This window comes from Leuciscus leuciscus (genome assembly GCF_965113295.1).
Source record: "Leuciscus leuciscus genome assembly, chromosome: 5".
Lineage (NCBI taxonomy): Eukaryota > Metazoa > Chordata > Actinopteri > Cypriniformes > Leuciscidae > Leuciscus > Leuciscus leuciscus.
In genome coordinates, this window is record NC_138729.1 from 19,533,367 (window position 1) to 19,677,545 (window position 144,179).

Below are 144,179 nucleotides of genomic sequence, written 5' to 3' on the forward strand. Positions count from 1 at the left end.
TAAAACGAGTTGATACATACCTCTCTCGTCTCAGTGCGTGCACTAAATCGCTGTCTTGCGGCGAAACTTTGTTAGCACTTAGCTTAGTCCAGTTCATTCAATATGGGCCAAGCAGAGAAGCTACCAAACATCTCCACGTTTTCCCTATTTAAATACAGTTACTCGCGTAGTGTAACTCGACCTAGGACGGTGACACAAAACAAAACGTTGCGCTTTTCTAAGCGTGTAAAATGGATAACTATATTGTATGGCGGAATACCATAGCAAGTGCTTGGAAGCACTTCGACTTCGGCGCAGTAATATCTTCACTCGTGAAAAATCCTCTCACCGGCCCCCGCTCCCTCTAGTGAAGATATTACTGCGCCAAGTCGAAGTGCTTACAAGCACTTGCTATGGTATTCCGCCATACAATATAGTTATCCATTTTACACGCTTAGAAAAGCGCAACGTTTTGTTTTGTGTCACCGTCCTAGGTCGAGTTACACTACGCGAGTAACTGTATTTAAATAGGGAAAACGTGGAGATGTTTGGTAGCTTCTCTGCTTGGCCCATATTGAATGAACTGGACTAAGCTAAGTGCTAACAAAGTTTCGCCGCAAGACAGAGCGATTTAGTGCACGCACTGAGACGATAGAGGTATGTATCAACTCGTCTTAGTTAAGGGAATAACATAGTTTAATATGAAAAAACGGTGAAGTAACCCTTTAAGAATACACATATGACCTGGAGGGAGATGCATATGGGGAATTACTGGGGTGTCCAGCAGCAGGTGGAATATTTCAACCCCAGGGGTGGCAAGGCGGCTTGCCGAGGGAAAGACACATGCTCAGAGAGGCTTACAGTGGAAATACACACGTGGGGGTCGCCCAGAGGGGGAACCATGCACATGGAGGCACCTAGCCAAGCGCGAAAGCTGCCGGAGGCATAACTCTGGCGTTGGCGTCAACAGCGCTGGAGGAACTCAGGGCCTGCGGGGAGGCTCACCTGAGGAGAATAATCGCACGTATCCCGTCCGTGGAGAGGAATGGCGAGCAAGCGAAGACACCTGAGCAGAATCTAGTACCGGCTGGTTGAACCGGCTCCTCCTGCCTGGGGCCAGTGAAGGCTCGAGGGGAGGAGCTGCAGGGAGGCGGCCTTGGCGGGAAGCACACTAAGCGAAACCCCATTCGTCGTCACTGACGTAACTCGTAGTGACCACGAAAGGGAAACTCGGTTCCCTGAGAGGTGGGAACAAGACATTGCGTTAGCCGCCGTGTTTGCTGTTTGCTCAGCTGTGCAAGTGTTCAGTCCTGATTCTGACGCAATGCGTTATACTGCCCGCGAGCCTGTCAGTTTTTGCACACTTCGCGACAAGTGCTACTTTATCTGAAGCCTATCTGATTTAAAACTAGCAGATATCTGTAAGAAATGTAACGACCCATAGACAAAATAACTGATGAAAATAAACTGTTGTGTCGTTCAGAACAATAGCCTTGTGTGCGGTGGTATGACAGAAGCTGTGCACAAGGCAACCTGAGTTTGAATCCTGGCAAGAGGTTCAGGCTTCTCAAGCCAACATCAAAGTTTGTTCACAAACTTTAGCCTCTAGTTGTGTTATTAACATATATAATGGATAGAGTAGATGTTTTAATAGATACTCGTGAAGTATCTCATCTATACTTTTAATAAATTACATAATTTTGTATTACTAATTAGGCTGGCTCATTTAGTTTTCAATGTCAATATTGTTTGTGATCTTAAGATGTAATATGTATTTGTATTCTTTCTGTTTACACTGTTGCATTCTCCTCTGTTATAGGCTATGAGGAAAAACTTTACCCTGCACACAGAGAATAAAGCTCTATGCTGCTAACAGGGAGAGCAGATGGAAAATTTTAAGAGAAGAACAGTAGAACACCAGTAAAACAGACAACTGTATTATTTTTCTGCCAGGACCAAGACAAGCAACCACAATGATGAGCACTCTGAGCAAACACTGCATTAAGACGCAGGATTAAATGCTGGACTTTACTGTGTTCTTGTGTGATGTTGGGCATTTATTGTATGTAAAATTATGAATAATTTATGTGGATGCCATTTATAAACCTGTTAGATTTTTATGTTTTATTTTTAGAGATTATGTTCAGATTATGTTTTAACAATGTAATAGATAAGATTTTTATGTTTAGGAGAACATTCTGAGAACAAAGATAAAACTTTTTGAGAATGTTAAGTTAGACAACCTACTTAAACTGGACTATGATGCTATTTTCTTCTAGATCTTCTGTACAGCCGAAACAAACTTTGTTGCATTATTTTCCTGTTATCACTGTAAAACTGCTTTGAAACAATCTGTATTGTAAAAAGCGCTTTATAAATTAAGGTGACAACTTGACTTGATAATGTTCTAACAATGTTATCACTAAACATATAGAATGTTTTAGAGAATGCTATCCTATCTTTTAAGAGAACATTCTGTGTACAAATATAAAACTTCCTGCTAAAAACTTTATAAGAATGCATGGGGGGGATAATGTTCAAACAATGTTATCACTAAACATTTTTAGAATGTTTTTAGAGAATGTTCTCGTACCTTTTAGAAGAACATTCTAGGAACAAAGGTACAACTTCACACTAAAACGTTTATGAGAACGTTAGCGAATAATGTTCTAACAAAATGTTATCACTAAACATATAGAAAGTTTTAGAGAATGTTATCCTACCTTTTAGGAGAACATTCTGGGAACAACAATAAAACTTCCCGCTGAAAACATTACTAGAATACTGCAGGGAAATGTTCTTAAGACATTTTTAGAACAAAAAAAATTCTAGCTGGGTTGCAGACTCTGCTTTTTCTGTGTGAGTTTGTGTGTTTTGGAGGAGGCGTGGCTTTGGAGATGCTCTGAAGGGAGGGTGGGATCTTATGCTTTCAAAGCTAGCTTGCTATTGCTAGCCTCTGTGAAATTGCCTACCCTATCCCTTTAAATACTACAAGTGTCTCAGGAACTCGCAATCAATAGTGGACTGTTCTCTATCCTCTGATATCTGTGGAATGTGAAAACATTAAGTCAAACAATAGACAGGTATTTTTTTTTTTTTTTTTTATGGCCCAATAGGTTTAATACCAATCCTAGCTGTTAGCCTATGTTTAAAATGAGAGATAGCTTAGCTTCATGTAGTGTTTAATCTCATGACAAACATCTTCTTTTCTACTAGCAATTTTATTATATTATTTTCCATTAAACTGGATTCAACAGTTAATTTCAAAGAATTGATCAACAAGCCAATATATTTTTTAACCATATTATATAAGACATTTTAGCACAGATTAAGTGTGTTTATATTATATTGTATGCCAAGTCTATTTATACTGAAAAAAAAAATTTGTATTTATGATATTGGATACACTTGAGTTAAACATACTGTATTTGTTTTCTGAATGATTTAATTTTAATGTTTCTTTGGCTGCATGAAAAATAGCAAAAGGTATATTATATGTTGCATGCTGGGACCAGCATGGGATGCTGGATGCTGGTTTGCTGGTCCCGCATGAGAAGCAGGAGTGCTGCTGGTGGTTGACCAGCTCATCTTTGCTTGTGAATGGCATGACTTTTCTGCTCCACCACTAGATCAGCACTACTGGAATGCATGCTGGTCAAGAGATGTTCTCACTGTCACAGTAAAGGTGATTGACAGAAACACCTGCAAAATTGTGATTTGGGGATGTATTACATTTTCAATTTAGTGTAGTAGATCTTTAGCTTTTGAAAAATGTACCTATTTATTCTGTGCTCTCTGATAACCATTTACATTAAAAGAGATTTTTGACCATTATTTAAAACAACATAAAGAATCGTACACAGGACACTTCCATTTTGGTGGCTTCATAAGTACTATACCAATGCAGTAAAGATATGAAACTGTTATGTCATTGTCTGTGAATGGTGTTTATGTAAGAACTGAAAATGTCAATCATAAATGCCTTTGATGGACAACTATCACACGCTAAACAATTCTAATCATGCACTCAAGTGTCTCATGAATGCTGTCATTTAATTTGGTGATTAAACTGACTAAATTTCGCTTGACTGAACTGACATGTTTTTTATGAAAAAAAATTTGTTTATATATATATACACTGATCCGCCACAACATTAAAAGCAACATTAAAAGCGGCCAGGGCTGAGCACCTCCGCAAACTAATAGAAAACAACCAAAACAATCCAAGGTTTTTATTTAACACCGTGGCTAGACTAACAAATAAACAGACGTCACCCGAACAAAATATCCCGTTACAGTTCAGTAGTAATGATTTCATGAACTTCTTCACTGAGAAAATAGAAAGCATCAGAACCACAATTGTAAACGTTCAATCTTCAATCGTGCCTTATAATTCAGCTTCAATTATCACCCCGCAAGAACAATTACAGTGCTTTACAACTATAAAACAAAAAGAGTTAAATAAACTTATCACTTCATCTAAAACAACAACATGTTTATTAGATCCTATACCAACTAAACTACTGAAAGAAGTGTTACCTGTAGTGGAAGAGCCTCTCCTCAATATTATTAACTCGTCTTTATCTCTAGGTCATGTTCCAAGAACATTTAAACTGGCAGTTATAAAACCTCTCATTAAGAAACCACAATTAGATCATAATAATCTAGCAAATTATAGACCCATTTCAAATCTTCCATTTATGTCTAAAATATTAGAAAAAGTGGTGTCCGCTCAACTGGGCTCTTTCTTGCAACAAAACGATATCTATGAAAAGTTTCAGTCTGGATTCAGACCGCATCATAGCACTGAAACTGCGCTCGTTAAAATCACAAATGATTTACTTTTAGCTTCTGACCAAGGCTGTATCTCAATACTAGTTTTACTTGATCTTAGTGCTGCGTTCGATACTATAGATCACACATTACTCTTAGATCGACTACAAAATGATACTGGTGTTCAAGGACAAGCACTAAGCTGGTTCAAATCATACCTATCTGACCGCTACCATTTTGTCTATTTAAATGGAGAAAAATCTATCATAACTCCAGTAAACTATGGAGTGCCGCAGGGATCTGTGTTAGGCCCTCTGTTATTCTCAATATATATGATGCCACTTGGAAATATTATAAGGAAACATGGAATTAGTTTCCATTGTTCTGCTGATGACACTCAAATATATATTTCATCACGGCCGGATGAAAACGCTAAATTTTCCAAATTGACAGAGTGTGTTAAAGATATAAAACTTTGGATGACGCGTAATTTTCTTTTATTAAATCCAGACAAGACAGAGGTAATACTTATCGGTTCAAAAAACCGCCCACAAAACCTCGCACAATACAACTTTAACATCATAGGATGTCCTGTTACTTTATCCTCTACAGTAAAAGACCTGGGTGTTATACTCGACTGCAACCTGTCTTTTGAAAATCATATTTCATATGTTACAAAAACAACCTTTTTCCACCTTAGAAATATTGCTAAGCTACGTAATATGCTATCAGTTTCTGATGCAGAAAAGTTAGTTCATGCATTCATGACCTCGAGACTGGATTACTGTAATGCTTTATTAGCTGGTTGTCCTGCATCCTCAATAAACAAACTACAGTAAGTCCAAAATGCCGCCGCTAGAGTTCTTACGAGATCAAGAAAATATGATCATATAACACCGATTTTATCATCACTGCATTGGTTACCTATAAAGCTCCGTATTAATTACAAGGTATTGCTACTGACTTATAAAGCCCTAAACGGCTTAGCTCCAGTCTATTTAACGGATCTTCTATCACCTTATAATCCATCGCGCTCTTTAAGATCACTAAATTCAAGGCTTTTGGTCATACCTAGGATATCCAGAACCACCAAAGGAGGGAGAGCATTTTCACATTTGGCTCCAAAACTCTGGAATAGTCTTCCTGATACTGTTCGTTGCTCAGACTCGCTCTCCCAGTTTAAAACTAGATTAAAGTCGCATCTCTTCAGCCAGGCATTCATATAATCCTACAGTTCAAACTACAATCCGGCCTCTAGCTCATAAATGCCAGAGGAGAACTGGCCCCCGACTGAGCCTGGGTTCTCCCAAGGTTTTTTTTCTCCATTAGGTCACTTGATGGAGTTTTTCGGTTCCTTGCCACTGTTGCCTTTGGCTTGCTCAGTTGGGGATATTTTGGGGATATTTAATTTAATTTTATCAATCAATAAATTCCTCTTGAAACAAACTTTGTTGTATTATTTTAATTTAATACTGTGAAGCTGCTTTGATACAATCTGTATTGTGAAAAGCGCTATACAAATAAACTTGACTTGACTTGACTTGACTTGACTGAGAGATTAAGTGAATAACATATAGGCTATTGTTATATTGTAACAATTAGTCTACCTGTCAGTAAGGGGTGTGATATATTTGGTAGCAAGACAGTTACAGTCAGTTCTAGATTTCCATGTGTTGGAAGCAGGAAAAATTGAAAAGCGAAAATTCTAAATGACTTTGAGAAAATTCTGAATGAATTTGACAAGGGCCAAATAGTGATGGCTAGATGACTGGGTCAGAGCATCTCCAAAACAGTAAGTCTTGTGGGGTGTACCTATGCAGTGGTACCAAGGGGTGCAAGGAAGGACATCCAGTGCTCTGGGCAATGTCTGCTGGGAAACCTTATTAATGTGGATGTTACTTAGATTTATACACCTAACGATTGGTGCTGACCATGTTACCCATGCATGGTAATGGTGTTCTATGATGGCAGTGGCCTCTTTCAGCAGGATATATGGCATTCTGCCACACTGCAAAACATTTTCAGGAATGGTTTGAGGAACATTGTCAAGGAACACTGAGAAACATGTTCAAGGTGTTGCTTTGCTTCCAAATCCCCCACATATCAATCCAATTGAGTATCTATGGGATGTGCTGGACCAACAAATCAGATCCATGGAAACCCAACTAGCAAATTGCAGGACTTTGTGCCAGACACCACAGGTCACTTTCAATACCTAGTGCATCACAGCTGTTTTGGCAGCACAAGGGGGACCACAATATTAGGCAGGTGGTTTTAATGTTGTGGATGACAGAAAAAAATAGAAGAGGCCTATGCACCTTATGAAAGCAGGCCTAGAATGTTTTTTTTTTGTTTTTTTTACAGTAATAATAAAATAAAAAATAGTTTCCTGTTATTAGGACTGAACAGTGGTGATGGTATACAAATAAATGGCCACAAACAAATTACTCACATCATGAGACATCCTCAAGTGCCCTTGGCAATGTTCTTTCTCTCTGGTATGAATCACAACTGTAATAAAAAATAATTCACTGCAATTACTGTTGATTCTTGTACCTCTGGGAATGAGCACTGCCAATATCCTATTTAAAAGGCAGTCTGTCCACTGACTAGGTTTGCTCAGTTTTAAGTGCCAAATATTTGGTTGAATTAATGGTAAAGTTGCGTTCATTTCCTCTTTAAAACAAGATGCACAGCTCCACCTCCAGGCGGGACAGATGATGACCAATGCTCCCATTGAACACAAGAGGGCAGAAGAGTTCCACTTTTTTAAATGCTGTGATCATGCTTGTGGAGTAAGTTGTGTTTTCATGTCTAAAGCTGAAGAACAAAAAAATTTGTTTAAGAAAAGAACACTCATTTTTTTACAATACTATTTGGAAGGAAATTAAGAAAGATTGCACTTTGCTTTAACTTTCTTCACTGACGGTTAATGCATTTCTTACATTTAAGCCAAAGAGTATTAAAATTAATTATAGATTGTCCTGATTACAACTATTTATTCAGTGAGTTATAAATTAACTGACCTGTAGTGCCAAATCAGTGATGCCTCAGGAGAACAGCAGTATAAGACCATTCATCTCTCCATCTGTGTATTATTTTAATCCAACTAACGTCAATTGAACTTGAAACATCATGACACTCAATAACAGGAATGCAAGTTTTCTTTTTGTAAGAGAGGGTTTGGCAGGCAATGTGATGAGATTTCCATATGGAAGACCAGCTTTAAGAGCAAATGCAATATTGTCCAAACAATTATGCAAACAATGGAAGATTGTGGTTCATTCATATAAACTTAACTTACTCGTCATTTACATTTATCATGCGCTGGATTTCAACCAATCAAATCTTTCTCATGTCTGACTTATGCTGAAAATCAATTAATTGAAGAAAATGCCTGAATCCAGATTTTTGTGTGTGTGTGTGTGTGTGTGTGTGTGTGTGTGTGTGTGTGTGTGTGTGTGTGTGTGTGTGTGTGTGTGTGTGTGTGTGTGTGTGTGTGTGTGTGTGTGTGTGTGTGTGTGTGTGTGTGTGTGTGTGTGTGTGTGTGTGTGTGTGTGTGTGTGTGTGTGTGTGTGTGTGTGTGTGTGTGTGTGTGTGTGTGTGTGTGCTCAAAACCATTACAGTTAACTGAATTGAAAACACATGTGGGGTAAACTGCTCTGTCTAATTTCGAGGCAATTTAAGTATCCCGAAATGAGGAAAACATGCGCTTCTTCCTAATAATATAGTCTCTAATACTAAAGAGAATTTTGCCAACTGTCTTAAAATAACCAATAATTATTTTTGAGTAGGAAATGAGGTTATAAATTCTGCAGCTTTTTTGTCATGTCTGCAAAATGGAGCTGCACATCAAAATGTGAATTCCTCTAGTCTAGTGTGAGTGCCAGCGCTACATTGCAGACAGTCAGACCACGTGCCCAAACAATTACGTATTGCCCGAAAGTAGTAGCCTAGTTGAGCTGCAAGCCTATCAGAGAATGAATAATCCTGACTGGCTTTATTTGCACGTGCGTCACACTGAAATTACAAGTGACAACGGTTCCATCTTTATAGTTTCTTGAAGGCACTACACAACCGGTGCAGTGCAGGCGAGTATGAACTCACGAGAAGATAAAAATGAAACAGACCTGAGGGAGAAATTCTGACGGAGCATGATGTTCTCATTTTGTTTTATTATAAAAGAACCTGGTCGAATATTCCTTGTAAAAAAAACAAGTGAGAGTCATGTAAAGTGATTCCTGAACTATAAAACACCTTTATCAAAAGTCTAGAGCTAAATCGTTTAGATAGTGATAGGAAATACCTAATAGTGAGACTAAAGTTCTTTCAGGTCAGGTCCCGAAGACTACATAAACCACAGGTGACAGTTCACAAATGCCTGTAATTCATGCAATGGTCCTTCATACTATCATTGAAGGATCTGTCAAGTCATCGGTCAATGTCAAGCGCGAGTGCAGCGACATCTACGCTCTCCCGCCTACAGCACTGTCCCTACATTCCATATACAATAGGTTGGCTATATATGGCCAACTACCTTACTCACACTAGGATACAGACAGCCAAAGGAGCAGAAGTGGTTTCCAGATGTTGACACAGACAGACAGTAATTGGAGTTTGTGATGGCTTCCAGCTGCCATGGAACACAGCCAGTGAATTCTCCAAAGGGAGTGAATGTTCTGTGCCATAACTCACACAGCAAGGTTTACAATAATAATAATAATAACATACTTTGCCATCTTGTGCGGAAAAAATTACATAGTGATTGCAATATTTTCTTTTTTTTTTTAAAAAAACAAAAGCTCAGGTGAGATGCTCAGACAAGAGCTGATACTGACCAGAACAACACTTTTATCAATAATATTTTTCCATTCAAATTTAGAACAGCGCTAAAAATGTTGCTCCTTCGGCATGTGATCTTGCAAATTGCATTTTATTTTACACTTGTGAATTTGGCATTACATTGCATTTTTTCAGTTCCATTGAAGTCGAAGCCATGACCTTGGCACTGCTAGTGTCATCCTCTAGAGAAATGCTTATACAGGAATTCAAACATATTACCGGTTGATCTTTTACAATATTTCACATTTAACATAATATAACATGCAATCACACATTTATACAAGTAAATGCTGAAATGCTTCTCCAGATGCTAGGCTATATTCAAATATTTAATGTCATATATTTTGCCTATTAGTCCAGTATTTGAAGAATTTTCTCTCCAGTGGTTTCTAAAAAGCATCTAGCATGACGCCTCTAAAAACACATCTGCTGTTTACTTGTCAAAGTCACTATAAGAGACAGTAACTATTTGTTTAAGATCCCCCAATGGTTGCAGTGCCGAAAATTCTCTTCTCAACATCTACTGATAAACAAAAGACAACAACTAGGCATGACAGTTGTATAGAGTTTATGGCAATGGGCATGTTTCATGCTGTTCATCTGCAATATTTTGCCATGACTCTAAGACTGATGGGCTACACAATACTTTGTTCTTAAAGACTTTAACATCCAAGGGTCACCGTAATTTTGCCAATTAAGACATGTTCCTGGATCAACAAATTTTGTTGATCCTGGAATAACATTCCTGTCCCAAAATTTTGTCCCTACCCCTAAACCTACCCCTACCCATAACGTTTCCCTAAAATCAGAGGGAAGTGATAGGTGAATAACACTGATGTTGAAGCACCTCTCCCTGGTTCTATAAGCCTGGTTTTAAACTTGACATAAACTGTAAACTTGTCCCTCAAATCTGATTGGTTGATTGGAAAGATGCTGATCCAGGAACATGTGGTACTTGGTGAAATCACGTTCACCAACATCCAAGTTACTGACCTGTCTAAGATCTGACGGGTTTCAAACATCACCTGGCCTGCTGCAATGAATGATGCTGTCATCAGATCCTGATTTTGCAGAGTTAGACATGTTCCTGTGTCAACATATTTTGTTGATCCTGGAACAACATCTGAAATATCTCAATCCCTAAACCTAACGCTACTCATAACATTATCTCTAAATTCAGAGGGAGATAGGTGAATAACACTGATGTAGAACTGTAAAAAAATACTGTTGGTTTAACTTAAAAAAGTAAGTTACCTGGTTGCCTTAAAATGTTGAGTTGATTGAAAATAAAACTTTTAGTTAATGCAATGAAGGAGATTGGTTTAACCAATAGAAACTCAAAATATTATCTGAACCACATTAATTATCTAAATTGATTTGACAAAAGATAAAAAGTTGTGATAACAAATAATGAAAATCTTTTTTTTTTTTTTTACAGTGAGCTTATCCTGGTTGTAAGCCTAAACTTGACCAAAACTGTAAACTTGTCCCTCAAATCTGATTGGTTGATTGGAATGTTGTTTCAGGATCAACAATGTTAATGTTGCACTGAAATCAGGTTCTGCGTGCCGGGCACACAAAAATAATAATGCAACATTTAATCATCCTCATGTCATTGCAAACATTTCTTTGTGAAGAACACAAAGAAATGTGTTCTTTTTTTTTCTTTTTTTTTGATTAGGGTAAGTAAAATATTTCATTCCATACTTTTTTTTTTTTTTTTGGTTATATGTTTATGCAGTGCATTACATAAAAATAAATGCTTCACATTCTTAAAATGTAACAAAAGAAGCATAACTAAATTTGAAATAAATGCCAAATAAAATGGCTCACAGCATAAAGTCTATAACCAGATGTGTTATATTTTGTCATATTTAGTCATTTGACTCAATGTAACATGTAAACCTGAAATGAATAAACACTTAGTGCCTCTACACCTTCTAATCTGGCCTACTTTACTTTGCACTGAACATAGTGCCTTCACGATTACCGCGGTGCCTCTGATTAATCACAAAACCCTGCGTTGTATCCTCACACATGGCAGTTTGAGGGGCAAATGGTTGAAAACCCTTAACATTGACACAGACCAGATGTTGGCAACATCCCCAGTTTTACTCTAAATGAAATGGCGGCAAAAAGCCAACAACCTGAGCTGCTTTCACTATGAAATTATATGTTTACAATAATGTGCTATTGCTGGGGCACAGGAGTGCAGTTTCTCAAGGAGCGGGAAAATGAAACCAGCTGTGAATAGTCAGGAACAGTTTGGGTATGGATAAAAAAATAAAAATCTGACGGGTAGACAGAAGACTCTTTTCATTAATGTGTCAAGTTTTAGATCTTTAGGGTTTTCAGGTTTCATATTTTATTCGTTTGTTTGATTCAGCCCTTATTATTTTCCTTATGCACTTTTATGCCCAGCAGTACTAATTTTTTTTTTTTTTTTTAGAAACTGGGGTGAATTGGGCCAGTTATTGGAGTATTAAAAAACGGTTGTAAAATTTGGATGTAAAGTTGCAAAATTGGCTATAACTTTACACATTAAAGGTTAGTAAGGATTTTTTCACACTAAAATTATTGGTTATACTTTATTTCGATAGTCCAATTTAGACATTCTAATAAGTAACTTTGTAACTACTTGTCAATTAAAGCAACACTAAAGATTATTTTGTACCTTAAAATAATGTTTCCAAAATCGTTTCAGTGGTTCATCAACTCGTAACAGGGTGAACGTCACTTCTGCATTCGCTTTGCAACCCTCTATCGGCTATAACCACACTATGCAAGTTTGCCAGATCGGGTAGCGGATCTGTAGTTCGAATGAGACATAAGAAACTACAAATTTGACTTGCTTTACGGCAAGCATTACTATAGACGATAGGTGGAGCCTATATAAAAAATTGCCGTTTCTGATGTCGCAATACATCATATGTTCAGAAAATCATGCAACATACTCTGCCTTGTCCAACACTATCTCACGACCAATTCGTACGAATGATAAAAAGTTGGCTAATTCGTACTAATTCGTACGACCTCACTCGTTCGAATTTGTACGATTTGTCTAAACCCACGTGATGGGTAGGTTTAGGGGCGGGGTCAGGGTTAGGTTTCATACGAATTCATACGAATTGGCCAATTCGTAAAATATGTACGATTTTGCAAAAATCGTACTAATTCGTACGAGTCAGGTCGTATGAATTCGTACGAATAAGCCACCTCGTAGAATTTTTACGTTTTCCCGTGAGATCGGGCTGCCTTGTCTGTGGACATCGTTATTTCCAAATCCGGTGCTGGATAAACAAATAGCCGACAACGGTAATGGACAATTCCGCTTCCAACCTGTAGGGGGACCGAAGAGGAAAAGTGCTTTGGTGTTGCTCTCATTCATTTGCAACTACATGTCAACTAACTATCAGTAGAGTATTAGTAGACTGTTAGGTTAGGTTTAGGGTAAGCAGAATAAGTTTATGTATTTGTAGTTGCTAATGTAGAATGTCTGGACCATCAAAATAAAGTGTAAGCAGATATTAAGCAGTTAGCCTACTAATACTCTAATGACTGGTAGCTGACATGTAGTAGCAAAGTTACTTATAGTTAGTAGAATGTCTAAAGTGGACTATCGAAAAAAAGTGATACCTAATCATCTTACCGTGTATTGTTTGTGGCTATACTAAAACGGCAAGCATTACAGTTCACTTAGGTATTGGACTCATTCATTTCCATTACAGGTGCCTCGCTGTAACCCATATTTTTGTTTTTCTTAAATAAAACTATGGAAAGGTTCAAGTATATTTTTGTGGTAATCAACATTATTCCACAAATTCTGTCGATTGAGCTTAACTTGTAATGATCCCAGGATATTCCTTTAATAGTTTTTCTGGTACCAAGAAAAAAAAAAGAAAAGAAAAAAAAAGTACATGGAAAAAACCTAGAGGGTTATATAATGTATTTGCTCAAAGAGCACTTGAATCCAAAACAATAAAGAGAAGAAGAAAACACTGCCCTGAAGTGAAGAGAACAAAATAAAATCAACACTCATCACTGTGATGGAACCTAAGCAACATAAACAGTAACATATTACCTTCTTCCATTTCTGACTTCAGTGGCGTTACATAATGTCACAGTCATCCACCGTTTCAGATTCAATTAATTCTCCAGAGCGACTAAGGGTCAGTTTGCCTCTAGCAATCGGGTGTTAAGTGCCTTGCTCAGTGCTAGTGAACTCTCACCAGCTCTGCCGTGGCATCAGCCACTTCTTCCTAGCATCGATCCAACATCTTTAGTGCTTGAATCCTGTATAGTGACACATGGTTATTATCATTTGATATGTGAGATCATATGGAGTGGCAACTGCATAGTCATCCTAAAAACAAGTGAGTCCCATGCAAACGTATGAAAAGCTTGGAGAGTGAAGTGTTTCCAAAACAAAACAGACACGGACACTAACATAACAGTGTAGTTCTAATGTTTTAAGAGCTGTGCCGTTGGAAAAATGTCTCACCTCGGCGTCTGAGGACCTAACCTTTCAGATCCTCTCTGTATGTTTGGAAAGAGAGCGCCGGAGAAGGAGACTTGCGTGCTTTGCTCCGAGCCTTGAGTTAGCCTCACTAATTACTGCGAATAAAAGCGCCTTTTTACTAAACAGTAACCTGAGTGCTCTGCTGGGAGAGTTTTCCTGTAAGTAGCTCTCAGGAAGAGCAATCAAAGACTTGGAGAAACAAGGTGGGGGGGAAAGTTACAAGAAAGTAAATCTCAAGTTCAAGTCACTGCGTCTTGCAGGAAAAATAGCACAAGGAAAAGAGTGAAAGTATGATTGATGGTTCCTTACATAAGCAGAGTGCAAAAGGGATGAGGGATGAGGGAACAGTTATAAAGGAGGAATATTTGAAAATCCTCACGTTTTTATATTTATAACTCAAATCACCTGGGGGCCACTTAGGTTTTCCATTAGGGAACCAGAGGAACACTTGTTACACATACAAATGGTTTTACAAATTAGATTTAACAATATCCAGTTATCAGCACAGTTACATGTAGTGCATTCAAAAATATTTTTAAAATAATAATATAAAATGATACTATTATGATATCCTGAATTGTAAGCTAATAAATATATATATATATATATATATATATATTAATGTAATAATAATAATAATTAGAATAGGCTAATTAATTAATATTCCATTATTTGGGGAATTTATTTATTTTAATGCACAAAAAATAATACTTATAAAATAATAAGCTTGAAATTTCTGCTTTCATATATAATACATATATATACATATACACTCAATTAGCCCCATTCACCTTGATTGTTTTATTTTTATTATTATTTAAGATAGACAATGATGGGGTACCAAAATGATAGGATATTACTTTAAAAATAGCTGGCCATTAAATTGCATAAAGAAAATAATAAGGAATGAACAAACAAATGTAACCTCAAACCCTAATAATAAATTATTTAATATCCCAAATGGTATATTTTTACATACTAATATTTTATAATTGTATGTTATTAATTAACAAACTAAAAATACTAATAAACTGATAAATGTGGGTCAGACAGTGTAAACTTTTTACCATTACATTATTTTTGTGTCCTTGTGTTACATGTACTCACCATAGTAATAACAGTAAATTATGCATAATTACTGTACATGCAACTAACCCTCAGCCAAATCCCAATCCTAATCCTATAGTAAGTACATGTTGTTAATTAATATTACTCAGTACTTAAATGTATAATCACAATGTAACAATGACACCTTAAAATAAAGTGTAATCTTTTTTTTATTAAAACAATGACTAGATTTAAGTATAAAATATTAATGCTTGGCGGGCCTTATGAAACTATGTTTTGGGTCTAATTTGGTAGTTTGAGACTCAATCTGATAAGCTTTACGCTATCAAACACACCTAATCTCATGTCTTTCATGAACATGAGCCTTTTGATTTCATCCATCTTCGCACATTACCTGTGGTATGAAACGGTCTTCATTGAAATGTTAAGCATTCATCCCAATAAATCAAGATTTCTCATTCAGGGGATAGAAAGACAGTATCATATTCTGACTCTGCTCTGACATGTAAATCAAAAATCCTGAGTGAGGGGGCTGCTGACGGGTTCTGGGGCGAATGTGTTTTAAAACCCTCGTCACGTAGTCCTCAAAACACTAACAGCTTCATTCGCTATCCAAATTGCTGCAAGTCAGGCTGTCACCGTAGCAACTGCAGCTGCTACCCTGCCAGTTGCCAATCATAAAAAATAGCATCCTTTGCGTCCTGCGACATATATGCACATTGTGAAGCGTAACCCAAATAGTAAGTGGTGCTTTGAGGAATAATAGTAGATGGGAGGGAGTCAAGAGGGAGGGGTGGCTACATTCAAGCTGAGGTAATTACAGGCAGATGGAGAGGAAGTGATTTGCTATAGAATATTTCTTCTTTCTTCAGGGATTTTCAATCGGTTTGATGCAATATGTGAATGCAGGAAGACCTTTTCTGTCCAAAGTCTCGAATCTAAAGAAATGCATGCATTTCAAACTAAAAAAATAAATAAATGAGAGGCAATGGGTCACATTTAACAGTTTTGACCATCTGCAGCCAAGAAGGATTATATACAGAGCCACAATTTACTTTAATTATCCCATTATTTACGGATACTTACTGACTGTTTATTGCATACATTATATGTTGTAAACATGCGTATCTTATACGGTATATTTTGCAAATTGAAATCGTTTAAACCTTGAAATGCCAAAGTATTATACTATTACAAAATGCAAGAGGCGCTTCAAAATACTGTACATTTTCAAACCTAAATTAATTTAATGTAAATGCAAAATGTAAATATATATTGCCCAATATAATTCAATTAATAATTAGGGAATCCAAATAACAAAAATTGATATACAGTATATCTAATAGCAATATACTTTTGAACATTAGAATATATTTACATGTGAAAATATTCCAATATGGCATTAATCATCTTTGAAATCAAGGAGAAAATGAATTATTTTCAAAAAATACTTGCTATGTTTTATTATGCAAGAAGATCAGTTGGAACAAATCCTGAAGTCTAATTCCTAATAGCATATTAGGCTAGCTGACATTTTGCAGCATGTCAATGTCAAGATGTTGACAGCAAGCACATCCAGTGAAGTACAGTTAGGGGACAGACGATGACATTGGCTTGTTTATTTTCTCTTTTTATAGGTATGTCAAGCCCTAACTCACATAATTAGGGGTAACATGGCTGTGCTGTGAGCGACGCATAGCAGTAGTGCCACAGATGAGTCACGCCAACATGATTCACACAAACAACTCGTTATCATCTGCACCCCATTACCTCTAATAGCCAGACCCCTGTCATCTGTTTTCGATTTCAAAGCACAATTATGACTTTTCAACAGAATTTACAGTCTCAAAATTTCCGCACTGCACAAAATATTGACGAAATGTTGCGGCGTTGTAGACGTACGCATTCACCAGCCTGACTTGAGACATTTTATTCTAGCCAAGTGGAGCCCTGGAATATTTGGGCAGTTCACCCAGCTGCCATGGCAACAGGAATTTTTTACAGAGGCACAGGCCTATGGTTAGATGCTTTTCACTTTGCCTTCACCAACCAACGGCTGGGATTTGGGCCAATCCGTTTATCTCTACTATGCAGAGTTGTAATAATGCAGTGAGAGGGAATGAGGTGTAGAGCTTGATGAGCAGGGATTCCCTCTCCTAAACTGCACACTGACACCAATTACATGTATAGAAGACAACCTTGCTAGATATGAAAGGTAAAAAGAACAAACATTAAGGGAAAATAGATTTTGTGAAGTGAAAACAACAACAACCATTTAGAAATCAATGCATTTACACTACAGTTCAAAAGTTTGGGGTTATTACGATTTTTTTAATGTTTTTAAAACAAGAGCTATTCACACTTGAAATCTTACTTCACGTTTCATATTGCTCATCATTTACCCGGGGTTAACAATTAATCCTGGGTAATTATAAGCTGACATTTAAGCAAGTCAAGTCGAGTCCTGCAAAGGATCAAGTCAAGTCAAGTCACAGTAACAAGTATAGTTTGGCCTCAACTTTATTTTTCCCTCAGAAATGATGAACTTTCTTAATTATACATTTATACCATAATATTAATAATAATATAATTATTATAGTTCATATTAATAATTATTAAAATTCTGAATTATTGTTATAATAATTCTAAGAAAAATGTTGACGATAAAACAGTTGAAGATAAATTCACAATTGTAATGCATTAATTAAACTGGTTTTATAGTAAACTTTGCTTATATATATTTAGATTTTTTTTAATGAAATATCACCTACAGGGAAGTGACAGATATTAACTTTCCAATTACGGGCCAACATCTGACCCCTTAAATGTATACCTAATATCTAACCTTGTTAATGTATATGTAATCTTAAGGGTGAATGCATTTAAACTGCAATTATAACTTGTAAAACTTTAAAACTAAAATTGTTTTTAACAATTAAAACTATAAGTTTTAAATATAGAATTCTGAATCTAGATAAATTAGATGGGCCACTAGGTGGCGGCAAATCGCTGTCTTGATGAATGAGTCATAGAAGCATTCATTCAACTGATTCATACAAAATGTATTTTGTATGAATCAAGAAGGAGGGAAAAGAGGTACAACATGGGATATCGCACTCTTGCACGATTTGCTGAAGACACGTTTGCCATTTGCAAGCATGATAACGTGGGCGGTGTTACTTGCCCACAGCATTTAAATGCAGTCACATGCATCATCCCCTTTGTTCAGTCCAGCTCTTAACCAAACCTCCGACTGCACAGGGCTCAGAGGTGTTGTACCTCGTTTCCCTCCTTCTGGGAACAATAGTTATATGCATAACTCATAAGCCCAACTGGCAGCCTCACGTAAGTCTTTAACCATGCCCATGACGTTTCCATGCCCCTCGTAGAGTGCGCACACCCCTGCAGGCAGAACCAACTCTGTATATGCTATAGACATAGATTTCGACAATCCAATGCTAAAGATGTCGCTTAGATAGCAGCTTCCCATTGGAGTTCCCACTTCTCGAGTAGGAGAACATGATTAAAAGCTGGTCAGACGAGTGCAAAGCCTGCATCTTGCTCAAAGTGCCTGCGTACAACTCGCACAAGGCACAAATCAAGTCTCCTGTCTTTTCAAAGATTTTACAGGGTGCACTTCCGACATGACTCCCGACATGACGTATAGACATGACGTATAGACATGACTTGTATACGATGTGACGGTAGCCACATTACAACGGTGCCAGTTCACTCACCACACACCAGCTATAGGTGGAGATGAGAGAGAGCACTTGAAAACAAAACCCACTAGAAAAAGCACACGCGCCAAATGCGTCTTTCCACAAACGTGGCCAAAGGTGTATACTTTGAAAGGCTCGCACTCTCGACTGTGGGAGAGACGGAGCGGAACGTGGAAAATGAAGTATACCCGGGCCTTTAAGGAACCGAAAGGCAAGCATGTGCGCACTTTGGCGCAGCACCATTAATGCCCTCACGGCAAGCCGAAAAGGCCATCCAATAAAATTCCAGAGTGGAATGGGAGTGACTTTCCTTTAAAAAATCAGTATCCCCTCAATCAGGCACTGATACAGCGATAAAGACCTTTGTCCTGTATTGTAGTTATAATCAGATTCTCCCTCTCTACGGGTAGGCCCCTAGAGACCAAAGTTGCAGAGGTGCAGAATCTGCCTCCTGCCTGGGACATTAGGTCCCTGCATAGGGAAAGACACCATGGAGTCCTTAACAACAACATCATGTTGCTTCGCTGGCCAGCAAGAAGCCACCAAAATCAGAGACAGAGCCTTCTACGTACAGCGAGTACAAAGTTCTGAGCGATACATGCGACAGGGCATCCACCCCCAGCGGGGCGCTCCTGTCCATAATCAAGAAAAGAGCGGGCGCGTGTGCTTTCTGCAGACGCAAAAAGATCCACATCGGCCCTGCCGAAACCGATCCCAAATCTGCGCCACTATTCAAGGGTGCACACTCTTACAGAGTTCCTCGTCCGTGTTGTGATGCATTTGTCGTCACTTACTACATGTCGTAACCCTGCCCAGGGGGATTCCTTCGGTCAACGGATTCAGGTTTCACAGGAGATCAGGGCCTGAATGCACAATGCCACTATCGATGCATGCTTAAATGTCGTGTGGCTTACAGCATGCTACCGAACGCAGAGCGCCAAGCGCCGGAACCCACGCACAAAGGTGACCCAGCCATACCACCGCTATCGAGGCAATGGGCCCCAGCAGTCTCAATACTGTAAGAATAAAACGTGTGCGCCTCCCCAGTCGAAACTGAGCCAGATAGCTGTGAAAATCCTCTGCCCTCTGTTCGGCTCTGAATCCATCGCCAGACCGGGATATAACATCCGCTGACGCTGGGCCAGCGAGCCCCTTTTGAGATTAATCAGGAATCCCAGAGCTCGTAAATTTAAAACAAGTACATGTGTTTGTAACTGCTTGTTCCCTGCTGTCTGCACCCAGGAGCAGTTCGCCTGAGCAGACCCCTGCATCCTTTTGCAAACATTGCTGTATATTGCATATCACTGCTTTTCCTCCTCTGTCGGCACACAGCCTGACTGTCAGGTTAGCAGATCTAATGCATTTTGATTGTTTTGACAAATCAACAACTTTATGCCTTGTATGCTGAACACTCATTTATTTGATTGACAACATACTTAAACTTACTTGCACCCGCTATCTTGCAGGGTCACTTCTACCAAATCTGGATAGATCGACAGGCGAGTTCTCACCACTGTTTTTACAGGAGTCAAATAGTATTCAGGAGTCGTAAGTATTCCTCGCCCCGAATCCAGCGAGACAGAATCATCACCCCTGACAGTCAAAGTTCGGCTCAGACTCAGAGCAGCCAGGGGAACCTTGTCTTGAACACTACACCAACATTCCTCGGCCACCAAACGATCGTCCCAACTCTCCGTAGCCTCCAAAAATGGTGATTGCCGCTTCTGGATTTGCACCCGAAGACAGGAGCGGACCACTGCCCCGCCGAACACACACTACATGACGCTTGAGTGCGGAACGATAGAGATGCCAGCAGTGCACACATGCATCGAGATCCAGCCAAAGGTGGACAATTCCAAACACACTGGATAGTGCTTGTGAGCATACTATCCAGGTATCAAAGCTAAATATGTGCTAAAAACTTTCCCTTAGTTTTCGAAAAGAATCACTAAAGTGCGCTAACGTGAGTCGCTTAGATTCTTCCTGCGAAAATGTGACATGATAGCAGCACGGTGAAGAGCTGAAGAACTAGGGGAATGACGCATACGACGGTAGCGAAGTTGTACAACACGTTAATTACAAAACATGCCATTAATCATTAATAATCATTTTATTCTATTGACAGCATTAAGCTACAATTGAAAACAATTTTGTATAAAGAGGCATGCTGTTTTGACCATGATTCTCTCTAGATTGTCAATTTAACAGGTATTGAACAGGTTAGCTTACATGGCTTTCCTTTTTTAAGTGGTGAATGAAGTTCAAGGTTTTGATGGTCAATTGTTATGCATAGAGCAAATCTCCTTTTATAAATATGGTCAATTTCAAAGTGCTTATATCCAAAAGGAATGATCTTGGGAGATTTACTTTTAGGGATGCACGATATATCGGCCACCATATCAGTATCAGCCGATATATGTTTATAATGTTTTCGTTATCGGCCTGATAAGAAAATTTGGCGGATATATTAAAGTGGATTATTAAATAGTGGATTATATTCAATAAATAATAAAAAAATTAAATAATGGATTATTTCATCTGAGACACTTCAGATCGCCATGATGGTTTTGAATTGCTTGAAATATTATTGGAATCACTTTAAAAAAAATATATATAAAGCTGAGTGCAACGTACAATGCAATAGCCTGCATAAAATTATGCGCGATCACCACCTTATATTTTTTCTGTGCTTGCGCAGCGTCATGCAATCGCCCTGACTCTAACTCAGTCCTTTAAGTTGGAACTCGAGTTAGGCATCTAGAAAAGCAAACTGGTTACTTGGAAAAGGCATAAGCAATTTAATACATTTGATGTCATACCTGCAATTAGGGAGGGAAATAAGGAGCTTACCCCTGACAAAGAAATTAAAAGGGAAATGAAATCAGGAAATCAGTTTTATTCCAAATTATATACATCAGAATCTAGTTATAGTTGGAGTTGAAATGCTTTTTGTTTAGTATTATATTACCCATTTTATCCTCTAGTGAAATAAATGTATTGGATGCACTAATAACTCAAGAATCAGAGCTGATATTGTGTATTTGAAATTTGGGAAATCACCTGGCTCTTATGGTTTTTCAGAAATATTTAGTTTAGAATTTTTTTGGAGGTATCAGTTCACATTGGACAAAGAAACAATGTTTTTGTAGAGTTGTACAAATTACTAAGGCCTCCTCAGAAGGAATCTCATTTTTAATCAAAGGTGTATAAGGATTTAGAACAGGAACTGTGAGAATCTGAGACTGATTTGGCAAAGAGATCTTAATAGTGACACATGTAATAGAGTTCGATCACACAATTTGAAGTATTTGAAGGAAGCAAGAGGTAAACTGATCCAGTATAAGGTTTTACATCAGCATTACTATACACCAGTAAAGCTTCATAAAACAAAAAAATTTATTATTTTTTTACAATAAGAAATGCTGGAAGTGTAAACAAGAATCTGACACATTCTTGTCCATGCTCTGGGAATTAACAAAGGATTGTTCCTTCTGGGAAATGATGTTGAAATATCTTTGTGAGAAGATATTTCTCACAAAGATATTTCATATTTCATTCTATTTTCACCTCCTACATTCACCAAGGGTGTGTGTCTTAAGAAATAAAAGATTCTTCAGGTTAATAACAGGACTTCTTCCTGGTTTACTGTAGGTTACTGTAAGCCTCATCAGCATGACAGACACTTAGATTCTGGAAAGATATACAATATCCTACAATTAGAATGTAGTTTGAATCAAGGATTGAGAGTCCCTCATATTAGGAAAAATATTAGCAGGACTGAATGTATAAATCACACAAATTTCACTCAAAAAATATACAGTAAAATATATTAAAATGTAATTTATTCATGTAAAACTGAATTTTCAGCATCATTACTCCAGAAATCATTCTAATATGATGATTTGCTGCTCAAGAAACATTTATTATTATTATCAATGTTGAAAACAGTTGTGCTGGTTAATATTTTTGTGAAAACAGTGATTTTTCCCCGCTTTTTTTTCAGGATTCTTTGATGGATAAAAAGTTAAAAATAACAGCATTTAAATGAAATCTATATATTTTTGTAACAATGTAAAAGTCTTTACTGTCACTTTTGATCAATGTATTGCATCCTCGTTGAATATAAGTATTATTTCTTTAAAAAAAAATAACTGCACCAAACTTTTGAATGGTTTTGAACTTTTTACATTAGTGTACATTCTGTTTGAAGGTGCAAAATATTCCTTAATAAATACAAACGGTCATGGCTGGAATGTCAAGAACTATGCAAAAAAAAAAGAAATAAAAAAAAAAGGCAAAGAAACGGAAGTGAGCTCTCGATAAATTCATTTATTTTATTTTTTTGCACAATGAATGACATGAACAAGATCAACTGTATTTTAAGTGCTCAATACTGCTCACCGGAGATGGCTGCACAAAATGAGCTTTACAGTAAGAAAAAGAAATAAAAAAATAAAACTACAAGATCATGAACGGCAAACATGACCAAACACATGCAAGCTTATATGTATGTACATATGTACAGGGTAGTACTTGTATTTATAAACATGTCTGTATACACAGTTACACAAAACATGAATGTGTATACATACATTCTATGTACAATGCATATGTTCGTGTATATCAGTATTTATTCTTCTCTATATACGTCCATTATTTGCTGTTTTTAATATCCATACAATGTACAAAATGCTTTATGAATTTAAAATCCATTACAAAAAAACATATCAAACAATGTATAAGATCATCTTCTTGACTTTTTCAAAATTGATATGCATACAATGAAATAGAGCATGCAGAGAGAGAAATCAAATGATCAAAATGGTCATAACACCATATGTATGAATTCAAATTTAGACAGCGATAAGAGCTTCTGTTGTGTCCTCGTTAGGAATATTACTTTCGATTAACACTTCATTTGTATTATAACTTCATTAATAGCAATACAAACTAAAAATACAATAGTACATTTGAGTGGATGACATTCTCTCGGTGACCTCAGAAACATTTACTCGACACAAAGTCGCTATTGACGTTTAGGAGCAGGAACATAAAAAAATACACTTCACTTCACAAGGCACCAATTATCAGCTGGTGGAGAAAATATATCTGGCATTTTAAAACCGAAGCCGAGCATATTTGAGCTGCCAGGCCTTGTTACCAAAGCCACGTTTGATTAACCTATTATAATCATCTATAATGTTTCAGAAAACTGCTACGGTGTACATTTTGTTTTAAAACATAGCTTTCGGTGCTTCAAGCACTAATAAATGGTCAACATTTTTTGGCAATGTTCGCAGGTGTTTAGCGGAACCAGCGCAAATGGACACATCCTACAAAAGGTCCAGTACAACTGGCTGAGGCAAATAGCTGCCGGCATATATTATTTCTTTGAGCTGCAAGTTATCACGAGGACAGAATGGTTCATAACGCCACATGGCATGTTAAGCCACTACATGTGTCCTGCTTTGGACAACTGTGAGTGCAACATATTGACATGATTCTTAGGCATGATTCACGCAGCTATACAGCAACCTACAGAAGGTAGACTATTTACAGGGGACAATTTGTTGAATTTAATTTTTGATTAAGGCTGCACTGCTTAGAGGCTGATTTTCCTCCTCTAGACAATGACTAGAATTGCAAAAGAAATGATAGTCAGTTTTAGCACTACTCGTTTGAGCGGTTCAGATTTCAAATTGTTCAGTAAGACCACTTCATTAAACAGAAAGCTTACAAAAGATAAAATGCTAAAAGTTATGTCAGTGGATTCACAGCAATAACCTGATGCATAGTAAATAAGCATGTATTCATTTAAAAAACCCTGCGTGGGTTTGGTTATAGAGATATTTTGAGTTTCTTTAGGTGTGCTAGATGTGCTGCCTGGTCACTGAACTGTATATATGTATATAAATGTATGTATATAGACAGAATGAAGCCTATTATACTGTAGCAAGACCTGTGAAAATGATCACGTCGAAATGAACACATTACAACCAGGGCAGCAAACTCTATTATGTACATTCTAGACTGATATCTTGCCATTAATTGTTCCCAGTACCTGAACATGTTATGGATTTATAGACAAACATAAGGCACATATGTAAAAACTAAGAAATCAATAACAAATGGAAAGCTATTCAAATTAGGACCACATTCAAATTTATTCTGTCGCTTACGTATATCAGTGTGATTTGTTTCTAAAACCACGTAGGACATATATTTGATTAATTTGTGATGTCCTATGTTCAAGACGATCACCTATATAGTCTTCAGTGTACATTCTGTATTGTATTTTTCCAATCCAAATGACAGACTAATCAAAAAATAAGCACACCACCACACCATTCAGAGGAATATACACCAGCAGCTAAACTGAAACCAATCTACAGTATCCTATGATGCACGACTACACTGAAACTTTGGTCATGGAGATATCTAATACTGACAGGTATATAGACATACTATTGTTTAGTTAACAAGAGCAGGCACATTCTCAAAGAGTCTCTGGAGAAGGCCATTCGAATAAGAACTTGTTTTCCAGTCAGATCATGAAAATATCACCCAGGTGCTCACTATTATTTAAAGCGAAAAACCAACACTGACACTAAAACTTCAGCCCACTCAAACTTGTTCTACAAAACAGAAAGAAAAGAAATAAGTGCTTTGTTGGTTTTAAATGCAACCGTAGCATTTTTCCAATCGAGCCTGTTGTGAACTACCGGGATGCGTTTTGATGTCCTGTGTCGTCAACAAGCCTTCGATCTGCAGTGATTCCACTTCGTTAAGATTACACGACTAAATATGTTTCTCCATTTGAACAAGCTTTCTACTTCTATTTGGTTAAAAACGGAACAAAAACATTTCAAACTTTATATGGTTTTTGATTTGATATGCTGACAGTATAGGTAGATCTAAAATACTTTGAATTTGAAATGTTAGTAGAATATGATGCTATGTACAGTGAAACGATAGCCATCAAAACATCACTGAAAAGGGTTTCATCCGAAAGTATTGCCATTAGTTCATGCCTGAAACACACCTGAGCGCAGGCAAGCGTATGTAAGCGTGTGTTAGCGGTGAGTTACCAGTGAAATCAACCTCTGCCAGAAGATCTGTGCTTTGTGCTTGAGCGAAATAAAAAACAAGAAAGGAAAAAGTGCACAGTACTGTCATTTAAGTTCATTTACATGTGCTGGTAGATTATGGCTAAAGCCATATTTTCAACATCCTCATGGTTATGGGCTTTGGGAGAATAAAAGTTCAGTTTGTCTCCTTGAGACCAATAATAAAGTATGAGATAGAATTGTACATACTGAAAGCGGAGCTCTTTAGACCACAACCATGATCCAAATTCTCAGCGAATGCCCATTAAAATGTGTCAGTAGAATTCAGATCAAAACAAACCGAAGAAACGATACAAAGACCCAAGCACAAGGCTAACTCACAGTGCACTGTCATAACCTCGCTAATGAGAGGTGAGAGTAGCTGCTTCTTTCCTGTACCCTCTTCCTCTGCGGTTCGGACGCTCCATTTGGAGCTCCGGCTGAACTTTGTGCCAGTGCTTGCCTCCCTGCATGGATTGCGGGTTGGTTTGGGATCTGGCCATGTGTACCACTGACTCGATGGCGTCTGTGATGGAGTCATGATTGGAGAACTCAAGCTGAGCAGGCACCAGACCGGTGTGAAGGTTCCTCTTCCCAGGAAGGTCCACACACTTTTCAAGAACTGGCATCTGACCCAGCAATCCCTCCTCGAGAGAAAGCGGCTGCTTCCTTGGCCTCCCTCTGCGTCTCTTCACCATGTTGTTCCCTGTCTTGGCCTGCCTCTGAAGTCTCTTGACTTTTAGAATCTTGTTGACGTGATCCAGGTTTTTCTTGGTGGTGAGGATCTTGGAGAAGGCACACATTTTTCGCATGTCGCACTGGATATCTTCCACTTCGTTGCCCTTGTACCTCCTCTTGTATGAACTGTGGTCTGGAGATGAAAGGACAAGAAACAAAACAAATCAATGAAAATGACAAGCAACAGCTTATTCACAACCAGTTCCAAAAATATCAGAATTAAATGATGTTTGTTAACGGTTCTCGCTTCTATGACCGAGTTTCCTGCACTACCTTACTCAGTTGCACAGCAACACCGCTTCTGAATCAACTAAAAAATATACAGCACAACCAGTTTGATTTAAATTAGAGTAGGACTGATTGGTTTTTCATTTGACAATGTGTAGTTAAACATACACCATGTTTTGCCAGTATTTTTTTATATAAGATACCACTTTTTTTGTGTGTGTGTAGTATTTGATTTAATATATAGTTAAGGCCAATTATGGGTTTGCATTTACACCACCTGTCTTTTAAAAAAAGACATTATAAAGATCATTGAAAGACATTTTTTTAAGAATGGTTTTAAAATAATTTATTATTGAAATGATCTCATCATTTGGCAATAGAATTGCATTTATTTAATCTAAATATTTAGTCCCTAAAAGTACTAAAATAATCCTTAATGGAACTATCAAGGAACTGGAATCAATAAGAGGAATCAGAACTGGAATCATTACATTCTTCACGGTTCCCATCCCTAGCTATGAGACACTGATTGTGAAAAATGTGCTAGGCCAGTCTGGTAAACATTTGGCCAGTCGTTTGTTATAATATAATTGAATTGCACATCATCTTGCTAGCTGAAGCAGTGATATTTATAAAGTAAACTTAAGACCCCTGAGTGAGTCATGACGTATGCAGCCAGACTGAGAGAGATAAACTTTCTTCTGTGCTTAATGATGTGACAATCCAATGTGTCAACATTCTAATTTGTATTAGCTGGTGTATAAATATTCCTGCATATACAGATCTGATAGCAATTGATACAGCCAAGCTTGTTGAGTCATGCAGTTTATCATTATCAGCTGTCAGTCTAACAGAGTGAAGCGTTAATAAGCGAACACGTGAAAAATGCCCCATGAGAGGAGAGGACTGTGAAGCAACAGCTCACTTAACACTTGACATGTGGATAACTGCATCCATGCACATAATAAGGAAACATCAGGAACCTCCTACTTATCAGTCAATCAGTGAATATAGCCAGTGTTCACATTCACAATGAATAGATGCGTCTGTAAATGTGAGTAATAAACTACGAGGCCTCAGATACATTTGTGATTAATTTACTGCCTCTACACTTCACGTTGGAGCTTTGGAAGGAAGCCCAGACCAGAGGAAATGCTGGGTTTCTGGCAGCCTTGTTTGAAATGAGTTCAGACAGCCTAAAGCTGCCTAAAATGTGTGTTCCACATCTAAGATCTCTCCTGCACTCTTTTCATATCTCTGGAGAGGTCTCTTTTTCTCTTTTCTTGTTGATTGCCACTCCATCTGGTAGGTTTCCATGAAAACAAACAAGAGCTGTAATTGTGGAAGATGTTTGAGATCAGGGCGCTCTATGCCTATGCATTTGCAGGTTTCTCTTAAGACTCACTTAAGAGTGCACCTGTGCAAACCCAAAAACAGGATACACTCCTCCTTAATTCTCCTTCTCCTTCTTGGAATCTTCTCATTATAGCATTAAAATGCAATGTTAAATCAAATGGCAACCACACTTTCTAAACAATCAACAGGGCTATTTTGGATGCGAGTTAGAACAAAACAAAACTGGAAAAAAAAGTGCATGGGTCACTAACCAGCTGTGCATGGGCTCCTTCAGCCCATTTGGTTTCAATAAAGTGAAATGTGTGCCTGACTAAACATGAGCCCTTCCTTCTCTGGCCTCAGTTTATCACTGGGAAACTTGCAGAGTCTTCCCAAGTGCCAACAAATCATTGGACAGAGACATTCATTTTCAAAGGGAGTGTCACAACTCATTTATTCCCTGAAATCTCTACCTGCATCCTGTGCACAATGTTTTCATTAGTGGCAGCAATTTATGGACTTGCCTCGCCGCTGTCCCCACAGCTCCGCTCTACACGGTAGTGGAGGCCTACTTCCTGTTGCCATGGCAACCGAATTCCACAGTTCAAAGGTAAATGATTTAAAAAAATACAGTGGTGTAAGATCACATTTTTGCCCCTGCAAATTCTCAAGTCGATTGTCAAGGCAAGCTACTCATTTAATACACAAAATCCGTGTTAAGCAAATGTGGGTGTAGACCTGCTTGAAAACTCATCATGCACTGGCATTAGTAAGGGTTTTAATAGGGGTTTTCTTGCTTGCAGTGTAAAGAAAGATGAAACTATACTAGTACGATCAAATGGAAATCCTTGGTGTAATTCCTGTGCTAGCAAATTAGTGGCATTAGGTTTTACGTTAAAGAGGGTTTAGAGAGCTGAAAGATCTGTACATTGAGAGCTCCATCAGAATTTCAATCCATACCATATGTGCTCACTGATGTATTATAAATTACTTTCAAGAGCCTGTGAAAGGGTGATATTTCTAATGGATACATTTATTTAGCCCTGTATATAATCTTATTCTTTGTGAGATAGATAGATAGATAGATAGATAGATAGATAGATAGATAGATAGATAGATAGATAGATAGATAGATAGATAGATAGATAGATAGATAGATAGATAGATAGATAGATAGATAGATAGATAGATAGATAGATAGATTTAATTGGGACATAGTAAAGTTAGGCAACACGATATAATCCTTATACGTTTAAAATATGGAAAAACATCTTCTCCAAACTAGACACTCCCATCACAATGATTAATAGCCTTATTATCAAAAAGGTGCTGTCGTCATGCCATGATTCCATAGCAAATATAACTAATTAATCGTAAATGAGATGTGACCTTAAATGCAAATTTGAGCATATTTAAAGCCTCATTTTGCTGCTTTTATTGCATGATAGCCATAATGCCACTGGCAAAAAAATGTGACTGCCATAAAAAGGCAATTCTGTCAAAACATGCTTATCTAAATCTGCGCTTTGAAATCAACACAGATGTACACTTAGGTGGGATGTATGTCATATTTCTCTGTTTAAGTACAACAAACTAGCTCTTTGAAGCATCGAGTAAATTCATGGAGGTGGGTGGTAGCAGGCAGAATGTGAGTCATCCTCATAGTTCCCCTAGGGGAGTGAAAATGTAATCTAACTGTGCCTTGGGCTTGCAATTCCCCTTCAGTGGAGTAGACTGGATTCATTAAACCTCTGGCTTCTCTCCAGCTCTTTTAACAAGAGGCAAGGTTTTTTATTGCATGTCTGTAGAATATAAATCAAAACGTGTGAATAATATATCTCTAAGAAAAAAACATTGGCAGGCAGGGGCGAAAAGGGAGGAAAGAGAAATTTGTGAATTATAGTTGTCTCCATCCATGCATTACACTTTGCTTGCCAGATGTACTGAGAACAGAATACAAAGTGTTCAGAAAGCACATTTGTTTCTCTAGATTTTGTACTTAATAGCAGAACATGATTTCACTTGTATTCCAACTAATCACTGCTTGGTAAAGAAAAATAATGTTCATTTATAAAAATAAATAAGTGAATCAATATTTTGTATGGATCTTGCATTTGTTTGAAAGCATTTCATAGAGACAGATATATTTTTACCTGCTACAGCTGTGTTGGACTGGTACATCTGCTCGACACTCTCTTCTCTACCTCCTTGGAAAGACGCCATGCTTCCTCCTCTGTATGCAGCAAAGTTCTCCAAGCTATGCCTCCTGATGTGAACGCTAGAATCATCATCCTCTAAGTGCTGCCCCTTGAAGGAGTCCAGCGTCTGGTCCTGGCTGGCTCGCAGGCGCTCATGTGGTTGTCTAGTGCAGATGTTAAGGAAGTTGTTTAGTGTCTCTCCTCGAGTGCGTTTACAATGCTGAGAGTCAGATAAGGATAATGATGAGAGCGTGTCTACTTCAAAGTAGTTCCTGGAAGCTTTTGGCGAAGCATCTGTGCTTTGCTTGCCTCTTTGCTTGTCCTTCAGTTTGGACAGAGAGTTATTCTCGAGTCTCTCATTCAAGAGGCTGAGAAAGGCTGGACTCTGGGTTCCACTGAAGAGCCCCCCGAGATCCTCCCTCTGTGGGATGTACTGATCCTCTTTATGTTTGTACTTGTGCTTGTGCTTGCGTTTGTGGAGACAGACACTTCCCAAACAGCTGCTCGAAGGGTGATGGGAGTCGCTCATTCTAGATGAAGGCATCTCATGTGGCATATTCTTTGCTCGATGTCTGCTAGGAGCAGTGAGACTGGAGGACGCACCAGGGTGGAACTTTGGTGGAGGGACTGGTGGCCTCATGAGAGGAGAGGCTGAAGGTCCAAGTGCATGAGATAAGTAAAAGGGAGAAGGGTACTGACCATAATAGCCCATGTTTATCATACTTGTGGCAAGAGGCATGGATGTGTAAGGCATCGCGTAGGGTGCATAGTAATTGCCACCAGGCACTGGGCAGCCAAACCCTTGAATAAAAGGCATCTTTGATATTGGCTCGTTTGACTTGGCTGGCCGACCACGCCTCCTCTTTGACTTATCAGAGCTCCTGCGAAGATAGTGCACAGGGTCATAGGGATAGTATGGCATAGGATAATAGTGGTCAAAGTTGAGACGGAAGATGCTGGGATAGGAATTCTCATGGTAGAATTTGTAGCTGCGGTGAGAGATTCGGAAGACCTGGAATTTGCTAACCAGCTCCTCGAGGTCAGCCATAAACTGCAGGTCATCCTGGCTCTGGAGGGCCTTGCGTTTCCTCCTATGCTTCTGCTTCTTCAGGCTCTCTTGAGCGAAGAAATTTTCCACAGCGACCGCAGTGACACGCTTCTGGTAGTGCCCCCTCACTGCTTTGCTCTTTGCCTCTATAACAGCTGCCTCAGTGGCATCAAAACTGCAAAGATCAAACGAGTATCTCCGACGGGATGCCGGGCCTTTCTCGGTCTGGTCAGATGTACTGTTGTTGTCGGTGCCAATTCCACTATCACTAGGGATTGTCTCTTCACTGTGGGATTCACTAACTGGAGACAGGGTGACTTCTTTGATGGAAGCCACTTCAGACAGGTGGGATGGTGAGTTGGCCATTAGTCTTGGGGGAGACAGCTTCCAGTTACTACTGAGCAAGCCCTTATGTGTTTTCGTGGGCAATGCACTGATAGGCTGTAGATTTGGCATTGTCTTCAGGTCATGCTGGCTGGTATCTGTGGTGGCAGGGTGAGCTGTCCCACCTGCTGCAGAGTGAGAAGAGAGGGGATGCATGACCCTGGGAGAAGGCATTCCGGTTGTGGATGATGTATTAGAAGGCACTAGAGGGTTCTCGAAGGGACTTGAAATAGGCAACAAGTGCTTATCACTGGCTTTGTGCTCATTTTGCTGGGCTTGAAGATCAATTCTGGGCTTCCTTCCCCGTTTTTTGCCTATGTAAATAGTCCCACGCTTGCTGACATTGATTTGCTTGCCAAAACGGGCCTCGATTGTCGATGCCACGGTCGTCATGGCGTTTGAAACCGGAACATTGGACTTCAAGGCAAGATTGCCAGGATTAGAAGTGGACAAAAGTTCATTCAAAATGCTCTGCATCTTGACCAGTTTCATTTTCTTAGTTGCCCTCTTTTTAAGGACACCTTCTTGACCTGATTTCTTGAGTTTTAACTGTTGTGCAGGAGGGGATTTGTTGAAGGCCAACTGCACTAATTTTGACATATTATGCTTCCTCCTCCTTTTTGAAGTGCTGGATGAATTTTGAGTGATAGGGCTAACTGGGCTTGTTGCGGTTCCTTCGTGAATTGTCTCCACAGTAAGTAACGGCTGTTTCTTGGGCCGTCCACGTTTCTTTTTCACTGGAGTAATGACTGTCAAACTGTTTGTGTTTGTGTAGAGTGGGCTGGATGGGGTAATAGGGAAGGCAGAGGGTGGATCTTCAATGGACAGAGATTGATTCACGTCTTTATGAGGAGAGGAGTTCTGGGACTTTAAATAAGACCACCTGTCCTTGACCTTTGATAGCCTACCCTCTGTTTGCTTGTCGGCATCAATCATTGATCTTGGTCTCCCAGCTGGTGTTTTCCTCTGTCTATTCTGAAACATCTCAACATCATCAGTCATTGTCCCAGCACCGTCTTCCTCACTCTCTCGTAAATTCACACCGAATTGTTTTGGTGTAATGAAATCTATTTTCTTTGTCATTTTAGGTTTTGTGCTCCCTTGGTCTGTTTTATCAGTCTTCTCAACTTGCTGTGTGGTTTGTGAATCAGATAAGTTATCTTCAACTACTTTTCTATTTCTTCGCTTTTTACTCATAGATTCATCTGCGTGAAGGATACCACAGCTTGATGTTGTCTTACTCTCATCTGTCCTACTGCTTGACTTCTCAGGCTCCTCAGTCTCAAATTCATTTTTATCAGTTTTGTATGGTTGTCTTTCCTTAGTACTTCCTTGGTTTTCAGTATCTCTGTCCATCTTTTTGACCCACTGAAGGCCTAAATTATGCGTGGTTGGGGCCTTCATTGGGTCTTTCCTACCATATTTACGTTTGATGTTCCCAAAAACCTGCTCAGTGACTACCTGCAAGCCTCTGTCTTTGCTAAAAGAGAAAAGACTTGAGTCAGCTAGAGTACTCAATGTATCAACTGGAGATGATGCTAGTGTGTCAGTGCTTTGGGAAGACATGGCAGATGCAAAGAGACCTCCAGATGAACTGCCTGTGCCCTTTTTAACTTGCGTTTTCGAGAATGATGTGTTGGGTTCTGACAAAGGGTTCTTGTTAGTGCATGCTGATTCTCTTTTTGATTCTGGTTCTGTCCTGTGTTGCTCTTGGTACACTACATCTCCAACAGTATCCAACGGCTTTATCCAGTCAAGGTGGTGAATGTCGTTGCTTTTAGACTCATGCTTTGGTTTTGTGCTCTCCATCATCACGTTGTCAGTTTTATTCACAAGTTTATGAGGCCTCTCATAGGTCTGAAATTGAAAAACAAAAGGAAGAATTTAGAAAATAGACAAACATTATGTCAAGATAATATTATTAAACACATGCTTTTCATTCTCTTACACAAGGTAGATTAACAGAGAAACATTCACACCTCATATAAAAAAAAATAAAAAAAATAACTAGGAACCTACATGTTGTTACTGATAACAACTACTGTTTTGCTGCCAAGTTCTCAGCTTGTGGGCCACACCTACTGAAAGCATATAATACTGTGTACAATTGTGCAAGCCTTTGAGACTTGTGGTTTGGTCTGTTAGAAATAACGTATTGCAAGATCAGCACTTGATACTAGGATATGTTCTGTAAAGCCATCCTGTTTTCAAAGCCAACAGCTACAGGCGGTAATGAAGTTTAACCACAGTTTTGTTTTTCAGCAGGTCAACTTCCATTTCAGAGCTCTGCAGCTGAGGCTAAGACAGTCTATGCTGCGGTTTCAGATTAGTTTACATCTGGGGTCCCAGTGTTTTCAACAGGCTCACAACAGGAAAGACACCAAAAAGACAAAATGCAAAATGTAACTTTAGAAAATACAAATTGTACCTGCTTAAGGTACTGCATAAAATAAATGAAGAAAGAATAACAACAAAAGAACCAATTGAGAATCATTGTACAAAGAGTCTTTAATTGTTTAAAGCTTAAAGAGCTTTAAAGAAAGTGGTAGGAATAAGTTATGTTACTTTGGCACTGACAAGTCGATTACATCAGTAAAAGATGATTTAGTCTCCTGGAGTCTGGTTTGTTTGGGTCACAGAATTTCTGACATAAACCAAAGAAATGCATGGAAAGACAAATGTGGTAAAAGAGTTTAGAAAAGTATAAGTAAGTTCCCTTGGAAGATGACATCCTGGAGTTATGAAAGGCCTGTCTTAAAACAACAGTGAAAGTGCGCTGAACTGAGCTGAACTATGAAGAAACCAAAGAAAAAGCACATTGTAAAAGCTCACAAACTGCATCTCTTAGTTGACGCTAAATCTTAGTCACTTTAGGTATAACTGACTAATGACTACTAATTTTTTTACTAATTAGCTAGATTTTTTCATTTTCTGAAAAAATGTGAGGGTACTTGCCTCTGAAAAACTCGCCACCACGGTGCAAGGTTTTGTGGGTCGTTTTCTAAGCCGTTTCTAAAGGTGTTCTGATGTACTTCTAATTGTTTAGGTTAGTTAGTGCCAACCCTTTGAGTCTGGCGATGGGAGCTACAACCTGGCTTGCACCATTTCCCAATCCAGTTTCTCTCTCTTTACCCCCTCATTTTACCGTTCTCCACTCTTTTATGAATAGTTGTTCCAAAAATGACCAAAATAAAACCCAAATCTTTAAAGTACAGATTGATAAGGAGGAAGGAGAACAGCAGTTTGGTTGTCTTTTAAATTTATTTCCCTTAAAACCAATCCGAGAACAACAGGAGCTACCTTTGACAGGTTAAATGACCACAGACAATTATGGATTCCACTGGCAAACTTTATAATGGTGACCAGCCAACCTTTCACACTATTTGGAAGAGCTTTTTTTGTTCCTCCTCTAATCAGCCAAGAGTAATGCATCACTTAACTCCTAACCAGCTCCTGAAAGAGCCCAGGCAGGAAATACTTTTATCTACCGTGCACAGCCCTCACCTAAAATATCCAAGCATGCTTTTGACTTGCATGTGTGCGTGTGTGTGTTTCAGGAGTCATCCCTCAGCCTAATCCTCTCCAATATCATTCAATCAGTAGTTTTTAATTAGAGGGAAGCAGACATTAATGAGGGATCACTCCTCTGCCAGCCTTGTCCTTTTTATTTCCCCCATCTGTGAGAAACTGCATCACCTTTCAGATTCCTAATCCTGTAATCCTATGAGGAATTTGCGGTCTCCCCCGGCCCACAGGATACAGTCTCCGCTGCTGAATGCCAAGTCTTCTGGCCGCCCTTTAATTTGCCTAAATGGCATTATAAAAAAAATTATAAAATAAACAATATCTGAGGGATATGGTGTAACCTCGCCATTGAGGATGCCACTGCTATTCTAAATACTCACTGGGAACCTCAATATCCGTCATCTTTATCGTTAGCCTGTCATATTCCATTTCTTTCACCAGAATAAAACACTTCCAGTTTGTATTCTGACATGAATATGACACGTAAATAGAGTTCCCTTTCAAATAACAAGTGTCAAACCCACAATTCAAGTGAATTAAAATCAGAAAAAGGAAATAATGAAACTGGCGATGGTGTTCAGCAGTCGTACGTTACAAATATGCCATTGCTCAGTGTAAACACACCATACCATATTGTGTCAATGTGTTGACAAGTGAGTCCCTCACCAGATAATAAAAATCTCTGCAGTCATAAATGACTTATGAGCCCTCTAATGAGCACTTCCTATCTGTTGTAAACAGAGCAGCAGTTCTGGCAGGGCCACTGGGCAGTCTGGCGCAGTAGGCACCAAATCCTGGCGGACACCATTGCACTCAAAGCCCAGAACTGCAGGAGACGAGTCAGTCTCAGACCAGATAAACAGACAGGGAGAAGGCAGCCGAGATTACAGAGTCTCTTGCATAATAATAAGCTAGGTTTGGCATCCTCGTGGAGCCCTCGATACCCCCTTTTTCCCTCTTCCATTTCTTGCTTGCTCTTGTTGTTCTCTTCATTTTTTCCCTCTCCATCACCGCCATGGTAATTGGCCAGCCAAAACCTCATTGGCCTCTTATGTGTTTGGTAACCATGGGATACTGTGAGTCAGAGCCACTGAAAATAGACAGAAATGCAGCGAGCCAAACATGCAACTTTGCCCGACTGATACCCGGCCAAACTTGCTCTACCCTCCACTAAATCCTGCCTGTCCTGATGCAAGAGCTCACTGTTTGCCTTTCAGACTGACAGATGAGCAGTCCACAAGTCTGATGCTGGATCAACACAGCTTGGCGTGACTCTGGAAGTTTGGACACATCCAAACTTTGACAAACGATGCAATAACAGCTTGTAGAAGCAGCGCTGCTACACAAATTGCAACCGGCACACCACAAATGCAATATTGTGAAGGGGTCATTTCTTTCGTTCATGTCATCCCTGCAATCCCACAAGCTTTTATAGTTAGATTAACATGACAGCAGGTCAGCTTTGTTTTCTGACCAAACGGCAGTGTGCTAGCCACGGGGCTAATTGGTCAAATTACAGCCTTTGTAACACGGTCTCAGTAACACTTTCTGAATTGGTTAGTGAAAGCCAGCGCTGAGTTGTTAGACATCCCTCATGCCATGGTGGCCATGGGTAATGTGACACCCGATTGATGACAACACAAACCTGGATAGAGTGTCAATCACCTGATCTGGAAAATCTAGCTCTAGTTACAGGACTTGAGGCATCTTTAAATCCATCCTCGGACAGTCAAAATGCCCACTAGTTTGACACAGTGGATTACAACGTAGAAAGGTCTAATTAATATAGAGTAAATGCTGTGTGGAAACTTCTGATGATGCTACATTTTGAAATGATGCCATGTATTTGACTGAAGTACATGTATGTCACAAATCTAAAAGCTTTAATGATGTGATCAAGAGGGTTTTAAGTGCCTCATAAAAGCTTTGTAATTGTAATAGCAATTTTAATTAAGTCTCATGATATATCAATAGACAGGGCTCTAGAGTGCGACCAATTTGGTCGCACATGCGACCAAATTTTGTAAGGGTGCGACAAAAATTTTTCCTAGGTCGCACCGGTGCACCTAACGTCCTCGCATCCGCTGCCTCTCCACGAACTAATCGTTTGTTCTCCTTTGACGGAACTCACACACTCATGGGAACTCACACTCTTCTCTCACGCTTAATGAGTGATGACGGAGGACAGAATTAAACATTCAAACGTAGCCTGGTTACACTTAAGGTCTGTGATATTAGTCTGATTTTATTTTAGATTTCGGCTTCCAAAGATTATAAAAAATAATATATTGAGGTAAAACCATTAAAAACTACAGTATAGCCGCATTCTATCGAGCGCAACTTCTTCACTTCGCAGCATTACACTGTCATTTCTCCCTAAAACTCAAACCTAACGACAGAATCAGCACGATCGGTGATTGTTGTAAAATGCAGTCTAGCTACTGTTGCTAACTTGCGAGACGCGTTAAATAATTAAAAGAGCTATTAAAAGCACAAAATCTGCGCAAGAGATGTTGTTCGCAAGGCGGCACGCGCTCCGAAACCGAAACCGAGACAAGCAAATTATAGCCTACTTTGGGTTTAATGTGCGTGTCTAAACGATCAAATGTACACAAAAGTATGTCAAAATGACCGGCTTGGAGATTCACTAAAAACAGTTTATGTCTTAAATGGACGTAGTTATGGAAATAGTTGGGAGAATATGGTGCATCAGATCAGTAGCAGATCTGCACTCGGTCTTAAAGGGGCCGCAGTCTAATAAACATTCGGACGATTGCGCCATTACTGCGAATCAAACAACAAGAGAAAAATCACTACAAAGCTCTTGAAAGAATAACTTCAGCTTTATTAAGCATTAATCTATTTATGAAAAATTATGCAGTGTTATTTTACATTTGATTACTTTATTAGATTTCTTTTTAGACTAATATATATATATATATATATATATGTGTGTGTATATGTGTAATATATATATATATATATATAAACAAAAAGAACCGATAAGAATACAGTTAAAGTACCGGATCGATAAGCAGTATCGGTAAGAGTAGGAATACCGTTAAAACCCTTTACTCCCCGGTCAATGCTCCGACAACAGCCCAGACATTAAGCTACTTCAGCCACCATTCTCCCCAGTCCCTGGTAAGATGCCAAGCCCTGGTCTTTCGTCGGAGATGGCATCCGACTCAGAGAAGGAGGTAGAGCCTATACCGCGCCTGAGCTAGAGACTCAAAATAGTTAGTTTGGCAGCTCAGTGAAGCACTTTAATTTTTATTTTTTTTTATTTTTTTATTTACCTACACCTTATTCTTGTTTAAAATAATTTACATAATATGAATGTATATAGAGCGTGATAAAAAGGTGACCTTGAAATTGTGGCGTTAAAGGTGACGCGAGCCGAGAAAAATTTTCGGTGCACCCAAATTTTGTGCTGGTGCACCTAAATAAAAAAGTTAGGCGCACCAGTGCAACCAAGGCAAAAAGTTAGTCTGGAGCCCTGATAGATATAATTCAATATATAATCAATTATATATCAATATCAATACAATACAATTTTGACATAATGCACTTTATACAAGCAGCCTGTATAGGTTTACAGTGGTTTTTCCCTCATTGTCTCCATATGGGCACATAATGTAGTATTGAATTTGCTGTTTCTTAGGCTTGAATGTGTTAAAGATCACTAAGTAACATGTGAAATTTTAGTGCTTAGGCTAAGCATAAAATTAATATCAATGCAAAATGAACTTTAATATGCAACCCATTCTACTTTCATAATGATACATTTCTGAATTAAATAGGAGAAAATATATTGCAGTGGTGTCCAAACCTGCTCCTGGAGGGCCACTGTCCTGCAGAATTTAGCTCCAACCCTTATTAAACACATGAAACCAGCTAATCAAGGTCTTCAGACTTACTAGAAACAAAGCCACTTGAAGGCAAGCCTGCAACCTTAGCCGGAAAAAGTGTAATGCTGCTAGCTAACGCTGCGGTAAGCAGGGAGGGAGACAAGAGGCCTTTAAAAAAAAAAATGAATGGATGTCAATGGAGGAGAGGCCTCACTACGCTGAATAAGCCGCTTTTGTGAGGAAATCGCTTATTTAATTAATCATCATCCTGTCCGCTGATCTTCAACATATTTGCTCTTCAACATTCATTTTGAATTTATCTAGAGTTTAAACTGAAAAAAATTCAGTTTTATAAGAGAAGTCACAGACAATTGTGCAACAGGTATGATTCAGTTTATGGCACTTCTCATTCGTTTATATAGTATCCGCAAACAGTGATTGACTGTCCCACAACTCTGAACGAAAAGCAATGATGTCAAGGCTGTAATGTGATTGGTTATCAAGGCACACGTGATCCAAGTTAGCGGTGAGGCTTTTTCCAATGGTAAGGATCCTCGTATCTCCCAATAATAAGACCATCTCTGCTAGAAACTTCCAAGCAAGTGTGTTGGTGTGTGTGCTGGGTTATTAAATGAGAAAAAAAAAGGTGATTTCCATCATTACATACTAGAGTTGGCTAAAAATAAAAGGCCAAACAGCTATTTGGCATAATCCATGAGACCACACTATCTGTGACATCATGAGAAAAGAGTACTTTGATAAGTGATAATGTTTTTGAAAACAAATTGCGAAGACACACATTTTTCATGAATCATTCACAAAACAACCAGGAACATGGATTAAGAAATAAAGTAGGGTAAATTATGATTTCATGTTGACTTTAAGGTCATACGGTATAGTACTGTCAAATCTATAATACCGGCATTTCACTGTACATAACATTTAAAAAAACAAGAAAACTTAAGGATCTCCTTATTTTCAAAAAAAAAAAAAAATCTTAATATTGCTACCCTCAATGAATGTCTAGTTAGGGAATGGTTTACGTTTAACTTTTGGTTTACGCCACCATCACTCTTTGCTAATACTCAGCATTAAATGAGCTGTTTGACATTAGCATGAAAATGAGCTGTTTGACAAGAGAAACAATTAGCAGCCATTTCAATTTCGCACTCTCTCAGTCTAAAACTTTTAATGATGAATTAGATTGATTGGTGGAGAGGGGCAAACACAAACGAGCCCTTCTCTCTCTCATTGGCTACACTGCTGTACTCTCTCATCTCTTAATTTGGCTTTTAATACTATTAGCCTCCGTAATCATGGCAATTGGCTTTAAAGTTCCAGTCACGCTGTGTGTTTGTTGATGTGGGGAATAATTAATTATGAGCAGTCCCACCAGGCCCTCTGAACTCATCCGCCCTGACTGATTAACAGACCGTAGGCAGCAACGGTAGAACGCTCAATCTGCCGCTAACATATAAGAGATAAAACTGCCAGCATCTTCGGAGATATGATAAAAGAAGGTATCCCGACCACCCTCTTCCCCGAGCATGTCTATTGGTTGCCACAATATCAACGATTGGTATTTTTTTGATTCGTCACAATATGAGCAAGTTCCTCGATCTTCAGAGAAGACCCATCTGGATGATGAAGAATGAAGAGGAAAAGATGGGCTCATTCTGAGACATTATAAAACGTCAACGGATACGTTAAGCCGCGGCTTTAACAATGCATCTGGCACAAACTAAATAGAGTGCCCAGTTTGTAGCAGAGATGCAGCATGAATACGTGAATGGATAATGAAACATTTGTGGCGGTTCAGAGGCAGAATAGAGGATAATAGGACGAAGCAGCATTTTGATGCCATCCTGCCATGTGCCAGACGCCAACAACCGAAGAAGCTCAGATTCAAGGAACATCTGTGCCGTTTAATGGTTGCTTTCGAAGCCAATCCGCTATGAACTTCAGCTCAAGTGATAATAAGAAATCCATTGAGTGCTACTTTACTGGTTTATGGACATTGTGTGGAGAGGAGCAGAGTCACAATGACAGATATACTGACAATAAACAGACATTTACCAATGGATTTATTAAGTAGCGGAGTGTGCCAGCTCTTATGGTCTAGTTGCTTTATTGCTAGACACCTTCCATCACCTGCAAGAAATGTGCAGATTCACTAATCCTGCATGAATGCTATAAAGAAACTGCTAATTTAAATCTAAATATTTACAGAGAGAAAGGGGGTTTTAGTCCCTTCTTAAAAAAAATGAAGCAACATGGCGAGCAGAACATCAGTAAAATGAAGTATCCTCCACCTGCACTAATGAGAACAGTCAGCAGGGGTCATTAGCAGGAATCATATAGCTCCGTGACTAATGTCTTTCCACAGCTGCGTTCAGTCTGCAACTCGACTCTATGGTTTATGACTAACCTCCATATGTGGCATAAATGAGGTTTGTTTACTGCTAAAGTTAAAGAAATATGCTTTACAATACCAAGGAAAATTAATTACACCTAGGCTTTAATGCTTGACAGTTTATATATTATAAAATACACATTTTATATAATTATTCTAACTTTTTAGACTTGCTTTAGCAGGATGCATTTACTGCAAATCTGCAAAGATTTTTTCCTTTTCAGTAGAAATGTGAGTGGTGCTTGTCTGTACAAAACACTATCATGATGCTAGTGTCATGATGCAGGTGAGGCAAAGACAAGGAGAAGTAGATCTTGGAGATCTACAGAATAACAAGGAACTCAACAAGACACAGGTGAACAGCATAATCAGTAACTATAGAAACAAACTGGCAGAACAAGGGGGGGAATAAACCAAGGAAAACAAGGAAATACAAACTAAAAGTCCTTGGAAACCGAAACTGAAAACCAAACCAAACGTTACAGCTAGGGTGTTGCTAAGTGGTACTGAGTGGTTGTTTGCATTATGCCAGGCAGTTGCCAGGGTGTTTTGGGTAGCTGATAATGTATGAGACATTTTTCACCTGTTTTATTGTCCGATACTGTAAGTGAAAATCACATTATCGCTTACAAAAGTATTAGTGCTGGGCAAAGATTAATCGCGATTAATCGCATCCAAAATAAAAGTTTGTGTTTGCATAATATATGTGTGTGTACTGTGTATAATTATTTTGTATATATAAATACACACATATGCATGTATTTATTTAAGAAATATTTGCATGTATATACTGTATATGTATTTATACATAATTTATATTATATATAAATATAAATAATTTAGATATAAATTTAAAAAAAAATCTTAAATATATACATGCATATGTGTGTATTTATATATACAAAATAATTATACACAGTACACACACATATATTATGCAAACACAAACTTTTATTTTGGATGCGATTAATCGCGATTAATCTTTGCCCAGCACTAAAAAGTACACTACCATTCCAAAGGTTGGGATCGGTAAGATTTTGTCATTTTTATGATCTTGTGATCACCAATGTAGCATTTATTTGATCAAAAATAAGTTATATCATGAAATATAATTACAATTTAAAATAACAATTTTCTATTTTTAATATATTTTAAAATCAGAGCTGAATTTTCAGCAGTCATTACTCAAGCCTATATACATTACTCAGTCACATGATCCTTCAGAAATCATTCACATATGCTGATTTGATGCTAAAGAAACATTTCTTATCAATGTTGAAAGCGGTTGTGCTGCTAAACGTTTTTGTGGAAACTGTGATACATTGTTTGATCAAAACAGAAAATAATTTGAAAAAGAAATCTGTAAAATTATGAATGTTTTTTCTGTCACTTTTGATCAATTTAATGCATCCTTGCCAAATAAAAGTATTAATTTATTTTAATAACAATCATTTTAAAATATCTTAGTGGTCCTTATCTTTTGAAATAGCACACATCTCAACCAAGTACATGATTTGAGGCATCATTCCCATTCGTAGCACAAACAGTGCAAGACTAATTATGCTCTGAAGTTTAATACTTCGGGTGAAGGGTTTTGAAAACCTCCTAAACCAAAGTATGAGCTGTAGTAATTGCACTGTGACCTTACATTTTGATGTATTTCAGCATCATGCAGTTGACACAATTTGTGGCATATAGCCAGGGGTCATTATGTCGTCACCCAGTGCTTTCAGAAAATCAATCAGTCTCAGACTGTTTACCATAGATCACCTCACTAAATCCCCTTATCCAGATGAAGAATTCCATTTGGCATTTCTCGTGTTTGTAGAATGCACCACAGGAATGAGAGAGCGGTGCAGCGGTAGAGGTCTGGGGGAGACAGAGGGGCAAAGGCCTGATGAAAACCATACCTTGCTCACTTCCATTATCAACAATGAAAAGCCAAGACTTTTACTGTAAGTGGCCGTTTTATGCTGATTTGAGCTGAACGTTTTATGCTGGTTGGAGTTAGCTTTTAATCTGGGAAGCTGAAAGGTTCTTGATCAATATATAGATGGACGTCCTCTGCTTACCTGCCATATCAGATACAGCCAGACTAAACACCATTAATGAGACAGACAGTAAATCACCAACTTCAGCCATGCAGAAAGTCATGTATCACAACGCAAGAAAACTTCTAGGACTTCACACACTGAATTATCGTTTTCTCACAGAATTGCATCAATACTTACATTTAAAAAAAATAAAAATTTTCTGTTCATTATACATGATATGCATTGCTATATATTGCATTTTGCCAAATGTATTACAACAACATGCACTGTATCAGGAAGCATATGCCGATACTAGGGATGCCCCGAAATTCTAGCCAATGCTGACAAGCCAAGTGTATTGTTATGGTTAGTTTAATATGAAAATTGTATCTAAATAGGCCTACATTAAAAGTAAAACTACAAATTAAAATCAACCATTTTAAAGGCTACAAGTGAATTTCAACATTATAATATACATGAAATTGGATATTCATTTTGAGATTTACTTAAAATTACATTTAATTGTGGAATTGGTAGTATTTTTAAAGAGTATAACTAAGTTAGTAGATGATGGCAAAGGTAATCTAAATGCAAAAATACAGGAAATGACCAGCACATTTAAATATCCAATATCTACAGATCCCAATAAATGAAAAAAATAAATATTTTAAACAAAAAATTATAAAAATGTATATATATAAATACAAATGAATAACCGATATGGTAATGATATGTGTTGAGCATACATGGTCAATACCAAAGTCCCTTTCAAGGAAAGTCAGTTCACTCGTCGGTGGCCATATTTACAATGCCTCCGGGCAGCTATTTTGGACATCAAGACCCAACTCCTATCTACTTGAATGGGGAAATATTGAAATGTCAAAAACTGCTTCCCAAACTCACATTTAAATAACATATTTCGAATCGGCAATACAAGCTGACATGAACTCCCCTATAAATGTTGTTTTCACATCCTTAAATAATAAAAAAAAAAATTTAAGTTGGTAAAGCCAATGGGCATGTACAGTCCCAAGAGCGCACTCAGGACACAGACCGTTTCTATGGCAACCGAAGCTTCTAACAGCAGTTGCAGGGATGACTTCAATTCATAGTTTTCAGTCACATGACCAGTGCAGAGACCTGGAGGGCAAAACATCCACAGAACCGCTGCACATGCCTGTCAATTTTATCCGTTTCAAGCCACAAATATTTCGATCATCTCTCAGAAGAAGAAAAACAAATATATGTGAAAAAATGCAGGTTCTGGGATCTATCACTATACTAAGATATTAAAAGATCAAATTCAGTATAAACCTTATTGATGATGCATACTATATGCAGGCAAGAAGATGAGTCCAGAATATGAATGCAACACAAAATTTGCACATTAAGAGTTTTCCTCATGGGAAATGCTTAACATGAAACTTATGCACTATGCATTCATATTCTGGGTTATTTTGCTTAAGTGTACATAGTATGTTTTATTAATAAGGTTTATACAGAATTTTGTCCTCCAATATCACTGTCTTAAGGCATTAAGCAGTTTCTTTGGAATGTTTTTTTTATGGGAAAACATATTTCAGCACACTGCATTTATATTCTGAACTCAGCTGCTTGCCTGAATGTAGTATGCATCATCAATAAGGCATATATACTGAGTTTGATCTTTTAACATCACTGTCTTAGTACATTAGTACTTAGTCAAAATAATTAATGGGTAAATAACTAGTAAAAATAACTGCAACGTCACAAAAGTTTATCATGTGCACGTGTTTTTAAGACTTGCCAACTTAAAAGCGCAAATGCAAGAAGACGTGAAAGAACTCAATTTGATACTCTTGCGGTGTGTGAGAAGTTTTGTGCGCACATCCAGAACGTGCGACCATAAAGCCACGTCTCAGACAGCACACGAATGCTGAACTGGGTCGTCTTTCATGTCATCTTGCGCTCGAACAGACAAATTCACACAAAATGATGTCAAAATGCCCATCTTAGAGGGTACACTACTACACTTTCCCTCAGTTACACAGACAAAGCTTAAGCCTAGTCCCAGACTAAAATGCATTTGAGCTGTTTTATCTGAAAGTAACTTACATTGACATATCTTAAAATATGTCAGTTCCATTGTTTTGTCTCAAGATTTACACCAGTAATGTATTTTTCTAAAGCACGTTTTAAAAAGCTACTTAAATGCCCTAAATGAAGAAAGGCATAATCCTGGCTTAGTCTAAGCACTGTCTGAGAAACCCGGGCCATAGTTGATTATGTCTTAACGGTTGAAAAATAAAATGCATGTGTAACAGATCCTTGCATTCGATCTTCGCCTACGTAGGACTACGATAGGCCTACGTGTTTGTCAATACCACCCCCTCGAATTAAATCTTCGTCATAGATAAAACCTTTATAAAAGAACATTATACAAGTCGCATTTATGTCTGATATATTTTGTGATTTTAGAAACTGAACTTTGGGTTACAGACTAAGCTCCAATAAAGAACAAGATGCCTCCAAAAAATAATAATAAACTACCAACTCTCGAGAATAAAAGCACCCTTGACATCTCTTGCGTCTCTCTCTCTTACACACACACACACACACACACACACACACACACACACACACACACACACACACACACACACACACACACACACACACACACACACACACACACACACACACACACACACACACACACACACACACACACACACACACACACACACACACACACACACACACACACACACACACACACACACACACACACACACACACACACACACACACACACACACACACACACACAGAGACTAGTTCTTTGCAGCCCTTTATTTGGCAAAACGCCTGGTGGCTTGAGTGTTTCATTTTTTCCTGTGTATAGGTCTGGGCAGATGTCCAGAAAGGCCTCGGCACAAAGAGGCCGAGAGAGGGAGAGAGGAGAGGGAGATATACTAAGGAGAAAGGACAGAGCAGAGACATGAACAGGGAGACGAAGCCTCTCCCCCCCCCAAACAAACTATCCTTTTCTTTCATAACTATTCCCTCCAAAAACTGCGAGTGATTGATATGATCCTCACATGCCTCCCTTGGCTTTGAAACAACTACACCCTCCTTTCTGCCCCAGTAAACCCCTGCCCTGCCCTCGTACCCCCTCCGCTATCCCCCCTTTTCGGCAGTGGACCACCCTACCCTGTGGGAACAACGCTGGGGAAGAGATGTCCCCCTCCCATTCTCCTGAGCGGACCCCCTCGGGTTCCATTGAGAGCGGAGTAGCCCGCTCTGATCTGGCCTGCTTTGTGTGACAGGCTGACAGGTCCAGAGCAAACAAACAAAATGAATACTAACACCCCTTTGTGTTCGCTTCCCAACGAGCGGCACTTAAGGATGGGGGGTGGTGGTGGTAAGTGCAGCCTCAGGAGAGATGACAAGGGGGAGAAACTCTGGACCCTGATACCAAATAGACAAAAATACCCCCCTGCCACTGCTAGAATAAAGAGCTCCATTTAGCAGGCCCGTGGGCCACGGCGTCTCAAGGTGCGTCTGGCCTGATACATGTCACAGGTTGGACAGTGGTGGGCTAATATTGGGCCAGTAAGCCTGAAAGTCGGTTCCCTCCGCACATTCACAGCCCCTCCATTCATGACCTCTCGAGTGGCGCGCTCTCATTCAAGTGCTGGGAACAAGAGTAAGACATTGCACGGCTCAGAACTTCAGCTGTGTGATAAGATTATTTTGAAACTCATCTTGACAACTTCAGTTGCTCCTCAAGCACAGTGATCTCTAAATATTGTAAGAAAGGCAGAACTACAACGAAACTGGTTGGTAGTCTGTCAGTATACAACATTTGAGCCACTGCAGTTGCCTAAAATACAAACAATTCATGGAACAAGACACATTTGCACTACACATCAAAACCCCTTTCGAAAACACCCACATGATTGGTGGAAGAAATGCATATAATGAAACGTTACATTTCTTTTGTGTGTGAAATTACCTCAATTTTCTGGCAATAATGCGGGTAATAATACGTTCGGCTGCTGCTGGCTCATTTCACCTGGGTCTTCAATGGTTTTGCATTTAAATGACTCAAGCAGATGTTCTGAGACAAGTCCTCACTGCCAAGACCATGACAGACAAATAGGCCCAATAAAATCAATGATTTTTGTAGAAAAATAAGATGATGGCTTGTATTAATAGTGGATTTGTGCCTGGAGTTCAAGCAAGCTAATAAATCTAGCAAAAATTATTCAGTGCAAGGTTATATTCATACATTTATATGAATATATATATATATATATATATATATATATATATATATATATATATATATATATATACATATATATATATACATACACACACATACATACACATACATACACACACACACATACATATACATACACACACATACATACATATACATACACATACATACACACACATACATACACATACATACACATACACACACATACACACACATACACACACATACATACACATACACACACATACATACACACACATACACACACATACACACACATACACACACATACACACACATACATACACATACATACACATACACACACATACATACATATACATACACATACATACACACACATACATACACATACACATACATACACATACATACACATACATACACATACATACACATACATACACATACATACACATACATACACACACACATACACACACATACACACACATACACACACATACACATACATACACATACATACACATACATACACACACATACACACACATACACATACACACACATACACATACATACACATACATACACATACATACACATACATACACATACACATACACACATACACATACATATATACATACACACACACATACATACACATACATACATACACACACACACATACATACACATACATACACATACACATACACATACATACATATACATACATACACATACACATACACACACATACACATACACACACACATACACATACACATACACATACATACACATATACATACACATACACACAGCCATGGTACAAACAAATTAATTGATTTAGCAGGGTACATTCATCAATTGGATCAAGGAATGATCTGGTAAAGAAATATCCTGAAATGCAATTAAAATGCTTCAAATATGAAGAATGGAGGTCAACATAAAAAGTTTCACACAAACAAGCAGTGAATGATATACATTTCTTAAAAGTCATTTAACCAAAACCCAAAAAGCCCCACAGGCAGAAAGGGCCAGGCAGCCATTTTAAGAAAAGGAAATGATCCAAGGTCTGTGTGATTCTGGGTTATTTCAGTTTGTGGAAGTGCTTCAGGCACCAAAATGTCAGGATGAAAAAAAACAAACGCACAGACTTGATGGAATGTGTTCTTCACCACAAGCCAAGCACTGTGTAATTAACACAACGTGATTGCAGAAATATCATAGAGAGCAATTTAAAGCTACCTTCTTTTTTTATTTTTTATGTACTGCCCCTGTGGGATCACTCCAGTGAGAGAATAATAAGAACATCAGTTTCTGGAGGTGAGATTCTTTTCAATCAAAAATGATACTTTACAGAATCTAGTTTGAAGAAATCCAGTTATAGACTCGTGTTTTGGCACGGTTTTGGGTAAGTAAAAAAAATAATAATCCCCCGGCACACCACTGAGCACTAAAATAACAAAATTGCACAAACATGCATTGCTTCAAATGGCATATTAAAACCGGATATTAAAAGTAGTACTCAAATTCAATGTGAAATTTGAGCTTAAGTCAGGTAGGAACACAATAAGGATATATAGGTTGCTATATGATGTTGTTTGTGATGATAAAACAAATAATTTACATATCATCTCAGTCGGGCGGAAACCTCGTATTTTCTCAAATAAACACTGTCAAAGTTTGTATTGTGGCTTTATATATGGTCAGACACTTGCACGTGTCTTTATAATATTAACATTTTATGAAAATCAATATCAAATGTAGTTTTTGACCAGCGAATGACAGAGATATGCGTTTTGTCCGTCATTAGAACAGATGCATCTGAGGCAGTAAGTGCATCGCATTACGTTTTCATCAACTTACAGGTTATAAAGTTTATTGTATCTAAATGGGCGCTCAGTTTTTCTTGTTGTTGAATACATTTGGCCAAAATCTCATTATATAAAAGATAAAGCGCTATGCACAGGATATTTAAAACAGTATATTGGCTACAACTAGATGGCAAATACCAGACTCTTTGCTCTTCAAATACAAAAAATAATTAGCCTTTATAAACAATGTTTCTTGAGTAAAGAAAACGCTGTACTTAATCAAACATAACTTCTTTATTTATCTTTGCATTGCAAACAATCAGCCTTCTATCTCCAAGGTGCATGCACTGTGCAGCACTTCATTCTACATAGAGGAGTTACTGAGGTTTCGCCGACAGTTTGAGGAGCCAATGGAGTTACGCGGTGTAGTCACAAGCTCTTTTTGACACTTTTCATTGGTTAGCCTAATTATTTGTAAAACCCACATACAGGTGTAAATTGATAACTGCACAGAGGTTGGGAAACACTGTTCTATAGGGTTGCGTCTGATCACATAGCAGGTATATAGTTACTTCTGTGCCAATGTTTTAAAATAGTCTGAATGATTTTTCCCCCCTGAATTTTTGCATTGTATTCAAGAGCTACAAAATTAATACACTCGCAAGACCTCACGTTCTCATAAACAGTCTTGCTTTATGGGATCAAATGACTTTTGCTTAGATTGATTAAATGTTCTACACCTGTTCTAAAAATAAAATGTCCTATAAATGTTTATGTAATCCACACCTGATCCTTACTGGGTTTAAATTTGGCATGTACAATTGATAAAGACTAGAATGACTATGTCACACATTTCATTGGGCATATATGACAAATCCAGACAGACACATTCCTAAGAGTAATGCTTTCAAAACTGTAGTTTAAAAAAATTTAATAATACACTTGGCAGTATTACACCAGCCCAAACAGGGAGAATGGAGAAAACTGGGGCACAATAGTTTAAACCAATAAAAAGGATTGCTTAGTTTCAATCCTTAAGTTACTGAACAATGGCTGCTTTGTGACAGTGAGCACTTGGCTCCCAGGCAGCTGTTTTTCCACTCGATATCGATCTAACCCAAAAAAAGAAAACCAAAAAAAGCACCTGTGCACTGGAATACAGGACAAGAGGAGAAAATGCTAAGCAAATCGGAGCTTAAATCTGCCTCCACAAAACACATCTATGCAGGTACAAATGATCTGAAGGGAAAGTATAACACAGTGATAAAATCAATGTCCTCAACTTCTCAAAAGCGCATTAATGTAAGAGCAGATCGATGCTAAAGCTGCACAGTCATAGTTTAAGTGCCTTCAAGTGATGACCCACAGGCCAACTGCTCATCACATTTCATAATCATGTTTCCATAGAATGAATGAATGTTAGCTGACAAACAGAGGAAATAACCTTGAAAAAGCAGTAATGACAGATGACGCTACACTTGACTTGACAAGATAATGCTTTTTAGACTCATGTAGCTAAACATTTAACTGAACAACAGCAAAGTCTGATCCACTATTAGAGCTCTAGACTAAAAAAAATTACTAGGGAGCCATTGACTCCTAAAATGAAATATTTAGAAACCTAAAGATTTTTTAGTTGCCAAATTACAAATCTGCTCGATAAAAATAGTTGTTCAGAAGTGCTTCAGTTCATTGAGTGCACAGCTTACTTATAGCAATACACTACAATATGTTTGTCCGACATGTAAAGCAACCAATCACAGTTTGTTTTGTTTTTACATGCTGTTTAGGGGTGGGGTTATATGAAATAGTCGATCCCATAACAATAGACAATAATAGAAAACACTCAAATGACTGCACAACGTCAGTCCACAACTAGTCTCGCATTGCCAGACCTTCAGATTGATGGCAGTAGGTCTGGACTCCATAGCAGCTTTCATTGGCCAAGGACCACCCAGAGGCCGTCTAAAGAAACCAATCAAAGTTTGTTTTGTTCAGGGGAATGTTTAGGGGTGTGAAAATGTAACGACGATGTAGCTATAACTGAGCTGGCCGATATGAGGATATTATCGTATATTGACAATGTCTCGCAAAGTATCGCAATGTCGATTATAACAGTCAGTTACCAGACGATCATCGACAATATTGGGGAAAATTACAAATATATTTCATATAGCCCCATAGTTCCCATACACACATTTATTAACATGCAACAGCATGAATTCAATATTTTCTAGTTCGTTGTTAGCAGGGTTGGGAATAGAAAATCGATTCAATTCTGAGATCGGATTCTTAAGGTCAGGAATCAAATACTTTTTATAAAATAAAAATTTCTAATTTGAATGTGATTTTTAAAGCGCAAGATGATGCGAAAGAGACTTCTGTACTTGTGTGCTGTTTTCGGTGCTGCACACACATCCAAAGTGTGCACAGAGAGCTGCCTCTCTTATAGTGCATGGACAAATACACACATAATTATGTTAAAATATCCGCCTAACAAAGTGATATCCCAGTATTTATTTTGGTCTGCAGTATAATAAAGTTAAAATAAGTATAATAAGTTAAACAGAAATAAGTAAATAAAATGTTAGCAGCCTATGTTTCTGCACATTAATTTAAATAGTGTACATAATGAATAAAAAAAAAAAAAAAAAAATTTAATCACAAACATGACCATTGTAATAAAAATTATTTTACAATTTAGTTATATTGCAAATGGTAGACGAAATTGTGGTGCTTTCAATGTCTCATGCACGCATTCAGAGTTTCCAATGTTGGCAGCTCCGTTACAGCATTTTGGGAGAGTTATACTTTGTAGAATTTTTTTATAATTCAATCAAATAAACAAATATAATTTTTAATTACTTCTACCTCCTAATAAAAAAAAAATTTTGTCTCGGGCGAGGGCGGGGCTCAGGTAAACAATATAAACATATATCGCAATATTTTTAAAGGCAATTATCGATAAAATATTTTCGTACTTTTTTTGTTGTTGTTGCCCAGCCCTACCCTACAATAACAGACCAGTGTGTAAAACTCTTGAACGTATTTTAAAGAATCTATGCCGCAAGTTAAGCGTTCATTGTCGCAGTTGTAAACACGGTGGCTTTCTTCTTCCATTAGGGGGTTTGGCGTCACATCGGGTTTGTTTCAAGGCAGACCGTTAAAGAACGTGACACACACGTCTCCCAGAAATCCTTTTGAATTCAAGCAATCAGGTGACGATTTCAAAACTCCAGAAGTGTTTCCAATTTTTAGTGCCATATACCTCAGCCAATGGTCTGTGGGTGTGACGTCTGAGGCTGAGACTAGTCCACAACTAGCTGTACAGAAAAACTAGTGAAAATAGGTGTAGACTTTAAACGATAAGTTTGCCTATTTTCAACCAGCTTTGTATTGTTACAACATATATAGTATATGTAAATGAACAATGTGTTAACTGCACCCAGACATTCCCATTTATTTGTCAGCTAAAGTCTGCCAAATTATGCAAAATGTGTTTGACAGCTATTTTTGTAAAAGCTACAAATCGGCCCACAGACAGATGGATCAACAGAGGGACGCACCAAAATCAAAACTGAATTAGGCTAGTTTTCTCTAGCCATTTTGCCCCATTTTCAGAATTTTTTCACCTTTAAATAAAACCTGGTTGTCTATGCAGTATAAAGCCCATTTTGAAAGCAGTGAATTAGCCTATTCCTTTAATTAAAATTTCATAAAAGTACCAATTATTTCAAAAATATAACACACAGAACTGCTGGAGGACATCTCATTTACTTGCTACTAATTGCCTGAAACAAAAAAAGAATATCTTTCAAAGAGTTGATGCCACTAACCTGGTAAACTAAGCACATCCAGAGATAAGCTCTTTCTTAGCAGCATTCATAATGTTATCCTGGTATTTTAGTTACCTTAAATAACTTCATTCCCAGGCCAACTGATTTAAAAACCCCGGAAGTTTTGCAACACCAACCAATCAGATAGGAACTGGCACTTTTAGCAAACTCTTGCCAGTTTTGTATGCAACAAGGATTAGACAGTCAGTGAACGGACAGTAGGCGGTCTGTGGGTGTGCCGTCTGAGGCTGAGACTATTTTAGGCTGAACATTTGTTTAATGAGCAGGATCTTCACTTGTTTGCTGTCACTTGGATCCGAGAAAGGAATGTAACAAATAATTCAATCCTCTTTTCAACTTAGAAACATGTGAATTCAATTATTCAAAATAAAAAAGCATACTAGATCAAATTCAAGCAAGTGAACTTTACATGTTAAAGTAACTATTCGAATTCTGAAATTAAAAGGGTCTTAAAATATGAAACTGTGTTACTTTGCACAAAGATGACCAATTTTTGGCATGCACAGCATACACAAAAATTTCAGTTACTATGGTGACATCCATTCCCTTCCCAGATCCTCAAAAGATCGGTAGAACATGCTGTCGGTTTACTGTACTGTCACCTGAACACACATCAATTACGAGCCACCTTCTTCCCAGTACGCACCCACACACACGCCTCCCCCACCACCCCAATGCATTGAGCGTGTGGGTGAAAGGTCATGGTAAAGTAGCATTCCACAGAGAGTGAGACACAGCCCTGTGAAAAGAGGAGAGGGGGGAAAGGGGTTTAGTGTCCCTAATCCCACAAGAGACTGGAGGATTTGCAAGGACACCCAAACCATTCCCGGTGAAAAGCTACGGTTAGCAGCTCGCCCACAGCTCCCACGGTGTGTGTGGTCAAACATTACCATCCACTGGGATAATATCATCTTCACACTGGTCATAAGTCCATGGGCATGTTAAACGACATGATTTGATTTGGAAACCACAGCAAGGCTCATCAGCGTGAGATACTTTGATCGCCCTGAGTCTAGGTTCACAGGCATGGCTGTAGTTTCTCATGAGCGGAGCGCGGCCTGTGGAATAAAGAGGCTCTTTCATTGCTCTGGGCTGTTTGAGAGGGCCACTGCATTGGTTTGCTCTCCCTGTTTTATCTTCACAATTAGACTGACACTGAATACTCTGAAGGGTCACTCCTGGTGTCACACTAACAAAATACCCAACACAAACAACATTCTCTTCATTTGTCCACCATGCTTTTGGCCCTTCTCAGGCCTCCACAGTAATTGTTCATCTTTGAGGACAAATCCTGCATATTAAGTACTTCAATGAGAGTATTCATTTCCCCCCCTGACCAAAGGAAGGGTTACACCATCTGAGAGACAGAGGCTGCTTTTATAGGCCAGTTCAAAATGTCTCATGTTTTGGTGACATATTGCTGTCACTATACATTATATTTGTCTGGCATAATAAGTAACAACAACAGTTGATATTGCACTGAGGGGACAGCATGTCAGTAACAATTAGGGATGTGCAAAAGTAAATTTACTCTTAATCAACTAGTAAGTGGGTTGGCTGAACGATTAAAGACTAATCGGTCATAAGGGTCATGTCAGATCAGACACGTTACTTTGCGCATTCACACAAGATACATTTTGTCGAAATGGAAAAGGTCTCGCAACACATTCCTAAATAGACTAACGGATTCATACAATCTTAAAAATACTATGGAAGTAAGGGGCAACAGACACGATATCCTCCTCCATGTGTAAACCAACATGTGAAAAATAGGTAAGACTGAATCCAAATATGTACAACCAAAAATGTAATTGATTTTGAAGAAATGATCAGGTTAATTGTCCATAATATTGCACAGAATTATAATACAGTCCAGAAACGTAATAATAATAATTAATAACATGGTACATGTCATTCAGTACCATGGTTTCAAAGTACTACCATCAGACACCATAGCTGTACAATAGTAGAATTACAGTACATTTTCATGCAGGCAACAATAAAATGTAAAAAAGAATTTGTTCTTTATATAATCCACATATCCCAGCCTGAGATGACCCTGTCTGGCACAATCAATTACTAAATTTCATGGGTCTGTCAAGCTGGGAGAGGGTAAGAGAGGAAGCGAAATGAAGAGTTGCTTTGTGATAAGGTATCTGGGTCCGCTAACATGTCAGCGGCAGGGACAGGGAGCATCTCCAGCAGACAGCTGATGGGTCTGATCGCATTTCACTGACAAACTCAATTGCACGTCGAGTGAGATCTAATGAAAGTCAATATGCCACATGGCCCCCGTGGCTATACTGTCCACTCGCCAAGACCCAATATCACTCATTTATTCAGTACATTTCCAACCGTACCCCCATGCAGTTTTAAGTTCCCTGGTGAAAACTAACTCCAATAAAAGATGTGACAGCGCTTTACAGTATTCATTTAGTAAGCACTAATTGAGACAATACAAAACACCATTTAATGAACCTGATAATCACATGCTAGCATGACTGAAAAACATTCCAGTTGACAACAGCATGATAACACAAAAACCTGATCACTGACAATGCAGAATTGAAGGGAATGTTCTCCCTCTAAAATGACAAATCTGTCATCATTTGCTCCCCCTCGAACTCGTTCATCTTCAAAACACAAATGGATATACTTCTAAAGAAACCTAAGAGGTTTCTGTCCATCCATTGAAAGTCTATTCCATCAAAACTTTGATCATTCAAAAGGTTCATAAAGACATTGTAAACGCAATCCATTTGAACCCTTATTCTTATTCAAACCTTCTGAAGAGACATGACTGCTTTATATAATGAAAATATTTCATTTAGGCTTATATTCACATATAAAGAATGGTCAACACACATACATAGAGCTCAAACATGCTTGCTTGACAAACGAGAACCAATGAGTTTTGTTGTTCTTGTCTACGTACACAAGGGGTGCTCAGTCTAACCATTCAAAGGGCTACAAAAAAAATGAAAACAGGTGGTAAATTAAATGAATAACTAGCCTAGGTACTAAAAGTAAACTATTAAAATGTAACCTCAACTGTCAGAAGATAATCTTTGTTTCTTGCGTAGGAAGTTAACATATGCATTGTTTAAGTACAAACAGAACAAAAAGAGCACAGACAGTTAACTGCTACATTCTTGCTCACCAGACGTGAGGTTTCCCAAACCTTCATAATCCTAACCAACATACACACGAGAGGCTCTCTGAAATCACCAGGCTCACTTTATTGACCAAATCAAAGGCTCTCACAGGAGAACCTGTGGTTACCAAAGGCAGCTGCCCTGCAGGCATCAGCACAGGCAGGAAACACACTTTCACAGCATACAGGCCTCAGCTTCTTACAGGGGACCCAATTAACAAACCGCTGTTACACAGAAGAGACACCCACACGTGCTCTTCTGCAAATGTTTGCTATCATATTCGCTCATTTCTTCAGGGCAGTAATGGCTTATAATGTTAGCAAATATGGTGCCATTTGTGTCATTTGGTTTTGTTTGGCAAACAAAGCAGCTAAAGTACATGTACATGTAGTACAATGTAAATACAATCATGCAACAGTTGAGCATGGCTTCAGCAACGACAAAGTCTATATAATACCTTATTCGAAAAGCACTTGCTTGGCTAGGGTCAAATGAATGGATTTAACAAGTGTAAATGTAAATAAATAAACCTGTACATAGGTTTTACACTAACACTGAAGCTTATAAACAAAAGCTGGGAATGATTACGGCTGCACTGGCAGGACAGCCAGCTATTAGCGCACTGAGGGTCACATTCATGAGACGCCCCAGAATACTGACACAGTTTTTTTTTTTCAGATCTATCTTGAGAGTCAGTGTGCTGAGCTTTGAGGTCAGGCCTTGCCACTCACAGAGAACTGAAGCAAACAAATCCACTGCAGTGAGTTAAAAGGGCCCTCCAAACACCAGGGGACACTATAGACATCTCTGTATCGATACACAGTCAACAACAGTAATCGTAAGTCATTCATTTTCAGTGAGAGAGAGTGATTTGAGGTGACGAGCAACAGAGACCACTGGTGGTACAATAATGCTGAGCAACACGTGAGCAGCATTAAATGAGGCAAATACCAATGAAGTCAGTGAAACTCATGTGATCTGCCACCTAATACAGTTGGACAGCGCAGCTTTTCTCACATTATTAATTAGTAGTCGATTTTAGCATCAATTCCAGTCAAATTTCACAATTCTCAATATGATTTCAGGTACCATTACTTAAATGCCACAAAACGAATGTGCTACTGAACACTCTAAAAAGTTAAATGCAAAAATTAACAAATTAAATTAAACCAATGGCATGTAGCCTAGAGTATTTCTCAATTAGGGTGCTTTCACACCTGCCTCATTTAGTTCGGTTGAATCGCACTAGAGTTCGTTTTCCCTGTTGGTGCGGTTCGTTTGGGCAGGTGTGAATGCGGCAATCGCACTCGGGTGCGCACCAAAAGCGGACCAAACAAGCGTACCGAGACCTCCTGGAAGAGGTGGTCTCGGTACGCTTTGAAACGAACTCTGGAGCGGTTCGTTTGTGGTGAGAACGTGATCCGACCTTGAACAGTGCATTTTTGGACTAAGTCAGTTGCCGTAGTCAGCTGCATTGTGCATTATAGGATGAGGGGAAATGTTTGTTGACAGTTTGCAGCTCGCGGACAAACTTGGAATTGTGAGGAGATGCGGAGCCTGATTGAAATTATTATTAACATTATTTTCGAGCTGCATCCTCGGTTCATTCTCAAATATTATTGTTTGTCTAAAGTGGTGTAGACAAACTATATGAAAAAATATGACCAAGGATACAATCAGCACACGCAGTCGTCTCTCCATAAACAGCGGCGTGTTGTCTGCCGGATTTTCCACCTCTTTGTTTACTTCCGGGAGTTCTGTTGAAATTTTCCCGCACGTTAATTCTGACCAAACGAAGTGCAGTTATGGAAATGCGTTTCGAGTGATGTGAATGTTGTCACGTGACTGCATTTTGGTTCGTTTTATCAACTCATAAACTGATTCGGACCAGAGCGATCAGTGTGGTGTGAAAAGGAACCAAAACGCCTTAAAAATGCTACAAAGTATAATTTTTCGCCCTTGGTCCGGACCAAATGAACCGAACTACAGATGTGAAAGCACCCTTAGTCTCAAGTAGGGGTGGGCTATATATTGGTATACACGATTAACTGGTAGAAATTAGTCAACCAGTAGAGATTGGGCTTGAATGGTCAAATATACATACCTACGTATGCGTCAAAGTGACCATGTATTTGCAAGTAAACACAGTTATTTATGTCTTAAGTGAACGTAAACAGTTGAGAAAGAAACGGTCTTAAAGTGGTCTTGAATTGACCAAAGTGACTCAAAGCATCCAAATTTACCTGCTGTCATTATTATTGTCCGGGTTTTTCCTGCATTGCCATTTTTTTGCCGGCCGCCAAAGCGAATTTTTGTTGCGCCGAATACTTATTTGATCAGTTATTGTGATTTATGAGTGATGTAGATGACTGCGGCACTTGTGGCAGGGCGATGTCTGATTAATATTAACAATGAAACAGATAGCAGCAGGTCTAAATGGACAGATCTATTTTCTATCTGTTAACATCCACTTAAGATATTTCTGACCGTGTTTACAACATACTCATGCAACTGCGAACTTAGAAAAGCAGCCGTCTGTCTTGAGTTAAAAAACAATTCAGTACGGACAGTACTATTGATACTGTAGGGAAACTGGTATCAAACTATTAACATTAAATTAAATTGACTGAAATTTACAGAAGTAGCATACTTAGCAACCAAGAGTAACTTTGCGAACTCCTGCAATCGGACTGTTGTCAGTCTGGATGCCCCTTAATGCGGAGGATGATGAGGTCCGGTTGGACTGCTAATGTTTTCTCATCCAGGTGGTGTGGGTCACTTCCTGTTATTCCGAGAGCCCAATGGGCTGATATGGGATAATGGGCTACTTCATAACAAACTCAGGCAAAGTTCCCTCAGAGCAAAGTCCAATGTGGGAAGCCTTATAAGCTGGCTGACATCAGGAGATTACAGGGTTCAAGACGGGATCAGGATCAATGAAGAGAGACTTAAGTCTCGAGTAACACAAAAGTGTGCACAGAGCACTCAAGTGTGGTGGCTTTAGGAGGATGGAGTGCCCTTTTACACAGTGCTTTTCTATCACTGGTTCAAACTCAGGGGCAGGGAGGGTGTACTCGTACTACTAATGGTAGTAATACCACATAAACAGGCAACATGGTCAACGTGGATCTTTGTATAGTCTAGATTCACAATCGCACCTGCACGCCACAGCTCTCAGGAGGGTTCGATTGGAAGGTTTGTGAGTTAATTTCCCTTTATACAACAGGATACAGCAAGTTTAATTTGTTCATTTAAAACCTGGAGACCATATCCACTGTTGCCTCACCGACTGAACACAAACCCCATTGAGACAGCGTGAAAAGCGGTGATCTGTGTGAAATAAATCCACTCCTCCTGAAAACACCAATAACATTACAGTCCGTAACCCTGTGCCCTCCCACATTCCTTGGGCATTTCTCTGGTCCCGAAACTGTAATTTGACATCTGGGCAATATTAACGGAAACTGCGGCTAAACAGGGTTTTTTGTTCCACGGAGCAGTGATAATAAACAGTGCTGATCTAGAGTAGGTTACTTTTAACCCTCATGCTCTATTAGTAAAGGAATAAAGGAACAGTTTAGTACGGGATATAACAGTGTGAGCACTTTGATGTTCTTCACTTTACTTTTTAGTCCTTTAAAAGGATAGTTTGGTCAAACATGAAAATTCTTCACCAAAAAAAAAATCCCAAACTCATTTGGCTTTCTTCTGTGGAAAAACAAAAGGTCAAATTTGACACTGCTCTTTTCCATAGAATGAATGTTCTAATCTCCAAAAAGAAAAATAGTACTGAAAAAAAAAAAAGAAAGGTACTGTAGAGTTCTGAAGCCATATGATAGCTTTGTGTTGGGAACAGACTGTTCTTAAACTCTAACATCTTTAGCTCTCAAATCTAATTCATACATCCGCATATTCAAACTCGATTTGACAGTTTGTTGGCATCTATGATTCCAAAACCCCCTTTTGGTGAAGTTTGATAGTTATATGTCGCTATATGTTTTCACAGCATGAAAAAGAGTAGTGAGAATATTGTATCTCCTTTTGTGTTCTACAGAAGAAATAGCCATACGGGTTTGGAACAAACTAAGGGTGAATAAATGATAACAGTTTTTGGGCAAAGTATTCATTCATAACTAGTTCATTTTAGTCATTTAAAAACTTGCCAATAAAACAAACTATTAACAGAATTATATGTATTTGTGGCCACTTTAGAACAGCAATTGGAAAGCAACTAAAATCACGGTCCAACTCTACCATCAAGCAAGAAACTTTGCCCTCAGCTACTGGCCGCCAATCAATTGCAAATTATGCAAATTAACTAATCAATTAACTAACAAACTACAGATCTGCTTATCCTAAAACATTCATTTAAGGTAAACTGCTGACATGCAGCTCAGAGGTCCTGTCTGCCCCTCTCCAATCATGATAAACAGACTTCAATTTGCAATCAAGTCTAGAGGCCAAAAAAAGAAAGCAAAAAAAGATTTCACCTAATTTACAAGGCTTGAGAATGAACAAATGACACAGGGTGTGATTGTAGCTCTGAATGATCAACAGCAGTGGTCCTCAACTGGTTTTGCTTCAGGATCCAAATTTGATATTTGACGTCAAGTGGTGATTTAACACAGTATCAAAATTATTTATATCATGAAAACAACATTTTGACGGGTCCATGCTCTCATCAGCAACACATTCAATACACAAAACCTAATGATCGGCACTAACCACATTTATCCTCAATACAAAATAACTGTATTTAAGGTAGACTAGGTCATATTTTCTTTTACCTCACATAGTTTTATTAATAAGAATTAATTTTCAAGTGTGTTCATGTCACACAACCTGTCCATGCAAGTTAGTTAAGATTTTATCATTTGCATTTAGCATAAAGAATTTAAACCTTTCCAATTGTGAAACAACCTAAATGACTACATAACCAACTTCGTAACATTAAAGTTGAGAAACAGGATGATACTGCAGTGTAAGGTGACGCTTGCTTACGTTTTAAGGAGAACATATGTATACAGTCCACCCACAGCACTGGCATTCGCACAACAGAGGGATTGTGAGCGTGCCATGAGATGCCTTGAAACGCAGTACCACATACAGACATGGGGGTAAATGATATTCTTTGTATGTAAGCTAGGCATAGCGCTCGTAACAGAAATATTCGTGGATTAGATGTGGCTGGCAACAGTCTGTTTATAGAAACCACCAACCAAAATGTAAAGGTCTCACCAGGGGGGAGATTCCAGTTGTCTAAACCCTGACCTGCGTCTGTCTGTCAGAGTCAACCCAGCTTTACTAGTATGAATGCAAATGGTTTCAGTATTTCTAAAGCATTCAGCTACTTACACCAGGGGTTCCCAAACTTTCTTTATCAGCCGAAAACCCCTCAGACGTGAAACATTTAGCCTACTTGAAGTAATAGTAATGCTATAAACTTCTGTCCACATAATTGTTGGAAATTATCCGAATGTGAATTTAAATAAAGTGATCCTAGCGCACATTTGCATTCCCAAATTGCATGTTAATCTCAGCGCTTGCAGAGATGAAGATGTTTTGCAGAGATGATGATGTTTTACAGAGATGTTTACATCAAAACGATGCGTCAGCATCACAGTGTACACTTGATGCAATTATTCCCAGGTTTGATGTGTCAATTAAAAGATCATTCTCCCACCAGCTGTTTTGAAAGTGGTTTGTAATGCCTGATTCAAAATTGCATCTTTTTCAAGCTAATCAAAATAGCCTAACACCTGAAACCATTGTTAAGTACTAAAACACACAACACAATCACTGGTCCAAGTGGACTCAACTCAGTCTATTCAGACTTTTGTAGATGTAGAATTTAGCTGAAATATATTGAGCAAATAAAAGTTCAGTTTGGTGCTTGTCCAAATTGGTGTAGCTTAGTTAGCTAAATGGGCCCCAATTTTCATTTCCGCACAAGGCTGCTGACTGATTCATGCTGTCAAATAATTTGCACCAGACTGAAATTGGTCTTTTTCTCTCCCCCTCACACACACTCAACCCATCCCCCAGAGTGGCCTACCGTCCCAACAGTTCACCCCAGGTTAAAAGAGCGCTATCTACTCAAAGTCTTGTCAAAGACACAGATTTCATTACCAAAACTGCACTCCTAATACATGAATGTAATTTGTCTGAGCAGCAGTCCTGATGCTGATAGCTTTATTAAAGACCGGTAGCGATGTCCACTGCCCTCGGGTCTGGGATGAACACATGCAATGGCAGAGTGCCTGAGCTGGCTGAGGAGGAGGAGGGTTAGCTTCAACAGACACAGAGGGGCAGCTGGTCTTTCAGCTGCAGTAAATCATATAGACTCAGCCCAAACCCAACCCCCATACCTCTCCAAAGAAAAAAAGAAAAATACCCCAGTCCTTCCAGCCCAGTGGGCCAAAAAAACAAAGACAGGGACCACTAGCAAGCAGCTGGTAAGAAGAGTAATCTCAAATAGTTTCACCTGGGATCAAACCGCCGCAGTGAGATGTCATAAACTTAGCAAAATAAAAATACTAAAGGTGCTGTTTCATGCTAAATTTCGGCAAAATTTCATGCAAAAGGGTCAACTGATTAGTGATTACTGTCCATAGTCTAGCGATGTATGAAGCACAACTCAGAAGTCCCTTTCAAACCAAGCAGCTTTCTGTTGGTCAACGTGGCAAGTTCGCATAACCAACTGAACTTGATGCAAAATTTGTGTGTGAAATTCTTTCGCCCTCGCGCAGAATTCCTGAACGAGTAGATTCCTATTGAAATGACAGGATTCTACGCGCAAAAATTCACTGAACAACAGGTAAATGTGACCAAATCCTTAACTCACAGCAAAGATTTTGTTATCAAATGACTGGGTCATTTCTCATAAAATATGAATAGAGCTGTAGTTAAATTTTTTTTTGAAAATTTGCTGTCATAATGGTTCTGAGTGGTTGCTAGGGCATTCTGTGTGGTTGCTAGGGCATTGCTAGGTGATTGCTGGGGTGTTGTGGGCAGTTGCTTACTGACCCAAGTAAAAATATCTGACCTCTAAGTCTCTAAGATATGACTTAAAGGAATAGTTCACCCAAAAAATTAACATTTTGCCATTACTTACCTTGCCTCAAGTTGTTCCAAATCTGTATGAGTTTCTTTCTTATGTTGAACACAAAAGAAGATATTTTAAAGAATGTGGTTAACCACAGAGTTGATGGACCCCATTGACATTTTTGGGTGAACTATCCCTTTAAGTCCCTCCTTCATTATAAGTCTACGGGATTTTTTTGGTCCGTTTTATTGTACGGCTGTGAAATTGTTTCCATACAAGTATGTTTAATACTAGGATTGATCATGTTCATTTGTTATTTTGTTTTTAAGCAATAAAAACATTAATGTCAAATTAACACTTTGTGCAGGGTGAAAATAAGGATTTTACGTACCAACAAAGTAATTTATGCTTAACAAATAACCTATACTAGGGATGGGCATGATTAATCGACGATCGATAATTGATCGTTAAGAATTTCGTCGATCACGTTTATTTGTTATTGATTAAACGAATGCAGGTTGCGTAGTGTGAGTCTTGAAGCAATGGAATTAATTTTAGCGCGGAGGTACCTGTGCATCCCGGCAACGTCAGTCCCCTCAGAGCGGGTGTTTTCGGCGGCTGGACTGGCTGTCACCAGGTTGCGGTCGCGTCTGATCCCAGATCATGTCAACATGCTTATCTTTCTCAACAGAAATCAGTAGACTGGTGCAGAAGTTCTATGGGAACTTCATGCGTTTTCTCAGATCGGATAGCTATCTGATTTATCAAAACGATTCCATTTACACCTGGTCACATAAATGTGTTTTTGCAAAACGGATATAAATCCGATCTTGAATTCCCGCGCTATATGCATATTTAAATTGTTGCACGTCATCGAAAGCAACTGATATGAGCTGCATTTTATTGATCATCAGCGAAAATTTCTAAATCAAAGACCGCAACAAGATATTGCGGCAACAGCCCTGGTAAGATCATTTCGGTTCTTTACTTTTAATGAAGATGATTGTGTGTTGATGAATGACTTTAACTTTGATTTGCGATAGTTTGCACGTTGGCTTGATGAATAGATGCTCATCTGTGGTGATGCGTGTTGAAGTAGCGTCGTCATATCTGGATATAACATGACATATAGCCTATAACACGCTCTCACACGTTTATTTCTTATCATTTTTGGGATAAGTCAAATTTACATATGTGGTTTCAACAACCAGATGCATTTACTCTTGTCCAGTTTCGTCTGGAATGCGTCTCAGATCTCCTCCTGAAGTGAGTGATCGGATTTAAATCCGTCTCGAATGCGTTTCGGAGGGCATTTAGATTTGGTCTTTTCACGACCGGATAGCTATCCGATCACAGAAAACGGATGAAGTGGCCATTGGTCTCTGTTTAAGAACGCCGGCTCGCAGCTGCAGGTTCCGCTGGTTTAGAGCACCGCAGGAATCTTCAGGTCTACCGAACGTCCAGTTTCACTGCCACAAGTTGATCTTCTTGTAATAAAGATCTCATCGAGGACAAACAAACTGTATTTTTGTATTTTCATTGCATTTTTAATTTATAAAAAGTTAAAGAAATAATGAATTTCAATATAAAAATATTAATGATTAATCGATAGTCGATCGTTAATTCTCCCGACGATCGACTAAGAAAATTTAATCGAATGCCCATCCCTAACCTATACAGACCATATTTTTGCAAATTCTGGTCACACAGGACTCGTTCTTGCATTCAACAGATGGATGAAGCACAACAGAACAAAAACGGCATTGTAGAAATGTGTTGTTCAAGGTGTGAAACACCAAGAAAACGGCAAGGCATGATGCAATGGCTAAAGATGTCCATCTAACATGTACAAAAGCAACAAAAATGCTGACAAATAGTGCAAGAATAGCCTACATTCTGTGTGCAAACAGATTGACAAACTCCACTGCAAAATGGATGGCTGTAAACTGCAGCAACCAGCTTATGCTCAATGACATGGAAATAAAACAAACAATATTTTGACTTCTAAAGGCAGAGTAATGTCTTTTAATTATTTTCATTAAGGGGCTTTTCTTAGTAGATCTTGAAATATGCAATTAATTGTGAATAATTTGATTTAATTATCGACAGATCACATAATTAATTTCAATATATTTTTAATCAATTGACAGCCCTTATACTTAGGATTATGGTTTTTGAAAAGTACTTGTAATAGCAGTAGTAATTTTTGCTTTAACAAGTACCAGTAAAAACTGATGATACAAAAATTATATAAAATATCAACAACTGCATCCCACTCATATTCATACACCGATTAGACTGTCCCTGAAAAGAACAACAGTAGCTAGAGTACTATATAAAGGTAGTAAAACCACATTCAGGGACTTTTTTTCTTGTTCTTACAGTCCCCTACACACAAAGGTCAATTTTATTTGACTGCTCAACTGCCCACAATTTCCTCCCTGGTCACCATCGACACTCCCTCAATGACAAACAGCTTGTTATAAATACCTCACATCAAGAGGCTGAGGGAGTCACCTATCGACTTCAGCGAGAGATGCCGAATTAATTTTCCGGTGAATACACTGGACCGGCTCCTAATGATTACAGTCCCGTATTAAAGGATGACTCCACGGGCGCTGGGTAATGAAGCTTTCGGAGCAGGGCTTGTGTGACAGACAGATAAGAGAGTGGCCAATGCCATTAGTACATAAAAACCAGCAGCCAACAGGAGGGCTAGGGTTTGGACACTCTTAAAAGGGGTTTCCTTATCACACCTCACAGATACTTAAATGGATTTAAACCTGAATTCAGCTCCTGCCGATGGCGAGATAGACGAACGCAGCTGAAAGGTGATGCTGGCAGTAAACCAAGAAAAACCAAACAACACGCCAGTTTATGTGAGTCTGTATTTCTTTTGATGTGATTACTGTTGACTCTACTTCACTGGCAACTATGGTTGGGACACACAGGCCAAAAGAAAATATGATGCATATGTCAGTTGGATCCGTCCGTGGCAGTAGATCACTTGGGTGAGCTATGCATTTGGGAATAAAGGCCGGACTTTTGGCGGGTGGACGAGCGCTAGCTTGTATACACAGAGTTGATGGGCTGTAACCCTGAGTGATGAGCCCGTGTGTGTGTGTGTGTGTGTGTGTGTGTGTGGACCAAGCGTGCCGCACAAGTCCTGAAAAGTGAAGCCAAAGTGTCTCGATCGCCCTCCCGTTGGCTGGTCCCAGTATAGGTCATAAACCCCGCCTCCCCATGAAGTCTAACGAACGCGATGGAAACTAAATCAAATTACACTTCAAATAAATTTTTTCCAAAGATGTTTTCTGTCATTTTAGGTCTTTTTTAAGCGCTGATGTAAATGTAAGTGTTCGTTTTTTTAAAATAAGTTTGGTCTTAGTTAGTTATTTGATGCTATAAAAACGGGAATATGACATCATGATTGACAGCTTCTCTAAACGAAGTAGTCACTGAGGCACCAACAGACTTTTTGGGGGATTTTCGGAAGGAGATTGGAGCTTCAGCTTTAATTTCTACATGTCCATAACTGTTTATTTCACACTGACATAATGAGTTGTTCAGCAGTAAACTGTAGGCTACTAACGGTTTCTGCGAGAGTGAGGGCGGGACTTTGATATCGCGGCTTTACTTCCTGCTCTCTACTGCGCAGACTCGGGTCCCGCGTTCACTACTGCACAGAAGCAGGTCCCAAATCTGTGCAAGATGTCAGCGCCATATTAGGACTTTGGCAGCTTCAGTTTTCACCAATGGAAGAGAGTGAAGGGGCGTCGTCCATCTTTTTTTACAGTCTATGGTGTGGACGTTGAGGTACTGTGAAGTGATACATATTGAACAGAGTGAGAGGAACTCAAACAGAGGGTTTAACCCAGAGTTTAATATAGGCCTAACACACACACACACACACACACACCCTTGAGCCTGATAAGGCTATTACTGGATCTCCAGACACTATAATTGTCCACACAAAAGTCAAACTGATTATTGAACGTACACACACTACAGGTCAAAAGTTTGGAATAATTATGATATTTCTTTTTATGTTTTTGAAATAGGTCTCTTATTCTAACCACGACTGCATTTATTCAAACAAAAAATATAGTAAAAACATTAATATTGTGAAATATTAGTACAATTATTTAAAATAATGTTTTTCAGCATCATAAATCCAGTTTTCAGTGTCACATGATCCTTTAGAAATCTTTCTAATATGCTGATTTGGTGCTCAAGTGATTTTGTCATCATGTTTTCCACAAAATTACCAAGCAGAATAAATGTTTTCAACATTAATAAAAAAAACAAAAAAAACATTATTAGTCATTAAGCCCCAATAATAATGGATACAAAAAATTGAGCAGCAAATCAGAATATTAGAATGATTTCTGAAGAATCATGTGCAATGAAGACTGGAGTAATGATGCTGAAAATACAGCTTTGCCATCACATAAATAAATGACTTTTAAAAAATATATATTTAAATAGAATTTTTTTAAATTGTAATAATATTTAACAATTTAAGTGTTTTACTGCCTTGGACATGAGACTACTTTTAAAATTTTTTTTTTTTTTTATCGTAATTATTCCAAACTTCTGACCAGTAGTGTATATTTCGCGAATGGGCCATGCTGAAAAAATAATGAGAATAGTGTGACCGTGTCAATGGACTATTATCCAAAAGACTGTAGCACCTAATGAAGGCCCAAACACAGATGTGAACGCTGAAAAAATAATCACGGCTGATTGAGTGAAATCAGTGGAATAATTTGATGTACAACAGTGTTGTCTGAGGCTGACTGCAGGTTCTCTGAAAAATATTTTGCTGAGCACAAAGGCTTAGTGGCGAAGTCAAGTCCTTCCCTTAATTACCTGCTATTGTATCACACGTCTCCAGCCCATCCCCCGCCACAGTAGGGTCCCATTTTAACCAGGCTCCCCATATGCCCCGGCTCACTTGTTGGCCTTTCCTCTTTGCCACCATCTGGCATATTAGTTCAGCCAAAATGAAAAAAAGAAAGAGCCAGACACAATGAGACAGAGAGCTAGCCCATCTGCTCCCTGCCAGACTCCCCAATCATTACTACACAAAAGCTGCATTTACCCTGCTACACAATCCACCGTTTTTAAACCTCTTATCCCCTCCGCTATCGTTGCTCCAAGAGGAAGTCATCCCTCAACCTGATTATGGATGCGTTTTTTTTTTTTTTAAGCAAATGCAAACCAAATATGAACAATCAGGGGGACAATACAAGGTAGAGACGCGAAGAAAGCGTTCGGCCCCACAAGTTTGTCTTGACAGGGAAAACGATCCTCTCGGCCCCCTTGTCAAGTCAAGGCTAGAGTGGCTCGCTCTCTCCCCTGACGAACACGCACCAATGAGCATGCCCGCTCCGGCGGAAATGGCTGACAATCAAAGTGTTGTCGTCAAACATGGAGCAGTGACGGGGCAAAGATCGCTGCCGTCTGGCCCTCAGAGAGCACACGCTCACGCATTGATCCACCTTCTATCGGGCTTGTCATCACAATGAACTCACTACTGTGTTAAACCACAGGGGTGATACTGGATACAAATACATTATAGACTTAAAAGTCAACTGCGCTTCAGTGGACAACCGAACATCTACTACCACACAATGTGCATGCTATATCAAATGTATTTAAGTTCCAGAAGTAACAATCTCCATTAAGAAATAGATTTTTATCAAAAATGTATAAACTGTTTAAGACAGACATATCATGAGCTCAGAGCTGAGCAGGTGATGATATTTGCTTCTGTAGAAGCCAAAGGTCAGTGTGATATCAACCTCATCTTTTAAAATATTCCGTGTAACTGCCAAATTCCCTGCGAAGAACTACATTATCCTCAATCCCAAAATGGGCAGTGCCTTGAATCCACCAATCAGAGAAGTCACTGTTACCATAGAAACGAGAACCACACCAAACTTGCCACCCCAGTAAAGCATGTATTCATTAGCAAATGTGTAATAAAATCAGTCTCACTACAATCATAAACAATTATATATATATATATATATATATATATATATATATATATATATATATATATTAATATATATATATATAGGCTATATATATAGACAGAGAGAGAGAGAGAGAGAGAGAGAGAGAGAGAGAGAGAGAGAGATGTAGACATTTATTATGCAATTTAAAAATAAAATAAATAAATAAATATATATATATATATTATATACACACACAACAGAGTATATATTGTTTAAAAACTGCATTTAATAATAAATGTCTATAGCTCAATATTTTTGTTATTTATATTATATAGTTTTATATTATATGTTTTAGTATACTGCCACTTTTAAAAACTTTTGACAAACAAAAGTTTCATTATTAATTCATGGTTTAGAACTCTTTATTGAGGACTTTTTTGAAATCCCAGTGGAGAAAATGAACAGGAAAAATGCAAAATACAAAAAAGTAGGCGATCACTATAATCATCCAGAAACATTTGTACTAGCCTTTTAAATTTGTTCAGAGTATTTGAACAGAAAATGTGAATTCAAACTGAATGTTTTTCTTCACAGTTTGGTAAAAAGGAAAAATAAATAATAGGTGCCATTTGCGAAACCAATGGGTTAAGTCTTAATGGAGATGCCAAACACAACGTGTCCTGACCTCTGCATATTCAGACCGCCTAATTGCACATCCAGACTCTGTGCTTTTACAATGCCAGCGAGAAGGCTGCGATCTATTTCTGGCTGTGTGGTCACACTATTGTGTGGGTGCAGAAAAATTCTGCTGCATTAAACTAATTTTCCAGCACCGCAGCCCACGACAACACTTAAAGTGCAAAACAGGTCATCAAGTGGAGTGAGTAGAAGAGGACGTCTAATCCATGTGAGGAGCTCGAGTTAATTCATCAGAGTGCCGGTTTGTCTAAACTGCCATTGCCCTGGCGTTCTGATTACACTAGCAGGGGGGGAAAGGTTGTTGCTACGAATGGAAGACGCAGCGAGCAGCTGTCGCGGTCCGAGTGGGCTGATGTAAGCCCTATTCTCAGCGAGTCCGTGGCGGTTTCAATTACGCACTAACCCCTGACCCCACGCTGCTTGTAACTGAGAGATGAGAAGAGGTGCTGGGCATGACGCCTATAAGCTCCAAACGGCAAGGACAGAATGGGCTTTGGTAGCTCTAAATGAGGAGTTTGTGGCACTGTCCCTTCTCGAATTGAATGGGATTCCATCTGTAGTGTGTGTTTGGGGGATGGGCGGTCACATTTCTTTGCCTTTTTGGAGCGGTTTTCTATAGACACGGCTACACTTTAGACGGTGGAGTGAGGCCACCTCTTCTGTTCTTCCTTCTGCCCCTTTTGACCCTCTGTCTGTGGTCAATGTGGAGATTGCCAGAAAGAGACAGCTGCACTCCAGGCTTCCCGCCTCAGTTCGCTGTTGCTCTTTGAGCCTTTCTTGGTTTTCCATTGATTTCTCCATCAACCTCTCAGCTGTGTGTATCTGCCGCTTTAGAAAATTTCATCTCTGTGGGGCGGACGAAGGCTAAGTTTCCCAGCCCGAAAATAAGAGAAATTCGAGACCCCTTGGCTTTGGCTTTGTGGCAACAATGTCCTTCCTCTCCAGGCGAAGAGAAATCCCTGGGGAAATCAGATAACATGCAGCCACATACAAAATTCAAGGCCAATAATCAAACCATCAATTGTTGGGATCAAGTCAAATGCGTTTGGCAGACGTGGATGGGCTTTTAAATGCACATCACACGAAACAGCAGGAGCTGGTCTTCCATTACAGTACAAATAATTCATACCCTGAGAGATTACTGTAAAGATTAAAAGATATGAGTGCGTTTCAACGCCAGAGATTCCACACGAAACACAATCAATTTGAGCCTGCGGTGCGTTTGCTGAAAGATGCTGATGCTGGCAGTTCCTTCTCTGATTCAGTAAGCACAGATTTTTTTTCACCCTAATTATGGTCAAATTACAGACTCTGGCTGTGGGATCACCAGCCTCTCCTCCCATTCTCTCCCACAATCCTTCATTCTTCTGCGAAGACGGGGAAAATGTGACATATCTGTTTTAAAAACTTGATGCAGCATGCTGTGGTGAGCTGGAAGTGTTTACTAAAAGGAGCCATTTTAGACTCTCACATTTTCATGAACTCACACAATTTGGCAGAAACCTCTGTAGCTCTCCTTAAAACAAGTAGCAGGATCATGGTACACTGATGGTATCAAACATCTGATAAATACCATGGTACTGAATCATTTACTTAGGATAGCCTATGTCACACTGGCAACATGCTATGTTTTGCACCATTTTCTGTATGTATGCACTACAGCTATACTCATACTCCCTTTTCCACCAAGGCAGTGCTGGTGCCGGTTCGGAGCCGGTGCCAACTCGCGAACCAGTTCTTTGTGTTTCGTAGGGCTGTACTGTCCCAGTCGATTAGTCGATTAATTGGTCGATACGTTCTGGTTCGACCAAAATTCTGATTGGTCGATTTTTTGCCGCGTTCATTTCATCAGTTTTGCTGCGTTTATTTCATCAGTTTTGCCGCGCTGAGGCGCGCTCATTTCATCAGGTGGAAAGCACTAACTGCTAATGGGGGTGTTTTCAGAGTACCCTTGTTTCACTTTAACAGTCTGTCTTCAGAACACCCCCCTTGTTTTCACCTTTTTTGGATTAGCCCAACCCAAGAGAGAGCGATAACTATAGAAGGTTTGATGCTGAATATTATTTATTTAATTGTGAGAGCGTTTAATAGTCAGTCCTCTTCTAACATGTCAACAACAAAGAAATCGACAGTGTGGCAGCATTTTGTTAAAATTGATAACAGGAAAAAGGTCGAATGCAAAGTTTGCAAGCAACAGTTTTCCACAGCTCGACGACAAACATGACATATCATCTAAAGTGGTAAGCTCACTTGTCTGCGTTAGCTTGCCCTGTCTGTTTTGAGTAGGCTATATAAACATATCAGAATTTGCATATTTCAATGTTTTAGTGTGATAACCTAACTTTTTTTTTTTTTTTTTTGGAGCCTAATGCGCAATTGCGCTGTGCTGTTGGTTGTGTTAGTTTTGAGCCTAGGATGCTTTATTTTTCAGTTATGCACTTTATTTCGTTTCTGCTCTTGATCTGGTTTGTTTAATAAATATTCTTTTTTTATTAAAGTGGACGTGCCTTTTGTGTTTATTAAGAGTAAAAGCTTTAAGTTAATAGTCTATTCGTGTCTCAGCTGCGAAGCTGAGCTCATGTTCAGCCTCGCTCGGTGCGAGGACATGCACGGTGAAATGATAGTGTCTGACAGTTATAACTTATTATAACATATGACAAAAATCGTTGTCTAAATTATGTTGCATATTCCTCAACAGTTCTTGTGATGATATCACTAGTTGACAACATAGTAGGCTACTGTTTTCGGAAATCATAAGCTATGATATTGCGCAGGTGCACGTGATGCAACGCTGTCAGAGCCGACAGACTCGAGTGTCAGACTCATTTCAGTGCAAAATAATTAGGTCAAAAACGATTTAATATACTGCAAATAGCCTACTAGTTTTTTATGTTTATTTATAATTCATTTAGGCGGACAACAAGGCTACCAAGTACTGCGCACAGTGCGCATCTAATTAATTTAACTTTTTTTTTTCTACCGTCATTTTTAGTCGATTTTAGTCGATTTTTAGTCGAAAATTTCAGGACTTCAGTCGACCAAGATTTTCTTTGGTTGAGTACAGCCCTAGTGTTTCGACAGCCAAAGAACCGGTTCTCGGCCAGGAAAATTGGTTCCAAAGTGGCACCAACTCTTTGCTGGACTAGAACCGTTATTTTACCACATCATGCTTACGTCGGGGGCTGGGGGCGGGGTTATTGACAAACTTCTTCTCGAACGTAACCTCCGCCTAGACGAGCAGCACAAATGTGTTCTAAACGTCTTCTTCTGACCCCAATATAGGATCGCAAAGCCAGGAGAAACATTTGCAGAAAGACGATGTAGTCCAACATTGTAATTGTTATGCTTGAAGTTGGGAAAGCTAAGACATTTGGTAACGTACACAGTGACGTAACGACGTCGTTCGCTGGGCTCTCTAGTCAGTGGAAAAATAAACAGGTTCTGAGAAGGTTCGCAAGTTGAACCAACTTTGAACCAGCACCAGTTCCGAACCAGTTCTTTTTTGGTGGAAAAGGGGTAAAACAGACATATTGGCCAACGCAATGCTGTTTTTTGAGAATCTCGCTCCATGATTATTGAGTTCTTGTTGTATTAAATGTTTAGATGATCCAAAAATGAAAATTCAGTCAGTCATGGACTTTCAACGGAGAGACAGAAATGTCTCAGGTTTTGTTCAAATATTTTCATTGTGGCTCAAAGATGAATGAAAGTCTTATGGGTTTGGAGCAACATGAGAGAAATAAATTTTTTTGGGTGAACTAACCCATCTTCTGTATTATAAACTCAAAACCAGCCTAATTATATAGGTCTACCTTGTGGCCTAGGGAGTCACAACTAGTTGATTTTGAAAACAGTAGTTTAGTACATTCCTAGTATTTACATGGTACTCTAAGAGACTTCAAAGAATAGCTGTGTACTACTGTACCATGAAGCATGCTGGAAAAAAAACATGAAATTACCGTGGTACCATGTCGAAAAATCATTCTACTCGTATAATTCTCTTATCCCAAATCTAAAACAGTCTCAAATATTCAAAAAAGGCCCTTTACACTAAAGATATCTGGATTACACATAAGTCAATGAACTCGCTGAGTCTAAATGCCACAAAAGGTTAATGACTAGCTGTTACGTTACTCTATAGCACACGCTGGACACACTTCATTTGACAAGTAGCCAAAAAGCCGAAAGCCCAGAAAATGCAATTGTATTATCTAAGCCCAGCACAAATGTGATTTTTCTTTTTTAAAGAGAAGAGCACAGACTTCAAATACCATGTGGATTGTTCAATGAAAAGGACATGTCAAATGCAATGTTCACAAAATTGAGAATATGAGCTGTAAAGATGTAATTGACATGATAAAATGTCTAAGTTGTTAGTTATTATAGTAGCTTGCTTAAGAATCTTAGTCAGATGCCATAGTTAATTTGACACAAACAAGGATGGGAGCGAAGGAAACAGAAATAAAATTCATACAAAGGGATATGTAACTCGAAACATTTGCAAATTTACACAAGAATTCCAACTAACGAATGATTTATACATAAATTAGTTTTTCTAATGCTTCATGAATGAGGCCCAATATGTCGTACTGTCATAGGTTGCATCTAATGCATTCTTTACGAATATTAATTTTTTGGTCCACCAGAAATGTGCGGAAAGAACAGAAGCCTGTTTCTGCCATGGAATTAAAAGGTAATTGCTGCTTTTTATCTTACAATTCTGAGGAAAAAGAACTGTGAGTATTCTTTGTCAGAATTGCGAGCTTATATTTTGCTATTTACACTTGGGATGCACCGATATGAACATTTTGGCCGATACTGATAATTCTTAAATGGATACATTTCGATAAATTTAAATCCAATTTGTTTTAAATAATTATTGAGAGCCTGATTACAAATACAAAAGTCTCACCATTAAAACCCATGTCCCAAGTACACAATTATAATGTTCTCATAATTGTATGTTGCCTATGAAAGCACATGTTGCACTTAACTGTATGTTCCTTTTTTTAAGTGATTCCAATCATATTTCAAGCATATCAAAACCATGGCAAACAGTGCGCATCTGAAGTGTCTCAGCTGAAGGAAATAATCCATTATTTATCGGCTTTAATATATCGGGCCGATAATGATGTTATGATGGCCGATATATTGTGCATCCCTAATTCACACTTTCTTTCTCAGAATTGTGAGTTTAAATCAAAAGGTATTCATCTTAATTATTTCCTGTTCATAATGATGCCCAAAATCACATTATAAATTCACAAAATAAATATTTTGTTAATGAAAAAAAAAGCAAAAAAAAAAAAAGCATACCTAAACAGGCTTCCATAGGAAAGACATATTTTTTATGTTTTATCAGCTGACAATGGCTCAATTACACTGCAGTCAAATTCAATATTGCATCTAATCTGACTACGGTCCATACTAGCTATTGCTGTAATACCATATCACATCAGCACAACAAAGTGATCACATGACACAAGAAAACAACAGCATTTCTAAAGAGTGACGGTTACACTAACCCTTTTTCTGGGTGGTCCTTTATCTTCCTCTTTCCCTCCCTTGCCACTCTTGGCTTGCTTGGCGGTCTTCTGCTCTCCTGGCTGCTTGATGGTGATGCGGATCTCAGGAGGACAGATGTAGTTCTCCAGGTTCTTTGGAGGCTTCTTGGCCCGCTTGGTCGTTTGGATCTTCAACTTCAAGCTGCCTTCGGAGAAACTGGCCTCCTTGATGGAGAATTCCTGCTCCTCCAGCCCATCTCCCTGCCCCCACCTCTCACTGTCCGCATTGGAAGTGACATCCATGTCCTTCCCCAGACCGAGGTCTTCGTCCTCTTCATGGTCCTGTTGCCCTCCAGGTAATGGGAGGCTCTTCATTGGACTAGCGAGGAGACCCACCTCACTGAGGTCTGCTCTGTTTATGGTGGTAACAGTGGAGAAGAACTCCTCGTTTCCTTTGGGCCGGGCCGTCCGATTAAGGTCTCTTTGCTCCATTGATAATCTCAAAGCTTGGTCCAAGAATCAGGAAACAGGGACCCAAAAGGACAGTTGGGCACCGGTCCGGGTGATTGAGTTTAATCAGTGAGGGATGGCTTTTGGCTCTACTGCTCCCGGAATCTTATAAATCTCGATAAGGTGGAGTTTTTCCCAGGTGAAACTGAAAGTAGAGTAAAAAAAGAGCAAATTATTAGTTGATTAAAACTATAAACATTCATATATGAGACATGCTAAATCCTATTAAACAGGTAAAAAGTCTGTATCAAATCATCTACACATCACATTCTCACTAACATGTGTCGTAACATGGCCAAATCCCTTTTAATTTTTTTCAGGGTTAATCAGTTTCTGCTGTTCTAACAAGTACCAAGACGTATTGTTAGCACTTTAGGTTTCTATTTCTGTTACATAGTGCTGAGTAGCCCGCTCCAGACAAATCTCATAAGTCCAATGAGGTAAACATAGATGTGTATTAATAAATACCAAAAAAACTTTTTAATTATTTTTAATTAGAGATGCATGATTTATCTAAATTTAGCTGATATATTAAAGCCGATAAATAATGGATTATTTCCTTCAGCTGAGACACTTCAGATGCTCACTGGTCGCCATGATGGTTTTAAATTGCTTAAAATATCATTCAAATCACTTCAAAAAGGTAAATACAGTTAAGTGCAACATGTGAACCTCAAGTGTCATATAGGCTAGGCTACATGATAACATTATAATTGTGTGCTTGGGACATGGCTTTTAATGGTGAGAATAGATTTTTTTAATCAGGCTCTCAAAAACTAAATAAAAATCTGGATTTAGATTTATAGGCCAATATATCAGGTATCAGCTTTTAAATATAAAGAATTATCGGTAACAACCAACATTTTCATATCGGTGTGCATCCCTAATCTGAACCATATAAGATATTGCACATTATAATGCTAAGATGCAAACATTTAGATTTAAACCACTGATTTTAGTTTTAACTGAAATGTTTAATTTTGATTTGACATTTATTTAGACACATTAGTAGGCTATATCATTTTGAAATCAGCCATTTATCAGTTATTTGCCATTACATGAAAATAATTGACAGTTTATTGATCAAATTCAAATATAAATCTTAAACACATAAGTATGTCTGGGCTGGTATGAAAAAGTGATGAAATACTTCCTCAGTACTGTAATTCCTATTTAAGTGGGCAAGGTGAATTACTGAACAAGACAAATCTGTCTTTGATAAACCACCAATTAATCAGGATCGGGGTTTAAGTACACAGTCTTCAACCCGAAACGGTTGTACTGCTGGCTCCAGGCAAACTCCCTGACACCATAATTACATTGCTGACCAGCTCATTTGCTTTAGTGGTCAGTTGAGTAAGCCTAGTCACGGTGTGAAAGTCAACAAATGAGGCCTCTGGCCCAGTGATAAACACTTTCCAGACATCAAACAAACCACAAACTGAGGGACCACAGACCTGGAAAAGCCCAATTAGGGTTGAATATAACACCTCCACAGCACACATCAAATTGGGCATTGAATGAATTTAGCATCATTTTTGGGGGGGATACCGGCTTTCAACATATACAATTATTTCAGTCCAAACAAACCACGATTAACAAATTAAATGACACAATCTGTTGATTGCACAACTAGATCTAAAAATAATTCTAAAACGCATTCTGATTGGCTAAGACTGATGACATACGGATGTTATGTCATACCTATGTCAAGGCCCGGAGACACACACACAGTTAAGCCTGACAAAACAAAGTTGACAATAGCCAGGAATGGTGGACCATGGCAAATTTAAAACTAATCCTTGAAATAAGCAGTTTCTATTTTGGAGAGGAGATCAACACAAACTCTCCATTCCCCAAGCATCAGCCGCATGATGTCAGTATTGATGTATATAGACAGAGGGTTCGGAGCATCGAGCTCAGTCTCTCATCTGCTCTTGGCTTGTTGTCAGACAGAGCTCAGTGTCATTTACCCTTTCAACTGCCAGACAGGTGACAGATGAGAGGCTACTGAAAACAACGCCAGCTATCGCAAGACAGCCTGGATCCACGCTAGACTAAACAGCTCAATCTATCCATCATATCATGACAGTCAAAATAGCATGTTTCTCATTCCAGCCCGTGCCGACTCAAACACAGCCATTCAATGAAATCCTCAATGAAACCCAGTTGTTTATCTTACTTGTCTATACCTCTGAGTAGTGTCCCGATGCATCTTGGGTGTTCTAGCTATTTGGCGAACCAACCAAAAAATGTGACGCCAATTCATAACGGCCACGTACACACTGCAACTAAAAACAGTTGTCACTCCTCTTTAAGGCCTTAATACTGTTCTGTACAAACATGGTTCAGTATGGAAGCTGACAAAGTAAAAAAATATAAAAAGGTAATTGCAATTATTTTGACTCGTTATGATTTCATACAATTGTGACTTTATACAGTATTTTACAGTTGGGACTTTATTTCTTGGAATTGCCACTACATTTTAAATAATTGCAACTTTATTTCGTACAATTTTGTATATCTCACGATTACGGACGCACCAAATTTTCAGCTACCGAAAATATTCGGCCAAAATAGCTATTTTCAGTTTTGGCCCGAAACAGTTTAACGCTTTAATTAACGCTTCTCAGATGGCACGTTTTAACTGTGTTCAGCGTATATTTCATGCACACAACGTGGATAAGCTACAACAGCTAAACATGTCAGCCATGTGGACACCAGCTCTGGATTGACAATATTAATTTCTTGATTTTAATCAGTAATGATATGGTCTCTTAAATCTAAAATCTTTTAGTCTGTGCTGTTTTCTGTTGATGCGCAGCGTGAACAAAATTTCACTGAACATTTGTAGCTCGCCTGCCATCCAATAATTGCAAACTTTGTGCTTTGTTACTTTTAATATGAAGCAACGTTTTGAATTTCAAAATCCTCCCTCACATTGCTTGTCTTCTGAGTGGACATTTCTCTGAACGAGTGCCACAGAGAAAACCAGCGCATGCAAAACAGGTAATCTTCATCTAAAATGAAATGATTTAGTTTTTCGCTCCAGATATACCCTTATCAAAATAATATGTTAATTTTAAAATGTAACATTCCCATGACAAAACATTAAATGTGCAGAAAAAAGGTAAACAACTAGTATTTTTCAAGTCGACTAGCAGTATCGTTTAATCGACTAGTCTCGCACATCCCTATTCTTTACTATAAGTGCCCAAACAAAACACCCTAGCAACCACCTAGGAACCCGCCAGAACAGCCAGGCAATTACCTAGCAACTATCCAGAACAAAAATCCATCAACCTAACCACTCGAAACATGTTTGTCTCAAGTCACTAGCACTACTTTTTTCAAAAAGATCTACACAATACGTATTAAACTGTTGGCATTCACTTCCGCAAGTAAATACGGTTGTTCACATAGTCAGTCAATAATCAAGGCTGGAGATTTCTTGACTCAGTGTGATTCCTGGTTGTGAAAGTCTAATCCATACACTCACAAAAATAATGCCTCTTACACAATACTAATCCCCAACACCCAGTTTATGTAACAGAGAGCCCTGTCTGGTATAGTGGGGACGCTAACTGCACACTAATTGTGTAAGAAAACAGTCGGCTCATAAACAGGTTTATTATTATCACAAATACGCCCCGGGCAGACCGTGGGTAACTACAACACATAAAGCGGTTCTGTGTCAGCAGCACTGCCTGTGGCAGACTCAAAGGGGGGCATATATTCAGACGCTCATACTCAAGGGGCTTTGCATACTGATCTGCCCTCTTTTCTGATGCAGCTCAATTAAGATGATCAGAGCATCAGGGGGCAATTATCTGAACGAATTCATCTAGCTCAGCTCAACGAAATCAGCTCAACTGGGTTATGACTACAAATCAATCAAATGTGTTTCAATAGTTGCTGAAAATTACAAAAATAAACTGTAATCAGGGTTTAAGAACCCAGGGGCTGGTTGAAAGAACTGCCACTCACCCTGTCATGTCAGTTAAGTTGTATCACTAAATCGTACTATACATACATTTGTATGCCTTAGAAACTGGTTGTGTGTGATGTAGCAAATGTAACAATTTTAATGTAGTCTTCAAGGTAAAGTTATGTAGCTAGACTTATGATAGTCCTGGTAATCCTGGTAATTTTGATTAAAATAAATGTTAGCCTATTGTTTTTCAACAAAAGGCCATTTACAAATACCTTTATGGAGCTGTGTATAATTTCATTAAAGCTATATGTGTGTGTGTATTATATATATATATAGCCTATAAAATAAGGTAGTTGTAAATGGCCTTTTGTGTTATAAAATAAGAAATTGTTTAAAAATATACATATAAAATATATTAAAGTCAGCTTGTTCTGCTAACATCTTCACTAGCTTATTTTTATTTTGAATATATATTTTATTTTAAATTTGTGTTCAAATAAAAATGTGCCAGTGAAGATGTTGGCAGGGCAAGCAAAATAAAACCTTACTTTTGATCCCTGATATTAATATGACAGTATATTTTGTTAACAAGTGAGATGTAACTATGTTCTGGGCTTCTTTAAAAGCCTGTGCTCTAAGGACTTTTTTTGAACGGACACAATCTGTAGTCGGGTGTCAAGACTGGTGCGGTGGTGAGAGGATTCCTTTCTGTCCCCGTCCCTTTTAAGGCCATGAACAGAGAGCAGGCTTGAGGTAGACTCACAAATAGCCTTGCCAAACAACCATGTGCTCACACTTTGTTGAGGTCTGGTGGTAAATAGAGGAAACTCTAAGTAGCTTTATCATCATCTTTTTTATAAGAAACCAAAGGGATCCAGTTACAATTAAAACTCCTTTGAAATAATAAACATACTTTAATTCTCAATTGTTTACAATAATTGTTCCATTAGTTTCCAGCAGCCAATCAGTCTTCATTCTTATCCTATATCCAATGAGTATTTGTGTCCATTAAATGGTTACTAATGGCTTGTTTCCACAGAGCGGTATGGCATAGAGTACAGAACTGTACGCAATTATTTCAGTTTCGATAGTCAGAAGTTGTGAATGGTACCAAAATACCGAACCGTCACTTTTCCGGTACCCTTCCGTTGGGGTACCTAGCACAGTAGTCCGGCACCTAAAGGGTGGAGCTAGACTCACTGCAGAACGTTGATTGGTTAACAGAATCGTCACTTGTACGTGCTACAAGGGGAATGTCAACACAAGAGGCGCCATTTTTAATATACAGTTGCAACACAATGTTTTTTTGTCGTGACAAACAGCCACAACCGAAAAGCAAGAACAAGATCTGCTCTATGTCCTCCATTGTTGTTTACGGTGTCGCTTTCTTCTTCGTAAAAGAATGACGTTGATCGCTAGTTTCCAGCATACACCACGTCTATCAAGTCGGAAACGCAAGCCGGATGAGGGTTTACCATCCCAAATCATACTGTACTGTCCTGTCTCGCTCGGTGGAAACGAGCCAATAGAGGCCTTCAGTTTGAGTCTTTTTATGCTCTAATCATTGGGGAATCAGTATTAGGGCTGTGCGATAGCGCTAAATAAGCAACTATATTTTCCGTTAAAACATTTTAATATATAAAACATGCCATGCTGAGACTTTTCCGGATGATGACCTAAATTATTTATTGAATCAGTTTTGAATCTTTTCACTGAAATGAACAGTTTGCAAAGGGACGGATTCAAACTGACTGTGTTTTTGTTACTAAATCAAAGCAAAGAAGGATAATGATCAATAATGAACAATTCCATCATGCATATCTTTCTTCTTTTTTTTTTTGAGACATTTTAATCAATTTCATAACTCGACAGACTTCTCACTGGTGACAAATGCCAGACTTCGCCAATCATTTACGCCATTGAAATCCCACAAGCTTGCATTAATTTTTAATACAATGCCCACATCTCAAAATCCAATCAACAACCAACAGATAATGTCCCCACCCTGCTTTTTGTCTACAATCCATTACACACAGATGTATCACAATAAGGAAGAAAAGGTCTAGCACTACTTTTGTTTAATTGCAACTTTAAGGAACAAATAAAACGCACATTAATCACTGCAATATTGACAATGTTGCTTAATTTTATGCAAACCAAAATTATTGAAAATAAATATGGTAAATACTGTATACAATCCAATTCCAGCCTAATTGTTATTGCCAAGAAACACAGTGAAGGACAGAAGTACAGTCTGTTCAATGGAGTTTCTATTAACGATTTTTTTTTTGGAAAGACATATTTTTTGTGTTTTGTCAGCTTGAACGAGCGAACACCCATGCACACAGCAGCGCACCATATTGAACGGACTGTACTTCTCCCTCACAGTCTGATTTTCGTTTGTGTTAAATCAAATAAGGCGTCTACTCTGGCTAACATCAATAGACCCCTCAGAAGTGGCACAGTTCTACAAACGAAGGGAAACGTCACAATCCCGGCCATATTTGTTCAAGGCAGACATCAATTGTCATGACACGGCTGAATTACACACTCTATGTGCCGTAGCTTCGGGCGGCTACACAAATATATTCGACATCAATGGTGGGACGTAAATAAACACTCACTGGTAGCTGGTGAGGTTGCCAGGATTGAAACAGAATTAAACCAAATGTGTCTGCTGTCTAAAAAAGCATGCTTTCTTTTCCAGCGCCTTGACCAGACACAGTCACACAGTGAAAGGCTGACCATGATGTTAATTTCAAGGCCAGTTAAGAAATCTAGTTTCTTGAATGGCTGGGCTGCCACAACAGACAACCCTAATGGGACAAGGTGCTAAAGTGACATGAGGGGCACGGTTGAAAAGATTTTACAATCCAATGACCTCAAAAAGAACCGATACAAGTAGGCCTGCAAATTAAATCACAATTGCCTTGTATAATCAACAAAAAAAATCAACTTGCATTCTTTGTTGTTAGTTACTACACAGAGTACTGTTTTTATTGGCGGCAGACTGTGGGCAAACCATGACTCAACTGGTCGTCGCCTAACAATGCTTCATCAGCAACTGCTTCCGTTCACTATTCCCACCAGTTTGCACTTTTCTAATGTAAATCTATGAGGATCTGTGGATTGTAGCTGTGGATTAAATTTTATGGAAATTATCCCAAAAATATACAATGTGAATATAATTTAAAGAACTTTTTGTTACTTAATTTACTGAGGTCATAGTACACTGCACTGTACAAAAAGTCTATAATTTAACTGCTTTATTTGTCTGATTTTTCATGTATTTTGAAATTATCTGTAAAATTACAGAAATATGCTGTAAATACGCATGCCCAGTGTAATATAGTGTTGTCAAAAATATCGATATTTTGATATCTATTGATACTAAAATATCCGACATGGTTCCAATATTTGATACAAGCTGCGCGTTGTCACTCTCTCTTCTCTCCGACGGCGAATTTACAGTTTGACACACACCCGTCTCAGTCGTCTCATTCGCTCCGGTTGAATACCGCTTGTATTGTGCATAATTTGACTAATTCCTGCAGGTTTCGTAAAAGCACGTGCACCACTGATCTATGTAAGTGGTACGCACATAAAGCCGCCTCTCAAACAGCTCGCGACTAAATAATAAATGTTTTGGTTTTTTTTAAAAAAACGTTCACACAACATTATGTCTAAAAATGGCCATCTTGGCAAGTATTTAGGTGAAAAAGTTAAATTAAAATTTAAAATAGTGAAAATTAAAAAGTGAAATAATATTCCTACCTTAATTTGCATTGTTCACTCTCTTGACTTAAATAAGAATAAATAAGATCACGGATGTTTTTGATCATGCGGATTTGTTCGCAGTGAAGTTTAGCCGATGATAACGTACTTGCCGTGTGTGTGTATGTGTTAGTGATGAGTGGATCGCGGCTATATCCGCAAGTTCGGCGGACCAAATAATAAAATAGAATATACTAAACAGTTACAGGTGGGTCGCGGGTGGATGAGAGGTAAATCATTAATGTGTTGATTTTATTAAAGACACGGAACTCTCATTTCACTGTAAAACGCAACGAAGGTGAAACAAATCAAGGAAAACATATGCATATAGCACCTCCTAGTGGACAGTATGTAAAACAAATTGCTTAAAGGAGAACTTGGTAACTTTTTTAACTTAATAAAACTGTCTAGAAATCATTTGGATGGTTAAACAACCTGTTCTGGTGATATTGGTGACTTTCCCCGCTCCCCCCAGCGTTCCCAGGCGGAAAACCAACCTTGCAACTTGCGCACTGCCGTCCCGGCAAAGTGAAATTGGAAGTCTCGTGAGAAGCGAGAACGAGAACGAGAACGAGCGCGAAACACAAATTGCTTTACGGCAATTCGACATAAACACACACGCATGTATGATGTATTACCAGATGACCCACCTCGGTAGACATAGCTCCACACGATACAGTTGGCTTGCTCCGATCAAAACAAACGCACATGAGCAGAGGTAGAGAGGGGGAGGAGGCCGCCGCAAGTGAGTTTTTTACGACTGTGTTGTGAAATATACGCCCCCCCACAGCTGTAGGGGGAGCTCGTGGGGAAAACATGCGACAACAAAAGGGAAAATCAGCGAAGAAGTGACTAGAGTTCGCTAGAGTTACAGAGTTCTCCTTTAATAACTTAACAGTTTTACCTAAAAATATACACAAGCTTAACAGAAATTATTCTGATAAGAATTTTCCAACATAATTATTGGAAATATAAGCATGTCTAAAGTTTTTTTTTTTTGGTACAAATTTTCTGAATTTACTGAATTAAAAACTAAAAAGGAGGGAAAGTCATGTACCGTGTGAGTTTTATTGAAGTAGTCTAATGGCACAAATCAAGTGTTGGGTATGTGATGTGTTACGGCTGTGAAGCGATTTATGTATGTGACAACTTAATAAAGCCAATATCCAGCCTTTGCTTGGGCTGAATGCATTTCATTTCTTGTGTTTGGGTTCGGGAAGTTACAGTGACGGAAACAGTGTAAAGTCTGTTTAGGCTATTAAGAAAATAAAATTTTGCATTTAAATAAATGTTCATTTAAAAGCAGCCTACTTCAGTATAACATGTTACCATTTCATCATGCTTAACAGTTAACACAGAGAATTTGAATAATTGTAATGTGACGATCGGGTGCGCAGTGGAGAAAACTGCGAAAGTCACTGACACTTTTATTCGGGCAAATTAAATTCATTTCGGATAACCAAAATCTAAAGAGTGCCTGCCCGAAGTGCTACCAGCGATTTTGAAATTTAATTAATAGAATTCAATATAACGTTCAAACAGTTGAATGCAATGGTAGTACTAGTCAGTTTAATCACCATTCTAAATGAATGCACTCCCTTCATTAAAGCGCACACACACAGAAACAGGAGCACAGACACTGACAGGGTTCAATACACTTTTCTTTGGATTGTCCCATGCAGTCCCATGTTTCTCTCTCTCTCTCTCAGGATAAGTTGTTGTGAGTTGCTGATATCAAGGGCAAGGTGAAAGGGGGAGAGTTGCACCATTTAAAGATAATAAAATATTTAATATTTGCTGGAATTGATGTTCTTTGGGTTCAGTTTGCCACAAAAAGTCACAGATCCCTTCTCTTGTGTATACTGTATGTTAAAAAGAAAGTTCTTCTTTGGCAGCAATAGTACTTTGTTATCTGTTAACAGCCACTTCACCATCCTCAGTGTTGCTGTTGGGTTGATGTTTGCCTCCTACAACTGCCTGAACACCTCGTACCCAGCAGGCCAAGGAGCAACGCTGGAGTTTTTGCAGAGGTAAGAAATCAGTTATCAATTTCATACATCAAATCAGTTATGAACACTCTCTATGGCTACATCTTGGGGGTACTCGGTAAAAAAAAAGAAATCGAACTGTACCGGCATGCACTTGCACTGTGGTTCATCTCAAAAATCTGATGACGCATCTATAATATGGTTTGTTAAAAATAACAGCACGTAAAACAGACAGCTCCGCTAATGTATGTTTCTGTCGATGGATGCACATGCTGGCTCCCCGATAATACATTACAACAGCAATTATGATCAAAAGAACGTGAACGAAACGGTCACTCTTTGTAAACTTTGTTCATGAAAAACTCTGAAAAACTTGTCCATGCTTTTGTATCCCCGAGGCTGGACTACAGCAACGCATATGTAACAGTCTCAGTATTTTGGATCCGTGCATTAGCTACTGTATATCTTAAAGTGACAGCAGCCTAATATGCCTGTTATCTGTGTCGTTAATGTTAATCAAATGTTAACAAAAGAAATGGAAATCCTTCAATGCTCTTTATTGAATAGCTTTTACTTTAAAAGGATTAATCTTTCATTTATACAGTCAAATATACAATGTTATTTTATATTTGATTACTTTATTCAATTTTTGTACCTGAAAACTAGTATAGTATTAGTATCCAGTATTCCACAGCACATACCGAACCGTACCGAAACCGTGAACCTAAAAACGTGACACGAACCGAACAGTGAGCAATTTGAACCGTTACACCCCTACTAGCCTACATCTACACAAATCGAAACACATTTGAAAACGCTGTTTTTGTTTCAAAATGCTCTCCGTCAACAACACTTGCGTTTTCAACCGTTTTCCAGAAGTTTCTCATCCACACTGAAATGTCGAAAGACGCTCAAATCATCTTACTGTGCAACCATAAAATTTACTAAAAGCGCACAGAGATGATACTGAGAAACCAGACATAATAAATGTGTCTCATTATTCTTCTTGCACAATCATTTTATTAGCAACACATCTCACCACTTACTGATGCGTTCAGGTGAAACTCAAATCGCCATTCATTATATGGTGAGGTCTAAAACACAATCGCCCTCATTTTGCTCCAGGACAGCCATAATGAGCACATTTTCTGTCATCTTTACAGGAATGTAATTAAGATTGTACAAAGTAACGTGTATCTTTAGTAAGTAGCCTAACACTGTGAAAGTTAATAGCACATAGCAGGCACATACCGGTATTTACAAATCTCAATTTTCTCAGGACAAAAGAAAAAAGAAAAAGATGTGTTTTCAAATGTAACCAGATTAGTTTAGACGTAGCCTCTCTCTCACACACACACACAACATCCCCTCACACACACACTATCTCTCTTGCAAACTCCCACCACAAACATGCTCTGTGCAAAACCCCACTATTCTGTTACTTGTATTGCTAATAGCCTATATTACACGAGGTAGGCTATACAGTAGAGTCTACATATCATTGCTGAAGTTGTTTGTTTTTCATTCAACAGATTCCTTTTCAAGATAAACCCAAGGGATCGAAAGTAGCGAAGAACACTTTTGGAGCTGGTTGGAGCTAAACTCTACAGGACAGTGGCTCTCCAGGAGCAGTTTGACACATGCTTTGTACTGAGTGACCACCAGCTACTTTCTTGAACACCTGCCTTAAAGTTTATAGTAATCCTGAAGACCGCCCACATGGCAAAAGACTCAAAACTTGACTCAGACTCCAGTGATAAACACTTCAGACTTGACTCGGACTCCAGCTTAAATACTTCAGACTTGACTCTGACTTTAGATGAAAGACTTGAGAACATCTTTGCTATAAACAACCAACAAGGACTTTAAATGTTTTGTAACCAAGTGCACAGAGTACGTTTGTAACCACGCACCTCAGCTCTGATGGATCTGCAGATGAACAAATCAGTTATCCGTCTCTCTGAATAAACTAAACCTGTCGTGATTATACAGTTCAGTCACAGTGTGGTTCTCACATTATATGATGTGGTAGACATTTGCCCAGTTCGGTTCTGTTGATTCAACGCGGGTTTGTCGAGAATGCGGTTGTGAGTCCTGAAAATGTGCAGGTGTCAAACTATGAAGGCAACCGTATTAAGCAGAGATGCCATCCTAGCCATAGCCAATAGCATCTCCTCTAGAGGATTTTGTTTTGTGTGAAACATTACTGGTGATTAGGGATGAATGTAAACAGTGCGATGCATTCCATGCAAATTGATGTATTTTCGTAATCGTTCCGCCCTTACTCGTAACCAAAATTGCGGACTATGAATGGATGGGGTAAAAACATTCTTCAGAAGGGAATCAATCTCCCTCCATTCACTTGCATGGAAATTCTTGTCAATGTAACTCATGAACTTTCATTCATTTCCTAAACACAAATGAAATCAGTTTTAATATTCTCTCATCCTTTTTGTCCCTCCATTGAAAGTCCAAACAAACAAAATTTCCACACATTAAAATGTTTATAAAGACAAAGCAGTTTAATCCAAGTCTTCTGAAGAGACACAACCTCTTTATATGATGAACAGATTTCATTCAGGATTTTATTTATATGTAAACACTGATCAATGCACATAAATAGAGCACATACAATATGATAAACAAAAGCTTGACCATACTTGATTGATGCACAAGGAAAAATCTCATTCTGTATGTTTCAGCTTCTGTTCATTATATCTGACTTTCTTTATGTGCATTGATCAGTGGTGTTAATACAGTGATTCATACAAAGCAATTCAGAAGGCCATTTGATTAAACCACTTGATTCAAGTGGATTACCTTTATGATCTCTATATGTACTTTTTGAAGAGACAAAGTTTTGATGGAATGGACTTTCAACTGAGGGTCAGAAACCTCTCAGATATCATTAAATGTTTCCTTTTCGAAGGTGAAGATAATGTCATACATTTGTAACAACATCAGGGTAAGTAAATGATTCTCATTTTTGTATGAAAAAAAACGGCCGATAAAAATCCTTAGCAATGTCGCACTTCATTCCAGCCCTCATTAGAATAATATCCATTTATTTCATGAACATATTTTACTGAAAATCACACGTTAATGTCCTGTTTATTCCCATGGAATGCTGTGTAAGGGCCCGTTCACACCAAGGACGATAACTATAAAGATATAGTTCTAAAAATCATTCTCAATATTAAAGAATGGCTATAACGATAACGGCACAGAGAAACGATATCGTTGGAATCGCTTTCAGAACGATTTTTATCCAGCTGATGAACGATAAAAACATTGACAGCCAATCAGAATCCATCCTGCTGTAACAAGCTCGAGCATTTAAATCGGCAGACAAGCACATGCTTAGAATAAACAGAACGATATCGGCCACGGCCACTGGTGTGGACGCTAATATAGTTATCGTTCTTGGTGTGAACGGGCCTTAAGGCAACCTGAGCGTCAACAGTAATGAAGGTGGGCAGGTCTTAGTGAAGGGTCACTTTGGAGCTGTAGGCTAATCGTAATGAAGAGCTGCAATGATGACGTATATTTCTAGTCCAACCCAAAAGTTAGCATCACCCAAGACTTCAGCGTCACCACCATTAAGCTTCCGACAACTCTTTCTGTCTTTATTTTATTTTTTTAATTCCTGAAAGTTTGAGTTACTGTACGTTCACACCGCCGCCGACTTGAGCTGCAAAGAAGCTCTGGCCGCCCTGTCAAGGACGCTTGTCAAAAAGTACGGGGAAGCTTGTTGACGCTTTGGCCGCTCTGACGTAGCAGCATTCTGTGTTCGATCATGGGAGAAGAGAAGTGTCACACCATGAAATGTAAACAGAAAAAACAAGCAATGCATTCGGCAGTTTAGGATATCGCACAAGATTTGTCAACACAGAAAACATTTCATCACTGGAGAGTTTTTTTCCGGAATCAGCCGCTGAACCGCGTCATAGCTCATTACCATAAAGTTGAGCTACTTTCAACTTTCAGATTGACGCTCAAAACGCCCAAAACGCGACGCCGATGGATTTGACGCTCCTTGCAGCTGAGAGAAGCCAGCTTCCATTGAAAATGAATGACTTCCGGTAACTTTGGAAGCTCAAGTCGGCGGCGGTGTGAACGTACAGTTAGAAGAGTTTGCAAGAATTTTAAACACAATAAGGCTGTAAAAGCAGATTAGTAGTAGATGAGTTTACCTGTTCAGCGTGATGATGTTTAATGTACCCAACAACCTTTGTTGTCCCATTTAACCACTATTTGCCTTTTTCAAGACAAGGAAAACCTTTTTTTTTTATCACAAAGGGATTTTTTGTATTCATCAGTATTACTGATGTATTTTATGTCGTAGACTAAAAAGTGAAAATATTTTGAGCTTTTGTTAAACAACTAATTTCTGGGTTTTGGCCTACAAAAATACATCATTCCTGCAGCACTCTATTAGTTGCTGCTAGTTTGCAGTGTTTTCAACAGATGAGAGCTGCTGTTAAAATGTGATCTAACGCCCTTTTGTGATTTTACCTTTTAAAGGCACCTACACACTACAAGATAGGCTAATCGCCCTGATTTTGGGCTAATTCTCCCCTTCCAACAATCCTAGTTAAAATCACGATTATCTTGATGGTTCTACAGGTTATCTTATCAAATATTCCTGTGGTGTGAGGTGTGTTAAGTGTGCTTGAATCTGCTCGGGAAGAACGTCTGGGCCCCACCAATCTCAAATCCTAAATATCCACCATGTTGAATATTTCCGATCATCCTGTTGTGGAGGGGGGACCCCAAAGACAAACACGCACGCACTCTGTAGATTGTCACGTGAAACGAAACAATACCCAATCAGAAAGCGAGCTGACAGAAGATCGAAGCATAACACGACTTCATCCAAACCTTTTTTTTTTGTTTTTGTAAAAAGCAGTCCAAGGCAGCACTATCCTTCCCTCTTGCCTGTCGTCCGCCATGTTTGTTTACTCACGTTTTGAACGTTAGAGATTTTGCGAGATGTTCACAGATGGGACTCTGTTAGTGTGTGGTGTGCATTCCTGGTCACATCGCATCACTTCACACACTAGTGGAACAAAACTGTTAAATCTATTATTATTTTTATCGTCATGTTTGTGGTCTCTCACATTTTGAAAATCTGATAAGATCTTTTAGTGTGGGCCAGCCTTTCAGAAACAGCTAAATTTAGGGTTTACCTCAGTGTGGTTCAAATCACAACTGGCATAGGTATGAAACATATTGGAATAATAATTTCCATTTCTATACTAATAGATAAGGTTTACTGTTTTTTGTCCAATTTAAGGATTGAGCACATTTCAAAACGGACAGATTAACATTCAGAATTAAACTGCTGACAATTGGCTAATTCTGTGTCATCACAATCCCTGGTGCCAACCATCCAGAGTAACTCAAACATCTGAACACCATCCTTCTCAAGCAGAGTTTCCAAATGTGCAGCCAATCCCACTTGAATTCGCAGAAAACCAGCCGCCCTTGTCTTGCTTTCTGCGATGACAAAAGCAAATGGATTTCTGCCAAAACGTCAATTTTAAACTGAGGAGAGATCAGAATTTCGACCGCAGTGAAAACAAAGTGGCTGTAGTGAAAAAAAAAAAGCGAAAAAATGAAACGGCCCTCCTCCCCCTGTAGCTCACTGCCAAAAGGTGTTCTTGTTCTGATATTTGGTTTGGAACGGCTGCCAAAAATTAGATATGTCCTTGGATATCTCCCTCTTTCCTTTGTCTCCTGTTAGGACTTGGCTGTCCTCCAATGCAACTAGCCATAGCCAGGAACAGAGGGAGCTCCATTCACACACATAAACATCACTTTGGATTTATCCTTTGCTCAAATACTGTGGTTCTTTTGTGTAATCGTATACTCTGTATACAGATACAATAGGTTTTCTGGAATCTTTTTGTAGGCAAGCGCTCCATAAGTAGATGTGTTTGTGTTTTGATAAATGGATCGGTCTCCTCATTTGACCTGGGTTTTTCCATTGGCTTTCCATGAAACGATGAAGACTTTCAGAACAGTTTCTCTTCCATTTTGAAACAACTATACAGTGATATACTCATAGCCAGAACTACTGCACTCAAATCAACATTTTGTATTGTACCAAAACTCCACAACTCTGCACAACCTCCATTTCTGATTCTGACCACAGACCTTCAATTCAGTTCAACCATTTCATAAGGCCTCAGCGAGGATAAAGGTTTAACCAAAGCTTCTGACCAAACTCTGACGCAACCAAAGCATTGATTTAGGCTAAATGCCATCTTCATCTTAAGTTCAATATTCAAGCATAAATATTGAAAGCATGTCTCTATGCATTTGAAAATTAAATGAAAATTCAGTCATCATTAACTTGTTTTAAAACTGTAAGACTTTCTGCTGGGGTAAATAAAATTATGCAATTTGAAGAATGCTGGTAACTCATCAGTTTTGGTTACCAATGACTTCCATTGTATTGACAAAAAATATTGAGACATCTTTTGAATGTAGGCAGAATTTAAATTTTAGGGCGAACTAGGCCTATCCCTTTAAGGTGCGATATTCAAAACATATCATTTGTCTTGCATCCTCAAATGGTATAGCCTAGGTCTCATGTGAGTGACAGGTTTATGGAGGTCATGGACTATTTTCCCGCCATCATGCTGGTCGGTGCACATGTCATCAGAGAAAGAATAGATGTCGTAGAGAGAGGAAGATAAGTCATTCTGATTAAAGATTACAAGAGCAAAAAAACAACAATAATGATGTGCACTGATAAATCATTTATAATAAACAATGCAATATTCCATATAAAAATAAAATTTGTCCATTTTGATTTCGTGGTGACTTTAATTTCCCCTAGAGAACATTCTGGCTCTATCTAAAATCGCATACTTCCCTACTAAATAGTAGGCGAAAAATAGTATGTGACAAAAGAAGTAGGCCTATGTCTGAATTCACAGTAGTCATAAACGAGAAGGCAAAGTACCCGGATGCCCTACTTCTTCCGGCGAGATGCTTAAGTATGCTTACGATGCACACTTTACTATTCCATGAGGCCACGGGAAAGGATTCATGAATAGAGGTGAAGCGACGCAACTGATGCTGGAAGGTCACATGATGATGACAACATGGTGAATGTAGTACGTCTGGATTACATTCTACACGCATTCTTTTATAGTGGTTGTTAAGTTATTATTCAGAACAAGTACCTACTCAAGAGAGTATGCGATTTTGGACACAGCCCATGTTTCAAGTCAAAGATGCTGAGAAAGCCCACCAAATCACCTTGTCATAGCTCCTCCCCTTTCTGCAATTAGGCAAGGATTTCAGCCAATCAAATGAGGGGCAGGATACTAATCAAAGCTCAGATAGGCGAAGTATGAAGAACATGAATAAATACAGCAATCCCTTAAATTCAGGTTCTGAATAATATCTGATCTTGGTAAATGTCAGCAAAGGTTAATTTGCCCATGCAACCTCATGACAGATCAGATAGGAAACCAAACACTTAGATCAACAGTTTCATCATTGCTACCCATTACACTCAAAACGCTGATGTGTCTCAAAACCTAGTAGTGAGACTCCTACTTGACAACATCTTGAGACAGCACATGACGTTCAAATGCCCACAAACGCTGTCTAGGTAGGCAGCTCGCACGGTATTGAGACACATGCAAGTATTTAATGAGTAAGAACACAAGTGACATGGAAAGCAAGCCTACACGGTGGCTTATAGTGGAAATTACTATAGGCGCTTGACAGTGCAAACACACGCCTACTCTCTATCAGCGGGAAACTGATGCATGGCCACGATTACAGTAAATTACGCTGAATAATGTCTCTTCGTTTGAATATACCACTAAATGTATAGATCAAAATCACACAGCAATGGGTATTTCTCCCACTGTCGCAAATGCTGCTGTCCTTCAGGGTGAGTTAGAGAAACATTCACCTTCTGTAACTTACTCTGTTACCCAACAATGATTTCCATAAGAACTGATGAATATGTTGGTTACTGAGGTCAAATTAAACCAATATAGTAGAGTATGCCATGTAAAGGCAGACAAGCGATAGTCCACTTTTTTCTTCAGGTTAAAATGGAGCTCTGCAGTTTTTAAGTGCGTTACCTAATTCAAAACAACCCCATCGTTTTAATCATGTCAGTTCAATTGCAGCTGTAATTCCACAGAAACGTAAATAAATGGGATTATAATAAAAAAAACTGCACGTTAAAGTGTGGTGGTTTAAGGAGGGAAGAGGTAAACTCACCCATTTCTGAAGCTGCTGCTGCTGCTGAAGTCTACGAGAGTAAATCCATACACTAGATTATGACAAGCACTTTACAATCCCTCAAACTCAAGCAAACGGCTTTTTATCGCTTTAAAATGGCGTCAGTCGCAATCTCGGGTGAGATTTGTTTTTGAAAACAGAAAAACACACATGAAGAGTGTCGTATTCGCGGTCGATCAGTGGAGTGCGTCTGCAGATTCAGATGAAGTGTGGATTGAAGCGGGAATATGGTGTACAGTCACAGTCACAGCGCTGCATTGCTTCCCTCTCAAATCATCAGACTCGGGGGTGGATCGAGCCTTCCCACTGCGGAGAAAACAAATCTGCTCTTACGATCCTTAATAATTTCCAAAGTCCTGCTTTAGATGACACGCCGGACCCGAGCGGTCGTGCAGGGCAAATATCCAGGGATATGCAGACTCTGGCGTTTCTGCTTCTGGACGTGTTTGATCGGAGTTCAGCGAGTGTGATGTGAGTCTTGTTAGACTCCCGCAGTAGTTTTTGATAATGATCGGTGTGCTCAGCTCTCAGCAAATGCTCTGACTTGCCCTGCTGACTGACTGCTCTACAGCGCCCTCTACTTGTAGCGCAAAGTACTTGGTTATTTATTTATTTGTTTGCCTGTAGCACAACATATTTATTTGTTTTTAATCATTTGTTTATTTGTAGCACAAAACGTTTAGGAATAAATGATTAATTATTATCAATTAATTATTGATTAATTTTCTGTTTGCTTGTAGCTCAAAATATGTATATATACTAATTTATTTGTATTTATCTGCTTGTAGCGCAAAATGTGGATTGATTTATTTTATCTGTTTGCGTTTAGTCCAAAATATTTATTTATTTATGTTTTCTTGTAACACAACATATTTATTTATTTGTATTTATTTATTTTTATTGTAAAAGGTTTATTAATGAATTAATGAATTATTTCTTTCTGTTTGCCTGTATTTTAAAATATGTATGTTTTTTTGGTTTGCTTGTACCATAAAACGATTATTTATTTATTTATTATTATTATTTTAATTTTTACATTTTACTGAATTATGCCTGCTTGTAGCTTAAAATATGGATTTATTTATTTGTATCTTTTTGCTAGTGTAAAATATTTATTTATTTATTTATGTTTGCTTGTAGCGCAAAATGTTAATTTATTTTTATTTATTTATTTGTAGTGTAAAACAATTAATTGTTATTCTGTTTCCTTCTATCTTAAAAAATGTATAATTGTATCTGTTTGCTTGTACCAATAAAACTTTATTTATTTATTTACTTACTTACTTACTTAAAGTGTAATAAGTCCTTATTTTTATGTAAATTCTTCTGTTCAGGTATTATTTAGCTACTATCATATAAATCTTCATTTGTCCTTGACATTTTCATCGTTGGTTTCTTTATGTTTAAGCAAACACTAATTGATTTTCAACATCCATCCATTTAGTAGCCTATAACTTGTTCATCTTTATAATCAATGAGCAAATTCATTATATATCATGCAATCCAAATTGTTATAGATTAAGCAGCTCACATACCCCCTTTTTATTTTATACTGTATTTGGCAGACCGAAATATTCTTTCACTTGACACAGCTTGCCAACTTGCATATAAAAGTAAATAATTAGTAGCAAATCCTAAGGCTATATTTGATTTAAAGAAAGCATTTTTAGTTGTGAAGTGAACTGTCATCACTCATCCCCCACATTATTCACCTCTTTTGGCCTTTAGACAGGATGGGTGTTTACATCTGAGCTGTGTATTGATTGAGAGAGAATGTAATGACGCTCTGAGACCTCTTCAATATAGAGGTCAGCATCTGCTCCCTCGACGGCCAATCAATGTCTCGACTGTGTTAGTAAATAGTTCTCATTGGTCAACCTTGAAAATCAATGACACTGTCGATTATTCAAAGAGATTCAATTCAAGGTTGCCATGGATACCACATGTAAAGAGTTTAGAGGTTTGTGTGATGTGCATATGGACTACTCTGTTTTTCGGCTTTATATAGGAAAACAGGTTTCATTGCATCCGCTTATCGGAGAAAGGGTTAAAGGGTTAGTTCACCCAAAAATCAGTTTCCATAGTTAAAAACTGGACAAAATCACCCTCTCAATTTGTATTTACCACTGGAAAGCTCTGGGATTATTTTGATACCCAAGTTCCCAAGTTGGGCGGGCCCTTAACTTTAAATATGGCGAAGGGGAGAACGATTGCTGCTCTGACTGGTAGCCTATTTATTAGGTTTTTCCACAACAGCTACATCGACTTGTAGTGCATTTACATAGCCTATAATCATTTGAAGTGTATTATGTTTTACACAGCAAAAATAGCCTGTATTTGACCGAAATTCCAGAATCTTCAGCAAGCTGACTAGCCTATTGCGTGGTGAATATTTATGGTTGTCAATGAATGGGATGCTAAATATAATTTTGGCTTTAATAAGATTTTCCCAATAAATAAGCAAGAATAAACCTGGTGTCCTCCATATTCCTGTTGTTTCCAACACAAAGCACTTAATGCGACAGTGGGAAGTATGACATTTCCGATAGCATGCAAAGCACCCTCATGTCTTTTAAAGTCAAGTCAAGTCACCTTTATTTATATAGTGCTTTTTACAATATAGATTGTATCAAAGCAGCTTCACAGTGATAACATGAAAATAACACAACAAAGTTTGTTTCTAGAAGAAAATTGCATCACCATCACATTAAGTAAGGCAGATCAATAATATTGTTGAATATTAAATGTCCCCAACTAAGCAAGCCAAAAGCCAAGGCAACAGTGGCAAGGAACCAAAACTCCATCAGGTGACAGAATGGAGAAAAAAACCTTGGGAGAACCCAGGCTCAGTCAGGCCAGTTCTCCTCTGGCCAACGAGCGAACAGTGTATGATTATGATTCAGGCAGCATTACAGGTCAGAAGTCAGATTGGATCAGAACATTCAGAATATTATCCAGTTCCATCTGGTTGGAAGTCGGAGTCATCACGGTATGGAGACGAGTTCCCAGAGGATAGCCTAAACCTTCAGTAAACCTTGGAATAAAAAGAAAGACTAAAATTAGCATAGATGCCATTCTTCCTATGATGTAACGAGTACATCAGGTGTTATAGGAAAGTGTTCCCAGTTCCGGCTGACCTAATCTATGCAGCCTAATAATCATTTAACTGATTTGAATAATAGAAATGTATAATGTTCTATATGAATGGCAGGTAAAAGAGATGCATTTTTAGATTTAAACTGACAGAGTGTGTCTGCTTCCCGGACAATGTAAGGAAGACTGTTCCAATGTTGCTAAATAGGAAAAGGATCTACCGCCAGCAGTCGATTTTGATAGGTATTATCAACTGGCCAGAATTTTGAGATCGCAGTAGACGTGAAGGACTATAATGCTTTAAGAGCTCGATCAAGTAGTGGAGAGCTAAACCATTTAGTGCTTTGTAAGTAGTCAGCAATATTTAAAAATGTATACAATGTTTAGTAGGGAGCCAATGCAGTGTTGACAGAACTGGGCTAATATGGTCATACTTCCTGGTTCTAGTGAGAATTCGAGCTGCTGCGTTTTGGACCAGCTGTAGTTTGTTTATTAAGCGTGCAGGGCAACCACCCAGTAGAGCATTACAATAATCTAGCCTTGAGGTCAGGAACGCATTAACTAACTGTTTCACATTTTTCATTGAAAGCATATGTCATAATTTAGATATATTTTTAAGATGGAAGAATGCGGTTTTACAGATGCTAGAAACGTGGCTTTCAAATGAAAGATTCGGAACACAAATGCAGATCTTTTTGATGGAATCTGAGAGCTTTCTGTCCCTTCGTTGACAGCCATGCAACTACCACTTTCAAGCCCCATAAAGGTAGAATAATTCATTAAAAGTAATAATTAATAATTAAAGTAATCGACTGCAGTGGTTTAACCTCAATTTTATGAAGCGATGCGAGTGCTTTGTACGCGGAAAAAAATTAAATAATTGAGGCTACCACTTTATCTACAAAATATGAATCTCGCGTCCGCTCTCGTCGCATGCGTTGTGAATGTGATGCTCTCGTGAACGCGCGTTTCATTTAATTTAATCAGAAAGATCTTCATTTGTGCTCCGAAGTTGAACGAAATTTTACAGGTGACATGATGTTGAGTTATTAATTAATATCTGATTAATTATATATATATATCTTTTGCATATAACCCCCATAATGAATAATGGAAATTATATTGTGATCAAGATATTGCCGGTTTCAGGCCTGAATCATTTAATGAATATGCCTACTGTATAGAGTAGGCTAGGCTATTTCTTGTCTTAAAGACACAAAGATCGAATTTTAGTCCTCAGATCTGTGAAGAGAGCGGTAGGTGAGAGGTTTTCATATGCAGTTTGTTTCTCACACTAATATGTGGTTTTATTGTTAGTTCTTCCGCAGTGCTTGAGCAGACATGTTGCATAGTCTCAAGAAGCAACAGCTTTTGGTTGCAGAACATGTCCAGGATTGTGGCTTTATGCTGCTAAAGTCTTGTAGTGGCTTGTATATAGATTTTAAAGATCGAAATCTCTATAAGACTGTGAGCAAGTTACCATGCAGCTTATTTTATGCTTTTGAGAACTGTATATTTTTAACCTTATTAAGATGAGTTTTGACATTATAAGCAAATGTCTTGGAACAACTTGGACATAAAACAGTTTGCATAATTTCATTTTCAGAAGTGACTTGTTAACTAAATGGTTTAAGGTTTCACAAACTAGATTTGGATTGTGAAAAAATAACTACAGATGTCAATATCAGCCCATGACAAAACCTTTTTAATGGCTTGCAGAGTTTCACTATTATCTAACCTTTCTCACCTGTTCTTCACATTGTAGTTTCTCATCATTCAATCTAGAAGTTTTGATATGAACAATCATACGCTCCGCAGAGAAGACGATGACTTAAACTTGTGGTGACAATGGACCTATGTGTTATATCTCCGTTGTTCATTTCTGCTTTCAATAAATGTGTGCACATACATTTAAATCAAACATATTCGATTCCAATGACTTTTTTTGTTTGGTTACAGATATTTTGCTTTATAATCAAAGCACATAAAGAAAACAAATGTGCTGCATCACTCATTTCAAATGAGGCCAGTCTGATGCAGCTGATACAAAATGAGTCTCTGATGTTTCTCAAGCAAATGAATGACTAGTTCAACATCATTTACCTATAAGATTTTATTCTCACCAAATCAAAAAAAATCAGTACTTCACTATACTGGATGCTATATTTTCATTGTAAAACAATCAGAAGTCATTCTGTAATTTGAGGACATTGGGTTTAGCAGCAGTTAAGAAAATTTATCTGATGGGGTTAGTGCACACAACCACAAATGTGTTTATCAAAGTCAAAGGAAGTGGGCGTCTTCATAAGAACAGCTTGTGCTAACCACTTCCTGTTGAGATGGGAAACTTCTGATGGAGACAGAAGGCGTAAAGTAAACAAGTTAAACAAAAAGGTATTATGGGGGGATATGTTTTAGAAGAACAATTATTGTGTAATAATTACACTACAGACAGTCTGTTAAACCTCTCTACCTAAACGCACTAGAATGATCAATATATCAAAATTCTTTGTGAAGATCCATATTGATTGTATTAATTAAAGGATAATAATGCTTTCACTGCTGAACTGTTGAATATTCACTGTGAACTAAAACAGATCGAAATAGGCTTTGTTGTGCCTGTTGCTGACAGTGTTGAATTCTGTGTTTGTATGTGAATAGAATAGGCTAGCCTACTAATAGAATACTGAATTAATTAGAAGAATGAAAAGACTACTGAAGACAGATCACTTCTACAAATCTACAAAAATGGAAGAACATATCCTCATTGGAATCAGCCGTTCAGACATGTAAAATTAGGCTATGTGTAAAAATTGCTCTATAAATATCCTATATTGCGAGAGAAAGAAAAAAAATTGCCTAATGCAAAGAAACAGGAGAAAATAATATTTCACTCGATATTCACACATAACAGGACATTATTTAGATTAGATTATGATTTAAATTCTATGCTATTAATATGTAGTTTCTTGTAAATAGGCATGTAGTGTAAAGGAAAAGAGGCGCTCGAGCGTGTTTTTGCTTTGACAACAGCGCCCTCTGCAGGAATGTGTCTATTAATGTCGTAATGCGCAACATCGATTTGTGTTTAAATTATGAAAGCAACCATTTAAAATGAAATGTGTCATTAAGGCAAACAAGGAAATTGGATTTATAATTAAAGGTTTGCTTTTGAAACAATTCGTCAATAGATTCTCGCTGAAAATATTTTCTAACAGAGGTCTTTATATAAGTGATTCTCTGTGAGGGTCGGCGCCCTTAATAAACTGCAAAATGGCAAAAGGGTCTTCTGTACATAAATTAAATTAAAATACTGCCTAAAATCATTGTCCGTTTATTATATATTCTGTAATATTAGTCACAACATTTTAACCATATAAAAACGTATTTATTAGTTTTTGTTTTTTTTATAACTAAATTATCAAAATTAATATTATGTTATTAAAATATGATGAACAAACCATGCAGCAAAAACAATTATATTGGCTAATAAACACATCCAGGCTGTTTAACATTTTAAATGTCCGTTTCCACTTGTGGGACTTTTATTTGACCCGGAAGTGTAAGGTGCTCTTTAATACAGGAGGAAGTTTGCTTTCACAAAGAACGGTTTTGCAGTTGATATCATGTCATTAGATGTAAAGTCTAGATCGAAGCGCTATGAAAAGCTGGACTTTTTGGGTGAAGGACAGGTAAACGACATAACTTTGATATTTCTGAGCTGTTGTTCGATCGAATAGCACAGAACAGCCTGCATCTGTAGCAGCTCTTGCAGCTGCATATTAATCTTCAGTTTTATCAATGTGTCCTGCAGCTCACAGATAATGTTGTACCATTATTTTGCAGTTTGCAACTGTGTACAAGGCAAGAGACAAAACCACAAACACCATTGTTGCCATTAAAAAGGTGAGACATTTCCCATTATAGCGGCAAAACCAGCACTTTTGATCATATTTCGCTTGTTATTTTGCATTGGGTAGTTGAATATTTTATTATAGATTTTGTTTGTAACACTTAACACTAAAGTTTCATGTGTTAACAACATTAGTTAACATAAACTAATAATAAACAATGCTGTATTTATAATCTTAATTAATGTTAACTGTAACATGTACTAATACATGAATGTTAATGCACTGTGAACTAATATGAACAATAATATTTTTATTTACAAAAAATAATAAATGTTTTTTTAAAAGTGCTGCTCATTGTTAGATGGCAATTAACTAATGTTAACAAATGAGACATTATTGTACAGAGTTTCCATTTTGTTTTGTTTTATCATTCTTCAGTTCCATCATGTCAAACACTGAATTTCTTTTTTACAGATAAAAGTGGGACACAGAACCGAGGCGAAAGATGGTGCGCTTTGGATCAATCTTAATCTTTAATACATGTGTGTGATTGTTTGTGTGTGTGTATGTGTGTGTGTGTGTGTGTGCATATATATATATATATGTATATTCACACACACCAGTTTGATTTGAGTCTTACATATTTTCTTCTGTTATCCAGGCATCAACAGAACAGCTCTTCGAGAGATTAAGTTGTTGCAAGAGCTCAGTCATCCCAACATTATTGGTGTAAGTCATATCTATATGCATATAAATCTTTGATGTGCTGTTGTTAATTATGGCATAATACTGACATCAATGAATCCGTTTTTGCTTTCAGCTGCTGGATGCTTTTGGACACAAATCCAATATCAGTCTTGTCTTTGACTTCATGGAGACAGATCTTGAGGTGACGGAAGAGGAATGCACTTGGACTTATATTGTTCATTTCAGTCATTTTAATAACAAACCTATCACAGAGCAAAACCATTAAGAATTAAAGTCAATGTCAACACAAAAACAAGCATGATGTTTTTCAGCCCTATCATTTGTTTGATCAGTGCTATTACAATGAATAATATAAGTACATTGTTGTATTATGGTCTGTTTCAGGTGATCATAAAGGACACCAGTCTTGTGTTGACGCCAGCCAATATAAAGGCATACATTCTAATGACATTACAAGGTTTGGAATACATGCATGATCATTGGATCCTGCACAGGGTGAGGCGCTGAGATATCTGCTCTGTTTTTAATTATGAACACTAGCGTTCAAAAGTTTGGGGTCAGTAAGAATTATTTTATTTTTTTTATATATGGAAAGAAATTCATACTTTTGTTAGGCAAAGATGCATTAAATTGATCAAAAGTGACACTGAAAACATTTCTAAATTGATGTTGTAAAAGATTTATATTTCAAATAAATGCTGTTCTTTTAAACCTTTTGCTCGTAAACAAATCCTGGGAAAAAAACTAAGCAGCACAACTGTTTACATAATTGATAATAATAAGACATTTCTCTTGAGCAGCAAATCAGCATATTAGAATGATTTCTGAAGGATCATGTGACACTGAAGACTGGAGTAATGATGCTGAAAAATTCAGCTTTGTAATCACAGGAATAAACTAAATTTAATATATATTCAAATAGATTTTTTTAAATAGACACAAAAAACAGTTATTCTAAATTGAGAATTTTTTAATAGTTTTTTTAATCAAATAAATGTCGCCTTGTTTCTAAAGGAAACTTGTTTCTACCACAGAATAAAATAAATAAAACTTTTTTTTTTGCGACATTTCTCACACAAATCGGACTTTTTTCTCGCAAATTGTACGTTTATATCTCAAAATTCTGACTTTTGACTAGATAAACTCTCACTAATGTAAGATATAAAATCGCAAGTTACAAAGTCTGATTCTGAGAAGAAAGTTAGCTCACAATTGACATTTTCTCGTAATTTTGACATAATTTCTCAGAATTGCAAGTTCATATTTGGCAATACGGACTTTATATCTCACAGTTGTGAATTCTGACACTCACAGTTGTGAATTCTGACAAACAAAAGTCAATAATTTTTTTATTTTTGAATCAGTTGTGGAAACAAGCTTCCGTAAGCTTAAGAGACTTCTTTCACTTACTTACCAACTTTCAAAAACTTACCAACACCAAACTTTTGAATGGTAGTGTTGAACTACTTGAACTACCAAAACTGAAGTTCCTGTATAAAACTGGCGCCTTCAGTCATCATCATTTTTTTTCAGGATCTGAAACCCAATAATTTGCTACTGGATGAGAATGGAGTCCTGAAGCTTGCGGATTTTGGCTTAGCCAAAGCATTTGGAAGCCCAAACAGAGTGTATACACATCAAGTTGTTACAAGGTTTGTAGAAATCTTTGATAACTCTGACGTGTTCAAATTTACTATATTACTTGGATCTTCTTTATTATGCTATTGTTAGATTTTTTTTCATGTTGTGTGGTACTTCTCAGATGGTATCGTGCCCCAGAGCTGCTCTTCGGTGCCAGGATGTACGGTGTGGGTGTGGACATGTGGGCAGTTGGCTGCATTCTTGCTGAGCTTTTACTCAGGGTGAGGATCTTTGTACAGTGTTTGTAAAGCCATTTGGCTCTTTTGAAAACCAATCAGACCATTAACATGTACAGTGCCCTCCACAATTATTGAACCCCCTGGTAAATATGATCAAAATTGGCTGTAAAAAATAAATCTGCATCGATTATCCTTGTGATCTTTCATTCAAAAAATGTGCAAAATTCTAACTTTTCATTGAAGTAAAAGAATTGAAAGTGGGGGGAAATCACATTATGAAATAAATGTTTTTCTCCAAAACACGTTGGCCACAATTATTGAAACCCCTAGAATTTTTTACGAGTAAAATATCTCTGAAGTATATTCCTATTAATATTTACCTTTTTTAGTACACCAGGGTGACTAGGAACATGAAACTGTCCAGCTATGACTTCGTGTTTCACAGGAGTTTAAATATGAGGAAGCACAAAGGCCAAATCCCCTTAATCATCCATCACAATGAGTAAAACCACAGAATATAGTTCTGATGCGTAGCAAAAGATTGTTGAGCATCACAAACTAGAAAGTGGCTTTAAGACAGTAGCTAAAGAATTGAAAATCCCAATTTTGACCATCAGGGCAATAATTAAGAAGTTATAACCAACTAAAGATGTTATGAATCTGCCAGGAAAAGGACGTGTGTCTATACTGTCTTAATGCATGGCGAGTATGAAAGTTTGAGTGGCCAAAGACTCTTCAAGGATCACAGATGGAGAATTGCAGAGATTAGTTGAGTCTTGGGGGTCAGAAAGCCTAAAAAAAAAATGATCAAACAACCCCTACATCCCCACATGTTGTTTGGGAGGCTTTAAAAAAAAAACTCCTCGCTCCTCCAAAAACAAATTCCAGCAAATTTAATTGTCAGACACGACTGGATCTTCAAACAACACAGGGTTCTGTGGTCAGATGAGACTAAAACAGAGCTTTTTGGCAGCAAACACACTAGATGGGTTTGGTGAACACAAGGATAAAAAGTACCCCATGTGTACAATTTAATATACCATTGGATCTTTAATGTTGTGGGCATATTTTTCTGCTGGAGGTCCTGGACTTCTTGTTCAGATACATGGCATTGTGGATTCTATCAAATATCAACAGATAAAAAATCAAAACCTGATGCTTTCTGCTAGAAATCTTATAATGGGCCGTGGTTGGATCTTCCTTCAGGACAACGATCCAAAACAAACATCAAAATCAACACAAAAATTTGTTGTGGAGCACAAAATGAAGCTTCTGCCATGACCGTCCCAGTCCCCTGACCTGATGAGTGGAGTGAACTGAAGAGGAGAAGCACCAACATTGATCTGGGAATCTGAAGGATCTGGAGAGATTCTGTGTGGAGGAATGATCTCTGATCTCTTGTCAGGTGTTCTCCAAACTCATCAGGCATTATAGGAGAAGACTCAGAGCTCATCTTGGCAAAAGGAGATTGCAAAAAGTATTTAATAAAAGGGTTTCAATAATTGTGGCCAACGTGTTTTGGAGAAAAACATTTATTTCATAATGTGATTTCCCCCCACTTTCAATTCTTTTACTTCAATGAAAGGTTAGAATTTTGCACATTTTTTGAATGAAAGATCACAAGGATAATCGATGCAGATTTATTTTTTGCAGCCAATTTTGATCATATTTACCAGGGGGTTCAATAATTGTGGAGGGCACTGTATTTTAAAGTCAGCATGAAATGGAAGTTGCGACGTTACATCCGAGTAAAACGGCTTCTTAAAGAAGAAAAATGTGGGGCGGGACTTGATTTTGTCCATCGGGAATTTATTCACACCAGTAAACACATCATCAGAGAACAGAAGTGATGTTGCTGCATGAGGGAGGGGAAGTTATTATGGTTAAAGATTACGAGGAACCAAATGAAAAATTATGAACATGAAATTTAAAAATACATAATCATTCATAATACTGCAATATACCAAAAAAAAACAAGAATTGGTCATTTTGAGTTAATGGTGACTTTAAGAATAATTTTTTTTCCTGTATTTTAGTTGCCATTTTTGGCTGGAGATTCAGACTTGGACCAGCTGACGAAGATATTCGAAGCTTTGGGAACACCAACAGAGGACACATGGCCTGTGAGTTGTAATGAGAGTGTTTTACTTCAGCTTCATTTCCACGTGAAAGCAAAGCATCAAGGCCTGTTCACACCTATAACGATAACTATTTTAGCATCCACACCATCGCACAATTACACTGTTTATTTTACAGTGCAGTTATGTTGTCAATGCTCAAGCTCTTTAAAGCAAGATAGATTATGATTGGCTGTCAATGTTTTATTTTATTTTTATTTGAATTTTTTTTTTAGGTGTTCTTTATCATTTTGTTATCATTATAGTTGTGGTCTGGACTCTGCTGTTATTTTAAATTTAGAACGATTTTTAAAAATATACCTTGATTATTTTATGCACTTGCATGTACTTACAGTGTAGTTTCTTAAGAAAGTACTGATTAATATAAGGTAACCACATGGGTTAAGGTTAGGTTTAGGGGTAGCTTCAGGGTAAGTACTTAGTTATTACTATAAGTACATAATATGTAGATGGGGAACAGGAATGTAAAATAAGGTGCTACCTATATCTTTATCGTTCTTGGTGTGACTGGGCATTTACTTGAGATACTATAAAAGGAGTAGGACATTATCAGTAATGTTTCATGTCCAATCTTTGAGGCTTTGAGAAATCTGTGTGTCTAAATGAGGTAGAATCATTGATTTGTGCCGGTTGTTGTTTCAGGGGATGTCCAGTCTCCCAGACTATGTGTCATTTAAACTATTTCCTGGCACGCCACTGGAGCACATTTTCAGCGCAGCTGGCGATGACCTTCTGGAGCTCCTGAAGGGGTTATTCACCTTTAACCCCTGCACACGCACTACAGCTTCACAGGTGCCAAAAACCGGATTGCAGTTTAATCAACTTCATCTTAAAGGGATACTCCACTTTTTTGGGAAATAGGCTCATTTTACAACTCCCCCAGAGTTAAACAGTTGAGTTTTACCGTTTTCGAATCCATTCAGCCGATCTCCGGGTCTGGCGGTACCACTTTTAGCATAGCTTAGCATAGACCATTGAATAGGACAGGACCATTAGCATCTCTCTCAAAAAAAATGACCAAAGAGTTTCGATATTTTTCCTATTTAAAACTTGACTCTTCTGTAGTTACATCATGTACTAAGACGGACGAAAAATGTAAATTTGCGATTTTCTAGGCTGATATGGCTAGGAACTATACTCTCATTCCTGCGTAATAATCAAGAAACTTTGCTGCCGTACCATGAGTCCAGCAGGCGTAATGATATGACGCAGCACCTGAAAATAGTCCCCAGCTCGTGACCGGGACTAAGTTTGTCTAACCTATTAGACCTATTTTCAGGCGCTGCGTCATATCATTACGCCTGCTGGACTCATGGTACGGCAGCAAAGTTTCTTGATTATTACGCAGGAATGAGAGTATAGTTCCTTTAAAATCGCAACTTTTCATTTTCCGTCGGTCTTAGTACACGATGTAACTACAGAAGAGTCATGTTTTAAATAGGAAAAATATCGAAACTCTTTGGTCATTTTTTTGAGAGAGATGCTAATGGTCCTGTCCGATTCAATGATCTACTGTATGCTAAGCTATGCTAAAAGTGATACCGCCAGACCTGGAGTTCGGCTGAATGGATTCGAAAACGGTAAGACTCAACTGTTTAACTCTGGGGGAGTTGTAAAATGAGCCTATTTCCAAAAAAAGTGGAGTATCCCTTTAATGCTTAGAGCTAATCTACATTTAGAGAGAGTGAACGAATGTACACTTTCGTTTCAGGCTTTGAAGATGAGGTATTTCAGCAATAGGCCAGGACCAACCCCGGGACCGCAGCTTCCCAGACCAAACTCCTCAACAGAAGTCCTGAAAGAAAAAGAAAACCTGATGATTGGAATCAAGAGAAAACGTGACAGTATTGAACAGGGTGAAAAAAACATGCACAAACACTTGATAAATGCATCTGATAGTGTGTTGGTTTCTTTAATGGAAATATCCTTGTTGTTTATATCAGACAGTGTTCCAAGGGAAATGCTTATTTGTTCAGAATAATCAATTCCAGTGCTGCTTAACATATAAAGATCAACAGATAAATGGAAAAATTGTTGCTCTGTTTTTAGATTACACTGAGATTCAATGGATAAGGATAATGTATAATGAAAATGGTGTCCCACATGGTAATGAATGTTATTTTAAAACATTTTTTATTTCTATTCCATTTCTTAGGTACCCTTAAAAAGAAACTGGTGTTCTGAGTGATTTGGATGCTGTTTTCTTCCACCGGTCCTGCATGAATGGAAAGAAACGTATTTATGGGTCAACCAGTTTTTCAGTTATTTTTTTATGTACTATAAATATTAAATTATAGAAAAATGTAGTTTTGCCTGTTGTCTGTTTTAATTAGTTATGCACATCACCCCCATTTATGTCACTAAGTATATTCAGTAATCATTTTAGCATTTACAAAAAGCATATACAATACATTTTCATTTTTTAGATACAATAGTTTTATAATAAACTTATTATTATTTTATAATATTATTAAGTTATGCTTTTAAGGATTTAATGTCTGGTTTACAGATTGGTCTGTCCAGTGTTCTTTTTTGAGGCAGTTTGGCTTGTTTTGAAACCGCATCAGTAGTCCTGAGTGAGGTGCTGTTGTGTCACAGACCTGCCTGTATCTTCTCTCTGCTCTGGAGAACTGGCTACACTTCACCAACACATTGTGATATACAGTTAGCATTTCCATAACCAAACACCATTTAAAACCCATTAGTATTACGTAAATTAAATAAATATAATATATGTATCAACCTACATGTAGTTTATAGAACCCACTTACTGTTGAAAACAGATGTTGTCTGCAACTTGCATACTTTACACACGGTGTCAAACACAGTTAGAGAGAGGCATTGTTTTGCTGTCACTGCCAGCCAACTGGAAAACGATTGTATGAGCAAATCCAAACCCTTACGAAAATTAACCATGGGTTTTATTGTGGTAAAAGTGCAGTAGCCTATAACCATGTTTTTTTGGCAGATTGATTATTTGTATAATCACAGTTATACTACAGTTTTACTACAATGGTTAAACTGTGGTTAGTGTAGCAAAACCATGGTTAATTTGTGGTTACCATGTTTTAACTATGTAACCATGTTTTTTGGGGGGGGGGGGGTTATTTGTAGTGAAACCATGGTTAATTTTCGTAAACTCCCACCCATCAACCGGTATACAACATGTAAACAATACAAGCAACCCCACATTTTTGAAATAATCTAAAACAACGATACATAGTTTAAACGTGTTCCTGTTCCCTAGAAAAATGTGGTCCGGTCGGACTACAATAGCGGCTTTAAATACATGCTTTTCATTGTCATTGTGTTCAAGGGAAATGCGAAACCTCACATTATGACGATAGCGGAAGTGATATACAGTGAGGACATTATTTGATTTGGATGCAATATCAATACTAAATTGGTTTAAACAACAAAGCACCAATGTAACCAAACACGCATCTGTGATTTCGGATGAATCTCGGTCATCATCTCGCAGACTTCCGCACGCAGCCACGCACTAACGTTAGTCTCGGACAGCTCATGCTCGCACACACGCCACACAGTCTATTGTGAGTAGCGGCGCGCGCGCAGGACTGATCGCGGGAGCGCAAGAGCACAGCAGACACGAACAACGGTCGCGTATCTCACGAGCAAAACATTTGAACTGGATTAGGGTGTGTAAAGGAGGATTTGCCTCGCTGTCAGCATGTGTACCGCGTGTTGTGTGTCTCAGGTGAGTGATACATTTACTGTACGGAGAAACATCACCGTCGTGACTCGTGAACCGCGCGGAACACTCGGTTTCTCCTATTTAAATTATTTTCTATATCATTTGATGCTGATGGACACATATGCTTTAGGAAAAGTTTAATAATAAAAGTTCCGTTCTTTTAAAATGTTTGATTGTTGTATTTGTTTATAAGTATGTCAGTTTCAAATAGGCGACACAAGCAGCTTTTTAGTGTCATCCTTGTTTGTTCTGTGAGACTGTATCAGTTAACACAGCCATGGGTTCTCGGTAGCAAATTTATCATTTTTGCATAGATATAAAACATATTTTCATAAACTCCTTATTTTAGTCCAGTATTTATTTAACAGAACTAATTATTTATTTATTTCAAACCCGACTATGAAGATGCTGTTGATGGGAAAATGCTTAAACCAGCCTAAGACGCTTTGATGGTCTCCCAGCCTGGTCGAACTGGTCTGTTGCCTGGTTTTAGATGGTTTAGTGTCATTTTTCAGCTAAGTTTCACCAGTTTGGCTTGGCTGAAAGACCAGCACAACCCACATAAAACTAGCAAACCATCTTAGGCTGGTTTAAGTTTTATCAGCAGGGTGATGTTTTTCTCTGACTTTATAAGATGATATGTTTCCATCAACAGTGGTGTCAGTGTTATCCAACCAGAATTGTATCATGACTTTTTCTAACGGTCGGGAAATTATGTCATCACTATGATTGATCATGTTTCATGCTCCTTTTGTCCTCATTTAACATTCTGGTCAGAACAAATATGTCCCTGACTCCCTGTCTGTCCTTGTTTCCAAACGAGCCACATTTAAATGAAATTTGATCAAGTTAACCTAAATAAAACAGATGGTATTGGAGGACACTCCACCAGGAAGCCCTTCAGATCTAGATATGGAAAATGAGTGATACTGATAATGTAATTGTCTACTTCACATTCTCAGTGTACTAATTTCTCTGAGGGTCTTGTAGCCCCTTTGTACGTGGTGGCGTCCGCGGGTGGTCTTTTCATTTCCTGGTTGGATCCATGTGGCTGCTTGTTTGCATAAGATTAGCAGTAAAAAGAGAGAGCTTGCAGTCAGTGTTCAGCATCAATAGTGTTGTCTCATTAGTGCTAAGCTTGTCAGGAGCCAGTGGCCCCACAAATGTGTGGAGTCGGGGGGGATTGGCATCGCGTAGTCTCAGTGTTTGTTAACTAATTACTATCATTAGATAACCCGCTTAGTTTAACTGTTGATTCAACTTTGACACTAATGTATTCCCTCTTTATGGCAACGACAACAGCAGCGTTTATTAACATTTGTAGATTCCGTATTCAAATGAGCATTAGGCTAAACAACCTCACAAGACAACACCAAATTCAATGCGCCTTCAGTTATATGGTTGAAATCATGATACTGTCATTATATCAAAGCAATTAAAGTGGCATAACACACACAGGTTGGACAGTATCATTTAGCTGTGTTGTCCATAACTTAAAGCGATAGTTCACGCAATGATGTCATTATTTACTCATCCTCATGTTGTACCAAACATGTATGACTGACTTTGTTCGGAACACATAAAAATCTATTTTGAAGAGTGTTTTTTTTCCTACTGTTTTACAATGAAAGTGAATGGGGTCCAAAACATAATTGGGGCCTACTGACTTTTTCACAGTAATAAACAAAAAAGAAAGCCAGTCATACATATTTGGAACAACATTAGAATGAGTAGGCCTAACTTAAGACAAAAAGCAAATTTTTGGGTGACCTGTTAATACAGTAATTCTCATAAGATCAGGAGAGCATTGTTTCATTTCTGTTCATTTCATTGTGTTGTGGGTTTTTGGTCAACTTGTACTTCCACTGTACACTATTTACTTGTCAGTTTCATGGTACCTTTTCAAAACTCTTTTACACTTCTTTTGTTGGTGGCTTTAACGTATAGTCAAGCTCTTGTTTTCCCCCTTTAACATGATAGACCTGTTCGCATTAAGTGCAAAAACTCTAAAGATACGGATAACTATTTGCGTCCACACCAACGTACAATAACATTATGATAAAACCACACAGTGATTATGACTGTCTGTAATCCATACGACCCCGTTAGATTAATTAACATCTTCTGAAGTGAAACGATATAGCCTATGTGTGAGAAAAATACAAATATTTTAAACTTGTATTCATATTAGTATTTTTCTAATATTTTATAAGTATATATTAGTATATATTTTTATTTTATAAGTATAATATTAGTATTTTTCTAACACGCCTATCACCTCAAAGATGTTGATTCATCCACTGGAGTCGTATGGATTACCGTTGTGATCGCTTTGTTTGGTTTTTGAAGCGTCACCTTTTATGTTACTAATTCACCTGCATTATATGGACTCACACAGGCCCTGTTCACACTTGGTATTAAGATGTGTTTTGGTCTTTCAGATCACAAGTAGACAAAGGAGACACATTCCTGTTTGTACCTGGAGTTTTAATCCGTTGCTTTTGTCCACTTTCAACCACTGTCCTGATTTCATTGAGGGGAGGTCCTATGGGTGGGTAAATGTTTGGGCTTTTTTAGACCTTTCGATTATGGACAAAATAAGCTTAAGCTTTGTCTAATTAAGCTTAGACAAAGGAGACTTAGACAAAGGAGACAAAATAAGCTTGTACAATTTACATATGAACACGACCGCAGAAAACAGAAAAACATACGGAGAGCAGCAGCTTACGTTTCTGCTCTGACAGCCGCAAGACCACGCCGAAATGTGTGTCAGAAATCAGGAATGGTGAGAGAACATTGTGCTTGGTACGTTTTTCATATTCAAACCAAACTTGGGTCTTCAGCTGACAGTCCGACAGTTAAATCCCGTCCGGCTAGCACGCTTCCCATAATGTTTACGCAGTAGGTCAGGCGGAGAGAAAGCGGTCTTTTGTGGAGATTCGAAGTTCGAACGTATTTCACCACATGAGCGTTTACACTGTGAAAGCAATCCGGTCGAATGTGTTTTCGATTATCTCTTGAAGTGGTTGAAAGTGGACAGAGATGGATTATTTTTCTAAAAATATTGGTTTGTGTTGTTCAGTCTTGTAAATCTGGGAGGGCATAAGAGAATTTTCATTTTTGGGTGAAGAATCTTTGAGACATCTAGCAACAGTTTGAAGAAATCTGATGTCAAGATGTAAAGCAGAATATCATGATGTTTTGTGGCATTTTGTTGTGTTCAAGCGTTTGAAAAGGTTTTTGTCTTTCGAATTTGTCTTTTTGTCTTGTCCTGCTGGGAAATGTTGTGCAAATCTAACTGATTTCTCCTTCAGATGTGTGGGTTTGAGTCATGGATGACTGTCCCATGAATCAGTCGTAATGATGCATTCTGCATAAAAAAGCTGATTTTATTGCCCAGTAATATTGTGCTGTGTAAACATTCATGGCTTAAGACAGTACTTGTGCAGCTTTGCACTGGAAGGGTCATTATCTCGTTTTCTGTTAGTAATTAATTGAGTGGCACACTGTTCTTGATCAGGCCTTGACATAACTTGACATAAGATCTGATTTGTCTGAACTCCCACATGAGAACTTTTTAAGATCTGATTTGTCTGAACTCCCTCATGAGAACTCCAATGACTGTGTAGCGTCTCCAATGTGCTACTTGGTTTTTACTGATGAAAAGCCATGAAATAACACCAATCACATGAACCATCACCATAATAGGCCAAAACAAAATGTGCATTATACTATAGGAACAATTTATGTGGATTTTCACACGTTCCTCAAATCTCAGCTGTAGTGATTTTTTTTTCTTCTTCTAGTGAACTGAAAGGTGCCATTTGTGGCAGGACTGTATTTACTTTTTGGGTAGCAGTGAGACATTCCCACCCTTCCACACTGCCTTTATGCATCTCTATCGCTCTCCCTCCATTACCATCTTAGAGGGTGTTTACTCTTGTCCCATGAGCCTTTGGGTTACTCTGTATTTGCAATTGAAAAAGCTGTCAAGCAATCGGCATCCATCCATCAACGTTGTGCCATGTGATTCTAGTTGGGAAGGTTTGACTCTTCAGTGTTACTATGGGCACTCTTCACACGGGGAAAAAGAGCACTTTTTTGTGTACACTTCAAACAGTGAAGTAATACATTTTTGCCTCAGCTGTACAATTGCCTGGCTAACAGACCCACAAAGCAGCTATTCATGACATGGAGACTATAGATTAATTGTCCGCTGAGTTTCGACATGATGGTACTTGAGCTCAGTGAAATAATGTGTCTTAATGTTCTTGCACCAAGGATCACTTTAAACTGTGTCCGATTATTTGTTTGGCTGACAAGTAAGGGTGTAATAATTATACACTCAATCAAGGTTCGATACAATTCACAATACTATTGTAATACTTTAAGCCAAAAAAAATTTGACACAATTTTGTTTCCTATAAAAAGTTAACAATGTTTGATAAAAAAAAATCTAAATTACATTAGGTAATTGGTAATTACATCTGCTTTTTTTTTCCGCCTGTGTTTTGATCTGGAGATTCTGTACTCTTTCAGAAGATGCATAACAGCGCTCCCTACTGTATAACTGAAAACATGGATTGCTGGAATGGCGGAAAATTCCGTCAATGGCGGGAACAGAAAACAGAATAAAAAAAATTCTAATCAATTAGATTTTTTCCAAACGGGGAAATGGTTCTGTGCTCATCATTTTATTTGACAATTATTGAAACTACAGCAAAGAATCAGCATATTTAAACAAATTATGGGGGACTTATGGGATGTGTTCACACTTGGCATGTTTGATTCGATTAAAACGAACCCTGGTGGTATTGCTCTGTTAGTGCAGTTAATTTGAATAAGTGTGAAGGCTGCCATCCGAACCCTGGTGCACACCAAACAAGCGGTCCGAGACCGCTAAAAAGATTAATGAAATATGAATGCAACATGTAAACGAAACAAAAACAAAAAGACGCAACCATAAAAAGGACAGAATGCTCATGCATCTGTTTTTTCTCGTCATAGTCGTGAATGTTGCCCATCACAGTTCGGTACAGGCATCAGAACCGCGTCTCTTCGCAGCAGATCTTCATTTGTGTGTGTGACGGAGGCATTCCTGCCGCTGTTTTGACTCCTTTACACATTTTATAAGCTCTTCGCGAGTTCTCAGGCCACTCGCATACAACGAGCACATTTAGCCCAGCACACAGCAGTTTTGGATGTTCAGTAATGTTAAGTTCCGTCTCAAAATAGGCAACACATCATACAAGCTGACCAATCAGGTTGTGAATGTATCCCTATGCCTTTAGGTTTGATGATTATAATGCCAATCTGAACGCTAAGCGGACCAGAACTAAATATAATTGTTTTCTTTTTTTATTTCTTTTTTTGGTCCAGACCAAAACAAACCAAGCCAACTGAACTACAAGTGTGAACACACCCTTAGATGTTAATTTTTTTTTCAAAATAGGAAATTCTATGATGATTCCATTTTTCTGCAATTTGATCCATGTTTTCCACACCGTGGAAATTATAGGGCCCTAATCTAGCCAGTGCTTGAGTTAGCTTTTTTCCCAAAAATCATACTAGTGTCTTTATAGAATCCAAACTCATTGCACATGTTTGACTGCCTTACTATTTTTTTATTTCATTAAAGGAAGTAAAAGTAACTGTTTTTAGCAGCCAGCAGTTCTCTAATAGCTTTAGCCTAGATCTTTATTTTATGGTCAGCTTTTCTGCAGGGTGTAAACATAGTGGGACTACAAACAAACCTAGAATCTGTTTGCTACAACACAACGTTCTTCCAACTTTTGGATGCAGTTTCATGAAGGTCCTCCACACACTTCTGTGGAGCTTGAGAAATTCCCAGCTCGAATTGTTAGGAAAACAATGTCCATAGGTTATTGTCCTTACCAGTAGTCTGTCACCTTTCACCCAGACCCCTGCTGGTTGCGGGAGAGGGTAAGAGAAGGGCTCTTTGTAGGGGGTTGAGAACTGTCTCCAGGGCAGGAGATGTGGGGGATGGTTTGTTTGCGAGAGGATGTAGAGTGCTGTCCCACTACTCGACTGGTGTTGACCAATGAGTGGGACTCCGCGGTTCTGTGGAGAAATGGGTCTGTCATTGGTCGGGGTCGTACGTGCTGACCACCTACTGTCTGGAGAGGGGGATGTGTCCTCCTGATTTTTGGAGATAGTGTGCCTGCCTTTGATGTGCCGTTTACTGTCAAATTCATGAACCTTTAGGCTTCTAGTGCTTTCTAGAGGAATATCAGCATTACTGTCTTGATTTCTTAACTTTTAGGTTGTTGAAAAAAAGATCCTATTCCCAAAAAGTATATAAATTAGTGTGTGTTTTTGGATAACACCAAATAAAATATGAATGATTTCTTTAATATTGACAAATCATGCAATAAAATATTTGAATTCAAACTCCCTTCTGGGTAGATGATTTTGTACTTTATAAAATATGTTACATCACATAATATTATAATTATTATTAAAATAACCATAGGAGAATGGCAACGGAATAAAAATAAAAATACCTATATTACACATTTACATTATATTATACTGTATTTAGGGATGCACATCGGCTGATAGCCTATATGTTTATTTTTTATATTATCATTATCAGCCCGATAAGAAAATGTGGTTGATATATTAAAGCTGATAAATAATGGATTATTTACTTTAGCTGAGACACTTCAGATGCGCACTGGTTGCCATGATGGTTTTAAATTGCTTGAAGTATGATTGAAATCACTACCAAAAGGAAAATACAGTTAAGTGCAACATGTGAACCTTAAGTCTTTTAAATAGGCTACATAAAATTATAATGAGAACATGTTGGTTCATGACTTTTAATGGTGAGATTAGTGTTTTTGTACTCAGGCTCTCCAAAAAAATGGATTTAGATTTATCTGAAAATATATCGGTTATCGGCTTTCAAATATAAAGAATTATCGGTATCGGCCAATTTTTTCATATTGGTGCATCCCTAATTATATTTAAATTATTATTTTAAACATTATAATATAAATGCATCCCTAATTATATTTAAGTTATTATTTTAAACATTATAATATAAATAATTTGTTCAAGTTGTGAAATGATGGTAATGATGTGAAAAGCACCAAATGATTGAAGCTATTTTAGTAATATTATAAATATATATTTTTAAGACCTTTTTTTTTATTTTTATACGTTTTATGTATTTATAACATCCTATAAGCACAAAAAGCATGTCATATTATCTCTATCGTCTCTTTCTCTGCTTGCATGATCTTGTCTGCAAACTGTAGATGAAGAGATAAAGGGATTTCCAGGGACTTTTGTTGATACTGCATCCCCTCACTCTGATCTCAGAGCCTCGTGTTATGTCTGTATCTTGCGTCATGTGATTTAAGCTGCTTCATAGTAACAACAGCCCAGCTCTACTATTCCTTACAGCCAATAGGAATGAGGCATTTGTGCTGCTAAAGGGGATACCGGCCAATAAGATGTTCAGAATCCCTTCCAATGCTTTTTACAGTACATTGGTTCTTTATCTTAAAAAGATTGTTTTGTCTTTGTCATTGGTTTACAGTAACACTGCCTTTTTTATACTTTTAAATGTGCAAATGTGCTTTAAAATCCATTGTTTATTTGTAAATCATTGTAATGGTTTGTGAAGGGTTATTATTAAGCACCTGCATGTGTCCCGCTCACTCTTCTGATGTTCTTCTGCAGCTGGCCTGCTGCTGTGGATCGGCCGCCTGCTCCCTGTGCTGCGGCTGCTGTCCCAAGATCAAACAGTCCACCTCGACACGCTTCATGTACGCCCTCTTCTTCATGCTGGTCACGGTGACCTGTGTCATCATGATGTCCCCCACTGTGGAGACGGCAATGCGAGAACATGTGAGTCTTTGTTCAGAGCTTCTAAGTTTGCATTTTTTAGTATCAGGTTCCCCCATATATAAAGACCATTAAATCTGGTCTCAGGTCAGCAGCAGTGGGTGGCAAGTCATATAAACCTACTGGTTTGGTGTACTTCATTCATATTTTGTGGGCTGTTTCGGGGGTAAAATGGGTTTAAATGTGTTAATCTGAGGTGAGAGTGCTGCGCTCTTGTTGGTAACTAAAAGAATTGTCAAGTTACTTAAAAACCAAAACATTAAAAAGTGAGCACACAATAGGGCCAGGGATGTTTCTAACTTTGTGAATGACAGGCATTGAAAATCGGTGGTATTTTCAGTGGAGGTCTGTGGCCGTAGAGTCTGTGTGGGTTTGACATGTCATTTTCTTGCTCAAACGATGCAATGAGTTTTATTACTGAAATTATATCAGTTTGTGGTTTGAATTTAATGGCAAAAACATGTCTTGTTGTAGAAACATTTATATACCATGAGTGGAGTCAGATTCAAAAGCAAATTACTTCTATGCTGTGTTATGTTTATATACTGTATATAATAAATAATAGTTTAACATCAAAATACATTACGAATATGGAAACATTTGGATTTGTGCCGAATGAGGGAGGTATAGGCTACGTGAGCCCAACATCGGTTTCTGTTTCACTTTAAATGAATTTGTGTTTGCTTGAGGTTTATATACTGTAGCTACTTTTGTTTTTCATCCATGTTCTGTTCTGAATACTGTTAAATTTATAGGATTTGTTGTGGAGGGGAACTAAAATAGCCTATAGCTATGTTTATAGTTCTTATAATGTTTGTAAATATTTTGCTTTATTTAACGGTATTTTACATTATTTCCAAAGGATTCCGACTTTTTTCTTCTCTCAAAAACACAATTTTATTTATGTAGTGTATTTTTAACCTTGCAGCAAACATTCTAATATATCTTTAAAAATGACTTAAATGACTTTTTAAACCGTTTAACTGATAGTATTAATCGGTCAAAATTCGTAGGGTCGGTTAACCAGTTAATTATGAGCATCCCTAATTTTATTTCAGTTACAGAATACATTTTTTTAGTTTTACTTATTGGTAATAACACTGCTTTTATGAGCCTTAAAAAAAAAAAAAAATCATTAAGGCTTACCAATGTGGATTTACTGGTTTGGATCAGTCTGAATTCATTAGAACAAATACTGAATCAACAGCTGACTCACCGACTGAACTCAGATGATCTTTTTCACTGATATCTGTCTTAAAATAAGTAAAGTTTTGCATAAGTGTGGTTTGTTAAACTTAGAGCAGTGTCATTACTGACCAGCTGTTCTACAAAGATGCCAATTAAATAAAAAATTAAAAAACACAAAGTAAATATGGATTCAAACTTCAGACTTTTGTGTTGGACTTCTAACCACTAGGACACCATCATAGCTGTTTCTGAAGTCTATTTCTGTTTTCTATTTCTTCTATTTCGATTTTCTTGCTAGATAAATAAATGCTTACCTTACTAATAGAAGAACATTATGTCCTCTACTACCTGGATAGATCTTTTTAAAACCTTAGGGGACATTTACAGCATTTGTAGGGACAACTATGCGCATTCATTCATTAATTCAGTAAAGAAAAGGTCAATAGAGGGATCAAGGGTTTATTTGCAGGCAGGCCCATGTTATTCAAACAAACACAAAGGAGAGCTACATGACTCTTCTGCTTCAAAGCATGAAAGGAATGTAAGACTGAGTATCAATGCTCCATCATAACATCTAACAAACACATCTTAACTCTTTCTGCATTTTGATTGTTCTGTAACTATCCAAAAAAAGGTAACTGAAAGCTGTTGAAATGCACTTAAAGGCTGAGTGTGTAACATGAGCTCAAGCTCTCTTTTTGTTCTGAGCACCACAATGAGTGCTTACTGAGTAAATGCCATGAGTATAAAAACCCAGACACTAAAAAAGACCAGTGCAGTTATAAAAAACGCTGCCTCTCGGTGAGGCACAAAAGAACGGCCACTGAGGTGCCAAGACACAAAAAGATTTACAGCTGTTGAAGCTTTTTCACAAATAGTAGTTTCAAATTTAAGAGCACATAAAATCCCCCCCTGGTGGTCTTTCGTGGTTACAACACACGGACAGAGCAAATGGGATAGGCAATGGTGCATTGCTGACAGAGGAACACCTTAACAACCTTATATTATATGATGGTCCATGTTATAATAATAGCAGTGCAATCCAGCATTATAACAGGTCAGTAGACTGGAGACTGTTGGGAACCTAAATATATTTTAGGAATTGACCAGTGCCTGTAGTTTGTGCCAGCTTTCTCTTCAAAACCACAAAAGAGAACCATAAATACTGGTTTGAATCTGACTGACGTCTTAGCTGGTCTCTGAGAAGTTAATACACTTACATAAAAAAACATGGTAATTCCATGTTTTTGGACATGTACAATAGTAATACTATAGTGTTATATACTATAATATTATATTTTTAAATGTTTGGAAAGTCTCTAATGCTCACCAATGCTGCATTTATTTAATTAGAAATAAAAACATTAATATTGTATATAATTAAAGTGAATTCAAAGTGTGAATTTTTATATTATAATATAATGTGTGTGTTAATTTTTTTCATATATGTAATTTTAAAATGTAATTTATTCTTGTGATGGTAAAGCTGAAACTGATAATTGTTTTCAGAATTCTTTGAATAGAAAGTTTGGAAGAACAGCATTTATTTGAAATAGAAATATTTTGTACCATTATAAATGTTTTACTATCACTTTTGATCCATTTAATGCATCCTTCCTTAAAACCCCCCCCATTTGAACAGAAATATTTTTTATTTGTTTGGCTTGTTATTAAAAATAAAAATTCTAGGACTTTTTACTTGTATTAAAAACATAATCAGTCTTTGATTGAAAACAATGTTATTTCTTTTAGTATTTAGGGTGTGTATATAAGTTGATGTTTCGACTTCCAGCGTGTATGGGTGTGTACACAGATCGGATTGTGTTTAACTTGAGCCTTGCCCTGAGGCGACTGCATCTATTCTGTTGCTCAAAATGTAATTTTATCCCTGTATTGTTTTGTGCTTTTCTCAGATTCCTTTCTACACAGAAATGTGTCATCGGCTCAATGCGGGGGAGAACTGCAGTACCCTAGTGGGCTATTCGGCCGTATATAAAGTCTGTTTCGGCATGGCTTGCTTTTTCTTCTTCTTCTCTGTGTTCACCATTCATGTGCGAACCAGCACAGGATGCCGGGCAGCTGTTCACAACGGGTAAGCGGTCCACCCAGACACTTTTGAAGTGGTATTTACACTGGAAACAGTGCTTGTTCCTCCTCTGCTTTGCTCCGTGGCCCCTCTCGGCCCAGGTTCACAGGAGCTATAGGGACCACCGTGTGTATTGTTTGGCCTTCTGCCTCCATCTGTACTCTACTCCTATTGCTCCATTATTCCCCCACAACCAAAGCCCTGAATAGAGGTATTAATCTAAAACTTTGTCCAGAGGAAATGGCGCTCGGAGACGAGCTTTACCCCTATGAATGGGATGGTTTGGCCCCACATGAGAGCACTTCATGTTGCAATAATCAGATCTTTGTGTTGTATGCAAATGCAGGGTGAGGAAGTATATGGCTGAACTCAGTGTTTTATCCAGCTCTATCCTGCACTGCACATTCATGCAAGCCTTTAGAAAAAACAGGCACAAATCCCTTAATAAAAACCTCATTTAGATCTTCCTGAAACCACCCTGTGATGACATACTAACAAGGGTAAACAGGAAATCTTATACTAGATGGAAAGAGTCAAAATCCCAGAAAGACACTGTAGGAAAAGTATCATTTTCAAGACATACATTTAGTGTGTATATACACTATTGGTCAAACATTAACATTTTGTTTTAAAGAGGTCTCTTATGCTGCTCTAAGGCTGCATTTATTTGATCAAAAATACAGTAAATACAGTAACAGTAATATTGTGAAATATTATTACGGATAAAATAACAGTTTTCTATTTTAAAATGTAATTTATTTCTGTGATGGTAAAGCTGAATTTGTACCAATTATTTTTGATTATTAATATTATTTTCTAGATCATTTTTATTTTATTTTATTTTTTAAATATATTTTATTGAAGGAAGAACAAAATGACGTATCACATACAGAAAGAGTTTAACGATACTCCTTGTTTTTACAATTTTTTTTCCCCTTTCCCACAACCCACCCACTGGACAGGAAAAAAATAAAATAATAATAATAATAATAATACAATATAAACAATGTATAAAACAAATAAAAATCAAATATCGAAGTTCTTGCGTTACAAACAGTGAGAAAATAATTGACAACATTGTTAGCCAACTGTGTCGGATTACGTCATCCGATCCAATGTGCACAGGCCTTTTGATATCAAAAATTTGTTTTAGTTTGGGGGAAAAGTTACATCCTTTTCAAAATAAGAAATTATTGGGGTCCATACAGAATAAAAACGTTTGGTGGATCCTCTAAGAGAATATTTTATTCTCTCCAGTTTCAAAAACAACATCACATCACTAAACCAGAGTGAAACTAAGGGTGGTTTACTTGACTTCCAATCAAGCAATATTCTTCTACGAGCCAAAAGACATGCAAAAGCGCATGCATCTTGACACTTTTTGGACATGACCACATCTTGTTCAGGTACTCCAAAGACAGCCATCTCAAAACTAGGCCTGATATCCTTAACATATGCCTCAGACAAAATTTTAAATATAGTTGTCCAGTAATCCAGCAGTCTGGGACAAGTCCAAAACATATGAGCAAGGTCTGCTTTAGCAGAGCGACAACGCTCACATGTATCAGCCACATTTGCGTATATCTTAGACAGCCTAACCTTGCTGTAATGAAGTCTGTGGAGGACCTTGAACTGGATTAAACCCAAGCGAGTACAGGAGGTTGTTCCATTCACTCTAGCTAATGCATTATTCCAGGTTTCCTCTGATTTGTCCACTGCCAAATCTTTTGTCCATTCTGCACGGATTTTATCTAGATTAATATTTTTAATTGACATTAAAGTATTATATACATTAGAAATTACTCCCTTCAAATGTAAGGGAATGTTTGAAATTGCATCCAATCCTGTACTGGGAGGAATGGATGGATATGTGGGACAAAGATTTTGAATTAATTTTCTAGATCATTAATTATTTCAAGCTTTAATACAAGTATTTTATTTTTTAGACATGTTTTCTAAATATCACACTTAATATTGTTTTCAAACCTTATAAATATTTTCCCTTCATTCAGCATATTATGTCTTAAGCCTGTAACAGTTTCTCCTGTTTCTTTGTAGGTTCTGGTTCTTTAAGTTTGTGGCTTTGCTGGCCTGCTGTGCTGGCGGATTCTTTCTCCCAAATCAAGACACGTTTCTAGAAGGTTTAGTATGATCTGTTTTCATATACACGTTCTTGTTTTTAATAACGTGTGCTGCTATTGTTTCTGTGCACCCAAAGAGGCTTGTTAGATTTTATTGAGACATTTTATTGTAGGAATTTTAGAGGCATGTGACACAAGAACATCTTGAGTTTAAACCCTATTATGCAAATCATATTAAGAGAACAGATGTTATCATTTTAGTGATATCCTTGAATTAGCACACTTTATTTAATGGATGTATATCTATATGTATATGTATACCTTTAATAAACATACTGAGACAGTACCATATTATTGTAATCAGATGATAATCTGGTATCTGATAATAATACCATGGCACTGAATGATTTTCATACATTTACTTTGTACCTTATTTGTTACTGTACATTTAAAAACAACCCTTTAAAATATTGCATTATATTATAAACTATTACTTTAAATTGCTTGTTACTTTTTTTTTTGATTGCATAACATGTTACCTCAAAGGTCAGTGTGCAAGTGAATTTCATGTATGCTTTTACTGTTTATTAGCTCAAGTCCAAACGATTATCGCTGTTTGGTGTCTCGTTAAATGATTCGTGCTTCCTGATGTGTTTTTAGTACCTGGCGTTTAGCAGAAAGCATTGTTTGTTTTGTTATACAGTATCAGCCAGAGGGAAAGACCTTTGACTCATCTCTCTCTCTCTTTCTCTCTCTCAGTCTGGCGTTATGTGGGGGCCGCTGGAGGTTTTCTCTTCCTCATCATCCAGTTGATGCTTCTCGTCCAGTTTGCCCACAGATGGAATCAAAACTGGTGAGCTGACGTTTAGAATGTCCAAATAATGTCTGTTTTTCCTTTCTTTTGCTCTTTTCATTCACCAAGTGGAAAACTTATTAGGCTCCAGTACTTTCCATCATCATATCCAACTGTTTCTTTTGGTATGTAATTTGAATCCCTGCAACTGGAAATCATTAGGTCTGGGAATGGAGACTATAGTGTAATCTGATGGCGTTATTTCCACTGTCAGATAGGTTGCATAGTTGCCAGCCAGGGTGGTCCTAACATTATGCTGCTATAGCAAATGGGGACCTTTTAACACCAGGTTGAAAGATTTGGGGAAAGTTTTACTGTACTTGCTGCTTATTTTAGTCACTGGCAGTGTGGAGGACAAAGTGTGAAGTACAAATCACATGGATGGTTTGGGCATTTGGTGTGCTGATTCACTCCCACAACCTCCAGTTTCAGCAACAAGCAGAGCAGGTTTCATACCAGTAACAGTTAAAGCGTTGCTTAGAGTTCTCATTCCAAGAACCAGAGCGTTTTGTTTCAGTGGGAGTTTTCAAGACATGAAACATTTCAACTTTGAGACAGTCAAGTTTTTTTAAAAAGTTTTTTTTTTTTTTAAAGCAGAGCTCTCTGGGTGTGTTCATAAATAATGTGTGTTGTGGCGGTAGAGTATGGCCTTGTGTTTTGCTGTTGACATTATAGGGAGGAGAAAGAGAATAAGTAGGTTCTTGGCTGCTCTCCAGTCTGTGACAGGAAACCCATGGTAGAGCTCAATGTGCATCATAGTTTCCTCTTTGCTCAACAAATGGAAGCCTCAGCACAAAAGGGCAGAAACACTCCAGACTGTCACAGGGAATTTTGTAATACGTCAAATATGTCCCAAGAAGTAACTTTAATTTGACAAAACCACCCTTTGGGGACATTTATGATTCAGATGTAGATAAAAAATTATAATTTATATATATATATATATATATATATATATATATATATTGTATATATATTATTTTAAAAAAATTCTGAAAACAAAAAAAGTCTTTAAAGTTAGATTTAGTCTGATTTATATATACATTTCTGAAGGATCAGGTGACACTGAAGACATGGCTGTAATTTGGAAGTAATGGCTGATTTCATTTTTTTAATATATTTTAAAGTATATTAAAATAGAAAACTATTATTTTAAATTGTAATAATATTTCACAATATTCGTCTTTTCCAACTGTTTTTTTCTGTATTTTTGATCAAATAAATGCAGCCTAAGAGACTTATTTCAAAAACATTAAAAAACTTTTGACCCTATCTTTCATATGATTTCATATATGAATTGTATTTCCTATTTTGTATAACATAAGTGTGCATTAAAACTTTCCCCATTTTGTTCAACATTTCTACATACTGTATTTGTTTCTTCATATGAAGAAACAAATACAGTGTGTAGAAATGTTGAAGAAATTGGGGAAAGTTTTAATGCACACTTATGTTATACAAAATAAGAAATAGAATTCATATATAAAATAATATGAAAGATAGGGTCTATCACATTATCAGGATTCTTTAATGAACAGAACGTTTAAAAGAACAGTATCTTTAAATATATAGTATTTAAAAGAACTGTATTTTTATGAAATATGCAATATAATAAATGTCTTTACTGTCACTTTTCATCATTTTCATATTTCTTTCATTTATTTACAAAAATCTTACTGACCCCAAACAGTAGTGTATACTTTTTGTAATAAAATAATATTTTATCACCATTATTTTAATTTTAGGTTGTGAAAATTCAGAAAAACGGTCATTTAGTCTGTAGAAATTATGTAATATAATTGTATATGTGTGTGTGTGTATATATATATATATATATATATATATATATATATAAGAACATATATATACTTATATATAAGAAGAGACAGATCCAGTATTTCCTCATGGAGATGTTGAAATGAAGCAGACGCTGGAGGGCTGCCCAGCAGATGGAAGTCACTGCTGTCAACACTTCTTATGTGAATTACTGAAACATTCCCTCACCCCACGCCTTCACGTATCTTCACTGCTCACTCAATCATAGTTATCATGCACGGATATGGTACATTTATGATAAAAGCATTCTACCGCTGAGAATAACTTGTCATTTAACAGTGTCTCTTTATCCAAAGTGACTTACAGTTGATGAATTTCAGTTAAAGTCTCTTGGGGCAATCTTGGTTTAACAGCTGAAGGAACACAACAGTTACAGGCCATTAGTGAGAAGAACATCAGGATCTCTAGTTGCTCACTGGTCCACCTTAGACTCAGCCTCAGATGGCACACCCACAAACCACCTGGTTAAGTGGAAAAATTCTCTTTGTTGAAGATATTTAGTAGCAATATACAGTAAGATTTTAGTAATTAATACTTTTATTCAGCAAGGATATAATAAATGTATCAAAATTGACAGTAAAGACATTAAGTACAATGTATAAAAGTCATCAAATCAAATTAAAATGTCATGTAATACTGAAGACTGGAGTAATGCCTACCCCTACCTGGATTTGAGATCTAGATCTGAAGGAATGTCTACAGTGAAGAGCTTTTGTCTTATGAAAGGAATTAACGTTGGTCGCTATTTTGGAATTGCGCTGTAAATCTGGCCCATTATGTACATTATCATGATAATGAAGTTGAAAGACTTCATATAACAGACATTATGCAATTCTAACACACTTGTCTAATGTTAACATGTTTAGAGACTTTTAAGATTTATAATGTGGTTTATTTTAATGTTTATTACCTCCTTATACCTCCATTTTAAGTACTTTTTTCGTAATTGCAATTTTGGTAACACTTTATTTTACAGTGTCCTTGGCTTGTTTCATATGTTAAACGTACTTATTGTAGTAATAGTACATTATGCATAATTATTACATGCAACTAACCCTAAACCAAACCTATTCTTAACCCAAACCTTATAGTAAGTAAATGTTGTTAATTAGTATTACTTAGTACTTAAATATATAATTACACTGTAACAGGGACACCTTAAAAAGTGGGTTACACTTTATTTTACCATGTCATTGTTACATATGTTACATGTAGTTACTATAGTAATAACTATAAATTATGAATAATTATATGCAACTAACCCTCAACCAAAACCTAATCCTACCCTATCCCTATAGTAAGTACATGTAGTTACTTAATATTACTCAGTACTTAAATGTCTAATTACATTGTAACAACGACACCTTCAAATAAAGTGTAACCCTTTATTTTAAGGTGTCAGTGTTACAGTGTAATTATACACTTAAGTACAGAGTAATAATAATTAACTACATGTAGAGTTGGGTTAGGATTATATTTATGGGTAGTTGCATGTAATTATGCACAATTTATAGTTATTACTATAGTAACTACATGTAACGTGTAATAAGGGCACTGTAAAATAAAGTGTTACCAAAAAGTCTGACTGCAATTTTTTTTATAGACAGAGGGACACAATTGTTTTCATCATGCCACAAAAGCTGAAGTTGTTTTGAACCCATGAGCATTCCTTTGAACCGTCTCTAATGTGTCCCTCCACAGGAGCTCAGGAGCCAAATATAATAAAATGTGGTATGCAGCACTGGCTTTTGTCACACTGGTGCTGTTCTCCATGGCAGTGGGAGCCATGGTGTTCATGATCAGGTTCTACACGCACCCAGAGGCCTGCTTCCTCAACAAGCTCTTCCTGGGAGTCAACTGTGGCCTGTGCTTCATCGTGTCCCTGCTGGCCATCTCACCCTGCATTCAGACCTGTGAGTTTACCAAGATGCTTGGGCTTCAGTGACCTACTTTTTGTACTAAAAAGCAGATGTTTGTTTGATGTCAGGCAAACAAGTTTATTCATAGTGCCTGAAGCTGGAGCTTTTCCCATGTGTGTGCAAGCCGGAGAGTTTTATACAATCAGTTATCATGGATTCTCACTAAACAGACCAACGTTAAAGAAGGTGAAACTGAGTAAGCAAGTAATTTAAAGATACACTTTGTAACTTTTGGCCCTCTCGCAGTTAAAAAACAAAACTGCATGCATTTTGCGGAATAACTTTGTTTTGGTTGTGCTTCGGCTCTGCGTGACTGCGGATGAATATGGTTATCTTGCTTTAAGTAAAATGTTGTTTAAGGTTGGTATTTTTTATTGCATTTGTGACATTTTATCAGTTACCACAGACTGTGGAGAACTGTTGCAGAGCTTAGCTCCATGTTAAGACATTACATCAGGGCTATTCAATTGGCGGCCCGCGGGCCAAATGCGGCCCACCAATCATCTCTATCCGGCCCGACGGCACCAACCTCCCTCTTCCTCTTTTACCAATCATTCGTGAATGAATCATTCTTTTGGTTCGATTCTTTCTAAACGCGCTTGCATAATGGTCTAAAACTATTCGGATTCATTCGGACCGCTCCATCACTGAATCATCTGAAGTGGTTTCTCGGTCAGGACAGTAACAACAAATAGCGCTGTTTTCAGTTGTTTCACTAGTTGTTTTAACACGGCCCAGCACAGAGTTGCGTTTACTCCCGGTCCCGGACACTAGTATTAAACAGCGTTGCAACAACCAGTGGGAAGCGTTTTAGTTCGACAGAAACCTCTCTGTTACAAACCATAAATCACTTTATGATTTATTATTAGGTGGGTAGAGGAATATATAATTAATGTTTGTTATGAAATTATGTCAGTTTCTTTGTAAAGGTACATATAGTTTTTAACTTGTGTTTAGGCATTTTTTTATACAGTGGGAGTGAGTTAGCCTGGTAATACCAGACTCTGCTACTTCACTTTGCTTCGTATACAGAGTCTGGCATAGCATAATAGAGAAGTGTTTTCTCTCTCGCGGGGGGGCGCTTGTCTGAAGTTTAAAATCATTGGTTACCCGTAAGCCAATCACATAACGTTTGGTTATGGCGTGTGTTATGCGCATGCTCAGCCGCATCTAACTTCCACTGTAAACACATGTATGATGCAAAAACTAAACCATCGAGCGAAATACCGGAGTGAACATGGCTGTGAATGACTTTTGCAGATTATGTGAAGTAAATCTACGCATCCACGGTACAATCAGCGTCTACGTCACGGCTCTCAGCCCGCCCTCTGTTCGTTGATTGGCCCGGCTGTTTTCAGGCCGGTGGAAAACTGAAAGATAGGCTGCTATCTCAGACTGACTACAAGAGCGAAATGAAATTAGCGGAAGTAGGAAGTCTGACGTAGTCAGGCTAGGAGTGAGTAGCCTGTGGTTATCAAGTGTCACTGTCAGAATGTTTTCATTTAAGCATTACAATTCTAAATAAAATAATTATTATTTCTCACCAACAGCTACGAGTTTGTATAATGAATTTATTTGTTCCAAGGAAAATAGTTGTACACAGCTGTAAATTATCAAGTTTTTATTTATTATGGTTTTATATATCTGCATACTGTTGGGTACACATTTCCAAGTAAATACCATACTTTTTTAGGGTTACTTTAACTTATTTATTGAAACTGTTATGTTTCAATAAATAAGCTAAACCCCCAAACCAACCCACCGGCCCACCTCAACTTTTCGATTTGATAATCCGGCCCTCGAATGAAGCTAATTGAATAGCCCTGCATTACATGCTCAAACAGGGTTGGTAAGCTATTCTTACATGTGATGCTTAAGTGTAATGGTTATACATTTGTAACCATACATCTAAACATTTATTCATGGTGTTGCCTGCTAAACTTGTGATTGTATTATTGTAAAAGCATTTGCTGTTTGTTTTTACACTCTGAGCAAAGTCTAAATGAATATCTTTGGTAACAAATGTAAATACCATCCTAAGTAGAGAAATTCTGGCTGAAACTGACAAGCTTATATTTATTAACTTATTTTAGGTTATGGCCAATAACCAATAAATGGCCATTATTAAAAAAGGATATCATACTTTGTCTAAATTAAAAATGAAATTCTGTTTTTACTGTATTTTTGATCAAATAAATGCAGCCTTGGTGAACATAATCTTCTTTCAAACACATTACAAAATCTTACCAACACCAAAACCACGATGTGTGAATAAGAATAAACACTCAAACTGACAGTACAAATCTGTATGTGCTGCTATTTACCAATAAATCTGATGTTTTGCTCGGTTCTCCACACAGTCCAGCCCACCTCAGGTCTGTTGCAGCCCGCGATCATCACCGTCTACGTCATGTACCTCACCTTCTCAGCGCTCGCCAGCAAACCCATCGAAAGTGAGTAAAAATACTCTCGCTTTCACACTCAAACACAATCTCTCACTCTGTCCTGGGTGTGTCTCTCAGTGGTCTGTGGTGTGGACAGTACACAGAGGCTGCAGTAATGCATCTTATTAAAATCTTTCTCTTTCAGCGGTGGAGGAAGACGGAAACAATGTCACCGTCTGCGTTCTTCCCTTTAAATCGGGACTGAAGAACGACACCAACATAGTGACGGGCATCGGAACGGTCATACTGTTCGGCTGTATACTGTACTCTTGGTATGAGCAATGACTATTTTGTTTTCTCAGCCTCACCTTAAAGGAATAATTCACAAAAAAATGTGAAACAAAAATAGAGATCTATACTGGTATTGGTGATAACTGTTATTTAAAATAAATAAAATAAATATTGATACCGTTTTAATAATATACATCTGATCCTAAAATCCTAAAATGTTCTATATAAATGAAGCGCCTAACAGAACCCTTCCTTTAAGGTTCTATATAACCTTTTCTTCTAAGTTCTGAAAATCTGATATTGTGATGGCCCTAATCTAAACTGCATTCTAAAACAAAACACCATAAAAGTATAATAAAAGATATTATAGTGCACATGACTCATACACTATTCTGTAAGGGGTTTTACAGTTCAAAGACCCAGAACCAGATATGATGAATGAAGACTCGGAGTCAGAATTATAATAAATTAAATAAAAGATTTACTGAAGATAGTTTGCAGTTTCGTCAGCAGAAGTCAGCTTCAAGACTCACACGTTCGTAGGCCGCCCCGCTTACAGTTACAAAGATCACAGCTGTTATACCCCTCACCAAGGTCTAAGCTACGTCCTTGCTTCAGGTTGAATGATTCTCATTGGCTAAGAAATAGATAAACATAGTAATTTTCCACACATATACAGATAGGCTGAAGCATATCTCCATCTGATTATGCAGCTGACACTCGGACCATGAAGTTAGGCACGCTGTGACCTTCCAGTTCTCAGATTTGGGTTGCTGGGCGCCAGCCTGTCCCGAACAACAATTCAGTCAATCTCCAATAATGCCAGTGATTCCTTAACATGTAACCAAGAAGACTAACACACACACCGACACACAGCTTTTCCAAGGTTGGATTTGGCCACTAACTATAAACAGGAGAGTCGTCTCAAAACATCAAGATTATGCGTTCTTTCTCTCAAGGAGAGCTACACTTTAGTCTAACTGGAAAGTAAGGTTTTAACTGAGAAAGGTTCCCTTAAACTATAGACTTCAATGACCCCTGTGACCCCTGTGTCAGGGTACCCTAGAAAAACAGATGTGTGTATTGACACATGTTGAAGACCTTTCTTAACAAAACAAAACATCTTTCCATATTTCATTTCTGGAAGCCGGGCTAAATGAGCAAGCACTGTTACTGCATTCAGATCAAATACATACATTAGAGAATACATGAAAAGAACATTTAGGTAATCACACTGGTGACTTCCATAACAAAGTAAAATCTCACAAGCCTAGAGAAGTCATTCAACTCATGTGACATTTAGAGGAAAAATATTGATGAATACCTTGATTATAATCACTTATTACATATACATTGAAGCAGCAGTTTATTCCAAAATCCACACCCTTCAATTCCAAAAGTAGTTTTTGTGTGAAAAACAGACTTGAAGTAATTTCCTAGGAATCTTCCCCCTTGAGTGTAATAAAAAAAATAAAAATCTCCAAAAGTTTTATTTCATAATCAAACCAAACCTTGTGTTCCACTGAAGAAAAAATATAATACAATTTGGAAAGACGTAAAAATGCATAGACGACAGTGTGTTGCATGTATGTAACTGTCCCTTTAAATATGCTCAGATGTTTTTAGTCTGTATGCAAATCCCCATAACATGTCATTTAAATGGGTGATCCCAAAAACTAACCCAGGAGGAATAGAAACACGTAATTATCTGGCTATGACAAGATGTTCATTTAGATTTAAAAGCAGGTAGTCTGGTAGGAAGGGAGTGAAGATTAGAAGCTCTCAGACTGTCAAGACGTGAACGCACATGTGTTTCTCATTAACTGCAGACATGTCTGCTGAAACTCTCTCTTTAGAGCCGCTCCTCTCCACCAAAAGCCATATTTACACACATATGTGATTCACAGCGATATGTGTTAGTTATCAGCCCAGTGATTCATTGTGGTGTCTCCAGTCGAAATGCTTTTGCCATATTTCTAGTTTTCGTGAGGCAAACAAAGCTTTGAAGCAGAAAAATTGACGTATTTTTTCGTCTGGTTCTGTCTTGAGTTGTAGTCTTGGGAATGTTCTGCTTTTACATTTGACGGTTTAAAAAGAACACTGCCCCCATGTGTCTGATGCCATTTGAGTTGACATAAAAATACTTTTTCCCTCCAGTTTGATCTCCACCACCAAGAGGAGTTCAGCAGCCTTGCAAGTGTACAGGAACGATATGCCTGAAAATGAGGTGAACGTTTGCTCACTTTTGTTTCTCTCTGCTGTGTTTCATACAACATTACATCAAACTAAATCATCAATCATTCCATCTCTTTTCTTTTTTTCAGAGAGCCCGCTGCTGCTTCTGCTGTGTTGATGATACAGGCAAGATGCTTATTTCAACTTACATCTCTTTTAGTATTTACAAGATCACTTGAAGATTTAGGAATAACCCATTTTCAATTTTAATTTGGATGGTTTACACAGTAAAAAAGGGTAGATGGAGCCTCTAGGTGGTGAAGAAGAATTACTACAGTTTTCTTGAAACAGGTATTTTATATAGATATATATACATATTTTCCAGAAGATTATGATGATGAGAAGACCGCAGGAGGGCAGAGTGTGAAGTATGATGAGAAAGATGGTACAATCTACAGCTACTGGTACTTCCATTTTGTTTTCTTTCTCGGCTCCCTCTACGTCATGATGACTGTAACCAACTGGTTTCAGTAAGTATATACAAATATTTTTTTTGTCTCTTTTTTTTTATCTTGTATCTCTATCTCTCATTTTCCCTATTTTGAGTTTTTTTTAGTAAGGAAGGTTTCTATTCCTCAAAGAAAGGGTGAATAATTAGAAAGTGAATTATGTTCATTGGGTTCAAATATTGTCTACATACGCTGCCGTTCAAAAGTTTGGTATCGGTACGTTTTTAAAAGAAGTCTCTTATGCTTACCAAGGTTGCATTTATTTGATTAAAAATACAAAACAAACAGTAATATTACAATTTAAAATAACTGTTTTTTTTATTTGATTATAATTATTTTAAAGTGTAATTTATTCTTGTGATGCAAAGTAGATTTTTTTTTAGCATCATTTCTCCAGTCTTCAGTGTCATATGATCCTTTAGAAATCATTATAATATGCTGATTTGCTGCTCAAGAAATATTTATTATTATTATCAATGTTGAAACCAGTTGTGCACTTTTTTTTTCAGGATTCTTTGAATGGATAGAAAGTTCAAAACAACAGGATTTATTTTAAATAAAATCTTTTTTAACGTTATAAATGTCTTTACTGTCACTTTTGATCAATTTAATGCATCCTTGCTGAATAAAAGTAATAATTTCTTTAATTGTCTTTCCAAAAAAATAAAAATAAAATTCTTACTGACCCCAAACTTTTGAATGGTAGTGTAGAATGTTCTAAAAGCTTTCTATTTCAGATAAATGCTGTTCTTTTGAACTTTCCTGGTAGAAAAGACTGGAGTAATGATGCTGAAAATGCAGCTTTGCCATCACAGGAATAAACCATATTTTAAAATATATTCAAACAGAAAACAGTTATTTTAAATTGTAATAATATTTCACAATATCGCTGTTTTTTCCTCTATTTTTAATTAAATTAATGCATCCTTGGTGAGCAGAAGAGACTTATTTTGAAAACATTAAAAATCGTACCAATCCACACACACATATATATAAATATATATATACACACACACACTGGCATTCAGAAGTTTGGGATTCAGTGTCTGAATCCAAACTTGAATAAGTTTGAATTAAAGTTTGAAATTGTACTAATAATTTATTTATTTTTTTGACATTTTACTTTAATGTCATTTTGTATTTTTACAAAATAACTGCATTTTTTTTTTAAATTAATGTAGTCAGATAATTGTATTTATTTGAGTTGTAAGTTTGTACTCCAATTTTACCATCAAATTCTTGTGACCTAATTGAAGCCCAGTATGCAGTTATAAGGAACACCAGAATGCCAGAGGTCACTGTGTATTATTAATATTAATATGATCTTCTCTCTTTGCAGTTATGACAACGCAAAGATCGAGAGGCTGCTGGAGGGGAGCTGGTCAGTGTTCTGGATCAAGATGGCATCTTGTTGGGTCTGTTTATTTCTGTACATGTGGACCCTGGTGGTTCCAATGCTCTTCCCAAAGAGATTCCAAGCCTAGAAACCCTTCACACATGATCCAGTATCACCACTGTCCATTTACAACTACTGTGTTGTTTGTGTGTGTGTGAGAGAGAGAGTGAGTTTTGTCTTTTTTATTTGTTTTCTTAGTTTTACTATAGTAAAGGCTCAACGGCTGCTTTTTAAATGCATTTCCATGGAGATTTGTTACAGAAATCATGTTATGGTTGCTCCCATACTGATGTAGGGCTGTTGTTTACCTCATAACATGAAGGTATGAAAACAAAGCATTGCTCAGGCTCACACATCACCTGTAAGTGTCTTGCTTGTTACGCTTTTCTTTTGGTAGCTGAAGAATTCTATGCAAATCCAAAAACCATCTCTGATTTTCATTCAAGAGTTTGTCTGCATTTTTTAATGTAATATTTCTTAAGTTTTGTTGTGTTTTCTATAGTTATTGTATTTCACTACGAGGGTGTTTTACTAAGGTACCAAGACTTTTCATTTGAGTAAATGTACCTATTTATTAAATAGAAATTATGATTAGGTAGGAAACTGCTGCCTTGCCAAGACCACGGGACTACACCGTCTATCAGTTGCATGATGGTTGCACTCATGGGAACAAACCAGCTGAGAAATGACAGTGCAAGGTTATTCCAGTACATGCATGTAAATAGATTTACTCATATGAGAGGTCTTGTTGCTGTATTTATTAAAGCACCCTCATAGCTTCCTTCTAAGACCGCGCCAAAACAATAATTCCAAATAAGTCTGCAACATTCCTAAAGTTTCCTATCTTTCGGTTTCATCTTCAATCTCAGGTAGTGACGAGAGCTACATATTTATCATAGGGTATTTCCAGTGAATCATACCATTCTAAGTAGAGCATGTGACTGCCATTCCCAGTTAAGGTTTGTACAATGATTTGAAATGAACAGGGAAAACCAAGGCCACAACATTATGCCCCAAAAAACCTAAACTGTCATTCAGATTGTTATATGTGTGGCCCATTGCAACATTGAAACTATAAATTGTTTTTCTGACTTACTTTCCCAATTTTGTTACAATTTAAATGGTGCTTTAGACCATGGATGTCCTGTAATATTATATCTCAGCTCATGCACTAGGCTAACAAGCATGCCATTTGTCAAAGAACACATTTATACCATATTTTATACTTATAAAGCATTGTTACAGCTCTGTACAGCTATTGTATTTAATCTTTCAGAGGTTTTTGTTGCTATAAGTGCATGTTTGTGTTTCTTGATCGTGGTGTTCGGTTTACATAGTTACAGGAGCTGCCCATATTAGACGCACTGTAGCATTCCCGATGCTCCCTGGTAGAAAAAAAATGGTTGGCGTTGTCGTTGATGAAGAAAATACAATCTAGAACTGGAATTATTTGACATTTTATGGTTATTTCCTGTGTAGCAGTCGTAGCTGCCCTTAATGTTTTGACCAAACAGACAAACCAAAATCTCTTCAAGATGTCTGAGTCTTTGTTACTTTCTGAATAACTTCTCTTAAATGCCCTAAAGAAATCTGTCTGATGATGTTTTTGTAAGTTTTGAGTGAAATCGAGAAAATGATTGCCTTAAACACTACATGTTACAACTGCATCAAGCTATAAGCATACTGTTTTATGTAACCTGTGAATAATTTTCGGTATTTGGTTTAACCGTGTTTGTCTGGATTAAACATTATGCTTTCCTTTATTTACAGATATGCTGAACATAAACGTGACATTTAATTGCAATGTGTGCTTTATGTAAATAGTCCTTTGTAAAGATGACCACTAGGTGTACTCATAGTATTGCAAACAAAAGAAATCTTGCGCTTTGTGCTGTTCTCACTAATTTCGCATGAAAACATTATAATCCAAAAAATATGTACAGTAAGTTTAAAACAGTTCTTTTCCTCATTTATATGCCTCGATTTGTATTATTATTATTTACTTTTTCTCATTATTTCAACACGTTTTATGAAGGGTCAAATGAGTTTAACTGTTGCAGGATCAAACCCATATTCTTTTTAGTGTTTTTATTGGTATTTCCAGTTCTTTCAATAAAAAATACAAATTAATAAAATACTGTTGTCTATCGCTTTATTTAATGGTTTTATACATGAAAACCAGAATTTTGTCATTTAGTGGTGGATAAAGTAACTAACTAACACTACTATATGAAAATATGACTTGTGTATACAATTGAAGGTGTAATGTTATGTTCAAACTACCTTCATTGAGCTTAAATCAATGTTAAATTTCAGTCAGTTCCTCACACAGTGACTACAGAAGACTTAAAGGATAACTAAACCCCTGGTCAGAGCCTGACCAAAGAGTTGGTTTAGGGTTTAGTTACCCTTTAAAATAGAGCAGACCAGTTGTATGGACCATTTGCAGGATTGTTTTTATTTTATTTTTTATTTTAAGTTTACATCCATGGTCACTATGAACTATTGCAGTATGGACAGTACCTGACCGATATATACACTAAAATGTTTGGGATCAACTTGAAACCTGAATGAATTTCTTTCTTCCGCTGATCTCAGAATTATTATTATTTTTTGCTATGGAAGTCACTGGGGTCCATCAACTGTCTGGTTACCGTTTCAATTCAGGTTTGAAACAATTTGAGGGTGAGTAAATGATGACAGCATTTTCCTTTTTAAGTGGACTATTCCTTTAAGCCTTGTCTGTGAAACCAAGGTAAGATTTTTAAAATTTAAAATAACTTCTAATTTAAAACAACTCATTTATTCCCTGATTTTCAGCGTCATTACTCCAGTCTTCAGTGTCACATGATTCTTCAGAAATCATTCTAATATGCTGATTTGCTGCTCCAGAAACATTTCTTATTATCAGTGTTGAAAAGCATTGTACTGCTTAATATTATTGTAGAAACTGAAATTTTTTCAGGATTCTTTGATGAATAGAAAATTTAGCATTTGTTTGAAATAGAAATCTTTTATAAATGTATTTAATGTCTATAAATTAATAATAATATTTAATGTGAATACATTTGATCAATTGAATGCATCCTTGCTGAATAAAAGTATTAATTTCTTTAAAAAATGATTTCTTACTGACTCCAAACTTTTTGTGTTTTTGTTTTTTCATAAAGGTTGGAGCAACACCAACCTAATAATGGTGAGTAATATAAGTATATTATGACAAAAATGTTCAGTTTTGGGTGAACTATCACTTATATATTACAGCTCAATGACAATCTCCAGAAAGCCCAAGCACAAATCCTGAAAATGTGCATTTATTTATTCACTTTATTGATATTGAAGTGAGTGTTTAGTGTCGTAGCGCACAGGCTTTGCTCTTTTTGGCTGAAAAGCATTCTTGTGTAGTAAACATGGTGTTTTACCACTTATAGTGCTCTCCTCTTTCTTCCCAGCTTAGTTTCATTACTGCTGGCCTTGTTCCTCTGTATAGTCTTCAGGGATTGTGTCTGTTAATGCCAAAAGACATAAATTAAGATACGCTGAAAATACAACCCGTTCCTCTAATATTGTTTGAGCACTGCACTCACCGTTACAGCGATATCTCAGGTTGGCCCAGATGATATTTTCCTGTGAAAAGCAGAACACACCGAGACGTCCCCCTCTCATGCTGGTGTCAATAACAACTCCAGAGTCCGCAATCAAGTCGGTACCTTCATAGAACTTAACTCTGTGCCAAAACAGAGAAAAACCAAAAACATGTTGCTCTGCTTCAGTGAATTGTTTCTCCAGTAAAGTCTGAAGTCTCCAATATTTACAGCATCTAACCTGATGTATCCCACTTGGGGTCTGTGCATCAGATTCCAGCGGTACGACACCTTGTCCTTCCAGCCCACGTTACGAGGGTCTTTCCACAGCAAACGCACCTGGTCATTTGTATCTCCAGTATGCCACAGTGAATTCCTCAAGAACTCTCCAGGCCCAGTTTTAGACTTTACAGCCTAGAAATGCACAATATATTGATGAATGTCTTCAGTCGAATAATCAAATCTAATTGCGACTTGCATGAAGTGCAAAATAATGATTTGGTTTCAGTTAAGTATTTTTGCACACTTCAGAGTTTGGCCAAAAGCACTTTTCGAGATTTGCCGAGGCCTCAGCGGAGCAGCGGTAATGGTAAAAGCACACGCTGAGCATTCAGACAGACAGTAATAGAGATGTAGAGCGCCCGGGACCTTAAGCTGAATGCCAGGCTCAGCCACAGCTCGAAATGGCACCGCCTGCCAGTATGTCTGCTCCGTCTGCTTCCACATCACCACATAGAAGCTGGAGGAATCCTGGTAGCCAAAGATGAAGCCCGCGTAGTCGTCATCGGTCACTGTATTAACGTGGAAGGTTCCCTCAAAGTCCACTCCGCTGAATGCTGTGTATCCTGTAGTGAGTGGTAAGATTGTGTCATGTTCTGACCCAGATTTTCAAAATACTAAAGTTCAACCACTTTCTTCTGTGGAACACACACAAAGATTTTTTAGAAAAAGTAATCCAGTTCTGTGAGTCCATATGATGCAAGTGGATGGGACCCTCAAAGTTGAAGCTTCAAAAACCACAGAAAACGAACATGACGGTAATCCATATACAGTACGACCATAATGGATGATTCAATGTCTTCTGATTCAATGTCTTCATATGTGCGTCCATGAATTTGCACTTAAAGTAAACGTCAGCATATTGTGACGGTCCTTGTGTGATCTTCACAATGCTTGCTAACTTCAACCTTCACAATGTGCTGGCAAAGTGCTTTACAATGCTGTCACCTATCAGAAGGATAGTGTTCGTTTTGCATGGTTTTTGAAGTGTCAGATTTAAGGGTCCTATCCTCTTGCATTATATGGACTCACAGATGGATTATTTTTCTAAAAATCTTTGTTTGTGTTCCACAAAAGAAAGAAAGTCGTATACATCTAAGACGGCATGAGGGTGAGTAAATGATGACCAGTGAGACCAGTATGAATTTCCATGCTGGTCCAGGCAGGCTCATGCTGGATTGGTTTTGGGCTATCTAGCTGGTCTTTTCACTATGGAAATGCTTGATATTATTTTCTTGTTTTTGAATGGTTTGGGTCAAATAAGCTCACCAACAGCTAGTCCTGGGTCACTGTTCATGGTTTGGACAATCTCCATTCCCTGATTAAGAACAACCCAGTTGGGGTCGATCTGAGCCTCTCCTTCTGGATCCAGAACCACGGTCTGATATTCCCTGAAGTCGGTCAGAGTGATCTCTGCATTCTCAGGGCAGATGTCGATCGTGTCTATCACGTGATCTTTGTCCAGGTCTCCAGTGCAGATGTCACCCACCCCATCATCTGTTAAAATGGAAGGGCAAAAGAAAGATATTTTCCTGATTTATCTTTTTATCAGTGGTCTGATATAAATTTGTGAAGCACATTATGGCCCCAAAAGTTATTTGGACACTTAAAAACAAATAAATGTCATTAATTAAAATAAAATAAAAGTCGACCAGAAACATTTTGCTTGAATAATTGAACAACTTGTGTTATGACATCCTACTAATAAAATGTTGCTGTGCGTACTGTTTTCATCCTTCTGGTCTGGGTTTGGCACCAGTCTACAGTTATCTTTATTATCCAAGATGCCATCATTATCATCGTCATCATCACACTCGTCCCCGAGCCCATCCTTATCGGTGTCCAGCTGTGAGCTGTTAATGACGCTGGGGCAGTTGTCTTTGGTGTTCTGATGACCATCTCCATCACTGGAACAAAGACCTCAGTTATAAACTTGTTTTATATTGACCGTCAAGGTAAAAAGTAAAGCAGACTCTACCTGTCAATGTTTGTGTCACAAGTGTCTCCTACAAGATCATCGTCAACATCAGACTGATTGAAAGAAAACCGAAGACAGGATTAAAATAGTAATATTAAAAATGAAATATACAACATACAGAAGAAAAAAAGAAATTGAATAATGCACATTAAGGTGTGGTCACATTTACCATTAATTGGCGAAATTTCATCGGCGACATCCAGTCAAAATCCGTGCATAGAAATAATTTATGTGTGAACAGTTCTTCCTATATCTCTATGCTTTTGACAATGGACCTTTTTTGCTAATTTGACCGGCCCACACATTTACGCAACAGCTAGTTCCTTCGAATCTGCGTTGTATTGTGTTTGTATCATTTCCATTGTCTGTTTTTAACCAACTTGGAATAAAATTATGTTCAACCAACAAACTGGAACTTCATCATTTGTAATATAAAGGCAAAAAAAAAAAGAATTGCAGCTCTGGAAACAATTAATCTTACCAATTTCAGTTAAAATCCACAGCGCTCATGGCACATGCTAAATGTACTTTATTTAGCATGTAAATTTACCGAACAAATATGAACAGAAATTTGAGTTTAAATTACTCACAATATTAAGTTCACGAGAGAGTTATGGAGAGACACTTGTTGTGGCTCAATCTGTCAAAAAGTCTTTACTCTTTGATGCCCCGATCTCGCACTCCGGATTCTTTGGCACCTCCGTTGAGACGGTGGTAAAGAGATTTACGGAGGCGAGAGCGCAGTCCGCTGCCTTTAGGAGGTTTAGTCTCCGGAAGGCCAAGTCCAAACCCTTGGCTTCCTCTAAGCTCTCTGACCTGTCTTGGAGACAGAGTCAGAAGGATGGTGTGGCTGCTTGACCACGATGAGATGATGATATCTTGTGTTAATTCATCATGTACTGGTTTAGTAGTAATACATTTGCAAGTGGTTGCGGTAATCCTTACGACGACCCTCTTTTTAATTTGTGGTTATTGGTCTTTTTAGTAAATCTCCTTCCAGTACACTTAGCAGTGCTGGTGAGTCAAAGAGAAATGTGAACTATGTTGCATTCCTGATTGACGCTTATGAGCATCTGTCACTAAATAGGAATTGAGCAGAAAGAGCCAACCATTAGACATTACAATGTTTCTACCATGAAATGCCTCTTTGGTAGAAGTGGTGGTGACAGAGATGGAACGAATTTCCCTGGTGTCACCAGGGCCAGCTATTCGGCTCGTTTCTAGAGAAACGTTATATTAGGGTTGAGCCACAAAACGCTAGAGCTGTAGCAGATCTTAGGTAAAGTACCTTTTATCAAGGCAGGGTATGAGCTGTTTTCCCCCAGTTACACTGGGGTTTTTAAGTAGGGCCTAGCTCCCCTGCGGCTTCCTTGGGGTCTAGAGTCTGGGTAATGAAAATTATGGGCATGCTGCATTATGCCTTGCTTTCATTTCCCTCCTTCCCCAAGTAGGAGTAAGGAGAAGGCTCCCCTTGGAGGTGTCACGGGTGCTTGCAGGAAGGCAGACGGAGACGAGGATATATTTCCAAAACTAGGTTTAATGGTAATCAAACACAGGAGGATCATCAGGAGGGTCATGCTCCCTTTCATGAGCTGCTCTCAAGATACACTTCAGGGTAGAGCAGGTTAAATGGAAATTATGATAGGTTTTTCGCAAAATTCCCTCAGTTCCGTTTGTTATTACATATCCAAAGCATGGCGGAGTGGGTGCTGGTTCCCCATAGCGTCAACTCCATGACGCCACGTCGAAGTTCCACTTTGAAAGGGAACGTTTAGGTTACATATGTAACCTTGGTTCCCTGAGAAGGGGGACGAGCCTGTCAACGCAGCATCCTTCAGACAAAAGAGTTGATGACGTATTTTGTAGGCGCCTTGACATCATAGACTGCCGTCAGCCAATAAAATTGGTTTGTTTGGTACAAGTGTTCAGACACCGTTGAAGCTGAGGGCGTTCCCCATATCGTCAACTCTATGGTGTTGTGTCTCGTTCCGCTTCTCAGGGAGTCAGGGTTACATACGTAATCTAGACATCTATTATTAATTCCCCCCTTTTACTCCCTTTCATTTCAGCTTTAGTTATTTTAGTGCATTAAGTTAAACTAAATTAAAATGAGACATTTTGCCTGGGAAACTAGCTGAAATTTGTTTTGTTTTTCAGTTAACGTTTATTGAATTTCACGTATTTTTTTAAAATGAACTATTATGAGCCTGGTATGAAAAATGGATAAGTGTTAATTTTGAGATGAACAGTTGATAAAGTGCCTAAAATAAAGATCTTCAAGAAACAGTTCTTTTTAAAAAATAAATAATTGCCATAGTCTAGTGCTATCCTTTTAAATTAGGTTTAAAGTTAGAATTATACAAAAAGTAATATGAAATATAAAAATAGGGGAAAACTTGCATCCTCAAATATCCAATAATTAAAATACATAGAATAGAATAGAATAGAATAGAATAGAATAGAATAGAATAGAATAGAATAGAATAGAATAGAATAGAATAGAATAGAATAGAATAAGAGACAGGTAGTAATAATGTTGTTTGGCACCTGGTTGGGGTTTGGCATTTCAGGGCAGCTGTCACATGCATCACCAACACCATCATGATCTTTGTCCTTCTGGTCTGGGTTTGGAACCCTCTGACAGTTATCCAAGATGTTCTTCAAGCCTATCAGAAGTACAGACAGTACAGGGATGCATTCAGTAGTTCACCAACAGATGAGTAAGAGCCAGAGTATAAAATAAAGTATCATACAAAGGTAAACAGAGACGTTCTGTCGAAAATGTCATTGAATGGAGCAAACTCCATCAGGAGAAATGTATTGCGGTGTTATAGAGTTGGGTACAGTGATGTCTTTGTGTACGATTTGTTGGGTTATGTCACAGGGTGGCAGTGTTTCAGAAAGACTTCTGTGGAATTGTTTCCACGCGTCAGCAGCTCTTGGCTCGGCTCAGGTTCTTGGTGGAAATGTGGTTGCTTAAAGGAGACATGACCAAGCTATAAAGAATCAAGTCAAGTGTCTGGATTTCTGCCTTGATGAGCTGACCGTAAATGTCAAGAGCTGCCTGGGCTTGATTTTACACTTTTCAGACTGGAACAAATAATTGTTCATTTGAAACAATATTTTCAGTGTGGTGCCTTATAGACGCTGTTTATACAGCTACATGTCACTTCAGTTTTACATGACCCGAGCAAGCTAAAGAGCTCTCTAATTTGAACTTTAAAAGCACAGAAGCTTCTGTTTCTCCTCATAAAATTGATCTAAGCACAGGAAAATCCAGATAAAAAACAGGCCCAAAGGGTGAAAAGGATATTCAAAACATAACACCCCATTTCTGCAACAACAAAAAGTCTTCGGCCACATAACAGCCGGATGGCACATGGAAAAATGTGTGCAAAAAGTATGGAAAAGTTGATCTTTGACAAAATATAAGCTGAATTAAATTACCATCCCCATCTATGTCATCATCACAGGCATCTCCCAGTCCGTCCTTGTCTGTGTCCCGCTGGTCCTGGTTTTCCACGTTTTTGCAATTATCACAAGCGTCACCATGAAGATCTTTATCGCTGTTCTTCTGGTCTATGTTAGGTACCAACCAGCAGTTGTCCTGAAGGAATACATTCATGCAGGGACTGATGGGAGCTTCTCAGTTCAAGAAAATAATTGGTCATAATGAAATGATGTGTTATCTGTACCTGATCATTAAGGATGCCATCACTATCTGCATCCTCATCACAGGCGTCTCCCTTCCCATCTCTGTCTGCATCTTCTTGGCCCGAATTTGGAACAAACATGCAGTTATCCTGAAAATGAAAAATAAGATAAACTGGTAAACACTTTACAATAAGGTTAATTAATTAATACA

The 144,179-nt window shown here is 37.8% G+C and overlaps 4 protein-coding genes and 3 long non-coding RNA genes across 9 annotated transcripts in view; 3 read left to right on the forward strand and 4 right to left on the reverse strand.

Annotated features, from left to right (window-relative positions):
* Nucleotides 1-3,544: 3,544 nt before the first annotated feature.
* LOC309498154 lies at nucleotides 3,545-14,371 on the reverse strand. Its single transcript, XR_014205863.1, has 4 exons — nucleotides 14,096-14,371; nucleotides 13,676-13,887; nucleotides 7,205-7,263; nucleotides 3,545-3,681 (listed from the first exon to the last, which is right to left on the reverse strand). It is a non-coding gene; the product is annotated as an uncharacterized lncRNA (long non-coding RNA).
* Nucleotides 14,372-23,212: 8,841 nt separating this feature from the next.
* On the reverse strand, nucleotides 23,213-95,079 carry setbp1 (SET binding protein 1). The gene is made up of 4 exons (XM_082168651.1): nucleotides 94,532-95,079; nucleotides 76,091-76,724; nucleotides 30,464-33,797; nucleotides 23,213-26,880 (listed from the first exon to the last, which is right to left on the reverse strand). Exons 2-4 carry the CDS (start codon nucleotides 76,559-76,561, stop codon nucleotides 26,372-26,374), a joined length of 4,314 nt encoding a protein of 1,437 aa, XP_082024777.1. The 5' UTR covers nucleotides 76,562-76,724; nucleotides 94,532-95,079; the 3' UTR covers nucleotides 23,213-26,371.
* On the reverse strand, nucleotides 56,697-69,934 carry LOC309498152. Its single transcript, XR_014205861.1, has 3 exons — nucleotides 65,573-69,934; nucleotides 58,843-64,321; nucleotides 56,697-58,050 (listed from the first exon to the last, which is right to left on the reverse strand). It is a non-coding gene; the product is annotated as an uncharacterized lncRNA (long non-coding RNA).
* Nucleotides 95,080-98,866: 3,787 nt separating the features above from the next.
* On the forward strand, nucleotides 98,867-108,471 carry cdk7 (cyclin-dependent kinase 7). Its single transcript, XM_082168693.1, has 12 exons — nucleotides 98,867-101,337; nucleotides 101,492-101,551; nucleotides 101,974-102,007; nucleotides 102,161-102,228; nucleotides 102,320-102,388; nucleotides 102,592-102,702; nucleotides 103,741-103,859; nucleotides 103,970-104,069; nucleotides 106,064-106,150; nucleotides 106,808-106,957; nucleotides 107,877-108,021; nucleotides 108,321-108,471. The coding sequence occupies exons 1-12, from the start codon at nucleotides 101,272-101,274 to the stop codon at nucleotides 108,347-108,349; spliced, it is 1,038 nt and encodes a 345-aa protein (XP_082024819.1). The 5' UTR covers nucleotides 98,867-101,271; the 3' UTR covers nucleotides 108,350-108,471.
* A 1,016-nt stretch (nucleotides 108,472-109,487) lies between these two features.
* On the forward strand, nucleotides 109,488-136,608 carry serinc5 (serine incorporator 5). Of its 2 annotated transcripts, none has more exons than XM_082168685.1 (12): nucleotides 109,488-109,883; nucleotides 117,591-117,758; nucleotides 120,857-121,035; nucleotides 123,088-123,170; nucleotides 123,870-123,963; nucleotides 127,501-127,712; nucleotides 130,079-130,171; nucleotides 130,308-130,434; nucleotides 132,551-132,620; nucleotides 132,718-132,754; nucleotides 132,957-133,098; nucleotides 134,417-136,608. In XM_082168685.1, exons 1-12 carry the CDS (start codon nucleotides 109,857-109,859, stop codon nucleotides 134,559-134,561), a joined length of 1,377 nt encoding a protein of 458 aa, XP_082024811.1. In that variant the 5' UTR covers nucleotides 109,488-109,856; the 3' UTR covers nucleotides 134,562-136,608. The 2 variants fall into 2 exon arrangements, with proteins under 2 accessions (XP_082024811.1, XP_082024810.1); XM_082168684.1 differs by having other exon boundaries at nucleotides 109,490-109,883; nucleotides 132,954-133,098.
* Nucleotides 109,891-116,291, forward strand: LOC309498153. The gene is made up of 2 exons (XR_014205862.1): nucleotides 109,891-115,059; nucleotides 115,116-116,291. It is a non-coding gene; the product is annotated as an uncharacterized lncRNA (long non-coding RNA).
* Nucleotides 136,609-137,782: 1,174 nt separating the features above from the next.
* thbs4a (thrombospondin 4a) overlaps nucleotides 137,783-144,179 on the reverse strand; it is an 11,895-nt gene continuing 5,498 nt past the window's right edge. For both annotated transcript variants that reach the window (XM_082168663.1, XM_082168664.1), the window contains exons 12-21: nucleotides 144,010-144,117; nucleotides 143,762-143,921; nucleotides 142,862-142,980; nucleotides 140,315-140,367; nucleotides 140,062-140,243; nucleotides 139,606-139,833; nucleotides 138,706-138,902; nucleotides 138,299-138,471; nucleotides 138,061-138,200; nucleotides 137,783-137,979 (exon numbers count right to left, since the gene is read on the reverse strand). In XM_082168663.1, coding sequence (XP_082024789.1) covers nucleotides 137,936-137,979; nucleotides 138,061-138,200; nucleotides 138,299-138,471; nucleotides 138,706-138,902; nucleotides 139,606-139,833; nucleotides 140,062-140,243; nucleotides 140,315-140,367; nucleotides 142,862-142,980; nucleotides 143,762-143,921; nucleotides 144,010-144,117 — 1,404 coding nt within the window. In that variant the 3' untranslated portion in view covers nucleotides 137,783-137,935. The remainder of the gene's footprint in view (nucleotides 137,980-138,060; nucleotides 138,201-138,298; nucleotides 138,472-138,705; nucleotides 138,903-139,605; nucleotides 139,834-140,061; nucleotides 140,244-140,314; nucleotides 140,368-142,861; nucleotides 142,981-143,761; nucleotides 143,922-144,009; nucleotides 144,118-144,179) is intronic.

Excerpts from the sequence above, each read along its gene's own strand:
- cdk7 (XM_082168693.1), top strand. The coding sequence starts at position 101,272 with ATGTCATTAGATGTAAAGTCTAGATCGAAGCGCTATGAAAAGCTGGAC. Across the intron at positions 101,338-101,491 it reads ACTTTTTGGGTGAAGGACAG|TTTGCAACTGTGTACAAGGC; the intron begins GTAAACGACATA and ends ATTATTTTGCAG. Across the intron at positions 106,151-106,807 it reads CAACAGAGGACACATGGCCT|GGGATGTCCAGTCTCCCAGA; the intron begins GTGAGTTGTAAT and ends TTGTTGTTTCAG.
- setbp1 (XM_082168651.1), bottom strand. The coding sequence starts at position 76,561 with ATGGAGCAAAGAGACCTTAATCGGACGGCCCGGCCCAAAGGAAACGAG. Across the intron at positions 33,798-76,090 it reads AAGGACCACCCAGAAAAAGG|ACCTATGAGAGGCCTCATAA; the intron begins GTTAGTGTAACC and ends TTTCAATTTCAG. Across the intron at positions 26,881-30,463 it reads GTCCAACACAGCTGTAGCAG|ACCACAGTTCATACAAGAGG; the intron begins GTAAAAATATAT and ends TTTCATCTCCAG.
- serinc5 (XM_082168684.1), top strand. The coding sequence starts at position 109,857 with ATGTGTACCGCGTGTTGTGTGTCTCAG. Across the intron at positions 127,713-130,078 it reads CTCACCCTGCATTCAGACCT|TCCAGCCCACCTCAGGTCTG; the intron begins GTGAGTTTACCA and ends TTCTCCACACAG. Across the intron at positions 130,172-130,307 it reads CGCCAGCAAACCCATCGAAA|CGGTGGAGGAAGACGGAAAC; the intron begins GTGAGTAAAAAT and ends TTTCTCTTTCAG.